The sequence below is a fragment of the Myxocyprinus asiaticus genome, chromosome 6 (genome assembly GCF_019703515.2).
Source record: "Myxocyprinus asiaticus isolate MX2 ecotype Aquarium Trade chromosome 6, UBuf_Myxa_2, whole genome shotgun sequence".
NCBI classification, from domain to species: domain Eukaryota; kingdom Metazoa; phylum Chordata; class Actinopteri; order Cypriniformes; family Catostomidae; genus Myxocyprinus; species Myxocyprinus asiaticus.
Genome location: NC_059349.1, coordinates 29444100 through 29588278, shown reverse-complemented (window position 1 = coordinate 29588278; position 144179 = coordinate 29444100). Strand labels below are relative to the sequence as shown.

The 144179-nt window shown below is 41.5% G+C and overlaps 1 protein-coding gene across 1 annotated transcript; it reads left to right on the top strand.

Annotated features, from left to right (window-relative positions):
- The first annotated feature begins 28807 nt into the window (after positions 1-28807).
- Positions 28808-141264, top strand: LOC127442363 (XK-related protein 4-like). The gene is made up of 3 exons (XM_051700328.1): positions 28808-29770; positions 110236-110435; positions 140115-141264. Exons 1-3 carry the CDS (start codon positions 29091-29093, stop codon positions 141065-141067), a joined length of 1833 nt encoding a protein of 610 aa, XP_051556288.1. The 5' UTR covers positions 28808-29090; the 3' UTR covers positions 141068-141264.
- Positions 141265-144179: the final 2915 nt, after the last annotated feature.

The window sequence follows — 144179 nt, the reverse complement described above, 5'->3', positions numbered from 1 at the left end:
CCAGGCGTGTCTGTCCCCAGGGTTGGGAGGGTTAATTTTGAACCTGGTTACTGGTAACATGTGCATATAAAATGGCTAGAAATAGCATTTTAGCTATTTACACAAGGTTTATTTCTATTTCTTCTGCTCCAAACTTATTTTAAACTTACTTCTCTGTCTGCTCATATGAATGTAACACATCATAAGAAAGTGTTTCACCGCTGTTCAAATGCACTTTGGACTGCATCATTTATATGTATAAATGTTTTCCCTCTGAAAGGACTAAATATTAAATGAAACAAATGACAATAAAATGCAAAGTAATCTCTTCAGTAATCAAAATACTTTTTGAATGTAACTGTATTCTAATTACCAATTATTTAAATTGTAACTGTAGTGGAATACAGTTACTAATGTTTTGTATATTAAATACGTAATCCCGTTACATGTATTCCCAGGGTTGGGAGGGTTACTTTTGAAATGTATTCCACTACAGATTACAGAATACATGCTGTAAAATGTAATTTGTAACGTATTCCGTTTGATTACTCAAGGTCAGTAACATATTCTAAATACTTTGGATTACTTCTTCAGCACTGGTAGATTTTTTTCACTTGTTTTGACTATAAAAACTCTGCCAGTACAGTAAGACAAAATACACATGTTAAAAATACATTCTCTGAAAAACCTAAATATCTTATGCAGTGTTGTTTCTAAAACAAGATAAATCAAACTGATCTTGTTTTAAGGATTTTTAGATATTTTTACAGGAAAACAATACAAAAATTATTATCAAGAATACGATTTTTGCCCTAATATCAAAGGTCTTACTAGAAAAAAGAAATTATGATCCAACGTGAATTTTCTTGATAAAAAAATATGATGGTGCCTGGTAACGTGCACGTAAAATGGCTAGAAATAGCATTACTTAGTGTAAAGCTGACAATTTACACAAGGTTTATTTCTATTTCTTCTGCTCCAAACTTACTTCAAACTTACTTCTCTGTCTGCTCGTATGAATGTAACACATCATAAGAAAGTGTTTCACCGCTGTTCAAATGCACTTTGGACTGCATCATTTATATGTATAAATGTTTTCCCTCTGAAAGGACTAAATATTAAATGAAACAAATGACAATAAAATGCAAAGTAATCTCTTCAGTAATCAAAATACTATTTGAATGTAACTGTATTCTAATTACCAATGATTTAAATTGTAACTGTAGTGGAATACAGTTACTTATATTTTGTATTTTAAATATGTAATCCCATTACATGTATTTCGTTACTACCCAACCCTGTCTGTCCTTCTCCCTCACTCTCTCTAACAGTCGCTGCAGGGGAGCTTGGCAAGCAAAGCCATTCCTCAAAATATACATGTGCTCAAACCAAACCATTAATAACTGGAGAAGTGGGTTCCCATTTTCACTACTGGAGGTCGCAGTATTAAGGCCTTTTCACATCAAACACGACGCGATTATGAGAGATGAATCACAGATGAATGGGCCTTTCCCATAGAAAGCTAAATGAATGTTCGCCGTTAGCGCATTCACGCTTTTATAATAGGTGGCACTAATCGACAAGCAATTTTACCCTGGTACAGTAGGTGGCTCAATGCTTCCATCACCGGGTAAGGAGAAGAAGAACTAACCACTTGACAAGTTTGCAAAACAAACTACAAAGAAAAGCAAACGATCCTCTAGCGAGCAGATCGAAACACATCTCTCCTCCAGCTGAAGCAGCGATTATGAGTGTGTGGTTGATTTGCTCAATAAGGAAGAAAACTTGCTAAGCACTTCACAACTATTTCAGTTCACCTGATGGACAAGTTGACAAAGTATTTTCATGTAAACAGTCTTAGGCGTGATTTATTAAGAATCGAGTGTAAAAAATGGTTTAACGGTTAAAACATTATCATTTGGAACAATATTAATTATATGCCACAGACACATATGCTGTATACTTGTGTTAAGTGCATTTGTTTAAAATCACTGTGTAATACACACTCATAATGACTGTTCAAACAAATGTTTAAAACAAATGTTTGACTGTATTGTACTGCCATGCCATGTAGGCCTACATCTAGGTGTTATGCTCAAGACCCTGCATGTTACTAATTAAACGTGATGAAATTTAAACACTCCAAGTGTGCAAGCGTCGTCATTTTTATTTGTTTAGCGCTTTTCACAACACACATCATTTTAAAGCAGCTTTACAGTAAATCATCCTTTAACAGAAAAAGCTGCAATCTATGTAATGTCTGAGTCATAATTGTGTGGTTTGACAAAAAAAATAAATAAATAAATAAATTATTATTGTATAGTTATTGTAAATTGTGCCATAGAAAAAATAAGTTATATTTGTATTTTGACCCCCAGTAAGCAAGCTGGTGATCTCACCCAACAAAACCCATCTTCAGTCTGACCCATTATTAGATACTTTTAATACTGCTACAAGATAAGTATGTTAGCGACTATTAAAAATAGCACAGCAATAATGATTTTGTTTTTGGTATTCAAAGGCACACATATCACAGCAATAGTTTTAATATTATTAATATGTGGCGAAGAAAAACACTTAAGATCCCCAAAGTTGTTTATTAAAAAAGTCATACAAAGGCAAATATGCTGCAATATATATTATATTATATTAAAGATATAAGAGAACTCACATAAGATCAAATACAAAGGTCAAACAATGCAGCTTTATGTAAAAAATTATGAAGATATTCCACATGATGGATTGAAATAATTTTTAAAAGGGATGCAAGGCAGTGATGCAGCAATATCATTTACATGTTTTTTTTTTTTTAGTTTAGTTTTTAAGGCATTTGATGCAAATGAAATAAACATCCTCACTGCTGGTTCAAGGTTTCTTTCTCAAGTTACTTCACAGTTTAATGTTGGTGGTCAAAACAGCTTTCTGCGCTTTAGTGCCACCTATTGCTCTGGTTGTAGTAACTGCAACGGATTCTGACACGTGATCTAAAGCTTATATATTATTATAGCAGGGCATTTGTTCACTGGAAGAAAAAAAAAAATCGACACACTGTAAAAAAACAAAAAAACAAACAAAGGATTCGGCGCGAATGTTCGCTCCAGGTGAGAGTGGCTTGTTAGGAAGCTTTTTCTGTTCCTTATAAACACAGATGAGTCGAGTATGGGGTTTAAACATGTTGATGAGAATTTCTATGATCATTACAGACGCCTGATGTTATGCAGCATAATGACAAATCATTTTCCACTAAATTAAGCTGCTGAGTTTGAGTCAAATTATCATTCCCATTACAGTGGCTGTTCACCCATGACAAGGTTTAAATATAGTATCATAAATGGCTCCCTAACAAATGCCATTTGCACACATGCTGTACAAGACAATTCTGTTTCAATCATGTGATTGATACATTTCTGTATTTAGCTGCAGATGACGATGTTTCGATTTGAAATGCCATGGCAATTAAGGCTGAGCTAATGAATTGTGCAGTCCCTTGTGCCCAGTTCTGGGCTGACATTTTCCCTGGTGCACAGACCATGGGGTCACAGCAACATGGGTGAAACTGCCAGTAGTGACTAGTGAGTACTTCAGCATGACAGGCTCTCTACATAGATGCAAATATATATATGTTTACTATTCATGGGAATCTGTGTATAGTGGGGTTCAAATGTCCACATTGAAAATCTGGAATTTAAAATCTAATTACATCAAAACCTGTAAGTTTTAGGTTTTTAAAAATCAAGCTCCATATGACATAAAATGAATTAGAACAAGATTCTTTGTCACTAATTAAATAAGCAAATTTGTGACATTGACCATATTAACAGCATTGTACGAAAGGTCAGATTTCCTTGCTTCCATTGAAGCACACATGATGACCCTTGGAACATCTCAAATCATGTTGGGAATAAATGTATTCCTTGTGTTTTCCACAAACATGTGGAATGCAAGCTCAAGTGTATGATGTCAGTAAAACAAAGAGGGACTTTGGAAATCAAAAATGACATTGTTATTCTTATAATATAATTTGTAATAAAAAATCTTTATTAAATTATACACATTAAAAAAAAATAAATAAAAAAAAATACAAAATTGAAGCATTTTCACATGTGGAATCAGACTTTTGAACCCCACTGTGTTAATGCATACAGTACAGTGTAAATAAACTCTTTTACATCCAGAGGCGCCAGCTTCCAGAGAGTGTTTCCTTGCCAACTTGAGCAAGACATACAGAACAGGAAAGGTTAACAGAAAGATAAATCTTCATTTAAAAAGTAATGTTGGCATGTTAAATGATACCCTTATAGAGTTATTTATAGTCTGTCTCTCCCTTGCATTCTCTCCCATACTACCATAGATTAGTGTCATATGGATGTACCATATGCAGGCATTACATGTTACAATATGGCATGATTATTTTTAGGAATGTAAGTGAATGTTTTTATGTTTACATTTATGCTCTTGGCAGATGCCTTCTTTCCAAAGCCATTTACGATTTAGATAATATATTTATGTGCACTTGTGGATACATTTAGCCTATATACTTAGCCTATATTTGTGACAATTATCTACTGTAAGTAGCTTAGACACAAGTCAAGCACTTAAAAATTCTGTACCATTAAGAACAAAGAATGAATACAATTGCAAACAGTACAATTAAAGTGACAAATCATATAATGAGATGAATCAAATGGTTGGACCACAAAGTAGCATTTTGAATGGAATATAAATTCAGCTGCAGTTTTTTGGATGCCTATTATGGCTGGCTCGTAAACCGCAACAAAAAAGGCAAACAACGGCTTTAATAAAAAATTAAAATAAATAAATAAATAAAAAGTTTATTCCAATTAATTGGAAAAGTTAAATACAGCAGCTTTGGTTTAGGGGGAAAAAAAAGAAACAACCAAAAATAGAACTGAAAAATTTAGAAACATGCTTGTCTGTGTGTGTGCTGGTCTGGCACAAAGAAAAATAATATAAAATGAATGAATCGAAAGAGAGACTGAGCAAAGGAGGCAGGTGACTCTTTTTACCTTGCCACCTATAGTAGGGTTAATTAATAATATAATCCACCTGTCACCAAACCAGCCACTGCACTACACAGCAGGACCGGTAGGTATTCAGGGGGTCATAACACCTTTCCCAAAAATGCTCCTCCATGGAGCACAAAAAAAAAAAAAAAAAAAAAAAAAACGACCTCCTGTGGCCTCAACCATCTGATTCCCTCTCCGCCTGGTCTCCTGCATCCTGGGCTCTAGGTAAACAGGATAGAGAGAAGAAGAGAAAAGTGGGAGACACACCATAGGCAGACTCCATCTCATTATCCTCTGGTTATGATTTTTTCATTCGGTCTAAAAACACCAAGGGATTATGATCAGTATAGACAATGATTGGATTGGCAGATGATCCCAAGTAGACTTCAAAATGCTGTATGGTCAGGACAAGGGATAGTGCTTCCTTCTCTGTGTAGAATAGGCTCTTTGATGGATATTGATCTTTTTAGAGAAGTAGCATATGGGATGTTCAGTCCTATCCTGGCCTCTGTAAAAGAACTGCTCTGCTGTCACTGGCATTCAATAGCTAAACAAAAGGGCTGATGAAAATTTGGTGCGGCAAGTACAGGTGCATGAGCCAGCAAGGCCTTAGCAGCATCAAATGCCTATTGGCAAGCCTCAGACCAGGTACAAATTGTACCTTGGGACTTATAAGGTCTGTCAAAGGTGCAACAATTATGGCAAAGTTTGGGCAAAACCCACGGTAATACCCTGCCATTCCTAAAAAACTGTGCAGCTCCCTGCGATTTGAAGGTATTGGAAAAGCACAAATCAACTCAACGTTGGCTTCAACTGGACAGACCTATCCATTTCCCACTACCTCGCCTAGGTATGTGACAGTAGCTTTACCAAATTCAGATTTGACCAAATTTATGGTTAAGGATGCATTGGCTAAACGAACAAACAACTCCCTCATCTGGTCCAGGTGGTCTGATCAGGATGAGCTATACAGGACCACATCATCCAGGTAAGCCTCACAACCAGATAATCCAGACTGTACCTTATTTATTATGTGCTGGAATGTGGCTGGAGTATTTCAAACTCCAAAAGTCATAATCTTATATTGAAGGAAGTCATCCGGCATCACAAATGCAGACAAGTCCCTCGCTCTGGCAGTCAATGGCACCTGCCAATACCCTTTTAAAAGGTCAAATTTGCTTACAAACTTTGCAGACCCCACCCTATCCACACAGTCATCTATGCGGAGTAAAGGGTAGCAGTCTGGTTTAGTGACAGAGTTAAGCTTACGATAATCTGTGCAAAACCTATATGATCCATCCGGCTTGGTTACAAGGAGACAGGGTGAACTCCAAGCACTAAAGCTAGGTTCAGCTAGATTGTTATCCAGGAGGTAGGCAACCTCTTTTGGCAACAATTTCCATTTTGTGGGATTCACTTTGTATGCATGTTGTTTAAGTGGTTGAGCGGTCCCCACATCAATGTCGTGTTCATGTACGGATGTGCAACTAGGCACATCTGAAAACAAGGTGGGAAAAGACTCTGCCAACTGAAGAATGTCACCTTTCTCCATCTCAGCTAAATGTGGTAAACAGTGACCCAGTTGACTATGCATCTCTGCATTTTTCAGCCGCCCTTCAATAACTCCTTGCGAGGGAGTATGAATAGTCATAAATATCAATGCATTCTTCAGGGAGATCCCCTCCTCAGTTAGATGTAAAGAGTCAACAGGTTGTGCTGGTAAAACAGAGGTTACCAGTTAAGGCTTCAAAAGATTAATATGGCAGACCTGTACTCCCTTTGGCACTCAGGTGTGTTTATAAGGTAAATCTGACCGGGAAGGCATTTGGCAACCCTGTATGGGCCTGCAAATCAAGCCTGAAAAGGACTATTAATAAGGGGCAACAGAGCCAACACCTGGTCACTGACTTGGAACTTACGAGACACAGCTCGTTTGTTAGCACATTTTGGGGAGGCTCACGAGTGGTCCACTGGTCAGTCAAAACAGTGGTTGGCCCACGGACTTCATGGCAAAACACAAGGTCATTCGGACTAAACCCTGTACTCTCCTGGGTAACCTCTCTAATACCCAGAAGGAGCCAAGGCATCCTTTCCTCCCAATTAGACCCAAGCTCCACACAATAGGACCGTATTGTGACTTCAGGGTCTGTTGAAATCTCCCAAGGGCACCTTGACTTTGAGGGTGGAATGCACTAGAAATGTTATGCCTAACTTGCAATTGCCGTAGAGCCTTTGAAAACTGTCGGCTCATAAAATTTGAGCCCTGATCAGTCTGAATAACTCTTGGTATAACAAAAGTAGACATAAAACTAGTTAAAGCTTTCAGGATGTATTTAATAGTGATAGATCTCAAAGGATATGCTTCTGGATAACGAGTAGATAAACGCATGTCTTAGTAAATACAAATACCCAGCTTCTGATCATGGCAGGGGTAGACCTACACAGTCTACCAACAGATGCTCAAATGGGTTGGATATAGCTGGAATAGGCTGGAGAGGGGCCACTGGTACCTTCTGGTTTGGCTTACTAGTAAATTGGCATACGAGACATGATTTGATATAGTTTGCCAATGTTTTTTTAAACCAGGCCAAAAGAATTTGCGCTGCAACTGATCATAAGTTTTCCTCACGCCAGTGTGCCGAGCTACACCATCTAAACTTAAGAGGAACTATGATTTTAACACGTCTTAGTAAGGGGATCCTGTTCACAGACCCACTCCTAAATAGTCACCCTTCCTTAAAGAAGTATTGTGATGTTGACTCTGTCCTAGATTCCCCCTTTGCACCTATCAATACAAAACAAAGATTTAAAAGTCATTTCAGACATTTGTTCTCTAATCAGATTCTCTTGTGAGACATTAAAAATGGAGAATAAGAACTTATCTTTTAACTCTGTCTCTTGAGGGACCATGTATTCAGAGAAGACATCGAATGAGACTGATGTTGCATTATTTTCCTCAGGGGCTGAAACAACAACTGGGTCAGCTTTGACAACTATTTAAATACTATCATCCTGGTCCAACTGACCAGCAGCAGTAACCTCTCCCACTTCGTTTTCAGGAGAAACTGGCAGAATTCTATCTGCCTGCTCTTCTTGTTCAAAGCGAGAAAGAGACTCACCCTCAAACACTTCGTCAGTTTTAAGTTGTTTTTTCATGGCTTGAGTGACAGCACAACAAGGAAACACATGAGAAACTTCTGACCACACTTATCAGGAACCTCTGATGGTATAGGCTGAGAAACTACTATAGGAGGTGGCACAACCGGTAACGTTCCCCAAACATTTCCCCCAGCCAGATTATTTCCTAAAATAAAAGCTACACCTGGCAAAGGGAGAGAAGGGCGTATGTCAACCACATCACCAGTCACAATGTCAGAGGTGAGATGTATCCTATGTAAGGGGACTTTCAAAAAACTAATTTCAGTACCCCTAAGTCAAGTCATTTCTATTCACAACACACATAGTTTCAAAGCAGCTTTACAGAAAATCATGCATTAACAGAAAATGAAAACTGTAATATCTATAAAGTCTTAGAGTCATCATTGTGTAGTTTGGTTAAATATAATTGTAAATTGTGTATAAAAATAAATAATTAAATAATAATTGTATTTAGAACCCCAATGAGCAAGCCGAAGGCAACTGTGGCTAGGAACACAAAACTCCATAATGTTGGTTAGTGGAGAAAAATAACCTTGGGAGAAACCAGTCTCACTATGGGGGCCAGTTCCCCTCTGGCTAACCAGCATGAATATAATGCCAATATTTGTTATTTATGTGCAGTGCAGGTCATGGTTTAAGATGAATAAACTAAGTGTTAAGGGCCAGTGTTTATACAAAGTTTTTTCATGAACTGTAAGATTAATGACTAATGTCTCTGAAGTTCAGCCTGGATTAACTGCAGAAGTTCACATTGATGTATTGTCCTTTGTTAGTTGGCCGATGAAGGCTTTTGTTGGCAAATAATTGAAAGTGTATGTATTCTATTTTAAGAGTGTATTCCATTATTAGACCAAGGTGATGAAGGCAGAGATCAGTGAGGTGCATCGCAGTTCAACCGGCAGGTCATTTCGGTGAGGTCTATCCTAAATCCAAGGTTCAGGGAGTGGCATATGAAGTATCCCATGTCTTATGGTTGGAGTTGGCATCAGTTCATCCCCTGAAGTCCATCGTAATAGACTGAAGTGATGTCTGGCTGGCACCAGCTGCATTTAGTCATCATCACTTAGAGACACATAGCAGTGGAGATCGACACCAAGAAGGAGTGGAGGTGGATCTGGCCGGCTCTGGTAACCTTGAGATATGAATCCCGAGGTTGAGACAGGGAAACAAATAGAATAATATTAGCGCCAGATGCCATTAAATTTTTTTGCAGGGTTATAGAGCATGATAAATGTTTCTGGTTCGGGCAGACCTATCTAAAGCAGCCTAATTGTGAGTTGATGGATAAATTAGGTGCGTGCCTGGCTACATAGATGAGTCTTTAGTCTAGACTTAAACTGAGTGAGCGTGTCTGCATCCCAAACAGTGTTAGGGAGAATATTCCATAGTTTAGGAGCCAAATAGGAAAATGATCTACCTCCTTTTGTGGATTTTGATATTCTAGGAACTATTAAAAGGCCAGAATTTTGCGATCGTAATGAACGTAATGAACTTGATGGAATATAGCATGGTAGAAGGTCACTTAAGTACTGCAGAGCTAGATCATTCAAAGCTTTGTACGTAGTTAACAAGATTTTCAAATTAATACGAAATTTAACTGGTAGCCAATGTAACGATGATAAAATGGGGCTATTATGATCATATTCCTTGGTTCTAGTCAGCATTCTGGCTGCTGCATATTGAACCAATTGAAGTTTATTTATTGAACTTGCAGGACATCCTCCCAGTAATGCATAACAATAATCTAATCTTGAGGTCATGAACGCATAAATTAGTTTTTTGGCATCAGCAACAGAGAGCATGTGTCATAACTTAGCAATATTTCTGAGGTGGAAGAATGCTGTTCTGATTGGTTTTTGGTCCAATAATTAGTACCTCCTAGTAGAAGGAAATTTCTGGCCATCCTATCTTTGATTTCATTGATACACTCTGCTAATTTGGAAAATTGTGAAATTTCATCAGGTTTTGAAGAAATATAAAGTTAGGTATCATCGGCATAACAGTGGAAATTATTCCAAGATTACTGAAAATATCTCCCAGGGGAAGCATATATAAGGAGAAAAGCAGTGACCCTAAGACTCTGTGGCACTCCATACTTATGTTTGATTTGACAATTCCTCGTTTACACAGACAAAGTGGTAGCGGTGTGCTAAATAGGACCTAAACCATGCTAATGCAAGTCCACAAATGCCAACATAATTCTCAAGCCTATTCAAGAGAATGTCGTGATCTATGGTATTGAAGGCAGCACTAAGATCTAAAAGCACTAGAAAAGAAATGCAACCGCGATCAGATGATAAGAGCAAGTCATTTGTAACTCTGATAAGTGCAGTCTCTGTACTGTGATGGGGCCTAAATCCTGACTGAAATTGTTCATATATACTATTTCTCTTTAGAAATGAACATAGTTGGGAGGACACTACATTTTCAAGTATTTTCGACATAAACAGGAGATTTGAAATCGGTCTATAATTAGCCAATACTCCAGGATCAAGCTGTGGCTTCTTAATAAGTGGTTTGATAACTACCAATTTAAAGTTTCTTAGGACATGTCCTAAGGATAGTCAGGACATCAATTTCAGATTGTACAGTTTTGAAAAAGAAAACATAAAGCCAGTGGGATTGGTTGGGTTTGGACAGCTTGTGAATGACTGTGTTTATGCTCGAGATGGAATTTAAGAGGCTAAGCATGGGATGTAAAAACAAGTAGACGACAGTGAGAATCACATAGAGTATGCTCCATTCATTGCAAATGGTACCGTGTCTTTGTACAGTACAGTCTTCTCTAGCACGCTTGATATTGTCGCCCCCCCTTTGATTAAAGAAAATTTATTTCTTTATAAATTTTTTAAGAAAAAAAAAAAACCAAAACCATGGTACAATGATCACACTCATGCTCTAAAGAGAGCAGCTTGTAAAATGGAGTGCAAGTGGAAGAATACAAAATTAGAGGTATTTTGCGGTGCATGGATGGATAGTGTCTATAGCTACAGACAGGCACTAAAAGCTGCCAGGTCAGCATATTTTAGAAAACTCATAAAAAATAACCACAATATTCTTAGGTGTTTATTCAGTACTGTGGCTAAATTGGTTAGGAATATAGCCTCAAATGAACCAGATATTCTGTCGCAGCACAATAGTAATGACTTCATGAATTTCTTTACTGATAAAATTGAAATAATAAGAAATAAACTTTGAATTATGCAATCGTCTGTCACAGTACCACAGAAAACAGTTTCTCATAGCTTTCCTCATGAGCAACTTCAATCCTTTGCAGTCATAGCTCATGAAGAGCTAACAAAACATATCGAAACATCAAAAGCCACAACATGTATATTAGATCCAATACCAACTAAGCTCTTAAAAGAGATATTCCCTGTAATCTCAGAACCTCTTCTTAATATTATTATCTCCTCGCTTGTGACAATAAAAACAGACTACCTCAGCTTTCTTATCCAGTGGGGAACTTTGGTTCAAAGGAGGCATACCTGGTGCAGTACCTTGCCTTGCCACAGGAGCCCTCCACCGGTTTTGAGGTGACTTTTTACTTTGAGTATTATACAGTCTAATATTTACGCTAGTTTCCCCCTTTTAACTTGGCGCAACAACACACACACATACACGAACGGAAAAAAATGCTCTCTCCGCAACAATAAACTAAACAAAGATGTGAGTACTCACTGGGATTTCCGTTGGTTGTACAGCTCCAGTATGCCTACTAGTGCTCAGTCTAAACCTGGCTAGTCTTCGAAGGCTTGCCGGGCTCGAAGCGACTTCAAATGCTGAACCTTGTAACAGCTTCTCTCCAAATGAGCTCAACTGCACGAGAAGCATACCCCCACCCTGAATTACCTCCCAAAATGACTCAAGATGGCGCCGAGTATGGCTGCTACGTTGCGAGCTCTGACACAACATAGCACTGTTTTGTTTGTTTTGTTCACAATTCTTATGTTTTTTGTCTTGGATGTTGTCTGCCTTATTGTCTACGACAGACAAACACTTTTGGACATTGGTTCAGCGATCTCACACCGAAAACCGGACTTCACATTCCTCAATGCCGACCCGCTGTTTACAAACACGCAAGCGGAGCCCTTTGCCTGGGCAGCACGGCCGCGGAAATGCAGGAGGAAAAGGGGAAACAGAGCTGGCGTTCTCATCAGAGTAAGACGCCATGCAAATCAACCCCCGCTACCCACTATTCTACTGGCAAATGTTCAGTCTCTGGATAACAAGCTCTGCGAACTGAAAGCGCGGATCTCTTTCCAACGAGAGACGAGGGACTGCTGCATTATCTGCCTAACAGAAACTTGGATGTCTGCGGAGATTCCAGACTCAGCCATTGAACCCGCGGGGTTCTCCGTGCACCGAGCGGACAGAGCGAAAGACCTCTCAGGTAAAACTAGAGGAGGTGGTGTATGTTTTATGAACAACAAATCCTGGTATGATCAGAGGAACGTTCATTCTATCAAGTCTTTCTGCTCTCCTGATCTGGAATTTCTCATGCTTCTGTGTCGACCATTCTGGCTACCGAGGGAATTCACAGCGGTCATTATCACTGCTGTGTACATTCCCCCACAAGCCGACACAGACCGGGCACTCAAGGAACTGTATGGGAGAATAAGTGAGCAGGAAACTGCGCACCCTGAGGCCGCGTTCATTGTGACTGGGGACTTTAATAAAGCCAGTTTAAAATCAGTCGCACCAAAATACCACCAGCACATTAGTTTCAACACACGAGGGGACCGGGTTTTGGACCATTGCTACTCTCCGTTCCGGGATGGCTACAAATCCCTCCCCCGCCCACCATTTGGCAAATCGGACCACTCTTCCATTCTGCTTCTGCCCGCTTACAGGCAGAAATTGAAACAGGAAGCACCCACCCTCAGAACGATCCAGTGCTGGTCGGACCAATCAGACTCTACGCTACAGGACTGTTTTGATCACACGGACTGGGAGATGTTCCAGTCCGCCTCTGATGACGACATCGAGCTTTACACTGATAGCATAATGTGTTTCATCAGAACGTGCGTAGAGGAAGTGATTCCGACCAGGACAATACGGATCTATCCGAATCAGAAACCATGGATCAATAGCGATGTTCGCGCAGCACTTAATGTGCAGACCTCCGTTTTTAATTCCGGGAACACGGAGGAGCATAAACAAGCCAGTTACTATCAGAACCGCAAAACGCCAGTACAGGAGCAAGATTGAAGGACAGTTTAACACCACAAACTCTAGAAGCATGTGGCAGGGAATTAACATCATCACGGACTTTAAAGGGAATAAAAACTCCGCCATGAACACCGCTGCCTCTCTACCGGATGAGCTAAATACTTTTTATGCTCGTTTAAAGGGAAATAACAACGCCCTCGCGGAGAGAGCTCTCGCGGCTGAAGCTACAGAGGTTAGTTCACTCTCTGTAGCGGATGTAACCCGATCCTTCCGACGGGTGAATATCCGCAAAGCCGCGGGCCCAGACAGCATTCCGGGCCGCGTCATCAGAGCGTGCGCGAACCAGCTGGCTGGTGTTTTTACGGACATTTTCAACCTTTCCCTCTCTTTGTCTGTAGTCCCCACATGCTTTAAAACATCCACCATTGTGCTTGTACCAAAACAATCAAAAATAACTTGCTTAAATGACTGGCGTCCTGTTGCTCTGACCCCCATCATCAGCAAATGTTTTGAGAGACTAATCAGAGATTACATCTGCTCTGTATTGCCACTCAATCTTGACCCGCTGCAGTTTGCTTACCGCAACAACCGCTCCACTGATGATGCCATTGCATCTACAATACACACTGCTCTCTCCCACCTGGAAAAAAAGAACACTTATGTGAGAATGCTGTTTGTAGACTACAGCTCAGCATTCAACACCATAGTGCCCTCCAAGCTAGATGAGAAACTCCGGGCTCTGGGCTTAAACAGCTCGCTGTGCAGCTGGATCCTGGACTTCCTGTCAAGCAGACGCCAGGTGGTTAGAATAGGCAGCAACATCTCCTCATCACTAACCCTCAACACTGGAACCCCGCAGGGCTGTGTTCTCAGCCCACTCTTGTATTCCCTGTACGCACATGACTGTGTGGCAACACATAGCTCCAATGCCATCATTAAGTTTGCTGATGACACGACGGTGGTAGGTCTGATCACTGACAATGATGAAACAGCCTACAGAGAGGAGGTGCACACCCTGACACACTGGTGTCAGGAGCACAACCTCTCTCTCAACGTCAGTAAGACAAAGGAGCTTGTGGTGGACTTCAGAAGAAAAGACAGAGAACACAGTCCCATCACCATCAATGGAGCACCGGTGGAGAGAGTCAGCAGCTTCAAGTTCCTGGGTGTCCACATCACTGAGGAACTCACATGGTCCGTCCACACTGAATTCGTTGTGAAGAAGGCTCATCAGCGCCTCTTCTTCCTGAGACGGCTGAGGAAGTTTGGAATGAACCGCCACATCCTCACACGGTTCTACACCTCCACTGTGGAGAGCATCCTGACTGGCTGTATCTCCGCCTGGTACGGCAATAGCACCGCCCACAACCGCGTAGCACTGCAAAGGGTGGTGTGAACTGCCAGACACATCATCGGAGGTGAGCTTCCCTCCCTCCAGGAAATATATACAAGGCGGTATGTGAAAAAAGCTCGGAGGATCATCAGAGACTCCAGCCACCCGAGCCATGGGCTGTTCTCAATGCTACCATCAGGTAGGCGGTATCGCAGCATCAGGACCCGCACCAGCTGACTCCATGATAGCTTCTTCCCCCAAGCAATCAGACTTCTGAACTCTTGATCTCCCACGATCAAAATACATCAGCACTGCACTTTATTACCCTTACTCTTATATCTCACACCGGACTGTCATAAATTATATTATTATTATATATATTCTCTCTTAACAACTGACTATCAACCGACAGCCTGAATGTCAATACAGTACAATACTGTACATTCTATGTATATATATATACTTTTTTTATAAATTTTAATTTTTAATTTTTATTGAATAATGTGTATCTATATAGTAAAAAAAACAAACAAAAAAAAAACAGCGTATTGTATACTGTACAGTGTATGTTATTATTTGTATATTGTTGAGTGTAATTATGTGTAAAACAGATGTTTAAATTGTGTTGTGTTAATTTGATGTTATTGTAAATTGGTATATGTCTCATCACTGTCACGACTGCTATGTTGATCGGAACTGCACCCAAGAATTTCACACACCATTGCACTTGTGTATATGGCTGTGTGACAATAAAGTGATTTGATTTGATTTGATTTTGATTTGAAAATGTCAAAACAAATACCAAACAAAACAACAAATAGTGTTCCGATGGAAGGAAAGCATGCACGCAGCCCAGCTGAAACACTTTTACTAATGTCTCGGTTACGTATGTAACCTCGGTTCCCTGAGATGAAGGGAACAAGATATTGTGTCACTAGGCTGACGCTATGGGGGGAGTGTCCTTCTACATGACCTAGTTGAAACCTTTCTACAATAATGCCAGGATTGGCTATGGTGTTTAAGCCCTACCCTTTTAGACGCAAAGCTGTCCGGTATAAAAGCGGGCTCACAAACACCATTCCTCAGAATTTTCTGACTGAGGGACAAAGAGCGCATTGCTTGCACCTCAAAAAAATGTTGTGTGCCCAGCTTACACAATGTCTCGTTCCCTTCATCTCAGGGAACCGAGGTTACATTCGTAACTGAGATGTTCACTTATGATTCAGTACACTTGACATTGCTTCACTAAGCTGACGCTATGGGGAACAGGAGGGAAACACTCAGAATATATATATATGAACTATGGTCATATAGTATGAATTAACCCATTCATGAACTCAGTCGGGAAGGAAGTTTTATTTATAATGAAAGTGCTTGTGACTTTGGGAGATACAACGGCCTGAATGCAGGCGGTTGTGTAAAATTACAGGGAGCCAGTACTTGAAAAGAGGGGCATAAATCAATGTTTGGCCAACAAAATAACAAGCGCTTTAGACAGAGAGGACTTGCGATGAGAGAGATGTCACATCTAGGTTGTAAAACCTAGTGGATGTTTTTTGAGAAGACCATCCTGCTGTAAAACATATGTCTTGTAAGGACACACCATTCGTCCATGCCCATGAAGAGGCCATGCCTCTATGTGAGTGTGCTTTAACACCAATTGGGCAATTTACACCCTGAGACTCATAAGCCAGGGCGATCGCATCAACAATCCAGTGAGAAATTCTTTGCTTGGAGACAGGCATTCCTTTCGTGCATCCTCGATAGCACACAAAGAGCTGGTCAGACAGTTTGAACTGGCGAGTTCAGTGCTCAATGTATGTGTGTAGCGCTCACACAGGGCATAACAAATGCAAGGACTGTTCCTCATCCAAATTAAATGGAGGAGGGAAAAAGGCTTTAAGGTGAACCACCTGCACTCTGAAGGGCATGGTTAGAAGCTTAGGCACATACCCTTTTCTTGGTTTGACAGTGGCTTTTGAAAGATCCGGACCAAAATCCAGACATGAATTGTCGACTGACAGTGCTTGCAAATCACTGACCCGTTTTACTGAGGCCAGAGCCAGCAATAGAAAATAGAAAGAACACACAATTCACACAGAGGCTCGAAATGGGGCCCCGTGAGTGCTTTTAGGACCAAAGCTAGGTCCCAAGTTGGAACTGTAGCCAGGCGAGGGGGATTCAGCCACCACGCTCCCCTAAGGAACTTTATGATTAAATCATGTTTGCCAGTAGAGGTGCCGGCTTCGGGTGCGTGATACGCAGATATAGTTGCCACATAAACTTTGAGCGTTGATGGAGTGAGCCCTGCGTCCAATCAGTCTCGAAGAAATTTGAGAATTTCAGGTATGAGGCAGTTCACTGGGTCTTTGCCATGTGAAAAGCACCAATTAGTGAACACATTCCATTTCAGTGCATAGAGGAATCTTGTAGATGGCGCTCTAGCCTGTAAAATGATGTTCACAACTGACTGAGTCAGTTCTGTTACATTTAGCGTGCCTTGTTCAGGGGCCACACATGCAGGTTCTACAGCTGGGGTTGGGGATGCCAGATTGTGCCCTGCACCTGAGAGAGGAGATCCCTTCTCAACGGTATTTCCCATGGAGGGCAGTCCAAGAGCTCTATCATTTCTGGATACCAGGACTGGTTGGGACAATTCAGCACAACCAATAGAATCGTTTCCTTGTCCTCTCGGACTTTGCATATGACAGAGGGGCATGTCGAGTGGGAGACGCAACTAACTGTGACACATTGAGAGGGAGACGCAAAGAACGGTGATGTATCGAGAGGGAGACGCAACAAACTGTTACGCATTGAGATGGAGACGTAAAGAACAGTGACACATCAAGAGGGAGATGCAACTAACTGTGACAGTTCGAGAGGGAGACGCAAAGAATGGTGAAGCATCGAGAGGGAGATGCAACTAACTGTGACACATCGAGAGGGAAATGCAACTAACTGTGATGCATCGAGATGGAGACGCAAAGAACGGTGACGCATCAAGAGGGAGACACAACAAACTGTTACACATCGAGATGGAGACGCAAAGAACGGTGACGCATCGAGAGGGAGACGCAACTAACTGTGACACATCGAGAGGGAGATGCAAAGAACGGTGAAGCATTGAGAGGGAGACGCAACTAACTGTGACGCATTGAGAAGGAGACGCAAAGAAAGGTGACGCATCGAGAGGGAGACGCAGCTTACTGTGACACATCGTGAGGGAGACGCAAAGAACAGTGTTGATTCAAGAGGGAGATGCAAAGAAAGGTGATGTACTGAGAGGGAGACGCAGCTTACTGTGACACATCAAGAGAGAGATGCAAAGAACGTTGTCGAATTGAGTGAGAGCTGCCTGTGGTGGTGACAGTTCAAGTGAGAGCTGCCTGTGGCGGTGACAGGTCGAGTGAGAGCTGCCTGTGATGGTGGCAGGTGTCCGGAATGGACACCTGGAGTGAATTATCTCGCCCAGCTGTTGGTGATTGCGGTGTTGGCGGGCAAGGGATAAATCCGCAACCAGAGCTGCAGTTGGGAGAGACACAGAGAGAGAGAGATGCAAGGAAGCTGTGTGTGTCTGTGTGGATCTTAAAAACACCCCGTTTATGTATGTTCGTACGTAGCTGGCTGAAAAGCAGTGCGTGTTTAATGTTTTTTACACTTAAAAGTGCTGACAATAAAGTGTCTCACGTTGGATGTTTGTCCGGCTCCCGCTTCCTTCAGAGAGTTAAAGAACTTTGTCACAGAAGTCATTACCCTTACTTAATTTAATTAGAGAAAGGTTTTACAAGCAATTTCATTTCATTTATTCAGATTAAGCTATTTTCATTGAGCCAACATAATTTAGTTAAATTACTATATGTACAATTTACTATATTAGTTTGAACTCAACTTCATTAGATTAGTCAAACTCAATTTAATAATGTTTAACTTAAATATTTTTCTTATGTTAGTCCAACTCAATTTATTTTATTAATCATTAGTGTATGCCAGGTGAGCAAACATAAGGACAGTGAAACTGCTGCACTGTCAATTTGATAGCAACTGCTCATGAAGCTAAGCAGCACTCAAATCAAACATCACTTGTTCATGAAAGTCCACCCTCAACCTAAGCACAAGTGCCAATCTTCACCACAATGGTAACCCCCAAAACTCCTGCCTAACAGACACACTTTTTAAATACCTATATAACAGAACATTAAACATGAACAAATCTCATCCTATTATCACCTTGCTCAAAAATTCATAAAATAACACTTAATTTCAACATTTATTCACCCTATCCAGTCCATGCAAAGCATGCTTGGAAATGGAAATTCCCTTCCCAGTTTCATTAATGCTACAAAAAGTATTTATGTAGTCCCAAATAACCTTACATAAAAAAAAATAAAAAAAAAAAAAAAAAAATTTGAGTGAGAAAATCTTCAACAGCTTATAGAGTTATCTGAAACTGATGAGCATGTTGCCTTCAAGAGAAATGGAGAGTATGGGAGTTTATCACTCAGTGTAGTCAAGGTTAAGCATGTTCAGGTGAAGATGCCCAAGAGAAAAGCTAAGATATTCTATGAGACACAAAAGAGCATATAAGGGATGAATAGGAAGTATAAACGTTGGGTGTGATTGATATTGCAGCGAAAAGAAAGGCACAGAAACCAAGTAACATGGTATTTTGATATAAAATAGCAATGGTCTGAATGCAGATCCCAGCGGGACAGTGGTGGACATTAAGTGTAACGTTAACATTTTGTGAAGACAGGGAGAACAGTTTGCTGAAGTGGCCAGTATTGACTCCTGGCATTTGGGGGTCAGTACATTTGTTCTTGAAGGGAAGTCTGACAGTGGGCTACTGATGTTAATAGAGAGTAGTTAATAGAGACTTTGGGGTGAGTGATAATGGCAGATGGAAATGTTGATTTTGGAATTCACTTTAGATTTCAGAGCTGATCTTATGTTGGAAGAAAAGCCAAAAGTAAAATGTCCAAGGGTCATCGGTGGATTTAGTTTTCCATATTTTGTGTGTTGCATTTAGTTGTGTTCTAATTCTCTGTAGGGACTGTCACAGCCATGGGCTGGTTTTAGAGCAGTGAGATGGTTTGAGATCATAGGGCAGAAGGCTTCAAATATTTTAGGGGGTGGAGTACACATGGTAATGTCTGCAGACATGCAACCGAAGGAGTTCATGGAAAGACGTGACAACACAGATTACATCATTGTGGATTTATCATGGATATTAAATGTAAACAACAGATCTATTCAGATTATTCAGAACAGAATAAGGACAGAACAGATAGTTCTGTACAGGAAATGGGACATATGTGGGAACATAACACCATCATAAAACTCAAACAAAGTGCCCATTTGATTTGTTTTTATGTTTCTTCAATATGCAGTAGGGCTATTTAACTATCCCGTTGTGTAAAGATTCTTCTCATGGCAGAGCAAATACGGATGTCTGAACAAGCCCTAATGTGTCATCCTGTGCTTTACAGTGACTAGGGGTATTTTAACTCGCCTGTCTATGAAGCATGCAGAGGCCACTGTCCCAGTCTCTGCTTTACAACTCACTGTATAAGAATCACTTCCAGGGTCTGTCACAATGGGATTGCTGTCTCTCTAGATGCTTGTGCACAAAACCTGAGAAATTATGGTTTGTTGCTGAGCAACTACAGGCTGCCATTCATATCACAGTTGAAGCCTCTACAGAATATTGACATATTTTATAGAAACATGTAATGTTGAATGCAACATTTAAAAACTCAAGATGGCGCCGAGTATGGCTGCTGCGTTGCGAGCTTCGACTCAACATAGTAGTGTTTTGTTTATTTTGTTCACAATTCTTATGTTTTTTGTCTTGGATGTTGTCTGCCTTATTGTCTGTGACAGACAAACACTTTTGGACATTGGTTCAGCAATTTCACACCGTAAACCGGACTTCAAATTTCTCAATGCCGACCCACTGTTTACAAACACGCAAGCGGAGCCCTTTGTCTGGGCAGCACGGCCGCGGAAACGCAGGAGGAAAAGGGGAAACAGAGCCGGCGTTCTCATCAGAGTAAGATGCCATGCAAATCGACCCCCGCTACCCACTATTCTACTGGCAAATGTTCAGTCTCTGGATAACAAGCTCTGCGAGCTGAAAGCGCTGATCTCTTTCCAACGAGATACAAGGGACTGCTGCATTATCTGCCTTACGGAAACTTGGATGTCTGCGGAGATTCCAGACTTAGCCATTGAACCCGCGGGGTTCTCCATGCACCGAGCGGACAGAGCGAAAGACCTCTCAGGCAAAAGCAGAGGAGGTGGTATATGTTTTATGATCAACAAATGCTGGTGTGATCAGAGGAACGTACATTCTATCAAGTCTTTCTGCCCTCCTGATCTGGAATTTCTAATGCTTCTGTGTCGACCATTCTGGCCACCGAGGGAATTCACAGCGGTCATTATCACAGCTGTGTACATTCCCCCACAAGCCGACACAGACCGGGCACTCAAGGAACTGTATGGGAGTATAAGTGAGCAGGAAACCACGCACCCTGAAGCCACGTTCATTGTGACTGGGGACTTTAATAAAGCCAGTTTAAAATCAGTCGCACCAAAATACCACCAGCACATTAGTTTCAACACACGAGGGGACCGGGTTTTGGACCATTGCTACTCTCCCTTCCGGGATGGCTACAAATCCCTCCCCTGCCCACCATTTGGCAAATCGGACCACTCTTCCATTCTGCTTCTGCCCGCTTACAGGCAGAAATTGAAACAGGAAGCACCTGCCCTCAGAACGATTCAGTGCTGGTCGGACCATTCAGATTCCATGCTACAAGACTGTTTTGATCACACGGACTGGGAGATGTTCCGGTCCGCCTCTGATGACGACATCGAGCTTTACGCTGATAGCGTAATGTGTTTCATCAGAAAGTGCGTGGAGGACATGGTTCCGACCAGAACAATACGGATCTATCCGAATCAGAAACCATGGATAAATAACGATGTTCGCGCTGCACTTAATGTGCGGACTTCCGCTTTTAATTCTGGGAATGCGGAGGAGCATAAACAAGCCAGTAATGCCCTCCGAAAAAGAACAGCAAAACGCCAGTACAGGAGCAAGATTGAAGGACAGTTTAACACCACCAACTCTAGAAGCATGTGGCAGGGAATTAACATCATCACGGACTTTAAAGGGAATAAAAACTCCGCCATGAACACCGCTGCCTCTCTCCCGGATGAGCTAAATACTTTTTATGCTCGTTTCGAGGGAAATAACATCGCCCTCACGGAAAGAGCTCTCGTGGCTAAAGCTACAGAGGTTAGTTCACTCTCCATCTCTGTAGCGGATGTAACCCGATCCTTCCGACGGGTGAATATCCGCAAAGCCGCGGGCCCAGACAGCATTCCGGGCCGCGTCATCAGAGCGTGCACGAACCAGCTGGCTGGTGTTTTTATGGACATTTTCAACCTTTCCCTCTCTCTGTCTGTAGTCCCCACATGCTTTAAAACATCCACCATTGTGCCTGTTCCAAAACAATCAAAAATAACTTGCTTAAATGACTGGCATCCTGTTGCTCTGACCCCCATCATCAGCAAATGCTTTGAGAGGCTAATCAGAGATTACATCTGCTCTGTGCTGCCTCTCTCTCTTGACCCGCTGCAGTTTGCTTACCCCAACAACCGCTCCACTGATGATGCCATTGCTTCTACAATACACACTGCTCTCTCCCACCTGGAAAAAAAGAACACTTATGTGAGAATGCTGTTTGTAGACTACAGCTCAGCATTCAACACCATAGTGCCCTCCAAGCTAAATGAGAAACTCCGGGCTCTGGGCTTAAACAGCTCGCTGTGCAGCTGGATCCTGGACTTCCTGTCAAGCAGACGCCAGGAGGTTAGAACAGGCAGCAACATCTCCTCATCACTGACCCTCAACACTGGAGCCCCGCAGGGCTGTGTTCTCAGCCCACTACTGTATTCCTTGTACACACATGACTGTGTGGCAACACACAGCTCCAATGCCATCATTAAGTTTGCTGATGACACGACGGTAGTAGGTCTGATCACTGACAATGATGAAACAGCCTACAGAGAGGAGATGCACACTCTGACACACTGGTGTCAGGAGCACAACCTCTCTCTCAACGTCAGTAAGACAAAGGAACTTGTGGTGGACTTCAGAAGAAAAGACAGAGAACACAGTCCCATCACCATCAATGGAGCACCGGTGGAGAGAGTCAGCAGCTTCAAGTTCCTGGGTGTCCACATCACTGAGGAACTCACATGGTCCATCCACACTGAAGTCGTTGTGAAGAAGGCTCATCAGCGCCTCTTCTTCCTGAGACGGCTGAGGAAGTTTGGAATGAACCGCCACATCCTCACACGGTTCTACACCAGCACTGTAGAGAGCATCCTGACTGGCTGCATCTCCGCCTGGTACGGCAATAGCACAGCCCACAACCGCGTAGCACTGCAAAGGGTGGTGTGAACTGCCAGACACATCATCGGAGGTGAGCTTCCCTCCCTCCAGGAAATATATACAAGGCGGTGTGTGAAAAAAGCTCGGAGGATCATCAGAGACTCCAGCCACCCGAGTCATGGGCTGTTCTCACTGCTACCATCAGGTAGGCGGTATTGCAGCATCAGGACCCGCACCAGCCGACTCCATGACAGCTTCTTCCCCCAAGCAATCAGACTTCTGAACTCTTGATCTCCCACGATCAAAATTCATCAGCACTGCACTTTATTACTCTTACTCTTATATCTCACACCGGACTGTCATAAATTATATTATTATTATATTATATTCTCTCTTAACAACTGACTATCAACCGACAGCCTGAATGTCAATACAGTACAATACTGTACATTCTATATATACTATATATACTTTTGTATATATTTTTATTTTTTATTTTTATTGAATAATGTGTATCTATATAGTGCGTATTGTATACTGTACAGTGTATGTTATTATTTGTATATTGTTGAGTGTAATTATGTGTATATCAGATGTTTAAATTGTGTTGTGTTAATTTGATGTTATTGTAAATTGGTATATGTCTCATCACTGTCACGACTGCTATGTTGATCGGAACTGCACCCAAGAATTTCACACACCATTGCACTTGTGTATATGGCTGTGTGACAATAAAGTGATTTGATTTGATTGATTTAAGTCTTTCTAAAATAATAGGCATTTATTTTGTGTTGCATGGAAATAAGAAAGTCAAAGAATTTTCATTTTTGGATAAACTATCCCTTTAAATCCCAAGATTTAAAAAAAAAAAAATTCAGACCCAGAACAGGATAGTTTTTGAAATTTCAATTGTGCTTTCATGTTTTGCCTTCAGCAAATAATTCAATACCTTTAACCCATATAACCTTTATATTTTACTGAACGGTGAATAACAATAAGATCTTAGTGATGGTTTTTCAGTAGAGTGTCAAATGCCTCAATGGATCACATGCAACAACCCAGACTAAAGCAGATTTATTATGCCTTTTATATTTCCACAGTTACAATGATCTCTCTTCTTTTTGTTATACATGTCATGACGGAAAAGATGCCATAGTTCATGAACCAGAGGTTTATGTGTGCCAAACTGGTTTTGTGTGTCTGTCAGAGCTCTGGAGGAGCGGGAGTGTGGATGGATGAAATCTGTCTGATAATGCTGATGTATGGAACCAGGAGTGGCACTATATATTCAGATGACTGAGCTTCTCTGGCATGATTTCCAAGTGCTGTGTTATAACAGCCCATGGCATGATTATCCAGTGCTGTATAATTTTTGCTAAGAAGTGTAAAGATACTACCACCCGGCTAACTTTCAAAGAGGTATAAAAGCTAACTGCATTCAAACCTCACTAATAAAATTGTCCCCCTCTTTTTGTTTTATTCAGTGGATGCTGACTAGAATCTTAATGCTCACATTTAATTTATGGCCTGAAACAATCAGCTCGTACTGAGAATGCTTGGGATTGCATGATGGCTGGACTGTCTGATTGCTGTTGTCATTAAGATTGAATCTCTAAATGGCTTGTGTGAGTGTATGTGTATGGGCTGGAGAGCCAGGTACAGTCGTCTGACAAAGAGCCTGTTCAGATCAATAAGAAAAGACAGCTGTAATTATATTGAGGTAGCACAGGAAGGCCAGTCTCCACCAAGCAGCAGATGTTTCTTTCTTAATGACTAACACAGACAGGCTCTGATTTTTATTCATTTCTTCATATTTTTATTCATGAAAGAGAAAAAAAAAGAAAGAAAAAAAATCTGAACACCCCATCACCACAGAATGACTTAAGATGACATTTTGCTGAGGAGTAAGTTTATAATATGTTTAACTACAGATGAATTTAAAGAGAGCTATCTGTGTCTTTGTAATTATCTCCATATTGTATGGGGCTTATTCTGATATGAGTCAAGAACATTATAAATATGTGATTTTTCAAATAATTTTACATGGCTGCTGCTCATAACCAATTTGTGGAAATTCCCAGAGGAAATTTGTATTGCTTAGACTAGAGGTTGCTTATTCTTAGCTCAGGAGACTCACTAACATTTTATTTAAGTTTCAACTTGGTCTTAGATATTTCTCCTAAAATTCCTTAGTAGAAATAAAAATAGAAACAAATAAGACAATTGTTGACATACACTCACTTAGCACTCTAATAGGAACTTTATGGTCCTAATAAATAGCCCAACGTGGTCTTCTACTATTGTAGCTCATCTGCCTCATGGTTCGAACTGTTGTGTAGTTTGAGATGCTATTCTGCTCACTACAATTGTATAGAGTGCTTATCTGAGTTACTGTAGCCTTTCTGTCACCAGTCTGGCCATTCTCTGTTGACCTCTCTCATCAACAAGATGTTTCCATCCGCAGAACTGCTGCTCACTGGATGTTTTTTTGGCACCATTCTGAGTAAACTCTAGAGACTTTTGTGCGTGAAAATCCCAGGAGATCAGCAGTTACAGAAATACTCAAACCAGCCCGTCAGGCACCAACAGTCATGCAATGGTCGAAATCACTGAGATCACATTTTTTCCCCATTCAGATGGTTGATGTGAACATTAACTGAAGCTTCTGACCTGTATATGCATGATTTTATGCATTGCACTGCTGCCACACAATTGACTGATTAGATAATCGCATAAATAATTAGGTGTACAGGTGTTCCTAATAAAGTGCTCAGTGAGTGTACAGTAAGAGTATAGAGTTGTAGAATTAATGTGGATAATGGCTCAGATCATTTGGCCTTGGAAGAATTTGATGAGAAATGTTTAAGTTCATATTGAAATCTCTGACTTTTTTATTGCAGGGTTCTTGGCAAATCTAAGCGCATTGAGACAGTGTTGAGAGGAGACATGTGAGTTTACTGGGTATTTTTCTCTGGAGAAAAACATCTGAGAAGCAGGAGACTCAAGCAAAATCTCCATTTGCTCTCCATCAAAACTACATACTGCTGACCTCTGACCAGTCCATAACTGTGAAGACTGTGGGTCCAGCAGGACAAGCCTGAGAGTAAGCCAGCTCAACCCATACCTTAGGTGTAGGTGATAGATGTCTGTCAATGGGGCCTGAAATGAACCTGCTTAAGCATTTCCCACAAGTCACAACAAGCTGCTTACCCCTGCTGTGTCTGATCATGACAGATGGCATCATTTCTGCAAGCTTGACCAGGTGGCATACAGGCAGAGCTCTAGGTGAGGCTCTGAGCCATTGAAGAACCATTATGGCAGGCTCACCCAGTCCTGAGCTAGGCCCACCATGGCAACCACCCCTACTGCGGCAGTATCATGTTGATGGAGTTGAATTGCAATACAATGGTACACTGATATATTCCATACTACTGAGTGATTCATGTACAGTACCTTGGTATTAACATGGTACTTCAAGATGCTTAAAAGAATACAATGGTACTATCGTGGTACTATGTCCAATATTGTTTTGGAGCATTAATATTAGTGTCTGGACATTTCCTATTGTTCACATATCTTAAAAACCCAAGGAAATACACTGAAAACCCTAATAAATTGACTATTTCATTGATTGAGTAAACTTGTTCCCTCAACTGAATTGAGTAATGGCGTCTCCAAAACTTGTGTAATTAAGTTCACTTAACATGGTGACCATATAAAATGAACTTAACTATTTAAGTTAAGGTAACTACTGTAGATGCAAGCAGACTCAAAAACTCAGATTTACTATTTAAATGTTGTTGTTTCTACTTAATGATTTTATCGAATGGACTCAAATATAGGTCATACAATAACACAGCTTAAATAAAAAAGATTATAACTGACTCCAGGTTAGTAATTATATAAACGTATTTCTCCACAGAAATGCATAGACACATACTTCACTTGTACATGCACAAGGAGAGCTGAGATAGTGTTAAAAGGGTCCAACTTCACCAAAGGGGACACAGATCACCCTAATGGTGACACCACATTGACAAACTTGCAACAAAACAACATAAATAATACTACAAACGAGCTAAAACCTCTATGAATTCTTAATAACAACTATGTAAATACCCCCATATGTTAGCTCTGACTAAGGAAACAATTAAATGATTCAAGCACAAAGCATTATTCACCATAGCTTCAGTTCTGTACTCAATAGTTCGAATTATTAACACTTTCAACACTTACAAATCTATGGATTTTTAAGAGAAATAAGTTAAAGGAACATAGATATTTGAGTTATGAGCCCAAAACTTGACATTTCAAGTAATGTTTAATTAAGACAACTTGATTTTTCCAGTAATTACAACATTAGTGCTTTTTGTTGGTGCCAACTGTAGAGCACACCCTGAGAGACTGCCTGTCTTTTTCTCTCATGTTTTACACTAAAATATGTGCACAGCGTGATATCTTTAATAACACAACGTCCAGACCGACTAATCTGTACTGTAATTAATTAACACGATTTCGTCTCTCTTGCATTTCTCGTGCAAGTCTATTATTGAAGTCAATCGACGCCAGACCACTTATGTTGGCGGTTTGATGCCATCTGTTTCAATGCCCAATCCCAAACACACGGCGAGTATGTTAAGTTTAAAACCTGACGTGCGATATGCTGGAAGATATCAAAGTGTTAGAGCAGTGTACGTCAGAGACTTGGCCTACTAATTTATCTTTTCCAACGTATTTTTGTGGGCGATGTGCCTCATTAATGAAAGTGATCCTTGCCTGGCAGCATCTGGTGAAAGGGACCGTTCACACTAAACGCGTATTTACGTCTGTCAGCGCTGTTTTTTTTATTTATTTATTTTTTATATATAAACATACGCTAGACGAACGTCTTTGACCGTTGTGCCGCGTCTCGTGGGTTTTTACAGCCTTTTTAATCACCGTGCCAAATAAAAAAAAAAAAAAAGTGAACTTCTAAGAGCGTCTCCAGACATCTGCGTTCTGTTAAATTTGTTCTGCTGCGGCTTTTTAGTCTCGATCTGCGTTCGGTCTTAACGGCTCCTACTAATTTGCTAATCTTACTTACCCGCGTTTGACTCGAGTCAATACAGTATCTTAACACCATTCAATGTGTGTGTGTGTGTGTGTGTGTGTGCCATAGTGGCTATTTTTCAGAGGAGTCATTCGCTTTATGTGTAGCCGGTGAACAGAGGGCGTGTCGACAATACAGCGCTGTACTCAAGGATGCCAATAAATTCAATAATGACGCAAGTTAGCCCACCCAGCACAATACGCCCGATGGCACTGGAGCGTCCTTAGTGATATATGGACCTCCGACGCGACTTGTTATTTATGGCGGACCTTCTTCATAGTGCACGAGCCACGTGAATCTCAACTGAGAGCAGGAGCTTTCCGTGGTGCTGAAGCTTTGCTGTCATGGTCATTGCAAGAGACGAAAACGCGTGGGGAACACATTGTTTTTTATTAGGCTAAGGTTAGCCTGTATTCGGGTACTTTTATTGCAAATATCAAGGAAGAATACAAAATGATAGTTTAGATTTAAGTGTGAAAATACAATATTTGCATTGTGCACATTTATAATGGAATTCAAAACTACACGGTAGAAATGTTATGGCAACCAAGCGGTTACCTATCAAATATTAGCTATTGCTTCCACAGACATTGTCATTATGCAGCCAGCTGTTTAACGTCCATGAATGAATACGGAGATACCAAAAGGCTGTGCTGCTGCAATAGCTTGATATTGAACACCATGATGTGCGACTGAAGAAGAGTTGCAAAGCAATGATGTCATAGTTTAAGTAGGAGCCATGGGAGAGCATATGGTTCGTACCCGCTACCAAAAGGAAGTGTTGCTTTGTTATGAGCAGGCGGCGCTGTAGCTGGCGGAAGAGGAGGTCGCCCAGCCCAGTGTCTCTTCGCCTGGAATATTGAAGCTGAGGAGAAGACGCGAAAAGGAAGGCGAAAACGGTATCGGCGCCGAGAAGACAAAGCTGGTACAATGGCCGCTAAATCCGACGGTGTGCTAAAGATGAAGAAGAGCGATGTAGCATTTACGCCTTTGCAGAATTCGGATCACTCGGGTTCGGTTCAAGGGCTCGCTCCGGGATCGCAGCCGGATTCTGGAACCGGAGAGGCGGACTTAGTCAACGGGGAGTCGCGCTGCTGTGGCTCGAATTCGACATGTCTCCGCCTAGGCAGGGAGCAGCAGAAATACACGGTCTGGGACTTTCTGTGGATCCTCGCCGCAGTGGCGGTGTATTTCGCTGATGTGGGCACAGATATTTGGCTTTCGGTCGACTATTACCTCCGCCGCGACTACTGGTGGTTCGGGCTTACGCTGTTTTTTGTGGTGCTTGGCTCGTTCTCCGTTCAGGTCTTCAGCTTTAGATGGTTCGTCCATGATTTCAGCACCGAGGAGAGCTCCTTTGGCGGGGCGGCGAGCTGCTCTCACATGGACGGGAAGCTTCTCAGCTGCTCCACTTCTCATGGAGACGTTGGAGCCCACCCGTCTGCACCTCAAAGGCAGGCATCCACAGCGAGCAAAAGCAACACCACAACCAACAGCAGCAACAGTGCTACCGCAGCCCGGACTAGTAAGACACGCTCAGCGTCCTGTTCCCTCTGTATCTGGATATTGCAGTCAGTCATACACATCTTACAACTCGGACAAATCTGGAGGTAAGCTTTAGCAGCGCGCCATTATGTATTGTAATGATACACCCGTTATTGAAGGGTATAGGTCACATACTTGGTGCAGCACATATATAACTTAATTTTGTTTGTAGCAGCGTGGTTGAGTTTGGACTGGAAGACACATGAAGGCCTACACACACCTTGTGTGAGTTAATGAGTTAACTTGTACTCATTTCTTTGTAACATTCATAATGATGAAGTGAGGGCATGTACATTTATTAAAGGGTTAGTTCACCCAAAAAATGAAAATTCTCTCATCATTTAATCACCCTCATGCCATCTAAATTGTGTATAACTTTCATTCTCCTGCAGAACACAAATTAAGATTTTTAGATGAATAGTTCAGCTCTGTAGGCCCATTCAATTCAAGTGAATGGTGAGCTGGCTCCAAAAAGCAGATAAAATCAGCATAAACTAAATCCTTTAGACTCCAGTGGTTTAATCTATGCCTTCTGAAGCGATCCAGTTAGTTTTGGGTGAGAACAGACCAAAATGTAACTCCTTTTTCACTGTACATCTTGATAGCTGTCTCATTGGCAATCATGATTTCAAGCTCGATTACATTTCCTATAGTGCCATCTGCTCTGCACATGCGTCAAGCACTAGGAAGTGTAATCAAGCCTGAAATCATGATCGTGCTTTCAGACTGCAATAGACCTTATTCACGGTAGGGCTGAAATGATTCAATTGGGAATAATAAATTGTCGACAGAAATTTTCATTGTCAAATAGTCGTTTGATGTCATTTAATGTAACATGAGGTCATATGAAACTCTTAATGATGGCAGACAAGAGCAACACTGCAGCTTGCACCTGACTGAGGAGAGGAACAATTGCACAGCTCACAGTCCAGATGCACTCTAAACTTTCCAAACAGCTTCAGGTGATGTAGATTGCAAAGTATGAGGGAATTATACAAAAATACCAAAAATGTAAATACAGAAGCACTCTCGTTTTGGAATTAGTGGAGCCTGAGCTGCCGCTCTGCTGAAGCAAAACTTGCGTGTCTTTAAAGGAAACACCCTGGCTTTACATCTTTAATAGAGTTATATTTAATGCGTTATAGCTTTATTAAAGTTCAAATAATATGGAAGCAGGTTATGTAAATAACTACACACTCCGAAACTGGCATTTTTCTGTGCGGTCAGCGCCTCTTCTATGAGGTGCGAGAAGTATCCCAATCTAAGGGGGAGAGATTGAAACTGCACCCCGCTGATGCACACTCTGGTGCAGGGATGCTCATCCCTCTCATGCATATGCTTGCTGCAGCTAGAATATAACGTGATGGCTTGCAACTTATTGTATCATAATACATTATATGTGTCACTGTGCATTTCTTAACGTGAAAAAATTGGCAATATAAGAGAGCCTTTTTTTTTTTTTTGTGAGTTAAAGATGGATTTAAGTCAACAAAATGGTGAGAGAGGGTAGTCTTCGCCCCATTATACACTGCAATAAAATTTGTTTTTGAATTGTTTTTGTTTTGGCTTGTTTTGTAGAAGTATAACCAAGTGAAAAAAATACACATATAAAAAATACACTTATATTTGTCTCTTAAATATCTTATATGTTGCTTCTCATGTAGATGTATCTTTTTTTAAGGATTTTTAGACAATTTTAAATGGAAAACAAGACAAAAACACTTGATAACAATAGGATTTTTTGCAGTTAATTTTTTACTGAATTAAACTTAATAAAAAGTATGTTTTCCCCTTTAATTCAGTGAATGTCATTTAGAGGTATTTTTTAAAGAAGATTTTGTCCATTTTGTTGTTAGCCAGCATGCTTAATACAACCTTTTAAGTCGGGGCACAAGCTGAATAGTCGGTTAAGAGCTATTAATTAATCATTGCAATAATCGCTTGAATAGTCGAATAATCTTTCTTATAATTGTTAGATTAGTTGATTATCAAAATTATTGTTAGTTGCAGCTCTAATTCACGGTAGCGCCATCTTTGAATTTTAATGGGAATGACAACGAGGCTGTGAAGGATAGATTTGCCTCTTCAATGGCATGTGCAGTGTAAAGCTGTAAAAAGCTCCTAGATCACATCTAATTTTCCACAACTTATGTTGTCTGGAGTTTTTTGTGTACTGAATGTTTTTGAAAAGATGTTTTTTCAATGGTTTGTCTGTGGAACGATCCAAAAACATTTAATTGCATTAACCCATTGAAGAGACTATATTGTACGTCTATGCTTCACAGCCTCGTTGTCTTTCCCGTCCAAAATCAAAGATTGCTCTGCTGTGAATAAGGTCTATTGCAAGATGTACAGTGAAAAAGGAGTACAATTTTAGTCTGTTGTCACCCAAACCAACTGAAGACATTGATTAAACCACTGGAGTCTGATGGATAACTTTTATGCTGACTTCATCTCCTTTTTGGACCTTCAAAAACCTGGTCACTATTCAGTTGCATTGTATGGACCTACAGAGTTGAGATATTTTAGTAAAAATCTCTGTTTGTGTTCAGCAGAAGAAAGAAATTCATTCACATCTGGGATGGCATGAGGGGGAGTAAATGATGAGAGAATTTTCTTTTTGGGGTGAACTATCCCTTTAATGTATTCATACATCCAGAATCTTAATTTCTTTCTTGCATAGAGGAAAACAAATAAGTAGTTGTTGTTTCAGAATTGTATTTATAGACAGTTTGGAGCAGCACAAACCACAGCCTAATTGTTTCTCTCAGTGAAGACTTTTTACCTTGAAAAATCTTCACTGTTCCAATTCATGATTGAATCAAGCTTGAATTATATTCCATGAAGAAATGAAAAAATGTTCATTGACTTTTCCATTTGAATTCATTATTAAGGTCATTAAGTATAAACCTATATATATATATATATATATATATATATATATATATATATATATATATATATATATATATATATATATGAACTGAATGCTAAAGGCTATTTGAGGGTGATTGATTGTCTTGTATGAAAAGTAGTTCCCAGGTGGTATTTTATGGTGCATGGGGTTATTTGCTCACCCATGGAGATGTATTCTGTTTTGCAGGTCAGTACATTCATTTGCCTATAGCTGTACTCAACACTTACATTGGTGACAGAGGAAATGAACAAGATCATTGAAACCTATTCAGTTTCACGGCGTCAGCCTATCAGGCTCTACAGAAACCTGAATGAGCGATATTCCATTTACTCTGAGTCTTTGACCCTGAGGATTGTGTTTGGATGCTATCCAAGCAGTAAAGGATGTTGAATTGATATGCTGGAAGTAGGCTATCAAAGATGTAGTCTAACATACAGTATAATAAAAAGTTAAAACTGTGATTACATAGATGAAGTATATTGTGATCAGCCTTAAAGACCCCATTATAAAATCACAGGGTACTGTCATTACTTACAGAAGTGGCATTGCCAAAGTAAAATAGAAGCAATCTGCAGTTGTACAGCTGGTTTGAATTCAATACCTATACTTACTGTGTAATGTGTCCAGTCAGCTCTGAATAGTATACACTGCATTTGAAGAATGTTGTTCAGGGAGAGCTGCTAACTGAATAACAACCAGCAGTGGGAAAGCTGAATGGAATGACTTAAATAGCCCACTTAACAAATCTAGGCCACAACCACACCAATGCAGCCCAAATCCTCACCCACCACTTTGCAGAGATTCAAACTCTATGAGTGCTGAAAGCTTGAGCACTTCACATTAGTGATGGGAAGTCCGATTCTTTTCCACGAACTGGTTCTTTCGTATGATTCGTTTCAATGAACTGGTTCAAAAAAAATGATTCACCAGTTCATTTACGCCATCACATAATGACGTCACTATATATAATGCTAATACGCCGGCGTCGTAGAATACACGCACAAACACATTCAATAAAGCCAGATGTAAGGACATATTGCAGATTATAACATTTTATTTAATTACGTTATAATAATAAGGGTGTTTATTGTCATCAGTGTTTCATTCAGTGATCTTACAATACATCCTACATTAACGTTTTGCACCTAAAGCACCCAATACTTACACTGTGTAACAAACTTCACAGCAGAAGGGAAGGAGAACACAGGGAAGTGGGTTTTTCCAGGCTCAGGTAAGACTTGTAATCGGCCACTTCATTGTTTTACAACTTCACAAACTCATCAGCTTCACAGGCACATAGTCACTTAAATGCAACAGCTTCAGGAACACCGTGGCCTTCCTTGTGCCAGACTGTCTCTCACCCCTCTGCTGGTGGCATGGCTGCTTATATGCCACTCTCCTCATGCTCACTGGAATTACAAACAGGTGTTAAACATAATCTAGCTCAGGTGCAAGCGCCCTTACCGCTTTCTCTCTCTCCGGACGGACACTTGACCACTGACACATATCCCCACCGCCCGACTCAGTCCGGGGAGACATCCTGCCTGTCTTTCCATTTCTGGAAAGGATGTCGGTGACAGCCATCTGTGCTCCCGGTCTGTGGACCACCTTGAACTTAAACGTCTGAAGAGCCAGATACCAACGGGTGATCTACGCATTGGTATCTTTCATGCGATGGAGCCATTGGAGTTGGGCTTATCTGAGCAGAGGGTGAAGGCCCGCCCCAACAGGTAGTACCGGAGAGTGAGGACCACCCAATTGATAGTGAGACACTCCTTTTCTACGGTGCTGTACTTAGTCTCCCTCAGCGAGAGCTTGCGGCTAATGTACAGCACCGGGCGCTCCTCCATCTCCACCACCTGTGAGAGCACGGCCCTCAGCCCTCTGTCTGAAGTGTCTGTCTGCAAGAAAAAAGGGAGAGAGAAATTGGGTGAATGTAAAAGCGGCCCCCCACAAAGTGGGGCTTTAACCTGCGTGGACGCCTGTTGACACTGCTCCGTCCACTGGACTGGGTCTGGAGCTCTCTTTTTAGTGAGATCAGTCAGCGGGCTGGTGAAATCCGAATAATTAGGCACGAATCTCCTATAGTAGCCAGCCAGCCCCAGGAACTGTCTCACCCCCTTTTTGGTCTTGGGCCTCGGGCAGGTCGCAATCGCCGCAGTCTTGTCAATTTGGGGACGCACCTGCCCGTGGCCCAAGTGGAACCCCAGATACCGTACCTCCACCCACCCAATCGCACACTTCTTGGGGTTTGCTGTGAGTCCCGCTCATCGCAGCGATCTCAGATCTCAGATGCTGCATGTGCCGCTGCCAATCATTACTGTAAATGATGATGTCATCTAAATAGGCAGCGGCATACGCTGAATGCGGTCTGAGGATTCGGTCCATGAGACGCTGAAATGTAGCCGGGGCCCCAAACAAATTGGTGTAATCCAAATGTTGTGGAGAAGGCTGTTTTTTCACGGGAAATTGGTGTCAAGGGCCAATAACCCTTTGACAAATCCAGTATCGAATAAAATCGAGCAGTGCCCAACCGATCAAGCAACTCATCAATGCGAGGCATTGGGTATGCGTCAAATTTAGACACCACGTTGATTTTTCTATAATCTACACAGAACCATACAGACCCATCGCTCTTAGGAACAAGAACAACCGGGCTGGACCAATAGCTGTGGGATTCCTCTATTACCCCCATATCGAGCATTGCTTGATATTCTTGATATTCTGCAATTCTTCCCGGACAATTTTCTTTTTGTGCTCGGGCAATCGGTAGGGACAGCTACGTACCACCACCCCCGGCTCGGTCTCGATGTGGTGCTGGATGAGGTTCGTACGACCCGGTAGAGGGGAAAACACGTCTGCAAACTCCTGTTGCAACTTGGCAACCTCTGTGAGTTGATACGGTGAGAGGTGGTCTCTGCAAGTGACCGGGGTGAAATGATTGTGTTTTGTATTCACCTCCGGCCCGAGCTCCGCCCTCTCTGGAACTACCATATCCAACGTCACAGGGACCGCATCCCTCCACAATTTCAGGAGGTTGAGGTGATATATTTGATGTGCGCCCCCTCTATCGGTTCGCTTTACCTCATAATCAAGATCCCCTACTCGTCGTGTGACCTCAATGGGTCCTTGCCACTGGGCGAGTAATTTTGAGCTCGATGTGGGGAATAATACGAGTATTCTCGTGTGTTAGTTGCCCCAAAGTGTGGAGTTTTGCTCTAAGATCAAGAACGTATTGAATTTCATTTTTACTGGTTGAAGGTCCCTCCTCCCAAGCTTCGCGTATGACATCAAGCACGCCATGCAGGCGCCACCCATACAGCAGCTCGAATGGGGACCGCTCATTTATAATTGCAAAATAAGAATATGAAAGTGCAACATTCGTCTGGAGTTGTTGACTATCGATCACTCTCACTTGGTCAAAGGCATGCATGAGGGTTTCGTCTCGTGACTGCTCCTAAGGGAAATCCCCTGAGGATGGGAGGGGCTGCAGCCTCTCCCCCCTCATGTCATCCTGACATGGAGCTGACGAAGACGGCCCCAGCTCCACCTCCCCTGCCAGAGCATCGCACATTTCACATCACATTGCTTTTGTGCAGGACCCATCCGTGCATATTCCCTTTAATACATTTCTAAATTCAGGCCAATTAGTCCCTAAAATCAGTGGATGGGTGAGGTGGGAACTATCTGCGGCCTCCACTCTATGTTTTGTTCCCCGGAATTTAATCACAAGGGTCACCACAGGGTAATTGTGAATATTCCCATGCACACACTTCACCCTCACCGTTTTAGCTGTGCCCAAAGCCTCATGTTGAACCAAGCATTGGTGGATAGTGGTTTGATTACAACCCATGTCCACCAGTGTTTGGTGAGTACCCCCCTTGACTCTTACCGGTATCCGGTACGCTCCGGCCAGATCGGGGGCAGCCTGCGGAGTGTCAGGGATCCAGACCACCATTCCCAGCTCCATCACAGGGCATTGATCCCAGAAGTGTCCCGGATCCCCACAACTCCATCAGACTGGCCCAGCTGCCACGCCCGCACCTGCGTCGGCGGACACTTCCAAAGGGGGAGAGTGGCGGGGCACTCTCGATGCTGTGGGCGATGCAAAACCCTGCGCACGGGGAACTTGCTTCGGTGGTGGGACTCCTCATCTCCGTGGGGCAGGAATGGGCTCTGGGGAGAGAGCAGAGTGAGAGAGAAGAGGGGAGGTGAAAGAGAATGGAGAAAACATAGGGGAAGGGGAGAGAGAGTGGGAGGGCTGCTGCCATATGGTCCTCCGCCAATCGAACAGCCTCCTTAAGCGATGCCGGGTGGTGGCACTGGACCCATTCTGCCATTCCTCGCAGTAGCCGATGGACGAGCTTCTCCAGTACCACCTGATCGATCACTCCCTCGACATCATGATCCCCTGCCAGCAGCCATCTCTGGCAGGCGTCTCGGAGCCGTTGGGTGAAGGCAAACGGGCGGCCAGCGTCTCCAACTTCATCGACCGGAAGAGCTGGCGATGCTGCTCTGGACTGCGGCCAACCCGCTGCAGGATGGTCTTCTTCAGGTCTTCATAAACCAGGAAGTTTACCGCCGGCAGTTGTTGTGCTGTGAGCTGGGCTTCCCTGTACAACAACGGGAAGATTCTGGCTGCCCATTGATCTTTGAGAAGCTGTGGTTGTCTGGGGACGCGGCTGGGGCTCTCTCCTGGCTGAGAAGGCTCCGGATCGCATGCCGATCCTCTGCTTGAGCCCGAAGGATCTCGAAGAACCGGCGATCTTGATCTTGCTGGAGCTCAAGCAGGGATTGTTGGTGGGACTGGTGTAGGCCAGTGAGGGATTTTAGGATCTCTGCCAACTGGGAGGACTCCATGGGGCATACTTCCTCCAACTTCAATTCCCGGGTTTCGGCACCAGTGTAATGAACTTCACAGCAGAAGGGAAGGAGAGCACAGGAAAGTGGGTTTTTCTAGGCTCAGGTAAGACATTTAATCGGCCAATTCATTGTTTTACAACTTCACAAACTCATCAGCTTCACAGGCACGTAGTCACTTAAACACATCAGCTTCACAGGCACATAATCACTTAAACACATCAGCTTCACACACAACAGATTAAATGCAACAGCTTCAGGAACACTGTGGCCTTCCTTGTGCCAGACTCACCCCTCTGCTGGTGGCGTGGCTGCTTATATGCCACTCTCCCCATGCTCACTGGAATTAGAAACAGGTGTTAAACATAATCTAGCTCAGGTGCAAACGCTCTTAACGATTTCTCTCTCTCCGGACGGACGCTTGACCACGCCCCCGCTGCCTCACACTGATATACAAACATGGATGTTCTACACATGTTTAAAGCATAAAAAATTATTAAACTAGTCTTAATAAACTCACCCTTTTTTACAGAAACCATGATCCAGCTCATATAATCTGCATGCACAATACTCAATAGTAAAATTTGTTTACATCTCTCGATTGAAAAGTTTCACCCCCTCATTCAAGTCCTCGGTTCATGCATGCTCATCAGCTGCTCACTGATCAGCAGTTCTCAGTATTATGTCAGAAAGAGGCGATTCTCAGTTCAGTGTACTGGTGACTCGCAAACTGCTGTGATCGACTCAATGTACTATTGACTCAAGAGCTGCTGTCTTCGGAGCAGTGTACTGTTGACTCGAGAACTGCTGTGATCGACTCAACGGACTGCTGGCTCGAGAGCTACTGTCCTCGGATCAGTGTACTGCTGACTTGAGAACTGCTGTCCTCGGATCAGTGTACTGTTGACTCGAGAACTGCTGTGATCGACTCAACGTACTGTTGACTCAAGAGCTGCTGTCCTCAGATCAGTGTACTGTTGACATGAGAGCTGTAGACTGGATCATCTTCATACGTTGATAAAACGGTAATACAATCAAGTCATAAACATATTTACAGTATGTTTTATTTGTTACACTCTCTGTTGTTCAGCAAAATACACCTGAAACATACATTTCGCCCCTTAATCACACACATGCTCAATGTCAGGAGCTCATCGATTCTCAGGATGTCGGACACCTCTGAAAGAGGCGATTCTCAGATCAGTGTACTGTTGACTCGAGAACTGTTACGAGCAACTCTACTAACGTACTGTTGGCTTGAGAGCTGTTGTGACCTGAACGTTCAGTCCGATTTGTGAACTAGTTGGAGCGGTTAATTGCAAAGAAGAGTTGACAAAAGCAGATATCACCAGTTCTAGGATTATATTACTCCCGGTTTTTGGATCATTTGATTCGGAGTGTCAGGCACATACAAGAGACAGGTTAAGATAGAGTAACTTGTGGATCAGTGTTGACTCGAGACGTGAACTGTTTCAAATGATTCAGTCCAATTTTGTGAACTAGTTCAACTCGTTCACTAAAAAGAACTGGTTCAAAAGAACGATTTGTTCACGAACTGGACATCACTACTTCACATTCACCTGCGTATTTTCATAATGTCAGTATTGTTTTGCTTCCCGTGAAGAGCTTGATTTGGTGGATTACTTGCTTTTTTCTTTAATTTTTGGTGTCATCCTGGCGGCGTCACATGGTGTAGGGTGATGGGAGTGAAGCTGACACAGTTGTGCAGTTGTGCGCTTTCAGAGGGGGAGGACTGTTGAGACATGCGCTGCATTGCACTGTGCAAAAGCAATTTAAAAATAGCTCCCTTCATTAATAAAGTTCTTAATATTCAACCATGGAAATGTGTCAGCCTGAGTGCTAGAGTTGGAGTTTACATCCTTTTTCATACAATGAGAAGATTTATTATTATTTAGTTGTCACATATTCATGTTTTCCCAAATGTACAGGGTAGAAATGGGAAACCCTAAATTTTGTAGGTTTCTTACAAGCGCTTACACATGATATTTAATTCTCTCAAATAGGATCCCCATTCGGGCCCTCTGTGATTTGTTAATCTGGTAGAAAAGAACAGAACAACAGGCACAGAATTCCATTTAGCTAAAAGAATAACACTATTTGTAATTCAGGCTGATTTACACAATGTTGGATTATTTGTTATAAAGCTACTTGTTGAAAATTCTGTCATTTCCTCACCCTCATGTTGTTCCACACCCAAATAACTTTCTTCCATGGAACTAAAGAGGAGATGTTAGGCAGAATATTAGCCTCGTTCATCATTCACTTTCATTGCTTTTTCCATTTAAATTGATAGTTCACGCAAACATGAAAATTATTTTATCATTTACTCACCCTAATCCCATCCCAGATGTGTATGACTTACTTTCTTCTGCAGAACACAAACATAGATTTTTTAGAAGAATATAGCTCTGTTGGTCCTTTCAATGCAAGTGAATGGTGGCCGGATTTCTGAAGGTCCAAAAAACAGATAAAAGCAGCATAAAAGTAATCCATAAGACTCTAGTGGTTAAACCCATATCTTCAGAAATGATATGATTAGTGTGGGTGAGACCTTTTTTTTTACTCTAAATCTCCACTTTCACTTTCACTTTCAGATGTGACCGTGAAACTATACAGGCGCCACATGTGACTTTCAGATGTGACAGAGAAAGTGAAAGTGGAGATTTATAAAAGATTAAAAAAGAACTTAAATATTGATCTGTTTCTTACATTTTCATTTTTTTGAGGTGAACTGTCTTTCAAGTACAAGTAAATGAATCTCATGTTCTAAAATAAAGCTACCATATTTATTTTTAGAAATGATATTATACCAACGTTTACTGGTATTGGAATATTCTATATACAAAAAAGACATTATAACATTGTAAAACATAAGTTTTGTTATAGAACAGCAGTAAGCAACTCTGTTACTTGGCCAATACTACAGATTCTGTTGCAGGCAATGTGCTGTCCTTTGCTTTTCAAACTGTTTTAGACCTTATTCTTAAGAAAAATGCAACTTTATAATTTAAGTAGATCATTGGTGGTTATGCAAATCTACACATAAATCACTATATCCTGACTTCCTTCATATGTCTAACAAGCTGACTTTTTTAAGTGTAGGTAATTAATTAATCTCCTTATAATTTTCAAAGCCAGTCTGTGGCTGTATTTGTACATGTGGAGTCTTAGCTGATTGAGGCCTGCATGATTGCACTGCAAATGAGCATGCATCAAACCACTGTGTGACTTCCACTTGTTGTTGGTTGCGTGCTGTGTATATGTATGCAAATGGAACTGAATAAAGCCTTAAGTATTTAGAGTTACACAGTAGAGGTGTGCATGAGCATAATCTATGTCCTCACTTAATGCTCTCTGCTTCTCTGGTACATGATTACCATATACTGAACTTGTCTGGTCAAGAATGTGCTTCAGCCCTCAGACACATGACACTTCAGTGCAATTGCTCAGCTAGTCTCATTCACAGACGGCACACCTGCAGACCACTCACAATCTAATGCATACTGCACACAGAACTGTAAACTAACTTCTTGATGTGTCAGGCTCTGATCTGACTGGCTGACATTACGCAACTTCCGGGAGTAAGGGCACAAACAATGTCTGCCTGGAAACAAAGTAGCATTGACAAGGTACCAGACTGATACAACAGGCACTTTTGAGGATGAAATAATCACTGAATTTTTACATTTACATTTTACATTTATTCATTTAGCAGATACTTTTATCCAAAGTGACTTACAAATGAGGAGAACAATAGAAGCGATTAATCCAACAAAAGGGGCAATAATATAATAAGTGCTGTAATACAAGTCTTACATAGCTTAGAGCAATACACATATCAAGGAAAGTTTTTAAGAACATGAAGGTAGTGCATTAGTATGAATGGGTTAGGTGTGCATGAAAATGATGTGCCTTTAGCTGTTTTTGAAAGAGGATAAAGACACAGCCGCACGGGTGGAAATAGGCAGGTCATTCCACCAGCGGGGAACAGTCAAGGTAAAGGTCTGGGACAGTGATTTTGTGCCTCTATGAGATGGCACCACGAGGTGCCATTCACCCGCAGAACACAAGCTTCTGGAGGGCACATAAGTCTGAAGTAGTGAATTTAGATAGTGGGGTGTGGAGCTAGTGGTTGTTCTGTAAGCAAGCATCAATGCCTTGAACTTAATGTGAGCAACCATTGGCAGCCAGTGCAATCTGATGAAGAGAGGCATTACATGCGCTCTCTTGGGATCGTTGAAGACCACTCTCACTGCCGCATTCTGGATCAATTGCAGAGGTTTGACAGTACATGGTGGAAGGCCTGCCAGAAGAACAATGCAAATAGTCCAGCCTGGATAGAACAAGACCTTGGACGAGGAGTTGTGTAGCATGCTCTGATAGGAAGGGCCTGATCTTCCTAATGTTGTACAAGGTAAATCTGCATGATCGGGCAATCCTTGCGATGTGGTCTGTGAAGTTCAATTGATTGTCAAACACAACACAACAATTTCTGGCTGTCCAGGATGGTGTAATGGTTGACGAGTCTAGCTGAATAGTGACGTTGTGATGAATTGCCGGGCTCGCTGGAAGCACGAGCAGCTCTGTCATAGCAAGGTTAAGTTGGAGGTGGTGATCTTGCAACCAACACAAAATGTCTGCTAGGCAGGCTGAGATCCAGGCCTCTACCGTCGGATCGTCAGGCTGGAATGAGAGGTAGAGTTGTGTGTCATCAGCACAGTAGTGATAGGAAAAGCCATGTGCCTGAATGAAGGATCCTAGTGATGACATGTATATGGAGAAGAGGAGCGGTCCAAGCACTGAACCCTGAGGCACCTCGGTAGCTAGTTGGTGAGACTTAGACACCTCTCCCCTCCAAGTCACACTGAAAGACCTACCTGTGAGGTAAGACTTGAACCAGTGGAGCACGGTTCCTGTGATGACCTTTGTCATGAGGGTTGACAGGAGAATCTGGTGGATTACTGTGTTAAAAGCAGCAGACAGATCCAGCAGAAAGAGTATGGATGATTTGGATGCTGCTCTCGCCAGTCTCAGAGCTTCAGTATCTAACAGCAGGGCAGTCTCTGTACAGTGCCTGCTTTTGAAGCTAGGCTGGTTGCTGTCTAGCAGGATGTTCTGTGTAAGAAAAGATGAGACTTGATTGAACACGACTCGTTCAAGTATTTTAAAATATTTGTCAGTGTTAATGGTTGGTTAGTGGCATAATTTTTTTTAAAGATACTGTTAGTAGCATGTAACTAGATATCCATGAGGAAAAATTTATATTCAGCTTTGTTTTTGAGTTATTTCTAGAAAAAACTTACGAGCATAAACTCTGATAACAAAGACTTTGCACATTGTTCACTATTTTCCGGACTGCCGCATCATTATTTAAGCAATATTTCGCCAATTATCCTTATTAAGGCGGGCTCAGTGTCAAAGGCGGAGTTTAGCTGAGTCAAGTCAGAGGGTCAGCACCAAGATACTCATTTCCCAATTTTTCATATCTAGCTACCAGCTTACATGAACAGATCAACGGAGAATAAAGAATTGTAAGTATTGGTCAGTAGACAAAATCAGGGCTCTTCTGAATATTTGGGCTGATGAAAATGTGTAACTTCAGATCGACAGCATCTCCCGAAATGAAGACGTGATTAAATATACAGTATTGTCACAGAACTTGCCAAGTTGTCTATTTTGCGCACAATGGTACAGTTTCGGAAAAAATAAAAAAATTGCAGGCACAGTCAGGGGTGGTTCTAGACCCTTTTGACTGGGGGGGACCGAGTGTGCTTGTAGGGGTGCAACTGTATTAAACCTTAAATGTCCCCTGTACACAAATAAAACATAATTTGCTGTTTTATTATTTGCAGACATGCAATTTTTAAAGACAGCCAAAGATTCACCAAATTTGAGTTAAAATGTAAAAAAAAAAAAAAACATTTTTCAATTAGTCAGCACACCCTAACATTCTAGTTTTACCCACAAACTTTCAGCCATGTTGCCATACTGTTCTTTAGAATGACTAATGCAGTAAAATTCTTGGGTAAAATGAATGATAGGCTACATCAAGATTTTAGATTAGAATTTAAGCGGTATGATATAATCAGCATGTACAGGTCTTGTAAATTATCAAGATTATTTTAAGAATTTTTAAGCACATTTTTAAAATTCACTAGTTCATTTTAAATGGTTCAGTGAAACAAGTGAATTTTTAAATGCATGTATCTATCTCAATTACTATGAGTTTAAAAAAGTTGCATGTATTGTAATTATAAGTGACCAATAAGATGGCTTTAATGTGTGTGTTTTTTTAAAAAATTATGCCTGTCGGTGTCTATGTGCATTCCTTATTGAGCATGCTTGGTGTGCTTCTCTTATTAGAGAATGCAGTTGCTAATATTAAGCTCAATTATCCATTACTGAGGACATGTGTGCCTCTTCCTTGTGTTTGGTGTGCTGTGCGTTAAGTATTTGATTGATAAATGGTGTTTATAAAGAGGACATTGTGTTTGTTATCTTCCCTGTAAACCATTTAGTGCTTCTCTTGCATTTCGTTTGCAAGAGAAGCAGCAGGATCAGTTTTGCAGCTTTGTTCTTTCTCTCCTGGTTAGTTGTTCGTTTTCTTTTTATTCTTGCACCTGTACCCAACAGTACCAATATTAATCTATATTATTATTAGGTTGAAGTGCGCTGATGTGATGAGCTTAGTGTATAACAGCCTTTCTCACTGTAAGTAAGGCATTTATTTGGGCTTTTGTAGGGTGGTTTTTAAGGTTCCAATTTTAAGTTTTTAAGTGCATTCATAATAAATTTGCCATTGCTGGTGTGATGTGCCCCTGTACAACGCTAACAGCTGTTTCTTCATACCTGTTTCTTTACATCTGTTCCAGCATGCTGTTTCATCAGAGACACTTCATTGTTTGTTTTGCCAAACTTGTTGCACTACATTTGTCTCATTTCTGCATTGTACAATGCAAAACATTAAATTAAAGACAGTGCAAAAAAATACCTCATTATAAATAACATAAGTGTGTACTAGGGCTGGGCAATATGTCTTAAATTATATCTCGATATTTTTCAGCCTATTGACAATATTTGATATATATCTCGATAATTATGTATTTGCTCTAAAATGGCTCAAAAGTGTTTTTTATTTTTTTATTTATTTATTTATTTTTATTTTTTATCAGAGGAACCATCATTTCATCCAAACAGCCATTGTAGCCAAGTAGATTAAATATTGTAAAGACATTAAATAAAAATCGAATAATTAATTTTTCATTAAATAAACACAAGGGAGAATGAAATTCAATCATTTTCATTGATATACACTTTATATTTATATTTCATACACAGTGATACATAGTAGCTTAATAAAAAGCATAATTTACCTTCAGATGTTTTTACTGTGCAAAGCTACTTCATTGACTTATTTTTAAAACCCCATTTGAACATTGCATAATACCAAATTATTATTGTGAGACACGTCAGGTTGATTATTATAATATAATGCTGAGTTATCTTTATCATTCTGATTATTAGATTTGCGTTATACAAAAGTAATATATCTTTGTCCTGTGTACTTAATCTTCGCCTGGGGGCTTTTATTTCAGAAAAGTCACACTCCGAGTTTTGGAACGCGCAGGGTAAACTTCGACAGTGGTGAATGGGAGATCACAGCAAATACTATTTTCACTTACCCATTTGCTCCAAGACCAAAAGAAAAAATCCACTACTACATTTGAATGACTTTCCAGAAGAAGAAATATAAAATAGAGAGTGGAGGATTAAGACAGTCAGATGGGAAAAGATGACAAATTTACTGTCACTCTCAGCAGCTGTAATAGAACCCCCCTCGCAGCTATAGTAATTCATTTTTTAAAACTGAATCCAGGGTAATATAATACAAAGAATAATGTTATAGTTTATTAAAAAATGATCATATAAAAAGGTTTGGTAGATTTACACTGCTAAATAAGGCGGAAATACATCATCACCGTCTGTGAAAAAGGTCAGTGTGTATTTGACAGTTTACAATGTTCTGCATTTCATGAAATGCTGTAATCTCCTTTTCTGTTATTCTGTGCCTCGTTTGTAGATTTGTATAATAACTTGTAACTGTTACTAATGTTTGGAATTGCACAAATGCTTGAACCTGCATTACTTTGAATTCACAATGCATGTGAACTGATCTGAGAGCGCCGTCATGCGTGTGCACACAGATCAGCGCGTCACCGGTTTGTTCTGAATCACACACAGACCGTTTATCTGTCTTTAAATCACAGCCTTTTTCGGATTAATAATCACATATGACCAACTTGCCATTTTGATGTTATTTATATATGATATTATATTGCCAAATGAAAGCACATAAATCATCACGATATTGACGATACTGGTCAATTTTACATTGTCAGCAAAATTATCTCGATTATATCGTTAATATTCGATATATCGCCCAGCCATTGTGTGTACTGTATGTTGTTCCAGGAATGAAAACCTGACAAATACACATACAAAAATATTTTATAATGAATGCTTGCCAAATAAGAGCGATCTCTAACGAGTTGGGCTCAGATCCAGATCGGGTTTCTTGATAATAATGTGGGAAATTGCGCTATAAAACTAACTTAACTTACACTTACATTTAAACCACCACGTATAATCTACATTAAGTAGAACTGAAACTGGAGCTGGCATGTCCAAAGATGCTAAACTTAAGCTGAACTTCTACTTTATCTCTAGATAAATAATTCAGTTAAAGTGTAAGTTATGCATACAATTTACAATCTTTAGAATGTGTCAATTTTTTTTTAATAAGTGTTTAAGATAGAACATACAAGGCAGTTGCACTGAACACTTGGAAACCCGTGACGTTTTAGCCCAGTGTGTGGACTTTTCATATGATCTCTTGTGAGCCATAAGTGAATATTTAATAAATATTGAACTTAAATTATACTTTACCCTGTTAAATATTAGTATGCAGTCATAATGCATTGATGTTTTGTTTAAAAATAATTTGCTTGGACTTTTTATTATGATATGGGTTCACTGAACTCTCAGTGGGATGGAAAATTAGAATACCACTCTTACTATTCTACCACTCCAATTGACCAATTTAGGGGGGCCGCTGAGGGGGCCAGGCCTATTGACACGGGGGCACTAAGCCTCCCCAAACCACAGGGCAACGCTGTGGGGCTATTGGCCCGATGGTGGTGGGAATGCAGTTTTGGTCTCGCGGCTCGGGGTCCGAGGCTATTGGCCCTGGCTGACCAGTTGTTAGCCCTGGCTCGCACTGGCCCGATGGTGGAAAAGTGGCTGTTGTGGACCACTTCTTAAGCTGTTTAGTCACTGATATTGATTCCATACAGAAACAGTGTTGAAATTGATTGTCCTTTAAATTATTGTGATCTTTCACAAGAGGTGAAAGGATAGATAATAGCTGCTTGCATTATTAAGCTGTAAAGCAAGGTCCTTTTCTTTGCTATAAAGAGGCCATGAGCTTTTTTTCCGAGCAACAGCTCTCCAATCAACTTTGAATTACCATATTAATTTAAACATGGAGATTTATGCCAATGAGTGTGATTTTATGTATAGTGATGCAAACAAATGGCACATCTGAGCCATGCCATTGCCGTTTAACTCCATGTCATCCAAGCTACCACCCACACTGTCTGCCATAGCTCACTTAGAGTGGAATGCAATTTGTATAATTGAGCAGCAAGGTGGCAGGTAATGGCAATGAGGCCTGTACATTCAGCCAATCCAGGATTTACACCGTAGGGTCATATTAGAAAGCCGTCACACTTATGCATGCAGAACAATGTGCTTGATTTCATAAGCAACCGTTTAATTCTCCACTTATTTTTAACCGAGCTCCTCTGTGAAGTGTGTTTTCAGAAAGATGTCAACACACAGATCAGGCAAATATTTATAATCAGATGTTTTTAATTACTTCACACTTGTCATGAATTGCCATCAATGCAAGAGTTAAACAAAACAGAGGTGATAGAACTGTCTAGATGACTGAAAAATTACACAATAAAATATAATACTGCAAAAACAAGTTTTTATTGTTTTATCTTTTTTTATTATTATTATTTAGATGTTTGCATCTCTATTGATTTAAGGTCTGGGCTCTGACTGGGTCACTCCAAACGGTGGATTTTAATTTTTTGAAGCCATTCTGTAGTGGATTTACTTCGATGTAAAGGTCATTGTCCTGCTGCATCACCCAACTTCTACTGAGCTTCAGCTGACACACAGCCACCCTGACATTAACGTGTAGGATATCTTGATAAACTTGGGAATTAATTTTTCCCTCAATGATGGCAAGCGCTCCAGGCCCCGAAGCAGCAAAGCAGCCCCAAATCATAATGCTCCCTCCACCGTACTTCACCATTGGGATGATGTTTTTTTTTTTAATGTTGGTATGAGGTGCCATTTTTACACCATACGTAGTGCTGCGTGTTCTTCCCAAACAGTTCTATCTTAGTTTCATCAGTCCACAAAACATTTTCCCAGTAGCGTTGTGGAGTGTCAAGGTGGTCTTTGGCAAACTTCAGGGGAGCAGCAACGTTTTTGTTGGAAAGCAGCGGCTTCCTTTGTGGTGTCCTGCCTGTTTAATGTTTTCCATATAGTAGACTCATGAACAGAGATGTTAACCAGTTCCAATAATTCCTTCAAGTCTTTAACTGTCAATCAAGGGTTCTTTTTTACCTCATTGAGCATTCTGCTCTATGCCTTTTGAGTCATCTTGGTTGGACGGCCACTTCTAGAGAGAGTAGCCACAGTACTAAATTGTCTCCATTTTCAGACAGTTTGTCTAACTGTGGACAGATGAATATCTTAGCTCTTCTAGATAACTTTGTAACCTTTTCCAGCTTTATGCAAAGCAACAATCCTTGATTATAGGTATTCTGAAATCTCTTTTTTTGTGAGGCATGGTCCATGTCAGCAGAGGCTTCTTGTGAATATCGAATTCAAAATGTTTGAGTGCTTTTTATAAGTCAAAATAACTTTTTTCATTAATTGGATGCCAGGTTTCCAATTCCTGACTCTAATTAGCTTTTGTTGACGTCATTAGCCTAGGGGTTCACATACTTTTCCAACCTACACTGTGAATATTTGAATTATGTATTCAGTATGTACAAGAACAATATAATAATTTGTGTGTTATTAGTTAAAACAGATTGTATTTGTTCATTATTGTAACTTAGATGAAGATCAAACTAGATTTTAAAGGGGTCATGAAATGGAGAATCACATTTTCTTTGATATTTAGACATTTATCAGTGTGTTTGTAATAAAAAGAAAGCCATCGTTTATCACTAAGTAGAGGTCTGCAACCCAAACCGGGCCCAACGGGACCAGAGAACCTGGGTTCGGGTCAGTTTTTCAAGTAGGACTTCGAGTTGGGTTTTTAATTAATGAAAAAATAAACAGGCCTACCGAAGATGCTCTCACTCGCAGCATGTGCAAACGGATGAGTTAGGGGCCGTTCATATCGAACGTGTTTTTGTGTGCATCTGCTCTGGGCATCATCTCATCATTGTTTTCCTATGTAAACACATTCTGGACGAATCTCTTTGACTGTTGCATTGCGTCTCGCTGTTTCTTCAGCATCTCGCACAGGACCGGCACATTTTTAGACACCATGCCAAGTTAAAAAGAATTTCAAGTCTCAAAAATGCATGTCGAGGCACCTGCGCTCTGTTTCATTTGTTGCGCTGTCTAGATTGTTTTTAGTGCATGTGTCACAAAGATTCAATGTTCTGAAGAAGTTCAGGCTGCAAAGAGGTGACTGCACCAAGTAAAGTTTCAGAGCTTGATAAACGGTAAGGCACTTTCCCTCCTTTCTGCTCTAGTGTACTGAGAGGTTGGCGTGCCTTGTTAAAACTGTGTGTTTACAGTTACAACACTGTTACGAATGTTGCCTACGATGCTAGCATAAAATACAGCCTATTACAACAGTACTTGCTAGAAGAATTAATGATACAAACAGTGATCGATTTCGGGTTTGGGATTAAAATCACTGCTGCTTATCAAATCAATACATAAACAGACAATGAATATTTGTTTGAGTTTAATAATTGTATTAAGTGTGAAGCAAGCAGAGTGAAATTAAATATATTATGGTGTAGTAGCTAATATACTAATATACACATCAGGGGGCATGGATACTATTTTTCCGATGCAGTGACTTTAGTTAATCAGAACAGTGGCAGTTTACTTTCAAGTTTTAAAGGAGAAGCACCCTAAAACCGAGCGTTTCTGACAGAGAGTCATAACGAGGATGGAAATGATCATGTTTTACAAATATTTTACAGTTATTTGTGCAAAAAAACTTTATAACATTATAAGATAACCTCAAAGAACATAATAATAAAAAATAAAAAAATTTAAAAAGCATTTCATGACCCCTTTAAGACAAATTTACACATAAATTACACCTGGGTAATTTCAAAGGGTTCACATAGTATTTCTTGCCACAGTAATAAAGGAATATAACACAAGCAAGAGGTATTCTGTATTCAGCTGTACATATACAGCTGTATTCTGTACAACATGATTGCGAGTGATACTGCTTTTATACAACACATCTATAAACGAGAGGCTAATATCAAATAACTTGCATTTTAAACACAATATGGCCAGTTGTTGCGCATTTTTGCAGCACTAATTAAAGTAGTTCCAAACAAAGCCAAAGCAGGATCAAACATTGCGTATTGCACTGACTAGTCATGTGTCTGCACTGCAATGAGAAGTGATGACTATTTTTGAGCGTGCAAATGCTCAGGCTGATGCAAGTAAGCCAAAGCATCTCTCAGGGTAGATAAAACAACCGGTTTCTAATATCTAGGTCATAAATCTGGTCTGTATATCCCCAAATGCATCTGCTTGGAGCGTTGGGCATGACAGGTCCTACCTGCAGCCATTGTTTGAATGTATTAGTACTGATGACCTGTTTTCTCTTTGAGTTGGGTGCTCAAGAGACAGGAAGCATCTCACCAGATGCAGCCCTGCAGTCCACCCTCGACTGGTGTGTCCTCCCTCCCCCCCAATCTCTAACACACACACACACACACACACACACACACACACACACACACACACACACACACACACTTGTACACACACTCATATGAGCACACATTTAATTAATGCTGGAAAATACAATTATGAATGTGAGCATAGCTCTTTTAACAAATAAACAAGTTCAAAGTGATGCCATCTGTAATGTATATTTATTAATACAGAACCTCAGTGGAATCTTTAGTGGACTGATGCTCTAAAAAAAAGGTTTCTTGAAATGTTCATGCTTTTATCACACTGGCTGTGTCCAAAATCTGAAAAAAAGATGGCTTTGCAGACAGTGTACAGCAGTAGGAAGGCATCAAGGCATGTGCAAATTCAATGTTTGCGTAACTTAATGACGACTAAGATGCCTTCATCTGGTTTATTTGTGTCCATTATTTTGTCCATTCTTTTTCTTTGTTTTCAAATTATGATGTAATTCTACAAAGAAATAAGCATTGTAGTTATTAAATATTTGCTTTTGTAACAGCTCACAAACAGAAGGGAAGGAGAACACAGGGAAGCAGGTTTTTCCAGGCTCAGGTAGGACTTTTAATTGGCCACTTCAATGCTTTACAACTTCACAAAGTCATCAGATTCACAGGCACATAGACTTAAACTCATTAGCTTCACAGGCACTAGTAACTTAAACACATCACCTTCACAAACATAACAGATTAAATGTAGCAGCTTCAGGAGCACCGTGGCCTTCCTTGTGCCAGACTCTCCCCCTCTCTGCTGGTGGTGTGGCTGCTTATATGCCACTCTCCCCATGCTCACTGGAATTAGAGATAGGTGTTACACATAATCTAGCTCTGGTGCAAGCACCCTTACTCTCTCTCTCCGGATGGACGCTTGACCACGCCCCCGCTGCCACAGCTTTGTTATCTGATTTCATTTTGGGGTGAACTATTCCTTTAAGCAAACAGACATCCAGTTGCTTTTGAATAAATTCGGTGGGATGTCTAGAATGCTTGTCTCACATTCTTGATGCTTAAGATGCTCAAGAGCAAGAAATCATTACAATTTTGGCCAGAATATATTCAGCAATCAGCAATTGTATATAAAAACTAGAAATATAATTATAGATGAAAACACATTTTTATCTCTTAAGCTCATTTGAAGTTGTTCTGGGTTGTTAGACATGGCATTATGGTGCATTAAAAGCCTGTCTAAGACCAGTTTCCTTAGGAGATTCCTTCATAATAAAATGTTGTCTGTTAAGTCATTGATTGACTCAGCCACGAGGCATGAAGGCAAATAGATGCCTTTGGTTTCAGACACAGCCACAATCTCCGGCTTAGATTTGGTCTTCATCTTTTGTAAAAATTATCTGTAAAGATGCTTTGAGGACGGTATATTTTAATTGTGTGTAATTATTTACCAACCACTTATCGTCAAGTCAAGACAAACTGTCTGTGTTGGCTCAGAGTTAATCCACTTTTCCTGAGTTTTTCTAATGTGGTTTTGTATTATCTTTGAATGGATATAGTCTGTTCCCTATCTGTCACTCGCTCGACATTGTGTTGATGCAGTAACACTAGGGGTCACTCTTGGGAGCCCGAGACACCTCTGGTCTTTGATAAAAGGCCAATGAAAATTGGCGAGTGGTATTTGCATGCCACTCCCCCTGACATACGGGTATAAAAGGAGCTGGCGTGCAACCACTCATTCAGATTTTCTCTTCGGAGCAGAATGGTCGATGTTTACTGAGCTGACTGTTCATTCACCTCTGCTGGATCTGACGGTGCATTTCAGTGGCTTCTCCCTCCTCTGTACTGGTGCACTGCAGAGAACGCCCCTGGGCGCTTTGGCAGAAAAAAGAGAGTATATTTTCCTGAAAAAGTATATTTCTCTAAAAGAGCGGCACACACGGAACGTCTTTTTAAAGATGCATCTTTTTAAAGATGCCTTTCCGTTTGTGTGTTATTCCTGGTTGTGGTCGTTACCTCTCAACTTCAGATGGTCACAATCGCTGTCTTTTGTGTCTGGGCGCGACCCACACGGAGACAGCGTTCGTGGATGGTTCATGTTCTCACTGCAAGAACATGACCATGGCAATGTTGCGGTCGCGGCTTGCCTTCGTAAGAAAGCGAGCCACCCCAGCGGCTCCCCGCCTCGGTCCTTCTACCTACGGGTATGAGGCAAGCGCGGCTAGCACTGGGGGTGATTTGGGGACCCCAATGGGACCGCCTCCACCGGATATCCCCCACGGACCTCCCATTCCCCAGCACGCTCGTCTGCCCCAATCGAGCTTCCGGATGAGTCCGTCGGCTCGTCTCATGGCGAGTTCGACCTCTTGTTCGGAGCCCGCAAAGCTGATAAGCTCTCGAGTGCAGCATCGGAGAGCGGGCTTGTCCAGTCGGATGCAGAAGCCTCAGCTAGGCTCCCCCTTTTGGGGATGATTGCCCAGTCACAGGCTGATGCGGAAATGATGGACATGCTTTCCCGGGCGGCCGCGAGCGTCGGGCTAGAGTGGAACCCTCCGCTCTCCCCTGAACCCTCGCGGCTTGATGATTGGTTCCTGGGCTCGTGGCGCCGCTCAAAGCAGCCCCGCTCAAGTGCCTTTCTTCCCGGAAGTGCATGAGGAGCTGACAAAATCATGGGAGGCACCTTTTACTGCCCGGTCCCGAGTTCTCAGTTCCCCCACCCTCACTACCCTCGATGGCGGGGTGGCTAGGGGCTATACGGCGATTCCCCCGGTGGATAAGGCACTTGCGGTGCACCTGTGCCCGCAGAGCACCGCCACCTGGCACGGACGCCCAAAGCTCCCGTCCAAGCCCTGTAGGTTCACGTCGTCCTTGATGGCCAAAGCCTACAGTGCTGCTGAACAAGCCCCCTCTGCCCTGCACGCCATGGCTCTCCTGCAGGTCCACCAAGCCAAGGCGCTAAAAGAACTGCACGAGGGTAGTTCCACCCCAGATCTGATGCAGGAACTGCGCTCGGCAACCGACCTCGCTCTCCCGGCGACGAAGTTCACGGTGCAGTCTCTCGGGCGGACGATGTCCACATTAGTGGTCCAGGAGCGCCACCTTTGGCTCAACCTGGTCGAGATGGGTGAGGCCGACAAGACACGGTTCCTTGCTGCCCCTATCTCCCAGGCTGGCTTATTCAGTGACACTGTCGAGGACTTTGCCCAGCAGTTCTCGACGGTGAAGTAGCAGACGGAGGCTATCCAGCATATCCTGCCCCGGCATGGCTCAAGATCCCGCACCCTGTCTGCTCGTCACCAAGGGCGTCCCCCTGCGGTGACTGCACCAGCTCCGCCGCAGCCTGCCCCTTCACCACCCGTCTCACGGCCGGCAGCCAAGAACCCACGAAGGGCTTCAAAGTGCCCCTGAGACAGCGACCCAGGGTCAAGGAAACCCACTGCATTGGAGCTGGTAGTAAGACCACTCCATCCCCTGGTGGAGGGCCTGGTGGAGAATCTTTTGTTGCCTTTTCATTTGATTTCGCCACATGCCTAAGTGGCTGCGGTACCCAACAGTTCAGCAAAAGAGCGGTTTCCTCCTTCCCTGGGTCACATACCTGGTGTGCACGGTCATCATCACGACCACTGTCCAGCTTTTTACCCTTGCAGGATTGGCGCTCCAGCGGCAGTCTCCCTGCCCCTGCATGCCCAGCTGTGGCACACGTCCGCCCCCGATGTGACAGTCTCCACGGGTTGCGAGGACAGGCCTCTTCCTCCCCCATCCCAGGCTGTTCTGGGGGTGGTCACAAGGAGCCAGTTAAGTGCTTCGATGTCCCTAGACCCAGCACGGCCACGACATAGTGTGGCACTTTGAGCTCTGCCCCGCTGCAAGGCCCCACCTGCCAGTACGTCCGACGAGGTTGTCCCTTTGGTCCCCCTCACGCGGAACTTGGATGAGTGGCTTGCGCTTTCCAATCCGTCACGATGGCTGGTCCAGACCGTCCGACTTGGCTACATGATTCAGTTCTCCAGGCGTCCGCACAGGTTCAGCGGTATCCACTTCACCTTGGTGAAGGACAAAAATGCTGCTACCTTATGCGCGGAGATCGCCACCCTCCTATGGAAAGGTGCGATAGAACCTGTCCCTCCGGCCGAGATGAAGAAGGGGTTTTACAGCCCCTACTTCATCGTACCGAAAAAAGGCGGTGGGTTGTGGCCAATCTTGGACCTGCGAGTACTGAACCGGGCTTTACACAGACTCCAGTTCAAGATGCTGACACAAAAACGCATTCTGGCGAGCGTCCAGCATCAAGATTGGTTCGCGGCGGTAGACCTGTAGGACACGTACTTTCATGTCTCGATTCTACCTCAACACAGACCGTTCCTCCGGTTTGCATTCGAGGGTCAGGTGTAACAGTAGAAGGTCCTCCCTTTCGGTCTGTCCTTGTCTCCTCGCGTCTTCACGAAGGTCGCAGAGGCAGCTCTTGCCCCGTTAAGGGAGGTGGGCATTCGCATTCTCAACTATCTCGACGATTGGCTAATCCTAGCTCACTCTCGGGACATGTTGTGTGCACACAGGGACTTGGTGCTCTCGCACCTCAGCTGATTAGGGCTTCGGGTCAACTGGGAAAAGAGCAAGCTCCTCCCGGTTCAGAGCATCTCTTTTCTCGGTTTGGAGTTGGACTCAGTCTCATTGAGAGCACGCCTCACGAACGAACACACACAGTCAGTGCTGACCCATTTGAAGGCATTCAAACAGAAGCCAGCAGTTCCACTGAAACTCTTTCAGAGGCTCCTGGTGCATATGGCATCCTCAGTGGTGGCCACTCCGCTCAGGTTGATGCATGTGAGACTGCTTCAGCATTGGCTTCAGACTCGAGTCCCGAGATGGACATGGCGCCATGGGACACATCGTGTGGTCATCATGCCGGTCTTTCACCGTCTCTTCAGCCCTTGGACCGACCTCACGTTTCTACGGGCAGGCGTTCCCCTAGAGCAGGTCTCCAGGCCTCACTAGGGCTGGGGCTTATGGACGGGCCCGCGGCTGCATTGGCACATCAACTGCCTCGAGTTGCTGGCAATTCTGCTCGCCCTGCGGAGGTTCCAGCCGTAAGCACGTGTTAGTTCGGACAGACAACATGGCAACGGTAGCATATGTCAACCGCCAAGGCGGTCTGCGCTCTCATTGTATGTCACAACTCACCCGCCGTCTCCTCCTCTGTAGTCAGCAGCACCTCAAGTCGCTGCGAGCCACTCACATCCCGGGCGATCTCAACACTGCAGCGGATGCGCTGTCATGGCAGGTTATCCTCAGGGAAGAGTGGAGACTCTCAGCTGATCTGGAGTCGATTCGGACAGGCACAGATAGACCTGTTCGCTTCCCAAGAATCCTCCCACTGCCCGCTCTGGTACGCCCTAACCGAGGCACCTCTCGGCATAGACGCGCTGGCACACAGCTGGCCTCCTGGCCTGCGCAAATATGCGTTTCCCCCAGTGAGCCTACTTGCACAGACTCTGTGCAAGGTCAGGGAGGACGAGGAGCAGGTCGTCTTGGTAGCACCCTACTGGCCCACCCAGACGTGGTTCTCAGACCTCACGCTCCTTGCGACAGCCCCCCCCCCCGGCAAATTCCCCTGAGGAAGGACCTTCTTTCTCAGGGACAGGGCACCATCTGGCACCCGTGACCAGACCTCTGGAATCTCCATGTCTGGCCCCTGGATGGGATGCGGAAGACCTAAGCGGTCTACCACCCGCGGTGGTAGACACGATCACTCAGGCTAGGGCCCCCTCTACGAGGCGCCTGTATGCCTTTAAGTGGTGTCTGTTCGCTAAGTGGTGTTCTTCCCGAAGGGAAGACCCTCGGAGATGCGCAGTCGGATCGGTGCTTTCCTTCCTGCAGGAGAGGTTGGAAGGGCTGCTGTACCCTTCCACCTTGAAGGTGTACGTTGCTGCTATAGCAGCACACCATGACACAGTGGACGGTAAGTCTTTAGGGAAGGATGACCTGATCATCAGGTTCCTGAGAGGCACCAGGAGGCTGAACCCCTCCAGACCGCGCCTTGTTCCTGCATGGGACCTCTCTGTAGTTCTTCAGGGTATACAGAGAGCCCCCTTTGAGCCTTTGCAGTCAACGGAGCTTAAGGCACTCTCCTTGAAGACTGCCCTCCTGACTGCGCTCACTTCCATCAAGAGGGTAGGAGACCTGCAAGCGTTCTCTGTCAGCGAAACATGCCTGGAGTTTGGTCCGGGCTACTCTACCATGATCTTGAGACCCCGACCGGGCTATGTGCCCAAGGTTCCCATGACCCCTTTTAGGGACCAGGTGGTGAACCTGCGAGCACTGCCCTAGGAGGAGGCAGACCCAACCCTGTCGTTGCGAGCGTTACACATCTATTTGGATCGCACGCAGTGCTTTAGGATCTCTGAGCAGCTCTTTGTCTGCTTTGGTGCACAGTGGAAAGGAAGCGCTGTCTCCATGCAGAGGATCGCCCACTGGCTCATTGACGCCATAGCTATGGCATATCATGCCAAGAACGTGCCACCCCCGGTCGGGCTACGAGCCCATTCTACCAGGGGTGTAGCGGCCTCCTGGGCCCTGGCCAGAGGTGCCTCTCTAACAGACATTTGCAGAGCAGTGGGCTGGGCAACACCCAACACCTTTGCGAGGTTCTACAACCTCCGGGTGGAACCGGTTTCATCCCGGATAGTGGCACACAATACAAGCGGATAAGCCCGGGATAGCCGGCCGGGTGTATCACTTGCATGAAGCGCCTTTCACCTCCTCTGAGCTGAAGACTTGCGCCATTAATTCCCAGTAGTGTTCACAAACTATGTTCCCTGGTTGACTTTCTCCGAGCCCTGTGGCAGTCGAGTTTTCAGAGAGACTCGCTGCCGGCCCAGTACACGTGCTAACTAAGAGCCCTGTTCTGGGGTAGGTGCTCCGCATGTGGTGGTTCCCTGTAAGGTAACCCCATGCGATGTATATCTTCCGCTAATTCATTTCCCTGTTGGCAAAATGCATCTTCTTTGGGCAGAGCCCCCTCTGCCACAGTCTCCATGTTTGTAGTAACTCCTCCCCCGTTGGGTAGGATCTACCATGAGGCTTCTCCACATGACATACTTCCTAAATAGTTCGGCAAGACCATGTGACGTATTCTCTATTAAATATCCCCCCTCTCTCTGGGCAAGGTGTGGTCTCTGCGGTGTCCTCCCCTTGGGAGGGACACCCCCTGACTAGACCTGGTCGGCCCAGTCAGATATTCCCCCTTTTTTTAGGGAGTGGAAAATAAGAAGGGGAAAAGAAGCTACTACTGGGCTAGCCTGTCTCTATCTTTTGGGTAGTCGACTTGTCCCCAAAGGGCCATTCGACACTCATAACTATGTTGGGGGAGGTTACGTGTCGGCCTGGTGCACTGGCTACGAGGCACACAGTTGTCTGCACGTCACACACCGCCAGTTCACGTAACACAGTTCAGCCTTTTGCGGCGTATTGTATAGGGACCCCTAGTGTCACTACATCGACACAACGTCGAGTGAGTGACAGATAGGGAACGTCATGGTTACTTGCGTAATCTCCGTTCCCTGATGGAGGGAACGAAACGTTGTGTCCCTCCTGCCACAACGCTGAAGTACCCGCTGAAATGGCCGGACCTTGTCTCGGCTCCTCAGCATAAAACCTGAATGAGTGGATGCACGCCAGCTCCTTTTATACCTGTATATCCGGGGGAGTGGCATGCAAATACCACTCGCCAATTTTTATTGGCCTTTTATCGAAGACCAGAGGTGTCTCGGGCTCCCAAGAGTAACCCCTAGTGTCACTACATCGACACAACGTCTCGTTCCCTCCATCAGGGAACGGAGGTTATGCAAGTAACCATGATGATATACATTTCAAATCTCTGCCAATTTCCATTTTTTTTGGTTTTTCTTAGTGTGTTGTGTAATCCAGATTAGATGATAATTGGCCTTCATTATATGTCTGCAATTTAAGATGTCTCTAACATGCTTTAATGCCCTCTGTTGGGCTTTAATGCTTATTGACATAGGTATATTTAATATTGTTTTGAATTAACTAATCTGCCCAGGTTATGTATGTGGGTGGTAAATAATTATTGCTGATTGTTAGACCGTTTAAAACAAACAATTTTTTATGAGCTGTAAATTCCAACAAATATAAACCATGACATGGTATGGATTGCTGTTGAGAGCAGTTGTCCATTTTTGCTTTTTCTATGTGCTTTCGGTTGCCTTTTTAGAATGGCACTCTGGAATTGAACTGTACTTTTATTAAGGAGGTTGATGGCCTCTGTTGAACCTTATAATAATGAAAAAGGCTGTTTTGGGCTTAACACCAGGATATTAACAGCCTTTGCTTTCATTTAAGCTGAAAATGAGTGAGAAGGTCAAAGTCTACAAAGAAACCGTACTGTGCCCTGCCTTATCCAGCTCCTCTGGGAAACTGCTGAAGGATGGGTTTCTCTGAGAAAATAACTAATCCTAAATCCTATGGATGGTGATCAGCTCAAGAAGTACCTGCCCCTTTGGTAACAATGGTGTCTCTGCATTAGGGGCAGTTGGGGCTGGGCCCCATCAGATGTTGTGCTGTTGTGCAAAATCCGTGGCATAATCATACATTTATTTTAAGAAATAATAATTTATTTCTTTTTAATATATTCTTTTTTATACATCTCGTATATTTTCAGCATCTTAAACTTGCTTTATGTCCATTATACAAGACAAAAGTATATATATTTTTGAAAAAAATTATTATTATAATTATTAAGGCCTGTTGTGTTAAGGTCATTAAATCGTTCTCATTTGCTATGCGTGGGGCTAGCCCTTCATCCTCAGTGTTAATCAAGGGAGATCTGGAAAACAATGCGCATGTGCAACAAGCGTTCAATGATAGCATGAGGGCCACATTTGTCTTTGCACCTTAGCCAATCAAAAGCTTTGATCATATGTATGTCAAGCTGACCACTCTTACCACTCCTGAGTGCAGACCTGCTTAGTGAACATAACTGGAAAGTTTTAAAAGCTTAATTTATTTTAATATGTTGTTGGCTGGATTAGTTAAAGCATACCGCTCATCATTTAATGAAATGTGTGACATTGCTTTGAGGTGTTGTTGATGCATTGGTTTGTATTAGATTACAATAACTGCAACTCTTCATAACTGTTCATACGAGTTAGTGAGATATGCACAGCCTTTGAAGATTTGCCTATATCTGGTTTGCTTTCATGGTCACTGGATGTGGATATGTATGTTTTAATGATGTTTAGTGCTGAAATGTAATTATTAGGGATGTACAGTGTGGTCATGGCATCATGTTCAGAGTTTGAGCTAGAAAAAATCTTTATTCGTCAATCCGACAGACTGAGTTGTAAAATTTCCATCATGATCTATTTTTATACATTATGCTTGTTTTCATTTATAAGTTTAAGGCTATATTTAGGGGCACAGAATCCATTATAATTGCATATGCATTACAATGGATAGGTTGCGTCATTCCCTGTGCATCATGGGAGTGGGCAGTCGCTGCTCTCCTCCAAGGGAACACACAAACTGATATAATGTAAAGCAATAATACAAAGTCGATTTGAATGAAAGTGTGTGCCAAAATGTGTAAATGCAGCTTTTGCTGCGACTCTCTGATTAATGGATTTACCCCTCAGGATGATGGGTAGTATAGTTTTTCACTGGGAATCCCGCTACTAAACGTGATTTTTTTTAAATGAAGTAAAAAATTATGCAGACTGTTGGCTTTAAGCATGTACCATCCATCAATTAACAACCTCTGAGCTCATATTCGGTCTCTCTTCAAAGTTTTATAATTTATCGTTAAAAATCAGTTCGTCAGGGCCTGGGTAACTCAGCGAGTAAAGATGCTGACTACTCGTGACTCCAGCCATGTCTCCTAAGCAACCAAATTGGCCCGGTTGCTAGGGAGGGTAAAGTCACATGGGGTAACCTCCTTGTGGTCGCCATAATGTGGTTCGCTCTCAGTGGGGCGCGTGGTTAGTTGAGCGTGAATTCTGTGGAGAATAACGTGAAGCCTCCACGCACACTATGTCTCCGCGGTAACACACTCAACAAGCCATGTGATAAGATGCGTGGATTGACGGTCTCAGACGCGGAGGCAACTGAGATTCGTCCTCCGCCTCCCAGATTGAGGCGAGTCACTATGCCACTATGAGGACTTAGAGCACATTGGGAATTGGACATTCCAAATTGGGGAGGAAAAGGGGAGAAAAAATTTATAAAATAAAAAATTAATTAGTCTATGTAGAAACCGAATGCTCTATTAGTCACCTGCCATCTTTTACAGTAACTGGCTCAAAAAAATCTGGTTGCAAAACTGTGTGCCACTAAGTAAACATGGCAGAATTCAAATAGCATATCCATATAATCTCCAGTTTTATGCTCGTTGTTAAATCTTATTCAGTTAACAAGGCTACTTCTTCTCACCTGCATTTCGTCTGGTCATCTTTTCACTCCTGTGCCCCAAATGAAAGTTGTTTAGATGTTCTCTAAAACCGGGTGTATGTTTGTATTGAAGTGCAGTGTTTTGTATGGCTGAAAGCTGGTAGCAGGGGAATAATCCTTGCAATGCTACCACTACGAGCAATGCTGATGCGGGTTGCCCACCTTGGTTAAATATTTAACATTGCGTGCTGTGAGAGACCTGACTGCCACCTCATGCATAATGTACCACATTCCAGCCTGCCTGCACTACCCTCAACTAGTGCGTGGAGCTCTCTCACACAGAATCACTGCTTAAAGTGTCTGACAAACACCAAAACCAAGCCGCATGAATAAATCTGAACATGTACAGAACTTTACAAGGTGTCTATCTTTTTCAGCAGATTACTGTTTAACCCCATTTCATAACTCCATCTCCAGTACCTAGAGAACTTTGAGCAGTTTGAAAGTAGGCCCTGGGGTTCATCTCACCCATTGGAAAGAAAAATCACAAAATTGTTACTCCTTGACAGCAATGAGATTAAAATGGAGAGCAATTTTGAGACTTTTTCTGACGTCTTCTGCTTTTTACATGTTTCTACTGAGAATAATATGCCAGTAATCTCAGATGCATTTCCTCTAGAGCAGTGTTTCCCAACCACTGTGCCGCGGCACACTACTGTGCCGTGAAAGATTGTAAGGTGTGCCGTGGAAAATTATCAAATTCCACAAAATAAATAAATGCATAAAAAAATAAAATAAAATCAGGGATCCAAACTCCTCACCTTTCTGAGAAATTCACCGTTTTTAAACCATAATCGGTCACTTTTGTGATTGTGAAGAGCAATGATTAATGTGCAAAAATGACTGATATTTATACACGTTAAGGGTCTTTCACATGACTCGCATCAGCGATGCAGAATACATTGAAGTCTATGAAGTGACACCACTTTACGCCAAAGTGTTTTTCACACACAAGTTTTTGCTTCACCAATAATGTCTTTGAGAGTACTAAGCATCAATAAATATTTAAAAACTGTCCAAATTTGTGAAGAGACATTGAATGTCTCATAATTTCTTTTAATTGAATATTACCTTATCGTTTACGAATATCAGAGACCCCAGTTATTGAACTAATTTAAATTTACCAAGAAAACGCTTAGACCTAAAGAGTCCTTTTATTACTTTCTGCTATCAAAGCAACTGCAAGCTTTTTTCTCTCTTCCAAATACGTTTTCAATGTTTATTGTGCACACCTCCCGCTTTTTTACATGGCAAACTCGTAAAATCACCCCTCTGTGACGCTTTCTGCAACTCTTGTCATGTGGAGGGCAACGCGGCGCTTGACGCTTCCATTGAACGGAGCGTTGACGCCTCGACTCAACTCATGTGAAATGCGCTTTACAATGACGAAAGAACATTATTGAAACTCAAAATTATTAATATTTGTCTATTATTGTGGTCTTTTCTGATAAAAGCCATGCTCAGCAGTTTAAATAGGCTACTGTAGGAAAATGATACCATAGATCTGCTTTGTGTTTGTAGTCCTTATACTGAAGTCAGTAGATTTGTAGCCATGCAAGTTTTAATAAAGGAGAAGGTAAGGACGTTTTTGAAACTCACTATTATTAGACTATTATTGTTGCCTTTTTGGATGAAAAATAATGCTCAGACTGAAGGAAGACTATAGATCTGCTTTGTTCTTTTAATGCTTAAACACTCTCTTGGTAGATTTTGGTCATGAAGGACTCAAAATGATTCACTGACTCACTCATAGCACATAAGATGCTCATTTGTCGCCACCTAGTGACATTTCCAGAAAGGGTCAATAAAATTTAACAAATTTGTGAAACAGAAGCAAGCCTCACCAAAATACTCTTTATTTTGCTGCTAATTCTGCACAGTTGTAAACTTTAATAAATAGAATCTCTAAAATAGCTGGAATTGGTGCTTTTAGCTTATTCTTTTCAAAAAAAATCCCCCAAAATTTGTTTGTGTTCCAGTGATTGTCTTACCTTTTTCGCCCCTCATGAGTTTGCATCCCTGTAATTTGTTGTGGCATTGCAAGAACAAATCAACAAATTAGAAAAGAAGCAAATTTGTTGTTTTTTCATTACCCATTTAGCGCTCTTGCCACCTGTGATCTCACACAGCGTAGCCTACCTATGTGACTTTCTTTTTTTTTTTTTTTTTTGCAAAGCCGAATTTCAAACAATACAAGTAAACACGCTACTAAGATGGACAGAAAACATGGACAAGTTCTTGAAAGGGAAATAAATTGATGATAGTTAGCCTATGTGGGATAGTGGTGTGCCATAGAATTTTTAGTCGTAAAAAGTGTGCTGTGGCAGAAAAAAGGTTGGGAAACACTGCTCTAGAGTTACTGTGCTCAGATTTGCCAAAGTCTGCCATCAAAATAGGAGATATCAACAATTGTCTTATTTGCAACATTTTTCTTTTAATTTTTTAATTTTTTTAGGAGAAACATGAGACTAAGTTTACCCTAATTATATCTTATACTATGAAAGAGCAACCTTTGAGCAATAAAAGGTTCTTCTGGGCATTTAATCTACTGTATTTGTGTACTGATTAAATAAGCATTAAATATTAGGTGACCTCCTTGCATTGTGTTTTAAATGAGCTGCTGATCTCAGGTGTGGCTGTGGAGACAGAAATGGCTGAATTTTGGGTTACGGTGGCAAGAAAAAGTAACTGAACCCTTTGGAATTACCTGCATTTATGGTTTAATCTGGTTTAATCTCTTATCTAAATTACTATAATGAAAAAAACATCTGTTTGAACTAATAACACACAAATTATAGTATTGTTCTTGTACATATTGAATACATCATTAAAGCATTCACAGTGTAGTTTGGAAAAAGTATGTGAACCCTAGGCTACTGATGTCAACAAAAGCTAATTAGAGCCAGGAATTGGAAAACCTGCCATCCAATTAATGAATCAAGATTGGAGGTGTGGGTTAGAGCTACTTTAACTTATAAAAAGCATACAAACATTTTGAGTTTGTTATTCACAAGAAGCATCTGCTGATGTGGACCATGCCTCGCAAAAAAAAAAAAAAAAAAAAGAGATCTCAGAAGACCTACAATCAAGTATTGTTGCTTTGCATAAAGCTAGAAAGGGTTACAAAGTTATCTCAAAGAGCTTAGATATTAATCTGTCCACAGTTAGACAAATTGTCTATAAATGGAGACAATTTAGTTCTGTGGCTACTCTCCCTAGAAGTGGCCATCCAGCCAAGATGACTCAAAGGGCACACCGCAGAATGCTCAATGAGGTAAAAAAAAAAGTACCCTAGAATGACAGCTAAATACTTGAAGGAATCATTGGAACTGGTTAACATTTCTGTTCATGAGTCTACTATGTGGAAAACATTAAACAAGCCGCTGCTTTCCAATAAAAACTTTGTTGCGCGCCTGAAGTTTGCCAAAGACCACATTGACACTCCACAACGCTACTGGGAAAATGTTTTGTGGATGAAACTAAGATTGAATTGTTTGGGAAGAACGTGCAGCACTGCGAATGTCATAAAAAGGGTACCGCATGCCAACATGAAAATATCATCCCAACGGTGAAGTACGATGGAGGGAGTATCATGATTTGGGGCCTGGACCGCTTGGTGTCTTCACACTTGGTTTGATTGCTTGGTCTGAAAATATTTTATATTTAATATGTTAAAAAAATAATTTGAAGATTCAGAATAACAGACTTTGAGTTCTTCCACCTTCGTTTAGGGGGACTTCACACTTGGTTCGATTGCTTGGTCCAAACCTGAGTTCAATTCCACCCATAGTTCACCTACAGGGGGGTGGAATAATACATTAATTGTATTAAATGTGTCTGAACCACACTGTATTTTTAGGACCCAGGGTTAGATTTTTCTGTAACTAGGTAACAATTTACGTATAAAGTGCAGTTGTCACAGCAGATACAGAGCAGTGTAAAATAAAGAATAAATGAAGGAATAATCTGAAGATGCAGAACAAGAGACCTTGTGGACAACATACAATGAATCTGTTTCCATAGCAATAGACATTGGCTTCATGACATGTTAGCATGTTTTTCATCTCCTGCATTAATTTGTTTTGCCAAAACAAGTTGTTAGAAGAATATATATTTTTATACTAATGTTGTCAAATATGATAAGCGGGCTATATTCAATTCCTATTTGTAGTTGCTGTAAATATTCAGATTTTTCTCAGGGACAAGCTTTTGTATGTGATGGTCTCTGATCTACACCTAGTTTTTGTGTTTGTGTGCAATAGCAGTGATGATATGTTGGTGCGTTCTGGGAGAATGGATTGTGGAGGTACAACTGCTAGAAGCGACATCAGTGTGACATGCCACTGACACGGGCTCCTCGCTTAAGAAACACTGACATGTCTGTCCCTAAACAAGACTCTGTCACAGTAAAACAGGATGTTGAAATCGGGAATAAAGTTCCCTATACCATAGTCCTCCATAGCACTGCATTCAATACCAGTTCCACTCTCGCCATTGAGAAATTGCTGAAGGAATGCTCTTGTTAGATGTCATATTAGACAAGGGAACTGTTAATGTTCTTAAGAATTTTTATTTTTAACTTACAGAAAAAAAGAGTTTATGCACATCCAACAACACTTAAAAAAGTGCCGGATCAAGGCATGAAGTGTCTACAGCCAGGCCAATAACTGTAGTGGGCAGGAGAGAGGAGGGGCACAGTGACTATCCCAGTTCGGCATTATCCCAGTTGTCTGTCTCTTGCTCACCCCACCACAACTGTCACAATATTTATTTTTATTTTGCAACATTTCAGTTCAGTGGATTTTCGTCAGGCATTTTACTATAAAATGTACTTCATGTTTATATATTGTGACGGCTCAGGCATTAATTTGGCACCTTTTTAAGCATTGTTGGATGTGCATACACTCTTTTCTTTTAGTTATAAATAACATATGGATATATTAATTCAGTTTACATTAACTTATTAATTTATTTTAACTTATTAACTTATTTTAACTTATTAACTTAGTCATCACCCCATGAAATACAAATTTGAGTTTTGTTGCTTTTAATTCATATCTTTTAGCTTGTAGGCCATCTTAATGCTAGTACTCCTAAAACATGGCAAAATAAACTTGTATCAGATATAAATCTATTTAAAATGTACAGTCTTTTTCTTCTGGAAAAACAGACCCAAAAATAGTGATGAATTATCCTGCACTCACAGCTTTTTGTAAAATGTTCTCTTAAATGAAAATGTTCCCGTCTCCTAATACCACCTGCCTCTGACTAGCAATAGCAAGTATCAAATAATGTTTCACAATGTGACGTATAAATGAAAGGCTATTGGGTTTTTTTTAAAAACATGGACAAGCCCTTTGATATTTGTCCCAACAACTTCCAACTTCCTAGCTGTTTCAATATAACAACACAGGAACGAAAACTGCACTCGCAGAGCAAGTCTTGGCTCCAACCCTAATCAAACACACCTGCCTGTATTTTTAAGTAATCCTGGAGACCTTGATTAGCTTGTTCTGGTGTGTTTGACTAGAGATAGAGCTTAACTCTGTAGGATAGTGGCCCTCCTGGAGCTGGATTGGGCACCCTGATTTAATCTAACCAGAAAATAAATAAAAAAGCAGTTTTGTATTTGTACTAAAATCACCAAAAGACCATTCCATTAATAGAATAGAAGAACATTTCCATTTAATTTGAGTCTGTTGCTCTACAATGGAGGGCTCTTAAATATATTTCTCATGCCTCTCCTATCTGCTCTGCTTAAAGATGCCTGCTGTTCTAGACTTGCTGCCACAGTTGGACAGAGCTAAATTTCTCCCTCAAGCAGTGAAAGCATGTAGGAGTTCATCGCCGCAGCTCACGCACTGATTAGGCAGGTCAAAGCTCTGATTATTATGAATTTCATTTCACAGAAAATCGCTTTGACCCCTCTACATATCCCTAATTGCTCTCTAGATCTGCATAATAGCATTACTGTCTGATATGGGTCATCTGAGATGTTGTGTCATAGGAGTTTGAGATTCAAATTGAAACAGAAAAGCAAGTATGCATTGCGAAAAGTGACTCATTTTCTATGTGATCTGCTCTGTGTGGGTGAATTCAAAATGAGTTCAAGAAAACGTCAACAGATGCTTTTATGTATTAAGTGTTCTGCCCCACGTATCTTTTCATGGCTACTCACTCTTGTAAGTGAGGAAAGGCTTTTCATGTTGATTCACTACATAGACAAAATTATGTGGACACTTCCTTCTGATTAACAGGTTTGGCAAGGATCTTTAATTCCAGTGAAGACTCATTTTAGAATTAAGTGCATCCAACTTTGTGGAACAAATTTCAGGTGCTATCAATCTGGGCGTCGTTTGAATTTTTGGGTCCCCTGACAACTTTGCACTCCGGGCCCCCTATCTTATTGCAACCCGTACATTATTAAAAAGCGTGAACATCAGCATGATTGCACATTCAATAAGAGACACTAAACAACTGCAGACCTGAGCAAGTATCAGTCACTTCTCTCCTCTTTTTCCGCCAGCGTTTCTAGTGCTAAAAGAATAATTAAAATAAAAGAATAATAATCTTATTACCAGAATAAGTTCAGTAACACTCCAGATTCACGTAAACCATTTTCAGCTTTCTCATCTCTTCTCTATCCTCCTCTACCACATCCTAATACTTCTCTGACTGCTGATGACTTTGCCATGTTTTTTACTGACAAAGTAGCGAGCATCAGCAGCCAGTTCTCTACACCTAATACCCACAGCCACTCTCTTCCAACATCCCATCCTCTGTTCTCCTTTTTCTACCCTCTCTCTGAGACTGAAGTCTCCAAAGTGCTTCTTTCTAACTGTCCTACCCTGTCCACTTGACCCTATCCCCTCACATGGTTCAATGTGTTGTGCACTCTGAGATGCTATTCTGCTCACTACAATTGTACAGAGTGGTTATCTGAGTTACCGTAGCTTTTCTGTCAGCTCAAACCAATCTGGCCATTCTCTGTTGACCTCTCTTTTATCAACAAGGCATTTCCATCTATGCGATTATTTAATCTGCCAATCGTGTGGCAGCAGTGCAGTGCATAATATCATGCAGATACAGGTCAGGAGCTTCAGTTAATGTTCACATCAAGCATCAGAATGGGGAATAATTTTGATCCCAATAATTTGGACCATGGCATGATTGTTGGTGCCAGACGGGCTGATTTGAGTATTTCTGTAACTGCTGATCTCCTGGGATTTTCACACACAACAGTCTTTAGAGTTTACTCCGATTGGTGCCAAAAACAAAAAAACATCCAGTCAGCGGCAGTTCTGTGTACAGAAATTCCTTGTTGATGAGAGAAGTCAACAGAGAATGGCCAGACTGGTTCGAAATGACAATGTCTATGGTAACTCAGATAACCGCTCTGTACAATTGTGGTGAGAAGAACAGGGTTGGTGCTATTTTGGCAGCATGAGGGGGACCTACGCAATATTAGGCAGGTGGTTTTAATGTTGTGGCTGATCGGTGTATATGTATATATATATATAGATATAAATACACTCACTGGCCACTTTATTAGGTACACCTGTACATCTACTTATTCATGCAATTATCTAATCAGTCAATCATGTGGCAGCAGTGTAATGTATTAAATCATGCAGATATGGGTTAGGAGCTTCAGTTAATGTTCACATCAACCATCAGAACGGGGGGAAAAATGTGATCTCAGTGATTTTGACCATGACATGATTGTTAGTGCCAGACAGGCTGGTTTTAGTTTTTCTGTAACTGCTGATCTCCTGGGATTTTCATGCGCAACAGTCTCTAGAGTGTATAGAGAATGATGTGAAAAACAGAAAAACAACCAGTGAGCAACAGTTCTGTGGACAAAAACACTGTGTTGATGACAGAGGTCAACAGAGAATGGCCAGACTGGTTTGAGCTGACAGAAAGGCTACAGTAACTCAGATAACCCTCTGTACAATTGTAGTGAGCAGAATAGCATCTCTGAATGCACAACATGTTGAACCTTTAGGCGGATGGGCTACAACAGCACAACACCAGGTTGGGTTCCACTTCTGTCAGCCAAGAACAGAAAACTGAGGTTGCAGTGGGTCTACCATTTGTGTACCTCAGCAGAAATTCAGATTTGTCAGATCAGGCAATGTTTTTCCAGTCATTTACTGTCCAGATTTTTTGAGCCTGTGCCCACTGCCTCAGTTTCCTGTTCTTAGCTGACAGTAGTGGTCCCCGGAGGGGTCTTCTGCTGCTGTAGCCCATTCACCTCAATGTTCGACGTGTTGTATGTTCCGAAATGCTTTTCTGCATAGCACTGTTGTAGCGTGTGTTTATTTGGGTTACTGTCACCTTCCTGTCAGCTTGGACCAGTCTGGCCATTCTCCTCTGACCTCTGTCATTAACAAGCCGTTTTTTGCCCAGAGAACTGCCACTCGCTGGATGTTTTTTGTTTTTCGCACCCCAGAGATCTGCCACTCGCTGGATGTTTTTTGTTTTCCGTGCCATTCTCTTTACACTCTAGAGACTGTTGTGCATGAAAATCCCAGGAGATCAGCTTTTACAGAAACACTCAAACCAGCCCGTATGGCACCAACAATCATGCCACAGTTGAAATCATTGAGATCAAATTATTTCCCCATTCTGTTCCAAAAAAGCACACAGATGCTTTTCTCCTTTTATTGTGTATTCATTTTTAATTTAAAACATCTTTGTGCATAGAAATAGAAATACCTGCAACCAGCTACGTAAAAATATGAGGTGATTTTACATTGCTGAAAAGACCAGCTCAGACCAATATGAATGTCCATAATGATACAGGCTGTTTTATGCTGGTTCTTGCAATTTTGGTGCTGGTCTTACTGTTGGACCAGTATAGACATGCTGTTCACCAGCAAAATTTCACTACTGGTCGGCTAGCATTGTCTTTCAGATGAAGCTGGTTGACCAAAATAGTATTGCTGGTTAAACTAGTTAAAAAGCCTGGTAGGGACACCAGAACACCAGCATCCAGTGCTGGAGACCGGCATCCAAAACACAACATACAGTATGCTGGCCTTTATTTTAGCAGGAAGGCTTAATATTAACAAAGTGTCTATAGCTTCTTTTTACCATGTTTAGTTTAGACAAACTTAGAAATGTAAACCCAGAGTAAGAGAAAGAGGAAGCAAGAAAGATTCAAGTTTTAGAGAGTCAGCAAATTATACATCAAGAAAACAGGAAGTGGAAGGGCTGCTGCTCACTGTTATCTATGGCTAAAAACAGGTCATATCTAATGGAGAATGAAGGGCATCATTTAATTTCACCTTGTCTGTCCTGTATATACTATATATGTAATTCAGTGCATTTTTGGTTTTGTTTGGTACAAACAGATGAATGCAGGGATAAATAACTCAAACTCAGCCTCCTTTATGAGTTGCATTGCAGTGTAATTATCTACGAGACTGCGTGTACTGTAGGTTTGTGTGCATCAAACTAATTATGTTACTCTTATCCGCCACAGATCACAGCCTTGGAAGATGCACGTGTGCAGCTGGAGCACAGTTGGGAAGTCCTGGCAGCATGCTGTGTGTGTTTGTAGAGCTGAGAGTGTGCCAAGCAGCCCATGCGAATGTGCAAGTCAAGGGTTCTAAGTGCTACACTGTAGAATAAATTCAGGAAAGTAAAGAAAAGTGTTTAACTATAAGGTTGTACGCACGCAAAAGATCGGCTCGTCCATCTAAAGGCCATCATAGTGATGTTCTCTTGCAGATTTAGTTTTCAAATACCCCATTGATAATGGAACTTAATTTCATGCCCCATTAGGTTTATTTGTAACGAAAAGGAAAGGGAAGTACTGATGATAACTGGGACGGGAACCGCAGCTGCCCTTTGAAGTGGGATCTCTAAGACACATTTATTTCTCTTTGGAGAATGACCAGCTGCAGAAAAACATACCTCTCTCACTGCCACTGACCAATGGACAAACCTCTCCTGATCTGAGCCTCCTCTTATTACTAAGCATTTCAGTAAAGGCATCCAACATTTTGCTTATTTTGCAATTATTAATAATTGATTTTCTCAAAGGTTTTTTTTTTGTTAGTTTTTTCTTGCCACAGTCGCCTTTGGCTTTCTCACTGGGGGAATTAAAGCATGATTATCTGTCAAGCTATAGATTCAATTTTTTTTTTTTTTATTCCTTGTATTTATATAACGCTTTTCTAAGCACTCAAAGCACTTTACATTGCATAGCGGGAATCTCCTCACTAACCATGAGTGTGAAGCACCCACCTGGATGATGAAACTGCAGCCATAGTGCGCCAGTATTCTCACCACACAGCAGCTATTGATGGCGAGTACAGTAGAGTGATGTAGCCAATTCAGGGATGGGGATTATTAGGAGCCCATGATAGATAAGGGCCAATGGGGGAAATTTGGCCAGGACACCGGGGTACACCCCTACTCTTTACGAGAAGTGCCCTGGGATTTTTAATGACCACAGAGAGTCAGGACCTCGGTTTTAACGTCTCATCTGAAGGACAGTGCCTTTTTACAGTATAGTGTTCCCATCACTATACTGGGGCATTAGGACCCACACAGACCGCAGGGTGAGCACCCTCTGCTAGCCTCCCTAACACCTCTTCCAGCAGCAACCTATTGGCCGTTTTCATGACAACATTTTCAACTAAAAACTGAAAACTTTTTATGCGTTTTGGCTGTTCATTTACACGATAACGCCGTTTTGGGGCCTGAAAATGCAAGTTTTTGAAAACGATGCTGTTATCGTCTCTGTGTAAACATACAAAAACGCGAATTTGTGAAAACGATGACATCATGCGCACGCATATTACGTGTTATATAAAGAATGATGGATTGATAGGGATCAATTTGAGATGTATAATTATCAATATGAATACTGGTGTCTGTGCAAATAACAATAGTCAAAAATGTATTCATTTGGAGTGTTTTGTATAGAGTGTGAACATTGTACAGTAGGCAGAACCTACAGTTTGAAAATCTTGAAATTAATGTATGATTCAGATGGGAAAAATATATTTTTATTTTAAATGTTATTTATTTATTTACTTAATTTTATTTGATGTACCTTTACCCTATAATTAATTCACCCACCGCTTTTGTATATAGCCTATAGACAGAGATGTGATGCCATGTACAGTATTCAATGATATGCTTAGAATATGAAAACATGAGGCAGTGAAAATGCATGTTAGATCCAGTGTACACAAGACCTTTCTCTCCATCAGAAGATATCCATATATCAGAGTTCTGTCTGATATCCAAAACCAGTCATCATCAACAGCTTGTTATCTTAACTTACTCTCATACCAGCCCAAGAGTCAGCAGGGGGAATACAGAAGGCAGGAGACAAAGTGATGGTAAAAATGAGCAGAGTTTATTGAATAATCTTGAGAGTTCAGTCTATAGGCATGTGTGCGAGTACTTCAAAACAATGCGCAGGACATTCAAAACTACAGTAGCAGCCTACAGGACTGTGTTTGTGCTGCTCAAGATTTTGAGTTTATTGACGCTTCTCCAGCAAAGTAATTGTAGTAATAAAGCAACCTCATCGTCCGTCCAGACAAAATTGCTTGATGCTTTTGCCATCTTTATTGTTTGTATTCACCGCTCTGTGGAAGAACGCTTATGTGCGCAGGCGCGTAGTGTTTCTTTACAAAGTGACATCGCCAACTACTGGCCTGGCATGCATAATACAGCATTTTTAGTTGTTTTCGCGGATCCATGTGAAAGGGGGATCGTTTTGACAACGATGTGGTCTGTACGCGAAACTTTTCAAAAACGCAAAGGAAAAACTTTTCTGTTTTTAGTGCATCGTTGTCGTGTAAACGTACCCTTAGTTTTCCCCAGGGTGATATGTTTGCTCGATATTTAATAGTAAATTTTAATTGTGGATATGGCATTGCTGCAGTTTTGCATAATCGTTTAAGCGTTATATAATGTAATAATGTTTGCTAATGTAACTAAAAGTTATTATAAAGGAATATACAGTACTGTGCAAAAGTTTAAGGCACTTAAGATGTTTCACAAAAACATTCTTATTAAGATGGTTATTTATATCTTCAGCTTTAGTGTGTCAATAGGAAATCTAAATTTTAGACTCCCAAACATTCCTTTTGCAAATAGAATAGAATAGGAGAACAGGGAGCCCTGCAACAGATGGCATGGCCCTCACAGAGCCCCCCACTGAACATTAAGTCAGCCTGGGATTACATGAAGAGAAAGAAGCAATTGAGACAGCCTAAATAGGTAGAAGAATTCTCCAAGGAGCTTGAAACATCCTATCTGCCAACCAAAAAAAATAAATAAATAAAATTGTCCAGGTGTACCTGGAGCTGTTTTGAAGGCAAAGGTGGTTGATTTAGGTTTTTTTTTGTTTGTTTGTTTAAAGGACTTTGTATTGATGTTGATTGATAAATGAAATCTATTTATGTTTTTTTTTTAAAGACATCCTCACTATGCAAAATTTCTCACAAGTGCTTAAGATTTTTGCACAGAACTGTATATGGTTAACAGTGAATAATATGAGTAGTTTCTTTCTGAACTATCAGCAAGACAAGTTTTAAGTTGGTTCAATAGGCCTAGATGATTATGTCAGATATTTAACAGTTTGATGAATACACATTCTCACACGTTTAACACACTTCTAAAGCCTGAAAAATGTAGCATTTAAAAAGAAAAACTACTATCAGACATGAAATATAACAAATACCAGCAGCTAACTGAATAAAGCTAACCAACCAAACACTGACCCCCTTTGTTAGGTGGATCAAGGAAGCAATGAGAAACTACAGCAAGCTCTGGTAATGGTGAGTCAGTACTGGACAGGACAACATCATCTGTTCTGATCAGTGCTCCCTGACAGCTCGTCTAATGTGTCTCAGAGGACTGGACTGTGGACTGACAGAATCGGGGTGGGGAAGCTTTGATTAAACGGGGAGGAAATGATTTGTCAGAAAGGAAGTCTGCAGTTTTTAGTGGGAAGGTTGGATGTTTGTGTATTTACAGTATGTGAGAGATTTTGAATATATAAAATGAAATGCCCATCAATGGGGGGTAGTAGATGTAAGGGCAATTTGGAATTCAAAATGTGGGGAAATTGATATGTAATGTTTAGGATTAAGCGAGTATGTGTTTTTGGGAGATCAAAATACAGCATAAGATTTGCTTCTTTGAAGTTCTGAATTACTTCATAAACCCTGCTTGTTGAAAGTGTCTAGATTAAAATAGAATTTAACGCTTGGTAATAGAGAAACTGATAAATGAGCAAAATATCTCCAAACGTAATATTTCAAATATCCATTCGATCCTCCCCAAAACACATTTTATTAAATGGATATTTTGAACAGTGTTCCAGTCATTCTAAAATATATATGACAAAATACAAAACAGACATGATGAGAAACACCTTTTCACCATTTTTGTTCTCTTCAGTCAGGGACTATATCGACTATATCATCTAGTGGATGGATGATACTTAAAGGAATAGTTCACCCAAAAATGAAAAATCCATCATTTTTAAACCTCATTGGTTCTTGTGTCACAACTTTTGGTCACAAGATGCCCAAAAACCAATAAGGTTTATTGTAAAATATATTCTAAAGGGGACATGTAATGAGGAATGTAATTTTCCTTGATATTTTGACATATAAGAAGTCATTCTACTATAAAAACATACTGTAAATTTCAGAACTCAAAACTTAATCCCCAATGCAATAAACGCATTTATTGAAACCACGCTGCAATAACGCCTTATATACTTACGTGACTAGCCTTCGTCACTAGGGGGTCCATTAATTCATGACCACATCTACAGCAAAAAAAACAAAAAAACATTAATGCCTACTTCACATCATTGCACCACTGGCCACACCCACTGGTGCTTCACTGAGAGAGAGCAGGACAGACAGGCCTAGTGTTGCCTCACTATTCATGAACACAAAAGCGGAACCATCTGGAAGTTTGAGTCCACTTGTGAAAATTATTCTATTTTGCATTTTTCTATATTAATTGTTTATTTTTCATTATAAATGATATTATCAGCATAACAGTTTGAGTGAAAAATTTGTGCAAAACCCGCATGTGAAAAATCTTGCATAGGAATTTTCACAGAGCATCTTGTGAAAGTGCTTTAATGAAAGAAAACCTGTCCTTTTGTACAAAATGAGTTAACACAGTTCCCTATCTGTCACTCACTCGACGTTGTGTTGATGTAGTGACACTAGGGGTCACTCTTGGGAGCCCGAGACACCTCTGGTCTTTGATAAAAGGCCAATGAAAATTGGCAAGTGGTATTTGCATGCCACTCCCCTGGACATATGGGTATAAAATGAGCTGGTATGCAACCACTCATTCAGATTTTCTCTTCGAAGCCGAATGGTCATGCTCATTGAGCTGAATTACTACTGTTCATTCACCTCTGCTGGATCTGACGGCGCATTTCAGTGGCTTCTCCCTCCTCTGCACTGGTGCACTGCAGAGAATGCCCCTGGGCACTTTGGCAGAAAAAAGAGAGTATATTTTCTGAAAGAGTTTATTTCTCTAAAAGAGTATATTTCTCTAAAAGAGCGGCACACACGGAACATCTTTTTAAAGACGCGTCTTTTTAAAGATGCCTTTCCGATTGCGTGTTATTCCTGGTTGCGGTCTCTCAACTTCGGATGGTCATGATCACTGGCATTCGTGTCTGGGCGCGACCCACACGGAGGCAGCATTCGTGGATGGTTCATGTTCTCACTGCGAGAACATGACCATGGCATCGTTGCAGTTGCGGCTTGCTTTCGTAAGAAAGAAAGCCACCCCAGCGGCTCCCCGCCTTGGTCCTTCTACCTACGGGTTTGAGTTCAGCACGCCTAGCACTGGGGGCAATTTGGGGACCCCAATGGGATCACCTCGGCTGGGTATCCCCCCCATGGACCTCCCATTCCCCAGCACACTCGTCTGCCCCAGTCGGGCTTCCGGATGAGTCTGGCCTCTTGTTCGGAGCCCGCGAAGATGATGAACTCTTGAGTGCAGCATCGGAGAGCGGGCTTGTCCAGTCGGTTATACGGCGATTCCCCCGGTGGATAAGGCGCTCGTGGTGCACCTATGCCTGCAGAGCGCTGCCACCTGGTGTGGATGCCCAAAGCTCCTGTCAAAGCCCTGTAGGTTCACTTCGTACTTGACGCTAAGGCCTACAGCGCTGCTGGACAAGCCGCCCCTGCCCTGCACGCCATGGCTCTCCTGCAGGTCCACCAAGCCAAGGCACTAAAAGAACTGCATGAGGGTAGTTCTGCCCCAGATCTAATAATCTTATTTATTTATCACACATTTGCACATATACAGTGAAATTCTTTTTTTTCACATATCCCAGCTAAGCTGGGGTCAGAGTGCAGGGTCAGCCATGATACAGTGCCCTTGGAGCAGATAGGGTCAAGGGCCTTGCTCAAGGGCCCAACAGTGGCATCTTGGCGGTGCTGGGGCTTGAACCCCCAACCTTCTGATCAGTAACCCAGAGCCTTAACTGCTGAGCCACCACTGCTCCTTTCTGATGTAGGAACTGCGCTCGGCAACCGACCTCGCTCTCCGAGCGACGAAGATCATGGCACGGTCTCTCAGGCAGACGATGGCCACATTAGTGGTCCAGGAGTGCCACCTTTGGCTCAACCTGGTCAAGATGGGTGAGGCTGACAAGACACGGTTCCTTGCTGCCCCCATTTCCCAGGCTGGCCTATTTGGCGACACCATCGAGGACTTTGCCAAGCAGATGGAGGCTATCCGGCATATCCTGCCCCGGCACGGCTCAAGATCCTGCACCCCGTCTGCTTGTCGCCAAGGGCGTCCCTCTGTGGTGACTGCACCGGCTCCACCGCAGCCCGCCCCTTCGGCACGGCCCTGGCATGGAGCCCACCACAGGAAGCAGACACCACCCATCACACAGTCGGCCGCTAAGAACCCACGAAGGTCATCAAAGTGCCCCTGAGATGGGCGACCCAGGGTCGAAGAAACCCACTCACCTGGAGCTGGTAAGAAGACCTCTCCATCCCCCGGTGGAGGGCCGGGTGGAGAATCTTTTGTTGCCTTTTTGTTTGATTTCGCCGCATGCCCAAGTGGCTGCGGTACCCAAAAGTTCAGCAAAAGAGTGGTTTCCTTCTTCCCTGGGTAACATACCCAGTGTGCGCTGTCGTCATCACGACTACCGTCCACGGGTTTTTCCTTGCAGGATTGGCACTCCAGCGGTGGTCTCCCCGCCCCTGAGCGCCCAGCTATGGCACACAGCTGCCCCCGATGTGACAGTCTCCACGGGTTACGAGGACAGGCATCTTCTTCCCCCATCCCAGGCTGTTCCGGGGGTGGTCACAAGGAGCCAGGTAAGTGCTTTGATGTCCCTAGACTCAGCACGGCCACGATGTGGTGTGGCACCTCGAGCTCTGCCCCTCCATGAGGCCGTCTGATGACGTTGTCCCCTTGGTCCCCCTTGCACGGAACTTGGATGCGTGACTTGCGCTTTCCAATCCGTCACGATGGCTGGTACGGACCGTCCGACTCGGCTACGCAATTCAGTTCACCAAGCGCCCTCCCAGATTCAGCGGTATCCACTTCACCCTGGTGAAGGATGAAAATGCTGCTACCTTGTGCGTGGAGATCACTACCCTCCTACGGAAGGGCGTGATAGAACCTGTCCCTCCGGCCGAGATGAGGAAGGGGTTTTACAGCACCTACTTCATTGTACCGAGAAAAGGCGGTGGGTTGCGGCCAATCTTGGACCTGTGAGTGCTGAACCGGGCTTTACACAGACTCTCGTTCAAGATGCTGATGCAAAAACGCATTCTGGCGAGCACCCGGCATCAAGATTGGTTCGCAGTGGTAGAGCTGAAGGACACATACTTATATGTCTTGACCCTTCCTGCAGTTTGCATTCGAGGGTCAGGCATATCTGTACAAGGTCCTCCCTTTCAGCCTGTCCCTGTCTCCTTGCGTCTTCACGAACGTCGCAGAGGCAGCCCTTGCCCCGTTAAGGGAAGTGGGCATTCGCATTATCTCGATGACTGGCTAATCCTAGCTCACTCTCGGGACATGTTGTGTGCACACAGGGACTTGGTGCTCTCACACCTCAGCCGACTAGGGCTTTGGGTCAACTGGGAAAAGAGCAAGCTCCTCCCGGTTCAGAGCATCTCTTTCCTCGGTTTGGAGTTGAACTCAGTCTCTTTGACAGCGCGCCTCACGAACAAGCACGCCCAGTCAGTGCTGGCCTGTTTGAAGGCGTTCAAACAGAAAACAGCAGTTTTTCAGAGGCTCCTGGGGCATATGGCATCCTCAGCGGTAGCCACCCCATTCGGGTTGATGCCTATGAGGCATATCGAGTAACGAGATGGGCATGGCACCGCGGGACACATCGCGTGGTCATCAAGCCGGTCTGTCACCATCTTTTCAGCCTTGGACCGACCTCTCATTTCTACGGGCAGATGGGCTTTCCCTAGAAATGGTCTTCAGGCATGTCGTGGTAATGACAGACACCTCCAAAGCCGCCGGCCTGTGGACGGGCCCGCGAATGCATTGGCACATCAACTGCCTCAAGTTGTTGGCAATTCTGCTCGCCCTGCAGAGGTTTCAGCCATTGATCCAGGGCAAGCACATGTTAGTTCGGACAGACAACATGGCAACGGTAGCATATGTCAACCGACAAGGCGGTCTGTGCTCTCATTGTATGTCACAACTCGCCCACCATCTCCTCCTCTGGAGTCAGCAGCGCTTCAAGTCGCTGCGAGCCACTCACATCCCGGGCAATCTCAATACTACAGCGGACATGCTGTCATGGCAGGTTACCCTCAGGGGAGAGTGGAGACTCCACCCTCAGGTGGTCCAGTTGATTTGGAGTCGATTCGGACAGACACAGGTGGACCTGTTCACCTCCCAAGAATCCTCCCACTGCCCGCTCTGGTACGCCCTGACCGAGGCCCCCCTCGGCATAGACGTGCTGGCACACAGCTGGCCCCCTGGCCTACGCAAATATGTGTTTGCTCCAGTAAGCCTACAGGGAGGACGAGGAGCAGGTCGTCCTGGTTGCACCCTACTGGCCCACCCAGACGTGGTTCTCGGACCTCACGCTCCTCACAACACCCCCCCCCCCCGGCGAATTCCCCTGAGGAAGGACCTTCTCAGGGATGGGGCACCATCTGGCACCCATGACCAGACCTCTAGAATCTCCATGTCTGGCCCCTGGATGGGACGCGGAAGACCTAAGTGGTCTAACATGCTGGTAGACATGATCACTCAGGCTAGGGCCCCCTCTATGAGGTGCCTGTATGCCTTTAAGTGGCGTCTGTTCGCTAAGTGGTGTTCTTCCCAATGGGAAGACCCCCAGAGATGCGCAGTCGGATCAGTGCTTTCCTTCCAGCTGGAGAGGTTGGAAGGGCAGCTGTCCCCTTCCACCTTGAAGGTGTACATTGCTGCCATAGCAGCACACCACAACGCAGTCAATGGTAAGTCCTTAGGGAAGCATGACCTGATCATCAGGTACCTGAGAGGCTCCAGGAGGCTGAATCCCTCCATACAGCACCTCGTTCCCCATGGGACTTTTCTGTAGTTCTTCAGGGTCTACAGAGAGCCCCCTTTGAGCCTTTGCAGTCAGCTGAGCTTAAGGCACTCTCATTGAAGACTGCCCTCCTTACTGCGCTCACTTCCATCAAGAGGGTAGGAGACCTGCAAGCATTCTCTGTCAGTGAAACATGACTGGAGCTCGGTCTGGGCTACTCTCACGTGATCCTGAGACCCCGACTGGGCTATGTGCCCAAGGTTCCCACGACCCCTTTTAGGGATCAGTTGGTGAACCTGCGAGCACTGCCCCAGGAGGAGGCAGACCCAGCCCTATCATTGCTGTGTCCAGTGCATGCTTTACGCATCTATTTGGATCACACGCAGAGCTTTAGGATCTCTGAGCAGCTCTTTGTCTGCTTTGGTGCACAGCGGAAAGGAAGCGCTGTCTCCAAACAGAGGATTGCCCACTGGCTCATTGATGCCATAGCTATGGCATATCACGCCCAGGACATGCTGCCCCCGGTAGGGCTACGAGCCCATTCTACCAGGGGTGTAGCAGCCTCCTGGGCCCTGGCCAGGGGTGCCTCTCTAACAGGCATTTGCAGAGCAGCAGGCTGGGCAACACCCAACACCTTTGCAAGGTTCTACAACCTCCGGGTGGAACCGGTTTCATTCCAGGTAGTGGCACGCAATACAAGCGGATAAGTCCAGGATACAAGGCCAGGTGTAACACTTGCACATAGCACCTTACACCTCTTTTGAGTTGAAGACGTGCACCATTAATTCCCAGTAGTGTTCACAAACTATGTTCCCTGGTTGACTTCCTCCGAGCCCTGTGGCAGTTGAGTTTTCGGAGAGACTCGCTGCCGGCCCAGTACACGTGCTAACTAAGAGCCCTGTTCTGGGGTAGGTGCTCCGCATGTGGTGGTTCCTTGTAAGGCAAACCCCATGTGATGTATATCTTCTGCTAATTTGTTTCCCTGTTGGCAAACTGCATCTTCCTTGGGCAGAGCCCCTCTGCCCCAGTCTCCATGTTTGTAGTAACTCCTCCCCCGTTGGGTAGGATCTACCTTGAGACTCTCCACATGGTCGGCAAGACCATGTGATGTATTTTTTCCACTTAAACACCCCCCCCCCCCCTTTGGGCGAGGTGTGGTCTCCGCAGTGTCCTCCCCTTGGGAGGGACACCCCCCGACTAGACCTGGCGGCCCAGCTGAATAATCGCCCTTCTTTTTTAGGGAGTGGAAAAAAAGGGGAAAAGAGGCCACGACTGGGTTAGCCTGTCTCTATCTTTTGGGTAGTCGACTTGTCCCCAAAGGGCCGTTCGACACTCATAACTATGTTGGGGGAGGTTACATGTCGACTTGGTGTGCTGGCTACGAGGCACAGAGTGGTCTGCCCATCATGCACCGCCAGTTCACGTAACATAGTTCAGCCAGTTGTGGCGTTTCGTATAGGGACCCCTAGTGTCACTACATCGACACAACGTCGAGTGAGTGACAGATAGGGAAAATCCTGGTTACTAGCATAACCTCCGTTCCCTTATGGAGGGAACGAGACACTGAACTACCTGCTGAAATGGCCGGACCTTGTCTCGGCTCCTCAGCATAAAACCTAAATGAGTGGTTGCATACCAGCTCCTTTAATACCCGTATGTCCTGGGGAGTGGCATGCAAATACCACTTGCCAATTTTCATTGGCCTTTTATCAAAGACCAGAGGTGTCTCGGGCTCCCAAGGGTGACCCCTAGTGTCACTACATCAACACAACGTCAAGTGAGTGACAGATAGGGAACTGTGTTAACTCATTTTGTACAAAAGGACAGGTTTTCTTTCATTAAAGCACTTTCACAAGATGCTCTGTGAAAATTCCTATGCAAGATTTTTCACATGCGGGTTTTGCACAGGGAGATGAACAGTTTAATATATTCGGATGCAATATGTTGGATGTGCGTTATGTGTAAACCCTGAAATTTATTTTTATTTTGTTGTGGAGCTGGTTCATTCTCTACCGACTGGGTTTCAAATATGGCTGTATTTGAGGGGCTGCATGATGTTAGCCAATCAAAACAATGGGCATTTACGTTGAAGTTTTAAGGAGGCGCTTAGGACAAAATCGTTTCAGACAGAGGGCCAGAGACAGGGTGGAAAATGATCATATATAACAAAATGATGACTGTTTGCACCCCTTTAATATGTAGTAACCGTCACCCTGAGATAACCAATTGTGTTTGTTTTGTTTAGCACACCACTAAAGGGATAGGAGGAATAAGAGTTGAAAGAGAGGTTGATGGATGAACAGTAGTATGATAAATGAATTGTGATTTGTGTTTTAGCATGCCCTTCTGTCATGTACAGCTTTCTTATCAGTAGAAATACAGACACAGGGATTAAATGGAGGCAAAAAGCTAATTTGTTATTCCGAGGCCATACTCAGTGACGAACAAAACAGTGTGATTCATTCACTCTCATAAGTGAAGTATTCCTGCGAGTCCTCTTTGGTTTACTTAGAAGTACTATTGTGCAGCTCTCCAACGAAGGTTAATGAATGTACATGGCTGTTATACTGTACATTAGAGAAAATCTGAAAATCTTAATATCTGCGTAGCAGGGTTGTGCACCATTCAGAATTGAATTAGGAATGCCTTTTAAAGTCCAGTTTGAATTAAATTTGAGTTGAGGTAGCAAACAGGATGCAGACTTAAAACATAATGAATTTCAAATAATGCATATTGCTCTGTATAATTCTTAATAATAGGCCTATTTTTAGAAACATTAGATGATATTAAAGGTGCTGTAAGTGATTTTTCATGGAAAGTATGCAAAAAATGTTCCTGCTCCCTGAAAGTTATCACTGAAATAAGTGTCATGAGATATCTCAACAGTCTCTGTGACAACTCTAGACTTTGTAAACAGCAAACAAAAATGTGTCCGCGGGTTGCGGTCTCTGATGATTTCTGCCTGTCAATCATTTTGCACATTCTCACAGTGTTGTCGTTGCAGTGAATTATTGAGGCTTATTGCCATATTCTGATTTACATTTGACAGTTGAGGGCACTATTTCGATACTGTTATGTTTGACAACCGTGGGAACATGCTTTGTGTCAATGGTATTGGTGCTGTGTTTTGGAAAGAGGGTGTGGCTAAATCAACAGCGTTGTTAGAACGGTTAAAATCGTTTACAGCTCCTTTAATAATTAATTATTTCAATGGAAACTATAGAATTTTTTTTTTTAAATACTTTATAATATATTGTTAATTCCAGTTTAATTGAATTGAGGTAGCAAACAGGATGCAGAATTGTAATTCGATTGTGAAAGAAATGCATATTCTGCTCTATGTGTAATTATTAATAATAATAAATGGCAACTACAGATATTTGTATTTAAATTACTTTCATATAGTTTAAGATACAGTACACATACTGTGAATATATACAGTATATATATATGTGTGTGTGTGTATGTGTGTGTGTGTGTGTGTGTGTGTGTGCACGTGTGTTTGTGTGTGTGTATTTAAGCAATACCACATGAACAAGAGTGCGATATGGCCCTACATCAGCACTGCTGTGATTTGGCCACAGGCACGAGGCTGCAGGAGATCAATAGTAACAGAAATACTCAAACCAGCCCATCTGGCACCAACAATCATGCCACGGTCCAAATCACTGAGATCACATTTTTCCCCATTCTGATGGTTGATGCGAACATTAACTGAATCTCCTGACCCATATCTACATAATTTTATGCACTGATTAGATAATCGCATGGATGATTGTTGGTGCCAGACGGACTGGTTTGATTATTTCTGTAACTGCTGATCTCCTGGGATTTTCACACACAACAGTCTCTAGAATTTACTCAGAATGGTGCCAAAAACAAAAAACATCCCGTGAGCGGCAGTTCTGCGTATGGAAACGCCTTGTTGATGAGACAGGTCAACAGAGAATGGCCAGACTGGTTTGAACGTACAAAGTCTACAGTAACTCAGATAACCGCTCTGTACAATTGTGGTGAGAAGAATAGCATCTCAGAATGCTATTCTGAGATGCGGGTTGGCGCTGTTTTGGCAGCATGAGGGGGATCTACACAATATTAGGCAGGTGGTTTTAATGTTGTGGCAGATCGGTATATATAATTTTTATGTGTTAATTCTTTTGGTCTAATCAGTTGAGGGAAAAAATAATATCAAGGAATAAATAAGCCTAATTAGTCCAAATTAATTATGTAATTTGATATATATATATATATATATATATATATATATATATATATATATATATATATATATATATATATTTGTGTGACTGATTAATTTCTTTGAATTGAAATTCACTAACTTCCTCTTCCTGCGATTCCAATTCCAATTCCTGTTTAACATATTGTGAGTGTGGCCAGTTCAGTTAAAATTCAAACTCGTTCATTGAATTCTGAATATTGCCCAACTCTGCAGTATTGTAGGCTACTGCATATCTAAAATACATCTAAACCCAGGCCCAGTGGGGTGTGTCATGGCATTCAACTGGAAAATATAATGCTCTAGTGTATTTATTCTATACATATAATCTGTCGTCAAGATATTTATATAAATCGTATCATTAATCACCCTTTTGTTGTATTTAAGGAATGTTGAATTGATTATTCATTGCGCTGTGGCCCACTATCATGTACTGTAGGGCCGTCAACTGAGTGTGTGGTGAAGGTGAATCAGGCAGGATAAGTGAGTTGAGGAGTTCTGTGAGGCCACTGGAACATGCAGGATGTTACCACAGACTGAATGTAATTTTCTTTGTGATTAAATGTTTTTTTTATTAATTCATATAAAAGTTGAATCCAGAGGAGGAGACGGCGGGCGAGTTGTGGCATGCAATGGGAGCGTAGACTGCCTTGGCGGTTGATGTACACTACCGATGCTGTGTTGTCCATCCAGACCAACACGTGCTTGCCCTGGATCAACGGCCAAAACCTCCACAGGGTGAGCAGTACTGCCAACAACTCTAGGCAGTTGATGTGCCAACACAGCCGCGGCCAGTCCAGGAGCCGGCGGCTGTGTGCCCATTGCATATGGTGCCCCAGACCATCTTGGAAGCGTCTGTTGTAACCACGATGCACCTGGAGACCTGCTCTAGGGGAACCCCTGCCCATAGAAATGCAAGGTCGGTCCAAGGGCTGAAGAGGCAGCAACAGTTCGGCGTGATGGCCACGCAATGTGTCCCACAGCACCATGCCCATCTCGGGACTTGAGTCTGAAGCCAGTGCTGAAGCGGTCTCATATGCATCAACCCGAGCGGTGTGGCTGCCGCTGAGGATGCCATATGCCCCAGGAGCCTCTGAAAAAGTTTCAGTGGAAACTCTGTTCTCCATCTGAACGCCTTCAGACAGTTCACCACCGACTGTGCATGCTCATTCGTGAGGCACGCTGTCATCGAGACTGAGTCTAACTCCAGACTGAGAAAAGAGATGCTCTGAACCAGGGAGAGCTTGCTCTTTTCCCAGTTGACCCGAAGCCCCAGTCGGCTGAGGTGTCGGAACACGAGGTCCCTGTGTGCGCACAGCAACTGTCGAGAGTGATTAGCCAGAGGATTAGCCAGTCATCGAGATAGTTGAGGATGCGGATGCCTTCCCTTAGCGAGGCAAGGGCAGCCTCTGTGAAAGGCCCCTTCGTGAAGACGTGAGGGGACAGGGGTTGGCCGAAGGGGAGGACCTTGTACTGGTACACCTGGCCTTCGAAGGCAAACCGCAGGAAGGGTCTGTGTCGAGGTAAGACCAAGACATGAAAGTATGCGTACTTCAGGTCTACTGCCGCAAACCAATGTTGATGCCGTACGCTCGCTAGAATGCGCTTTTGTGTCAGCATTTTGAACGGGAGTCTGTGCAAAGCCCGGTTGAGTACTCGCAGGTCCAGGATTGCTTGCAACCCACCACCTTTCTTCAGTACGATGAAGTAAGGGCTGTAGAACCCTTTCTTCATCTTGGCTGGAGGGACAGGCTCTATCGCGTCCTTGCACAGAAGGGTAGCAATCTCCGCACACAAGTTAGCGGCGTTCTCGCCCTTCACCAAGGTGAAGCGGATGCCGCTGAACCTGGGTAGACACCTGGTGAACTGAATCGCGTAGCCGAGTCGGACGATCCGGGTCAGCCACCGCAATGGGTTGGAAAGTGCAAGCCACGCGCCCAAACTCCGGGCGAGGGGGACCAAGGGAATGATCATTGGAAGTACCAGCGGGTGGGGCCTTGCGGCGGGGCGGAGCTCGAGGTGCCATGTCGAGGGGATTCAAGCCCCATGGCTGTGCTGAGTCCAGGGACATCAAAGCACTTACCTGGCTCCTGCCGCCCACCATAAGATTGGCCGAGGTGGGGGGAGGAGGAGTCTTGTCCCCATAGTCCACCGGACCCAATCACGTGTGGGCTTGTTTGTGCCACAGCTGGGCGCACAGGGGCGGGGGGACCGCCGGTGGGGTGCCGTACCTGCAAAGATGGGACGGTGGATGGTGGTCGTGACGACGGGTGTGCGCACCAAACATGTGACCCAGGGAACATTAAAACTGCTCTTTTGTTGAAATTATGGGTACCACAGCCTCTTGGACATGCGGCGAAATTAAATGAAAACGAAACAAAAGATTCTCATCCCGGCCCTCCACCGGGGGATGGAGTGGTCTGCTCACCAGCTCTGGAGAAGTGGGTCTCCTTGCCCCTGGATCGCTCATCTCAGGGGCGCTTCGAAGCCCTCCTCGGGTTCTTGGCGGCCGGCCATGAGACTGGTGGCATCTGCTACCGCCTTGGCTTGGTGTACTTGCAGGAGAGCCATGGTGTGCAGGGCAGAGGCAGCTTTTCCAGCAGCACCATAGGCTCTAGCCGTCAGGGATGACGTAAACCTACAGGCCCTGGATGGAAGTTTCGGGTGCCCACACCAGGTGGCGGCGCTCTGCAGACACAAGTGCACTGCAAGCTCCTTATCCACCTTGGGGATCACCGAATACCCCCTGGCCGCTCTGCCATTGAGGGTAGCGAAAGCGGGGGAGCTGAAAGACCTGGACCAGGCAGTAAAAGGTGCCTCCCACGATCTTGGCAGCTCCTCATGCACTTCCGGGAAGAAAGGAACGGGGGTGGGATGTGGCCGTGGGCGGCGCCCCAAGCCCAGGAACCAATCATCAAGCCACGAGGTTTCAGGGGAGAGCGGAGGGTTCCACTCTAGCCCGACGCTCGCGGCCGCCCAGGAAAGCATGTCCGTCATTTCTGCATCAGCCTGGGACTGGGCGACCACTCCCGAAGGACTAAGAACGAGATGTCGAACTCGCCCTGAGCCGAGCCGGCGATCTTGTCCGAGCGCCCGACCGGAGCAAGCGAGCGTGCTGGGGAATGGGAGGTCCGTGGGGGGATACCCGGCGAAGGTGGTCCCATTGAGGTCCCCAAATCACCCCCAGTGCTAACCGGCACGGCCTCATACCCGTAGGTAGAAGGACCGAGGCGGGGAGCTGCTGGGGTGGCTTGCTTTCTTACGAATGCAAGCCACGACCGCAACGTTGCCATGGTCATGTTCTTGCAGTGAGGACAAGACCCAACCATGAACACAACGTTGAGTGAGTGACAGATAGGGAACTCATCTTTCCCCGTAGGAAGCTGAAAAATTTGGGAAGATATGGGGTGGACATGTTTTCTTCAGTGCTGGCTCAAGTAAAAGCAGGGGAGTCATTATACTGATAAACAAACATCTACAATTCAAATTTCTCAAACAGATTAATGATAAATTAGGAAGAGTCATTATTGTTTTAGCTTAAATTCAGGGGCAAAGGTTGATTTTGGTTAATATTTACACACCTAATGCTGATGATCAGGGCTTTTTTATAGATCTTGAAGGGATGTTGCAAACCGCTGGCACCCCTCACGATATAATATTGGGAGGAGACTTTAATCTGTTGATGGACTCAGTCCTTGATCATAGTGAAAAAAAAGTTTGTAAGTAACCTAGAGCAACACTGATGCTTCACATTAAAAACTGGGTCCTTACCAGTGTGATGATCGGCAGGAAAGTGATCCTTGGGGGATGGAAGTCGGCTGGTGTGCCCTCATTTCATAAGTGGTGCACCGAATTGGGCAGAGTGGCGGCCTTTGAAAAGATATCGCATAGATGGCTGGGCAGCTTGGGTGCATTTGACAAGAAGTGGGGCACTTATTTGGCCTTCTTAGAGGGTTGCTAGGGAGGAACAGTGGAGAGGGACAGTTTAAATGGTGTGTATACAATTGACTGATGTGTGGAACCCTTTTTATTTTTATTTTTTGTTGGGCAAATTTTTAGTTTTTGTTTTTTTATGTCAGTGAGTATTTCCATTGGACTGTCTGCTTGTATGTGTGTCTGTTATTATTTGGTGTCTGACCACTGGGATGTGTGTTGGGGGGGTGCATATTTTTATGAAAGTTGATTACGTGTTTTCATGTGCTGTTTGTGTTGATTTGAGTTTGGAATCAATAAAAATTGTTAATGTCAAAAAAAGAAAATCCCAGGATATTAACAGTTACAGAAATACTCAAACCAGCCCGGTACCAACAATCATGCCACGGTTGAAATGACTGAGGTCAAATTTTTTCCCCCATTCTGATGGTTGATGTGAACATTAACTGAAGCTCCTGACCCATATTTGACCCATATCAGTGCATTGCACTGATGCCACACAATTGGCTGACAAGAGTATCTCATGAATAAGAAGGTGTTCAGGTGTTCCTAATAAAGTTCTCAGTGAGTGTTTGTTTGTTTTTGTTATATTCGTGTAATATAGTCCTCAAAGCTCCTTGTGTTTATGAACATAGTTGGCCAATAAAGCACTTTCTGATTCTGATAGCTCAGATTATTTGAATACATTTTATAATAAATGTTTGCGTTCATATTGAAATTTCTGACTTTTGATTGCATACTTTAATATCTTGGCAAAACTGAGCATAGTTTAAGACATTGTTGAGATCTCCTCTGGATCTCTAGATGATTTGCATTTGAGATAACTTGGCCTTGTTCTCAGGAGAAAAATCTGTGCAGGAAACATCAACAGAACATTTGCTCTCCACTTAATGTCATTGCAGTCTAGGAGAAGCAATTGCAATATAAAAGAGATCTCATTTTAGGAACAGCACCATGGTAACAATGCACTGACATAGTGTCAGACTTTTGTGACACTCTAATGAAATTTTCCCTTTGGCATGAGGGAATAACATGGCTCTGTGACTCCATGACTGCTGATAGAGACATTGCTGACCAATCTATTTTAGAAAACTGCGTATCTGACATCCGGAGACTCACTCAATCCATTCCCCACCCTCCTGTTTAGCCTTTTGTGGGATTTAAGATTCAATTAAGCAGCATGACTAACTGCTATCATTTGTAATCTTTTAATTATGGAATATTATAGAGTCATTTTTAAATACAAGCTCTTGAAAGCCAAATTACATCTGATCGAATTAAGTCTGGGGTGTGGGTGTGCGAATAAATTCAAAAGAATTGAGTGTTTATTATGAATCTATTATGTTTAATAATTAAATTCCCCTGTTATCTCATTGGACCTGTGGTGTATCCAACCGAACAATCGTTGCTGATCAATGATTCTGGGCTGGCCCCATGTTGCTGTCACTTGTAAATTATTACACCATAAACGTCTTTGTAGCTGCAGTTCTCCTTACGAGCATCTAACTTATGTCCCTGCAGTGAATGGTAAATGTAGTAAAGTTGGTCATTGTTAAAAATTTATTACACAGCAATATTCAGTGCTGGTTGGTATTTATGATGCTGTGTGCCACGTACCTTCTTTCCATCATCATGCAGCAAAACGTTGTGGCCTAATTGTTGAATAACAAGGTTCAATTGATTTAGAATGAGTTGGTCCCTCTTGGCGGCTAGACTGCAGACATTCATCACTGCATAGACTTTGGGCAGTTGTGTAAGTACATTGAATTCTAGCCTCCTGTCTGCAGCCGACACAATGGGATGTGTGTAAATGTATATTTTCAATCCAAACTTATGTCTGCTGCCATGCCAGAGCCAAGCTACAGCTTAAAGGAATAGTCGCCCAAAATTAAAATTCTGTCAACATTTACTCACCCTCATGTTGTTCCAAACCCATATGACTCCCCTTTTCCTTTGGAACGCAGAAGGAGAATTCTGAAGCAGGTATTTTCATACAACAGTTAATAGTGACCACGTCTGTCAAGCTCCAAAATGGACAAAATAACACCCAAAAATCACCATAAAAATCCATGACTTGTGTGCCATATTCCAAGTGTTATAAAGCCATATGATGGTTTTGTGTGAGGAACAGACCAAAATTTAAGTTATTATTAACTGATAATCTTCCACTCCACTGCAGCTCAAGAGCAGCTCTCAAAACAAATATAGCTTTATAGTTTGACGTTATGATGTTCTGTCACAAGACACCTGAGAACCTATGACATTTGATGTTATTTACCAAATATGGCCATAGGTGCCATATACTGTATGATTTGAAAGCTGCTCTTGAGCTGCAGTGGAGTGGTGCAATGAAAAGATCATGCTGGTCTACCAAGTTCACAAAATGCTGTAAGTTTGGCTGTGCTTGTCCACCAGCTAGACCAGCACTTAATCAGCATAAACCAGCCTTGATTAGCTTTTAGCTTCTTCAGAAGAACAGCAAGGTCAATACAGCTTTGTTTCTTGTTTATATCTTACTCCAATGACCATTAAAGGTCATAGTTGCACTGACTGATGAATCGATTGACTGACGAATGAAGCCACTCAAATTAAGTGGCACAAAATACGTTAAACCCATGTTGTCTTCCAATTCTGCTGATATACAACCATCTCTTATATGTGATTAGAGCATGGCATCAGTTCATCCTTTATTGTGTGACAGTGTGCTGCCTACACAGTGATACTGATATTACTTTAAAGTGAGTTTGAGTTCGAGTAGATCAGGCAGCATTCCATGCATAGCCAGCATTTTCCTGTGAGTGTAATCTTTCATTTGTATGAGTGATGATGGCTGTTAAATCACAGCCACAGCCATTACTCTGTTTTATTTTGTTTTTTTTTAAGCTTTTCCCCCATGAGTGCCAGCAGATTGCTTTTAAAACACTGGTATACAGTATTGACCGGCAATAAGTCAATCAGCCAAGGTACTTTTTTCTTAAAGTTTCCCTTTCTGGATGTACACTAAAACTTTTCATGGGTGAATTAATAAAGAATGAATTGCTCCATCTGAAAGCCCTGTATATTTGCATGAACTGACTGCGCTTTTGTAATGCCTGATTCTCTGAAATTATTATGCAAGTCATTCAACGCTGCAAATGCTCTTACAAAATCTGTGCTGAACGCAATTTGCATGGCGCAGTTACCTAAAGAACTTGCTGTGCTAGTGCTAGGTGGTTGAGGATGCAGCAGACTACTGCGATTTGGCATACTCTGCCGGGACGGTACAGCATTGCTTCACCACTGAAGTCACTCTACCACTGACTAGGCACCTGAATAATAGCACAATGTTAATTGTGCCGGGCAAATAGAGCAGAGTTTTGTTAATAAAGAAATGTACCTATAAACCTAATTTACATAGAAAGCTGCTGTGAGCTGAAAAGAATGACAACGGGCCTTATTTATTAACATATCTTTGCATAAAACCTGTGTGCAAATGCTTTAATGCAGAAATTATGATTCATTGATAAGTTCGTATTTAATTTTATTCACATTTTACGGTAACATTTATAACCAACTTAAACCACACATATACAAAAATCAAAGTGACCCTTCAATAAGTTTTATTTTTTTAGTGTAACAAAAAAAGATGTGCATTATAGCTCAATCTGATATGCATAAAAATGGAGGCAATCACATGTAATTTATATAATGTGTTTAATGTGTTTAAAATGACACTTGAGAGTGCATCTTTAAAGTTTGCAGAAAGTGATGAAATGCTGAACAGGAGAGGTTGTAAGGAAAGCCCTAATATGGAGATCGTATGAATATGTTTTATGCAAATTACTAAAAGTGTGGACACACACCTTAATTTAGAATACTCAAGATTAATTAACATTAGAACAAAGGTGATTACAAATTGATGTGTGCAAACACCTGTTGTGAATCTGCCGGAAGTTTTGTGTAAGAACGTTTTGTGCGCACATAAATGCACAATTCCTTCGTATTTATGCATGAATGAGACCCATTGACTAAATTTAAATACGTTGCAGCACTATTTCAGCACTGAATGCACCTGGTTAAACCGGTTTGTGGGTGGTTAGTGAATAAGATGCAGGTTTTAGTGTGTTAGTGAGTTTGAGCATTGGGACCAGCACAACATAATCCACTCAAGAAACACGGTCCTCTAGAGGCATGTGGATATCTGGTGCTTAGCAACCAGATGAAGAGCAGGCATGTTCCCTTGAATGGCCTTTAGACCGTCTGCGGCTGTCACTCACGCAGTCCCACTAGCCCTCCGCTGTAAAAGCAAAGTCCTGTTCGTAACTGACTGCTCCTCCTGTTGCCTTTAACAGGTCAAGTTCTTTCAGGCGTGAAAAATCTGCCTGGAAATGCATGTCACTCAGTAACCTCAGTGTATAAACCAAATAAGTAGTATAACTTCAGTGGATAAAAAAGCATGTGATTTCAAACCATGACAGGCCTGTGCAGTCTATTGATTGAAGTTCTCTCCCTTGAATCTAAATGAGAGACCAGCTGTGAGTGATGTATATAGCTGTGTTTGAAGAGGAAGAGTGATTTAACCATAACAGATACACCGTAAACTAGACCAACTAGAAACATAAAACTTCAAAGGGGTTCAAAGAGACTACTAGTGAAAATGCTTCCATTATACATTTTTGTAATGTAATACTGTTTTTTGTATTTACAAATTGTATTATCAGTGTAACAGTTTGAGTTAAGTTAAATTGAAAATTGTAAAAAAAATAAAAATAAAAAAAGGACTGAAAAACACTATTAAACCACTGTAAAAGTAGTCAATACAATTTGTGCGTTATTCCAAGTCTTCTGAAGCCATCCGATCACTTTGTGTGTTGAAAAGATCAAAATTTAAGTTGTCATTCCCTCTCAAGTCAAATCATTAATCTTCTCCTGTTTGCAGCACCTAAATCAAATATGGCGACTACGGTGCAGGTTTGACGTCAGACCATTTGCTCAGAATACATACAAGAACCAATAGGGTATGATGTTATTGACATCCAGCCTGCGCCGTATTCACCATATTTCATAGGTGAACTACCCCTTTAACATGGTGAATAACACACATTTGTTTAATTGCTAAGTGACCTAGACATTTTCAAATTCTAAAGCATTCTGTGTATTCCCAGGTTTAAATTAAATTTTTAATCACAGATTTTCCACATGGACCCGCTGTATATCCTGTGGAAATGTAGGATTATTCCTTGTCAAACCAGGCCAGTATCATAAGCGCAGACCTCACAATCTTTACTCACACACATCCATAAGCAGAGAAAAAAATACATAAAAAAATTAATAATATATATATATATATATATATAAATCAAATATATATATATATAGTGCCACTTCATAGAAACTTCCACCCTGTGCATAAAGAGAGAGATGCCCTGGCACCTCAATCGAACTGTTATGAATAAACAATGACCCAATCCCCATTTATAATGTAAGAGTACTATGGAGGGTTCACTCCCCGGTCAGGAGACTAATCGTTCTGCCTGAAATAACCATCCCCTGATGGAATGGTTATTTCACAGATATGGGATGGTTATTTCACAGATCCTGTCATAGAATTTTCTGTGGCGGCCTGTCCTGAGTTCTGGAAAGATGAGAGATAGATTGAGTGGTAGTCCCATGATTCAGGGTCCTAAAGTCCTGTAAGCACATGGTGGTTATACTGCTGGGCACTTTGGACAACACGTAAGTAAATACCTAAAGTGCTGGGACAGAAAGATTCATGGGCTATATGGAATATTCATTATTATACAAATTGCATGCATATTCCTGCTCTTAGTCTCTGGTCCTCTGATTGTACTTTAGATTGCTGTCTGTTCCCAGATTCTGACTCTCCTCTAGAAGATCTTTCTGTGTTGCAGCTAAACTCTGGAATTCACTTCCTATGAACCTCTGCAATATTGCTTTCGTCTCCACCATTAAATCTCAACTAATCTCACTTTTTTCCCCATAGTATAATCTCTCCATTTCTGATTGTTGACTGCCAAATTATTTTCTTAGTTTTGTTTTGTTTTGTGTTTTTGTTTTGTTTTGTTTTGTTTTGTGTTTTGTCCTGTTTTTTTGTGTTGTGTTATGTTTTCTTTTTGTTTCTTTTTGTTGTAATCTGTAGATTAATTGTAATTTTTGATAGATTATTGTATGTTAATTGTAAAACGACCTAGAGCTTTTGTAATGGTGCTACAGTATATAAATAAAACATTTATTGGGGCAGGGGTTGGGCTCTTTTGACTTGGGCCAGTGAGTAAGCAACCATTTAGTAACACCCTAGCAACCACTTAGCAACAGCCTAGCGACCACCCAGAACACCCTAGAAACCGCCTAGCAACACTGTTGTAACTACTCAGAAAACCTTAGCAACTGCTTAGAAATTCCCTAGCAAACAGCTATTGTAGCAAACACTTAGAACACCCTAGCAGCCTTCATCCTGCACTGTTTGCACTAAAGACATGATACCTCAAATTGTTTCTTATTGAGAAGTAAGCTATGAGATTTCTGAGTGATATGACTTGAAACAACATAAAACATCCCATGGCAGTTAGATTTGCCCTGGTAAGCACCACTCACATTTTCTTCAGAAAATGTGTCTGTCTACAGTAGTTTCAAATTACAATTACAATGATGACTTTGATTGTTTTTTGTATGGATTTTCTGGGTTGTATTTAACCCAGAATATTTCTTTAATTGTTGATTGTAAAAGATTGAATGTGAAGATGTGGAATGGCACTAAATCTAGTATTTTAGGTTGTTTTACATGACTGACGTGTTTAAAAGAGCTCTGAAAACATGATGCAACATATGACAACAACAGAACAAATGAATTTAAGCGCTCTCACAGGGCTGTTTTCCTCCACCTGATTGGCAGGTTAGGGAAACACAAAGCTCTAGACTGTGTCAAGGGATTATGTACTATGTGTGTGTGTGTGTGCGTGTGCATGCATGCGTGTGTGTGTGTGTGTGTGTGTGTGTGTGTGTGTGTGTGTGTGTGATGGCCAGTAGCGGTTATGGTTGGGGAGTTTAAATGAGACAGTGATGAAGAAGAAGCCGATAGCTTGAAGGAGGAAGAGGAAGCATCTTGTCTGAGGAAGTCAGTGTACAGCCACAGGCCTCAGATCAGCCTGACCAAACCAACAGCTTTAAACATAATCACTTTAAAGGACAAGTTCAGACAGAGATCGGATCTTAAAGGAGAAGTATGGTTTTTTTCAGTGTTAACCTTCTTCTGTCCCAGCTTAATGTGCAGAGATAACTATAAGTAAGCCATTTGTGAGCACACTCTAGTCTAGGGTTGCCAACTATCCCGTATAATACGGAACCGAGCCATATTTGAGGGAACAAAACTGTGTTCCATATGAAATCCATACTACACGTCCCATATTTTAGCATCTCACATCCAAACTGCTGAGAATGTTTCACAAACCGAGAGAAATGGACCTGAAACACAAACACCTTTTGCTTGTGTTTTGTCTCCCATAAAAATCCATTATAATGCATGGCTGCTTAAAACAGTACTAAGACTTGTACTGAGACAGTGGCCCTGGAAGGCAAAATTATATTTTTTATGTTATATACTATTTTAACACATTATTCATATACTGTCTACAAATGTATGGGCCCAATTTTAAAAGGAAAGCTGGCTCGTTGATCTTTAAATTTATGAGGAAGAAAACACTTGACAGACAAATACTGTCTTTTTCTGCAGCAAAAAGTATTGTTTATTAAAAGTTAAGATTGATAGAAAGTTCTTCCTGGTCGCTGTGTTTAAGCATTTTTTATTTTATGCGTGTTAGGGGCTGTTCATACTGAACAAGTTTTTGAAAATACATTTTTCAGGCTGGTCCAGCTAAGGTGTACGTGCATTTTAGAGTAAAAGAAGAAGAAAAAACAGACTGTGTCTCTGGCTCTTTTCACTGTAGGTGGGGTTTCCATTCCTACTTCATTTGTTTCTCCCTTTTACACTCTTTTTTCTGTTCTGTCTCTGGTTTGGCTCTCTCATTATAGATCTGTGGTTCTCTGACCTGGTTTGCATGTGATACCCTGTATGTATTACTCTGCTCCATTTAGAATGCCATTAAGCACAGGAACACACTAAGGAATCAGAAAATGAATGCATATATGTGCATGATTTCCTGCAATTTGTGTGCTGTTTATATACTGTATTAACCCACCCATAACTGCTTTGATTGGCATACGCTAAGATGCAGCAATAATACAATCAAGGCAAAAGGATGCACATCAACATCTGTCTAATCCCATTCTGAATGGGGATTAGGTAGATAGTATGCTTTTGGCAACATGCAGTAATATGATGCACTGGCCAGCCAGACCTCTTGGTCCTATAGTTTCAGGTGGACAGTCAAAGAAGGAGATACATATTGCAAAATGGAAACAGAGACGGCTTGTGGCTTATCTGAAATCCAAACAACAGCCATATGAGAGGCCTTTCTCAGCTTGGCCTTTAGGGTGAGTTGTATAATTGCCACGAGACTGCGAGTCTTGGAGTGCAGGCCTCTTCTGAAACCCATTTATCTGATAAAGAAGCTGGACAGTCGCCCACTCTTAAGGTCAGCTGGAAGATCTTTCCGCGACCCAGCTGCTCTGCACAAGCAGACTGCGGTACTTTTGTCATAGTGATATGCCTTTGAATTGTTTAATACTGGTACATTTGAATGACAGAGCCAGAGAATATTTGCAATGCAATCATTCAGCATTCATCTGTGATTTCTAGAGCCCAACCAATATGGATTTTTGAGACCGATACTGATACTGATTTTAGAGGGGGAAAATTCACTGATTACCGATATGGTGGCCGAGATAGTTAATTTTTGAGCTGGAATGAAAACAGACCTTTTCTATGTGGATTGTTCACCGATTTTGCACCGATATGACTATGCAAAGGTACTCAGAAGAGTGCTTTCTTAAACAAATATTTTTATCAAAGAATATTTGACATTATTATTACACATTGTCAACCAATTCTAGAAATGAACACTGAGAAAATAAAGAATAAATAAAAATACAATAAATAGCTTAAAAAACATCAGTACTGTATGTTTAGTATCAGTCAAATGCTGACCATTAAAATAAAGAATAAATAAAAATAAAATAAATAGCTAAATAAACATCAGTACTGTTTAGTATCAGTCAAATGCTGACCATTAAAATAAAGAATACATTAAAATAAAATAAATAGCTAAATAAACATCAGTACTGTATGTTTAGTATCAGTCAAATGCTGACCATTAAAATAAAGAATAAATAAAAATAAAATAAATAGCTAAATAAACATCAGTATTACTGTTTAGTATCAGTCAAATGCTGACTTTTAAATACTGCCAGTTAATTATTGGCAGGTTGTAAAACAAGAAGCATTTACACCTGCCGAGACAAGAGAAAAACAGCGGCAGCGGTGTTGCACCGTATTCTGCTATACAAGTTCAGGGGAAACTTTCAATGGTGGAAAACCAGACTTCTAAATATTACATTTTATAAATGCAATGACTGGAATTGTTCGGTTGAAGGGAGTACCACACTGTGAATACAGTTTGGTGAATACAGATTTACAAATTAGCTTCCACTCAGCTGACAAGCAATGAAAGTAGCTACGTGATTAGCTAGTTGGCTGTAAGCTCGTTGTCACGGAGAGTAAAAGATGGACCAGCATTGTGTCTCACCAACAAGGTAACAGCGTAGCGTGAAATCAACACTCAACAGACACAATCCACCACTGCACCGTTGTCTGATGAGCTGCAAAAAGATGCTCTGATGTTTACCTTTCAATATGCTACATTACTTACTGCACTGACAAACTATTGCTGGCTAACAGCAAACAGACATGAGTGACATGGTTGTCAGGGACAGGGTTAACGTTATATTAGTTATATTGAAAAGGGAAAATGTTGGGGTCATTGTTTATTAACTTTCCAGTATGTATTTCACAAACTAGTTAGCAACTTACTGCGAAGACACACAGCTTAACTCTGCCCTGTCTGCAGAGCCACAGTCAGCTCAGAGTCAGCTCTGTAAACAATGGAGTTGTAGCGCGCTCTGCTGGACAAACTACGTTATGACACCAATTCTAAAGCGTTGTTTTCTGCATTATATTTTCTGAAAAAAAAAAAATTAATATCTGCGCATAACAGTAAAATATACGGCGATACCGATATATCGGTAAAAGGCTAATATCGGCCGATATATTGGTCGGGCACTAGTGATTACTGATTAATATATTTTTTATTTTTTTTTAGGAATTGTGAGATTAATGAATAGTGTGCTTATGTGTTCCTTTGGGTGAATTGTACTTTCAGGCTTTAGATGAGAGCTCCGTCAGCCCTTCATGTATAAACATGCAATAAAGCTTGGGGTGTCACATACTAACATTTCAGTAGTTGATACCGATGCCAGTGAAATTTCACAATTCTCCATACCAATTTCGATACCACAGGGAAAACTACTATGCTGTCAAACATACTCATTTATTTATTAAGTTATGGTAATATAAAAAAATTCAGTTAAAACAATGGCATGTAGCATTCAATTATTTCTCAGTTAAGTAAACAGTATAATTAAAGGGATATTCTGGTTCAATACAAGTTAAGCTCAATCAACAGCATTTATGGCATAATGTTGATTACCACAAAACATAATTTAGACAAAAAAAAAAAAAAAGTTAGAGTGAGGCACTTACAATGTGAATTGGGCCAATGTTTGGAGGGTTTAAATGCATAAATGCGAAGCTTATAATTTTATAAAAGCACTCACATTCATTCTTCTGTTAAAACTCATGTATTATCTGAACTGTAAAGTTGTTTAAATCATAATTTTTACAGTCATTTTAGAGTTTTAAGGTTTGTTGACATTACATCATCATGGCAACAAAGTTATAAAAATTGGTCATGACTTTACACAGAAAAGGTTAGTAAGCGAGTTTATGAAACTAAAATCATATTAACAGGCTTTTTGTTTATGTCTTGTGGCTATGCTTTTTAAACAGTGAGTATTTTAACGTTTATGGATTGGCCCCATTCACTTCCATTGTAAGTGCCATATTGTAACCCAGATTTTTGCTTTTTTTAAAGAAAAGGAGGGACAAGTCAAAATAGCTTTTTGTGGTAATCAATATTATGCCACAAATGCTATTTATTGATAACTTGTATTTACTTAACTTGTATTGAACCTGAAATATTCACACAAGCAATTATGTAAGTACATTTTGAATTAAACAGTTTTAAAGAAAAGAATCATAGTATTGTTGCTCAATTAATACTATACATTTAAGAGACAGAGGCAGGTCTATTAGACTGCATTTGCTGCTAGACCTGAGGCACAAATGTGAATATTAACAATATAAAACACAAAATTTAACTTTTGCTGAATAAAAGGTACACTCTTAAGAAAAATGGTTCTAAATAGTACAAAATAAGGATTTTTTGTCTTGTAACATTAGCGGAACCCTTTTTGGTGCTAAATAGAACCTTTTTTAAAGGTTCCATAAAGAACCTTCCTTTGAAAGTGCTACTTAAATCCTCGATAGTGCTATAAAGAACATTTTTGATGCAAGGAGGGTTTTTTCTACCCCTCTGTATATCTGCTCCTATAAAATATTATAGCCTAAATTATGGTTTTACATTAAATATAACCAAACAAACAAACAAATAAAAGCAAGGCATGTGTGTCATTTAAAAATATTTATTTTCTATTTAAATGAAAAATTTTAGAAAACATAACAATGCTTTTAGAGCAATCATTAGTTGAATGCATTCATTAATTATTGTGATTAAATAATTCAAAATGAATAAATCAATCATATTAATAAATACATCAACAAATACATAACGAGTCAATAAATGCATATGCATATTAAATAGCAGACCCCTACATTGCTCCACACATTAAAGCTGGGAGAGAAACTTATACATTCTTTTATCTTTTATATAGAAATTATTTTTCTTTCATACTGACAACCAGTCCTTCAAGGAAGAGCAACATCCCATGGAAACACAAAATAGATTTAATGAAGGCTAAACTAAACTGAAGGCTTCACTAAAATATCTGTACAATCATTTATGATGTCTTCACCATCCATCAATGTGTATTTTGGTGTATTTGAGTGGCAGCCCCTCTCTGCAGGTAATGAGGTCGTGGGGTCCAACAGCATCAGTCTGAATAGAAATACACAGTTAGGTTCAGAGTCAGTGTTTCAGTATATGTGGACAATGTAAGTGAGCCATTCTCAATGTGAAAAAGAAAAAGTGAAATGAGGTGTGATAGTTTATTTTTATTTTATTTGTTTATTGATTTTGTGACCTGGCAAAATGTTTATGCATAAACCCAAGTAAATAATTGAAACATTCCAAAATTCTATATGGATCACAAATTCAGTCTTTATCACTCACGTCCTTAGTGGAGAAGCGGGGAGAAGTATCTTCACAGAACACAGCTGGAAGACTTTTTAACTGTAACCTATGACACAAAGAAATCACATTGTATTAATGAATTACAGTGTATAAATTAATGGCAAAAATAGATATGAGAAAAGAAAGAGAGATAAAAGTACTTAAAACTCACATAATCTGATAGCTTTTAGGCAGACATATGCTGTTATCAGAGCAGACAATGAATCATACCCCGGGTGGGATGGACATCTGAAATCACAATAAAAATCCAAAATTACCCTCTTTTTCAGAACATTATGTCAGTATTTTAAAGAAAATGACAAAATGACAGCTCCCCTTTTGAGTTGGTCACTTGCATTTTCTGGTAGAGATCTATAAAATAAAAAAGACTTATGGCTAGGAAACCACCAGTTACAGAAAGATTTACTTTGTAAAGGTTAAAATTTAAATCACTTAAAATGGACTTGCTCAACATTTTGCAAAAACGTACCCATGCGCAGACAAAATTGTCTGTTGTCTGATAACAGGCATAGTTTAATTCATTCTGTGATTATTATTTAGAGGATATGAGCACTATAGTTGGTCCATCAGTCTCACACCCTGCAGGAAGAGAAAAACAGATGTCATGAGCACTAGGTTGTATCATATGATCATGAATTCCCTTCAAGGTTGTTAAATATATTTGCAAAAAATAACTGGATACAGGTTTTTACTTGGATTTGTAGGGCTACATTCCTAAATCTAAAGGTGTGACGAGGAGGAGGGCGTGGCCGGGCCGTGAGGATGCACGGCCGGCGCTGAGTCACCTAATCTGCCAGTAGAGAGAGATAAAGGGGAGCTGGAGACGCCAGGGAGAGGGACACAGACACGGAGTTATGTTTTTTTGTGTCTTTTATGTTATGTAGAAGTTCATTTGTATCATTAAAACTTTATGTTGACTACTCAGCCGGGTCCCAGCTTCCTCCTTTCCCGACCGAACAGAGGTCTTTTACATTTGGTCCGCCAGGGGACGGAGGAGTCACTGCCATCCGCCAGGAAGCGGAGAAGCCATTGCCATCTGCCAGGGGACGGAGGAGTCGCTGCTGTCCGCCAGGAGCCGGAAGAACCGTTGCTGTCCACCAGGAGGCAGAGGAGCCGTTGCCATCCACCAGGGGACGGAGGACTCACTGCCATCTGCCAGGGGAGGAGTAGCTGTCGTCCACCAGGGGCGGAGGAATGGCTGAGAACCAGGCGACAGCGTGTCCAGGGACCGGCAAGCCACTTTCTCTCTCTCTCACTGGCATCGCCGGCTCCCCTTTAACTCTCTCTCCCGCTGATTAGGTGACTCAGCACAGGCTGTGCATCATCACGGCCCGGCCACGCCCTCCTCCTCATCACAAAAGGTTAATAAGCTCTGAGTAAAATAACTTATAATTATTGAATGCGTAGAGGACAATGTTACAATGAGAAATATTATTTTGCGCAGTTAGTCATGCAAATGCTTAATTAGTAGCAGCTTGTGGAATGTTCCACCATACAGTTTACTGTATATTCTTCTAGGAGTTTTATGACGTGAATGAGCTGAGAAAATGAAATCACCCCAATACGAACAGTTACAGCCATAGCGGAAAAAAAATAAGCAAATGCTCACTCCCATTTAACTGAGCTAATGGGATTTTTTGTCTCTGAAAACGTTCCTGCTAAAACTACTAATCATTAAAATGTTTCAGCGACATATTTAAAATATATATATATATATATATATATATATATATATATATATATATATATATATATTTATTAAGTTTACCTGTGGTGACACAGTCTGTGTAGCTGTCGGTTGAGCTGCTAGGACTCCAGTGCTGTGAGTCAACCAATGACGTGGTGGCTTTGAAAAAATTTATTGACAGTTATATTCAAAAATCAAATGGCCGGGCATAAAGAACACCTAATGCACTATGCAAAGAACCATTTCAGCACAAAAGGGTTCTTCAGGAAGATATGGTTCTAAATAGAACAATTAAGGTCAGTAAAGAACCTCTGAAGTTCCATCTTTTTTTAGTGTGTACGTGATACTCTAGAAAGACATTCATTTCATTTTTTAGTTTCGTTTCAACTAGTTCCAAAGTACTAGTACTTTTAATATATCAATTCATTGCTAAACACTGCTTGTCATAAAGGAGATGAGCTGCCCATTATCTTTTGAGAATCTGTGTGAATTACTAAACAGCATTTAGATACAGTACATGTCAAAGCAAGACTGTATCTGGAAATAGGCCAGGGTTTGAAAACTGTGAACATCCAGCCTGACACATCTAGAACACTTTGCTAATGCACAGTAGGCATGCTGGAATAACAGGTGTGCACAAAGATTCTTTTGCTACAGTCCCTTCTACACATTTATATTCAATAAGCATGTGTGCAAAAAAAACATGGATACCTCCAGGCGTGCTGCTTTATTCTGATATAAATACAGTGCTCCACATTTACCTCTGAGAAGTGTATTTATTCTGTCCATAAATCAATACATCCACTAACTTTTACATGTAAATTCATTGCCTTTGCGTTAATTAAAGCTCGCAAGTAGTGTACTATAAAATCATGTTTTGCATACAAATGATCAAAGTGCAAACTGTAGCAGAGAGTGAATTTGGCAGACAAGAGTGTGCGGCAGTCACTGTCAAAGAAATAAATGGAAAAACATAATGCAAATTAGACTATATCCCCATAAGCATAGTTTTTACACATAGTACTTTGTTTTTTAGATTTGTTGTAAAGATCCTCATACTCAGTAAAAATATATTATTCTGTTGGTGTTGTGGATTTTGGGAATCCCTCTTTTTAAGATAAGACAAGCCAAGATCCTGTTAATGAATCTCAGGGGACAGAGATTGGCTATTGTCTTAATAGAATACTAGCTTACTAAATACACTGTAAACTTTATAAAATAGTAAGACAAACAGCAGGTAGGCTATTATTTCGGCCTTCAAGTGGAGTCGGAAATATCATAATTATGAGTTCTGAGCATGTGAATGACCAAGCAAAGTTGTATTTGCAATTGCGAAACTTATGATTCTAGACGATACCCAAGTTTCTGAGTTGTGACACTGAGAGAGAATCAACAGAGAATGGTCAGACTGGTTCAGAATGAGCTTTATTGCCAAGTATGCTTACACATACAAGGAATTTGTTTTGGTGACAGGAGCTTCCAGTACACAACAATACAAAACAGCAACAAATATTTAAAAATTAAATAAAAAATAAATAAAGTACAAAAGAATACACAATAGACTATATATATATATATATATATATATATATATATATATATATATATATATATACACACACACACACACACACATACATACATACACACATACACATACATAGTGCAAATCTAAATACAAATTGGTTATATACAGTGCAAGGGAATATAATGGCAGAAGAGGTTGGATGTGTTGGATAATATAAAAAGACTAAGCTGTATATTGCACATTAATTATTGCTCAATGGGGCAGTTTTAACGGTTCATGAGAAGGATAGCCTGTTCCTGTGCCTGACGGATCTGGTGCTCAGAGCTCTGAAGCGTCGGCCAGAAGGCAACAGTTCAAAAAGTTAGTGGGCAGGGTGAGTGGGGTCCAGAGTGATTTTTCCAGCCTTTTTTCTCACTCTGGAAGTGTATAGTTCTTGAAGGGAGGGCAGGGGGCAACCAATAATCCTCTCAGCAGTCCGAACTCTCCTTTGTAGTCTCCTGATATCCAATTTCATAGCTGAACCAAACCAGACAGAAATTGAAGTGCAGAGGACTGACTCAATGACTGCTGAGTAAAACTGTATCAGCAGCACCTGTGGCAGGTTGAATTTCCTCAGCTGGCGAAGGAAGTACAACCTCTGCTGGGCCTTTTTCACAATGGAGTCAATGTGGGTCTCCCACTTCAGGTCCTGTGAGATGGTAGTGCCCAGGAACCTGAATGACTCCACTGCTGCCACAGTGCTGTTTAGAATGGTGAGGAGGGACTGTGTTGGGGTGTTCCTCCTAAAGTCCACTATCATCTCCACCGTTTTGAGCATGTTCAGCTCAAGGCTGTTTTGACTGCACCAGGCAGCCAGCTGTTTAACCTCCCTTCTGTATGCAGACTCATCGTCATCTCGGATGAGGCCGATGACAGTGGTGTCGTCTGCCAACTTCAGGAGCTTGACAGAGGGGTCCTTGGCGATGCAGTCTTTGGTGTAGAGGGAGAAGAGTAGTGGGGAGAGCACACATCCCTAGGGGGCACCAGTGCTGATTGTAAAGGTGTTGGAAGTGAATTTCTCACAAGCTGCTGACTGTCCGTCAGAAAGCTGGTAATCCACTGACAGATAGACGTGGGAACAGAGAGTTGGTGTAATTTAGTCCGGAGAATAGCTGGGATGATGGTGTTGAAAGCCGAACTGAAGTCCACAAAAAGGATCCTTGCATATGTCCCTGGTCTGTCCAGATGTTGCAGGATATGATGCAATCCCATGTTGACTGCATCATCCACAGACCTGTTTGCTCGGTAAGCAAATTGAAGGGGATCTAGAAAGGGTCCAGTGATGTCCTTCAGGTGGGCCAACACCAGTCTCTCAAATGACTTCATGACCACAGATATCAGGGCGACAGGTCTGTAGTCATTAAGTCCTGTGATTTTTGGTTTCTTTGGAACAAGAATGATGATTGAGCATTTGAAGCAGCAGGGAATTTCACACTGCTCCAGTGATCTATTGAAAATCAGTGTGAAGATGGGGGCCAGCTGGTTAGCACAGGATCTAAGACATGCAGGTGAAACGCCATCTGGGCCTTGTGCTTTTCTTATCTTTTGTTTTCGAAAGACACGGCACACATCATCTTCAGAGATCTTAAGTGCAGGTTGAGTAGCAGGAGGGGGGAGGAGGGGGGCTGCAGGAGGTGTTGGTGTTTGTGTGAAGTGAAAGTCAGAGCGGGTGTGGGGTGTGAGATTGGGCCTTTCAAATCTACAGTAGAACACATTCAGTTCATCAGCCAGTTGTTGGTCCACCACAGGGTTGGGGGTAGGAGTCCTGTAATTCGTAAGTTGTTTCATGCCACTCCACACTGATGCAGGGTCATTAGCTGAAAACTTCTTCCCTATCTGTCACTCACTCGACGTTGTTAAGATGTAGTGACACTAGGGGTCACTCTTGGGAGCCCGAGACACCTCTGGTCTTTGATAAAAGGCCAATGAAAATTGCCGAGTGGTATTTGCATGCCACTCCCCTGGACATATCAACTCCTCTGAGCTGAAGACATGTGCCATTAACTCCCAGTAGTGTTCACAAACTATGTTCCCTGGTTGACTTCCTCCAAGCCCTGTGGCAGTCGAGTGTTCGGAGAGACTCGCTGCCGGCCCAGTACACATGCTAACTAAAAGCCCTGTTCTGAGGTAGGTGCTCCGCATGTGGCGTAACCCCATGCGATGTATATCTTCCGCTAATTAGTTTCCCTGTTGGCAAACTGTGTCTTCCTTGGGCAGAGGCCCCTCTGCCACAGTCTCCATGTTTGTAGTAACTCCTCCCCCATTGGGTAGGACCTACCATGAGACTTCTCCACATGACATACTTCCGACATAGTTCGGCAAGGCCATGTGACATATTTTCCACTTAAATATCCCCCTTCTCTCTGGGCGAGGTGTGGTCTCCGCGGTGTCCTCCCCTTAGGAGGGACACCCCCTGACTAGACCTGGTCAACCCAGTCAGATATTCCCCCTTTTTTTTAGGGAGTGGAAAAAAGAAGGGGAAAAAAGGCTACGACTGGGCTAGCCTGTCTCTATCTTTTGGGTAGTCGGCTTGTCCCCAAAGGGCCGTTCGACACTCATAACTATGTTGGGGGAGGTTACGTGTCAGCCTGGTGCGCTGGCTATGAGGCACACAGTTATCTGCCCGTCACACACCGCCAGTTCACGTAACACAGTTCAGCCAGTTGCGGCATTTTGTATAGGGACCCCTAGTGTCACTACATCGACACAACGTCGAGTGAGTGACAGATAGGGAATGTCATGGTTACTTGCGTAGCCTCCGTTCCCTGATGGAGGGAAGAAGAAGTTGTGTCCCTCCTGCCACAACACTGAACTACCCGCTGAAATGGCCGGACCTTGTCTCGGCTCCTCAGCATAAAACCTGAATGAGTTCCACTCGCCAGTTTTCATTGGCCTTTTATCAAAGACCAGAGGTGTCTCGGGCTCCCAAGAGTGACCCCTAGTGTCACTACATCGACACAACGTCTCGTTCCCTCCATCAGGGAACGGAGGTTACGCAAGTAACCATGACATTTTTCAGCTTCTCAGAGTATCTTCTTTTAGCCACTCTGATTTCCTTATTCAGTGTGTTCCTGGCCTGATTGTACAAGACTTTATCCCCACCCCTGTAAGCATCCTCTTTGGCCTGACGAAGCTGCCTGTAAACCAAGGTTTGTCGATGTTAAACATTAAACAAGTCCTAGTAGGGATGCACATATCCTCACAGAAACTTATATATGATGTAACAGTATCTGTGAGCTCGTCCAGATTGGTGTCTGCAGCCTCAAAAATACTACAATCAGTGCAGTTAAAGCAGGCTTGTAGCTCCAGCTCTGCTTCATTGGTCCATCTCTTTACAGACCTTACTACAGGCTTAGCAGATTTTAGTTCTGTCTGTAGATTGGAAGAAGATGAACCAGACAGTGATCAGAGAGTCCCAAAGCTGCTCTAGGGACAGAGCGATATGCATCCTTTATTGTTGTGTAGCAGTTATCCAATATATTTCTGTCTCTGGTTGGACATGTAATGTGCTGTCTGTATTTGGGCAGTTCACGTGAGAGGTTTGCTTTGTTAAAATCCACAAGAATAATAATAACTGAGTCTGGGTATTGTTGTTCTGTGTCTGTGATTTGATCAGCCAGCTGTTGCAGCGCGGTATTCAAACACGTGTTTGGCGCGATGTAAACATTCACCAGAATAAACGAGGAAAACTCCCGCAGCGAGTAGAAAGGCTTACAGTTAATAAAGAGCGCTTCCAAATTAGGACAGCACATCTCTTTTACATTGTTACATTTGTACACCAACTTTCATTGATGTAAAAGCATGTTCCACTGCCTCTCATTTTCCCCATTAACTCCACGATGCGATCTGCTCTGAACAGCTGGAAGCCCAGCAGATGTAACGCGCTGTCTGGAATGCTTCACTCAGCCAGGTTTCTGTGAAGCACAAGGCAGCAAAGGTTGAAAAGTCCTTGTTTGTGCGAGTGATGAGATGTAGTTCGTCCGTTTTGTTAGGAAGAGAGCGGAGATTCGCTAGATGAATGCTCAGCAGTGCTGTTTTATAAAACCCGCCGATGGAGTTTGACCAGCGCGCCTGCTCGTCTCCCTCGTCTGCGTCTATTGAACAACACAGCTGTGCCTCCAACTAAAATGTCCAGCAAAACGTCTGAATATTCAAAAACCGGGAAAAGATTGTCTGGTATATGCTGTTGAATGTTCAGCAGTTCGTCTCTGGTAAAACTGACTGGAAAAATATTACTAAACACAGGACAAACAAACAAAAACAACAAAACAATAGGAGCGCTCCACACCGAGGCGGCCATCCGTGGTGCCATTATGCTGACAGAAAGGCTATAGTAGCTCAGATAACTGCTCTGAACAATTGTGGTGAGAAGAATAGCATCTCAGTATTAACAACACGTCGAACCTTGAGGTGGATGAGCTACGACTGCAGCAGACCATGTCTGGCACTTTAATAGGACTATAGTGTTCCTGATAAAGTGCTCAGAGAGTGTACAGTATTTCAAGCAGTGAGCTCTGTTGTATACTGCTCATTTTAGCAAATGTAATAGGTCATGTTCTATGCATACAGAACATTTGCATTCTGTGCACAGTTTAAATATTAATACTGTAGCAATAGTAAGAGTAGTAAAGTAGTGTGCTATTCCAAACATAACCAATGACAGTGTGTAGATGGAAGTGTGTGGCTGTTCTTGGCTAGATGCCTGTTAGGGTCAGGGGGTTACATTTTCGCAATGGGGGTTGCACTGAAATAACGCAAATAACGAACAGGTCGGTTAGTTGGCAAAGACAGCACTTGGAGAAAAATTCTATAGCATCATGGCACACGGTGCTGCTTTCCTGGAACGTTTGAGGTTCCTTAATAAAGGGCTGATTAGCAGATGACATGCTGCTTTTTAAAAAGATCTTTGTGTAGCAATCACTCATACTTTTAAAAATGTATATGTTTTCGACAGGCTGTCATGCTCAGATTTTTCTTTGCCTGTGAAAGCAGCGGATTGGTTAAACTTTCTGGTGTTTTATTATAAAGAGGCTGGTGTTGCCATAGCAATTCCTCCTATCATTGTGGTTGCTTATTTAGAAAAATAGATTGGATTTCAAAATACAATGAGTTCAGATAATAATTGGTCTTTAAAGCAAAAGTTTTTTTAATTAGTTAATTTAGTCAGTTGGTGGTGTGAATAGTGTTGTACTAAACTCAAACAGGTTATGCTTGGACTGTTGCCCAGGTAACCACCATCGTCAGCTAATTACTGTATGTTGCTAGACATATATATATATATATATATATTCTCTCCCTCTCTTATAGATATATACTGTATAATAGTAGCATATACTGTAGTATTCTACATCAGTGGTTCTCAAATGGGTTTGCTTCAGGACCCAGATTTCACACTGGGCATTAAGTGGCAACCCAAAACAGCACCAACATGGTTTATATTGTACCGAAGTAAGTAAAAATGTCCATTAAATTTGTATTGATTTTTGGTACATTAATTTGTATTAATATTGAAAATTGATGAGCTTATTTATTTTGCTGTTCTAACTTTGCACTATTATATGGTTTGTTGCACTTTATTATTTGCATTTTGCATTTTTTTTTTTAACCCTGCTGTCCACGGTTTGGGTTGTGACCCACCAGTTAAGAAACTCTGTTCTACATAGTATGTAATGTAATAGCATATAGTTTATGTTTGTTCAATGTGTAATGTCATACGTCTCTATTTATAGCATTTATTGTGTAGCAAAAAAAGAAAGCAGAAAGAACTGTAGAACTGCATTTTGATTCCTCCTCTTGTTACAAAGGCGCTTATTAACAACTGAAATTTGCATTTAGATTTTATGAGGAAGTTTAGAATGGTAAGTATAGATGTGAATAGTTAGTTTAAAATACCCCAGCTTTTGCAGAGGAGCTGTTCCACTTCAACACATGTAAATTAAGAGCTTTGTCTGCCTTAAGAGGCAGAAAGGACAATGAAATGTTCAGTTACTTTTTGCCAACCACAGAGGACCTCACCAAGAATTCACTTACAAAAGCTCTTAAAGAAATAGTTCACCCCAAAATATAATTTACTCACCCTCATGTCCAAATCTGCAGAACTTTCTTTCTAATGCAGAACACAAAGGAGAAGTTTCAATGAATATCGTGGGCTGTCTTTTCCATCCAATGGCAATGGATAGTGCCTTGCTTGAAAGCTTAAAAAAGGACCTAAATGTATCATAAAAGTAGTCTATGCGACTCATGCATCATATTCTAGTGGCTCGTGTGTTTGCATGAAAGTTAGTCTCATAGCATTAGTAAATACGCAATGGACGTGAAGATTTTAACTGAACAATGACTTAAATCATTGTATGACACTTGTACTGAAAAGAGGGCCTGCAATATTCTTTAAAACATCTCCATTTGTGTTTGGCATAAGAAAGTAATTCATACATGTTTGGAACGACATGAGGGTGAGTAAATGATGACAGAATTTACATTTTTGGATGAACTGTTCCTTTAATAACAATGTTTATTTATTTTCTTTATATGTTATAACAAATACACACATTATAACAGGATACAGTGTTTAACTATTCATGCTACAATGATATTATGTTGCATTTTTGGGTAAATCAGTTTTAAAAGTTTTGTTGATTCATATGCAATAATATTGAATAATGCAGTTCATCGGCAGTTCAAAGCAGATCCATCCATTCCACATCTTGTTTACAAAACAGCATAGAGACACACATTGCAGAGAATCCTCTGGCCGGTTGTGCGGTCATGTTGAAAAGAAAAGCAAACAACACACTAAGATATTTTTACCACAGAAGCCGATTCTGCCCTGTCACTGGGAGTTCAGCGAGAGTTTAGAGAGGTTTAAAAATTGTTTTGTTTGCATCTTCTGCAGGTACTTCCACACCATCTACCTGGGCATCAGGAGCAGGCAGAGTGGAGAGCATGACCGTTGGAGGTTTTACTGGAGGATGGTGTATGAGTATGCAGACGTCAGCATGCTCCATCTATTGGCTACGTTCCTGGAGAGCGCCCCTCAACTGGTGCTCCAGCTCTGTATCATCATACAGACTCACAAGCTCCAGGCTGTACAGGGTAACACAAGAACACAAACATAGCCTTTGTTCAACACATACATGCACAAACACAATAACTGTAATTGTGAGTAATGAAAGGGAAGCAATTAAACCTCTGGGTAGAGTTACCGCCCCAAGTGTTATAATTGGTGCTGCTGATTTCAGGGGAAATCCTAAGGTGTTTTGCTGGTCTGTTAATTGGTCTTCCACCCTGGTCAAGCTGGTCTTTAGCTGGTTTAATTGGTCAACCAGCTGGTCTTCCAGCCTGACAAGCTGACAAGTGCCTCAAACCCCTTTAAAACCTGCAAAAAAGAACAGCTAACCACTTTAGACAAGCAACCTGGTCTCATAGAATCATATTACTATGCTTAGATTTTTGCTAAATGATATGTACATGTTTTGTCGTACGTAACTGTTGCAGTTTCCTGGTGAAATAAACACTAGAGGCACTACAACAACAATCTTTTATTCACTTTCACACAAATCACAAGTAAAACTGCAGATTATCAGTTTATAAACACTTTTCGCTCTGTTCAAATCAAAATACTTTTACTATATCGCATGACTTGTAAGGCAATAAAGTTTAATGTTTGCATTACATAATCATCTACATTTACACTGCTTGGCCAAAAAAAAAAAAAAAAAAAAGTAGCTGTTTGGATTTAAATAAGCAGTTACTTAAGAGCCTATGATTGGATCATTATCGCAGTGATTAAAATGTTTCAGCTTGCAACAATTCTTTTAACCCTAACTGGTGCAGTGTGTAGCTTCTCATTTCTTAAACAACCATGTCAGAAGACGTGTCCCATGGTCGTGGAAAAGATGTTACTGTGTTTCAGAAGAGGCAAATTATAGGCCTTCATCAAGCAAGGAAAACAACTAAGGAGACTGCTGAAATCACTGGAACTGGGTTAAGAACTGTCCAACGCATTATTAAAACCTGGAAGGATAGTGGTGAACCTTCAGCGGAAGAAATGTGGTCGGGAAAAAACCTTGAATGATCGTGGTCAGAGATCACTCAAATGCTTGGTGAAGTCACACGGTAACAAATCAGTAGAACTCACGGCTATGTTTAATAATGAATGTAAGAGCATTTCCACAAGCACAATGTGACGAGAACTTACAGGACTGGGACTAAACAGCTGTGTGGCCACAAGAAAGCCACTTGTTAGTGAGGCTAATCTAAAAAAACAACTTAAATTAGCTAGGGAGCATAAAGATTAGACTGTGGAGCAATGGAAAAAGGATATGTGGTCTGATGAGTCCAGATTTACCCAATTCCAAAGCAATGGGCACGTCAGGAAAAGAAGGGAAGTGCATGATGCGATGCACCCGTCATGCATAGTGCCCACTCTACAAGCCTCTGGAGGCAGTGATATGATCTGGGGTTGCTTCAATTGGTCAGGTCTAGGCTCAGCAACATTATGTAGCAGTAAAATGAAGTCATCTGACTACCTGAATACTGAATGACCAGGTTATCCCATCAATGGATTTTTTTCTTCCCTGGCGGCATGGGCATATTCCAGGACAACAATGCCAAGATTCATCGGGCTCAAATTGTGAAAGAGTGGTTCAGGGAACATAAGGAATCACTTTCTCACATGAATCGGCCACCACAGAATCCTGACCTTAACCCCACTGAAAGTCTTTGGGATGTGTTGGAGAAGACTTTATGGAATGGTTCGAATCTCCCGTCATCAATGCAAGATCTCGGCCAAAAATTAATGCAGCTCTGAACAGAAATAAATGTTGTGAAGTTGCATAAGTTTGATGAAACAATGCCACAACAAATGCGCACAATAATCAAAGCTAGATGCAGTCCAACTAAACATTAGAGTATGCAACTTTTTTTTTGGCCAAGCAGTGTATAAACGTATTCATGTGTGATCAGGTTGACCGGTAGCTCAACTGATAGAGTACCCCAGTACTCATGAGTCCTGAAGAGCATGCAAGTTAACACATGAGCCAAAAATGTCACAGAAGCACCACAAAACAAAAATGGCTACCATTCACTTGCATTGTATGGACCTACAGAGCAGAAATATTCTTCTAAAAATCTTTGTTTGTGTTCTGCAGAAGACAGAACATTATACACATCTGGGATGGCACGATGGTGAGGAAATGATGAGAGAATTTTCATTTTTGGGTGAACTATTCATTTAAGGTTTAGGGTAGGGAGGTAGGTTTTATTGATTTAAAATTTGACAGAGCATTAACCTTGAAAACCTCATCTGATTGGAAGAGTATTTAACTCGTTTTTAGCGCCACACAGTGGACATTTCACCTTGGAACTGGCAAAATACATGTAGTGAACCACATAATGTCATTAATCAAAAATGTCGGCACAGTCATGTAATTTTTATGACATCAGGCTGCATCCAAAAGGTGGATAGACATGGTACAATAGAAATTCTATGGTCATATTTTTTTACCCATATTTGGAAGTACTTTTGGAGTATCATGTTAATGCCATGTTGTGTGAATATGGTAATTATTCATTACCATGGTATATATCAAAGTACTGCCACAATAAATTTGAAAGGGTAGGACAGATACCACTGTGCTAGTGAGAGAACTCCCAGGCTTACTGTCATTTTTCACTTACACATCTCATCCTGTCTACGTAACAGAGATGGAGAGGGACAGAAAGAGAGAGTGAGAAAGACCCCACTGCCAGTGAACATTAAAGACAGCTGCAAAGGAGAGAACTATAGCCAAAAGTGAGCATTAATTAGGGAAAAAGCAAACCTTCAAACAAATGAATTTTTTTCATGGGACACTTTTTTTGGAGACTCACCATTTTTGTGGACCATAAAAATGAGCAATACAATTTATACAGCTAAGTACCTGAACTAAAATCAGTTCCTTGTGGAACTATACCCATTCCAATAAAATTCTAACTATGTTTTCCACTGAGGACACAGAAAGCAAGAACTTTATTTAAATAAGATTTGACGTAAGTATGTGACACTGACACTGTTGCGATGGTGATGCCTGAATTTAGCAACCCAAAATAGCAACCCAAATAGTGCCACTTTGCAAGAAATGTACTACTATATGCAGCCATATCACCCTGGAGCTCTAGACTGGTTACCCACTGAAGCTAAGAAGGGTTGAGCTTGGTCAATACTTGGATGGGAGGCCTCCTGGGGAAAACTAAGGTTGCTGCTAGAAGAGGTATTAGGGAAGCCAGCAGGGGGTGCTCACCCTGTTGTCTGTGTGTGTCTTAATGCCCCAGTATAGTGATGGGGACACTATACTGTAAAAAAAACAACAAAAAAAAAGGCACCGTCCTTTAGATGAGATGTAAAAACTGAGATCCTACAAATCCCAGGGCACTTCTCGCAAAGAATAGGGGTGTAACCCTGGTGTCCTGGCCAAATTCCCCCCATTAGCCCTTATCAATCATGGCCTCATAATAATCCCCATCCCTGAGTTGGCTCTATCACTCTGCTCTCTCCTCTCCACCAACAGCTGGTGTGTTGTGAGCGTACTGGTGCAATATGGCTGCCATCGCATCATCCAGGTGGATGCTGCACACTGGTGGTGGGTGAGAGTCCCCTGTTCAGTATGTAAAGTGCTTTGAGTATAGTATCAGAAAAGTGCTATATAAATATAACATCCATTCATTCATACCTCTGGAGCAGGTACAGTCTGGCTCTGCGAGAGCCAGTTCATCACTGCAACATGGAACAGTCTGGAAAACGAAGAAAAGAAAAAAAAAACATCAGAATGCCATCTATTCTCGGTTTTCCCATTGCTGATAATAACATTAGGGAAGATTTATAGAGCACTTTAAAACTTTCAGCTTGACATTGTCATGACGTTTTAGACAGCTGCCATTAACCGCTACTCATAAAAAATGAAACTATGGTTGCTTAATATCCACTCTTCTCTCCCTCTCTATTTACTGTTCGGCAAGTCATGTTGGAAGAGCTGTTCATAAATGGATATTCTGTTGATTTGTGATTTTGTGGTTTGTGGATTCCAGAGCCCTGCCTAGCAGTTAAAGCCTCAGTGCCTTTATGTGCTGCTTTCTGTTCTTCATAATCCTCCATAAACAAAAGTGCCCAGGGACTGTCAAAATTTTTCTCCGATCAAGGCTGAGAAATGATTCATGAAAGCAGGGGTCCTGAGCTCCTAATGCAACAGAGCTGCAAAATATCGGCGTTTTGAGAGGGAGGATTTAAGTGTCTGTTCCATGCGACAGTGCCGGTAAGGTCTGGAGGCAGTTTTTCTCGTGGTGTTTGGTAGAGCAGAGCAGAGAAGCCTCTGATGCTCAGACTTCTTTTATCTGAGAATATCCTTTGAGATTTGTCGCCCTTATGCTTACAAGTCAAAAACAACATTGAGCAAAGTGTACAATTCTAATACAGCAGTATAGTCATTATTCAATAGCTCAATATCTTATAAATTGACTGAACAACTTGCTGTTTGAAGACAGCCAGCAGTAGCACAGTGGTAGAAAATGTAGGACACATTTGTTTTGGATTTCTCATACTTAGCCTGTTGGAAAATCCATCTTAAGTTGGTAGCTGTGTTTTGGAACATGGAAGCTGATTTCTAGCTGGTCTAAGATGGTTATAAGCTGGTCTGTAAATAGTAGTTATCTTAAATTGTAAAAAAGAGTTTACTCAACTTAAGTTTATTTTATTATTCTTACTAGTTTTAATTAAGGTACCATTACTCTCTTAACCCTAAAGTTGTCATTAATAAAAACATTTAAGTATTCCTAATTAAACAGTACTTGAAATGTCACATTTTGGAATCATAACTCATTTATATATATATATATATATATATATATATATATACAGTTGTGCTCAAAAGTTTGAATACCTTTGGAGAATTGGTAATATATGTACCATTTTTAAAGAAAACATGAGTGAGCAGGCAAAACACATTTCTTTTATTTCTTATGGGATTCATATTCAACTGTAGGTTATAACAGAATGGCACAATCATAAAACAAAACATGGCAACAAAGAAAAAAATGAAATGACCCCTGTTCAAAAGTCTGCATACCCTTAGTTCTTAATACTGTGTATTGCCCCCTTTAGCATCAATGACAGCATGCAGTCTTTTGTAATAGTTGTCTATGAGGCCCCAAATTTCTTGCAGGTGGTATAGCTTCACATTCGTCTTGGCAAAATGCCTCCAGGTCATGCAAAGTCTTTGGTTGTCTTGCATGAACCGCACGTTTGAGATCTCCCCAGAGTGGCTCGATGATATTAAGGTCAGGAGACTGCGATGGCCACTCCAGAACCTTCACATTTTTCTGCTGTAACCACTGGATTGTCAACTTGGCCTTGTGCTTAGGGTCATTGTCATGCTGGAAAGTCCAAGAGCGTCCCATGCACAGCTTTCGTGCAGAAGAATGCAAATTGTCTGCCAGTATTTTCTGATAACGTGCTGCATTCATCTTGCCATCAATTTTCACCAGATTCCCCATGCCTTTAGAGCTCACACACCCCCAAAACATCAGTGAGCCACCACCATGCTTCACAGTGGGGATGGTATTCTTTCACTATAGGCCTTGTTGACCCCTCTCCAAACATAGCGCTTATGGTTGTGACCATAAAGCTCTATTTTGGTCTCATCACTCCAAATTACAGTGTGCCAGAAGCTGTGAGGCATGTCAAGGTGTTGTCGGGCATATTGTAACCAGGCTTTTTTGTGGCATTGGAGCAGTAAAGGCTTCTTTCTGGCAACTCGACCATGCAGCTCATTTTTGTTCAAGTATAGTCGTATTGTGCTCCTTGAAACTACCACACCATCTTTTTCCAGAGCAGCCTGTATTTCTCCTGAGGTTACCTGTGGTTTTTCTTTGTATCCCGAACAATTCTTCTGGCAGTTGTGGCTGAAATCTTTCTTGGTCTACCTGACGTTGGCATGGTATCAAGAGATCCCCGAATTTTCCATTTCTCAATAAGTGATTGAACAGTACTGACTGGCATTTTCAAGGCTTTGGATATCTTTTTATATCCTTTTCCATCTTTATAAAGTTCCATTACCTTGTTACGCAGGTCTTTTGACATTTCTTTTCTGCTCCCCATGGCTCAGTATCTAGCCTGCTCAGTGTATCCACGTGAGAGCTAACAAACTCATTGACTATTTATACACAGACATTAGTTGCAATTTAAAAAGCCACAGGTGTGGGAAATTAATCTTTAATTGCCATTTAAAACTGTGTGTGTCACCTTGTGTATTTGTAACAAGGCCAAACATTCAAGGGTATGTAAACTTTTGATCAGGGCCATTTGGGTGATTTCTGTTATCATTATGATTTAAAAAGGAGCCAAACAACTATGTGATAATAAATGACTTCATATGATCACTATCCTTAAATAAAAGACAGTTCCCCTTCTGTCACCCACTCGATATTGTGTTGATGTAGTGACACTAGGGGTCGCTCTTGAGAGCCTCGATCACCTCAGATCTTTGAGAAAAGGCCAATGAGAATTGGCGAGTGGAATTTGCATGCCACTCCCCCAGACATACGGGTATAAAAGGGAGCTGGAATGCAGGATTCATTCAGATTTTTTCTTCGGAGCCACTACGTGATTCAGTTTGCCAGGCGCCTGCCCCGGTTCAGCGGCGTCCGCTTCACTTCAGTGCAGGTCGAGAACACCGCCACCCTGCGTGCGGAGATCGCAACCCTTCTACGCAAGGGCGCGATATAGCCTGTCCCTCCAGCCGAGATGAGGAAAGGGTTCTTCAGCCCTTACTTCATCGTACCAAAGAAAGGCGGTGGGTTCAAGATGCTAACGCAGAAACACATTCTGGCGTGCGTCCGGCATTAATATTGGTTCGCAGCGGTAGACCTGAAGGACGCGTACTTTCACGTCTCAGTTCTACCTCGACACAGACCCTTCCTACGGTTTGCTTTCGACGGCCAGGCGTATCAGTACAAGGTCCTCCCCTTCGGCCTGTCTCTGTCCCCTCGCGTCTTCACAAAAGCCGCAGAGGCAGCTCTTGCCCCATTAAGGGAAGTGGGTGTCCACATACTCAACTACCTCGATGACTGGCTGATTCTAGCACACTCTCGAGATTTGCCATGCGCGCACAGGGATTTGGTGCTCAGGCACCTCAACCGTCTAGGGCTTCAGGTCAACTGGGAAAAAAGAAAGCTCTCCCCGGTTCAGAGCATCTCTTTTCTCGGCATGAAGTTAGACTCGGTCTCAATGAAAGCGTGCCTCACAAGCGAGCGTGCTCATGCAGTTGGTGCTGAACTGCCTGAAGTCATTCAGGCGGAGGACAGCGGTTCCACTGAAACACTTTCGGAGGCTCCTGGGGCATATGGCTCGGGTTGATGCATATGAGACCACTTCAGCACTGGCTTCAGACTCGAGTCCCAAGATGGGCATGGCGCCGCGGCACACATCGCGTAGCTGTCACGCCACTCTGCCGCCACTTATTCAGCCCTTGGACAGACCTTGCATTTCTATGGGCAGGAGTTCTCCTACAGCAAGTGTCCAGACATGTCGTGGTCACCACAGATGCCTCCAAACTGGGCTGGGGCGCCGTGTGCAACGGGCACGCAGTCACCAGTTCCTGATCAGGACTGCGACTGGGTTGGCACATCAACTGCCTAGAGTTGCTGGCTGTACTACTCGCCCTGTGGAGGCTATTGCCATTGATCCAGGGCAAGCATGTGTTTGTCCGGTCCGACAACACAGCGACAGTAGCATATATAAATCGCCAAGGCGGCGTATGCTCTCGTCGCATGTCGCAACTCACCCGCCATCTCCTCCTCTGGAGTCAGCAGTGGCTGAGGTCACTGCGGCACACTTATATCCCGGGCAGCCTCAACGCCACAGCGGACGTGCTGTCGTGGCAGGCAACGCTCAGTGGATTCAGCTGACATCTGCAGAGCAACAGGCTGGGCAACACCCAATACTTTCGTGAGATTTTACAATCTCCGGGTTGAGCCGGTTTCGTCCCGTGTTCTTTCAGGTACGAACAGGTAGAGTTCAGTAATACGGAACAGCTGGCCGGGTGTATTGCTTGCGTATAGCACCTTTCCCCACCCCGAGGTGAAAACGTGCGCTTTTACCCCCAGTCAAGTTCACAAAGTCGTGGACCCTGGATGTCCTTCCTCCCTAGCCCTATGGTTCGTGAACTCGGCGGAGGAGTTCGCAGCCAGCCCCACTGTGGGGTCTAATATGCCCTGTACTGGGATAGGTGCTCCACAGGTGCCAATTACTCTGGTAACCCCTGTGATGTATATTCCGCGGTACGGTCTCCCTGTCGGCGGACCCGTGTCTCCCTTGGGCAGAGCTCTCTCTGCCCCCAGTCGCTGTGTTTGCGGCTGGCGCTGCCTTCTCCCATGCTAGTTACGTCGCTTCCCCCCCTCAGGGATGTGGGGAACTAAATGACGTCTTTTGGGGCGCTGGGGGAGGTTATGTGCAGTCTGATGCACCTGCTATTATGCACGCAGCAGCTTGCTTGCACCTGCATCGGCAGTTCACGTAACACGGTTCAGCTGTTGTGGCGTTTTTCCATAGGGACCCCTAGTGTCACTACATCAACACAACGTCTCGTTCCCTCCATCAGGGAACTGAGGTTACGACAGTAACCGAGACGTTTTTTTGCATGATCAGTCATATTTTCAAAATCAATGCCAAAATGTCACAATTTCTGCCAGGGTATGCAAACTTTTGAGCACAACTGTATATATATACAGGGTTGGGAGGGTTAGTTTTGAAATGTATTCCACTACAGAATACAGAATACGTGCTGTAAAATGTAATTTGTAACGTATTCCGTTAGATCACTCAAGGTCAGTAACGAATTCTAAATATTTTGGATTACTTCTTCAGCAGTGGTAGATTTTTTCACTTGTTTTGACTATAAAAACTCTGCCAGTACAGTAAGACAAAATATATATATATATATATATATAATATATTAAAAATACATTCTCTGAAAAACCTTGTTTCTAAAACAAGATGAATCTAATTGATCTTGTTTTAAGGATTTTTAGACATTTTTTACAGGAAAATAATACAAAAAAATTATCAAGAATAAAATTTTTGCCCTAATATCAAAGATATTACTAGAAAAAAAGAAAATATTATCCAACGTGAATTTTCTTGATAAAATAATATGATCATGTCTGGTAACGTGCATGTAAAATGGCTAGAAATAGCATTTTAGCTTAGCGTAAAGCTGACAATTTACACAAAGTTTATTTCTATTTCTTCTGCTCCAAACTTACTTCAAACTTACTTCTCTGTCTGCTCGTATGAATGTAACACATCATAAGAAAATGTTTCACTGCTGTTCAAATGCACTTTGGATTACATCATTTCTATGCATAAATGTTTTCCATCTGAAAGGACTAAATATTAAATGAAACAAATGACAATAAAATGCAAAGTAATCTCTTCAGTAATCAAAATACTTTTTGAATGTAACTGTATTCTAATTACCAATTATTTAAATTGTAACTGTAGTGGAATACAGTTACTTATATTTTGTATTTTAAATACATATTCCTGTTACACGTATTCCGTTAGTCCCCAACACTATGTGTGTGTATATATATATATATATATACACACACACACACACACACACACACACACACACACACACACACACACTGGCAGCCGAAAGTTTGGAATAATGTACAGATTTTGCTCTTATGGAAAGAAATTGGCACTTTTATTCACCAAAGTGGCATTCAACTGATCACAATGTATAGTCAGGACATTAATAATGTGAAAAATGACATAAAAAAATAAAAATAAAAATTTAACTACTTCAAAGAGTTCTCATCAAAAAATCCACCACTTGCAGCAATGACAGCTTTGCAGATCCTTGGCATTCTAGCTGTCAGTTTGTCCAGATACTCAGGTGACATTTCACCCCTTGTTTCCTTTAGCACTTGCCATAGATGTGGCTGTCTTGTCGGGCACTTCTCACGCACCTTACAGTTTAGCCCATCCCACAAAAGCTCAATGGGGTTAAGATCCATTACACCCTTTTCCAATTATCTGTTGTCCAATGTCTCTTTCTTTGCTGACTCTAACCTTTTCTTTTTGTTTTTCTGTTTCAAAAGTGGCTTTTTCTTTGCAATTCTTCCCATAAGGCCTGCACCCCTGAGTCTTCTCTTTACATGAAACTGGTGTTGAGGGTGTAGAATTCAATGAAGCTGTCAGCTTAGGACATGTGAGGACGTCTGCTTCTCAAACTAAAGACTGTGATGTACTTATCCTCTTGTTTAGTTGTACCTCTGGCCTTCCACATCTCTTTCTGTCCTTGTTAGAGCCAGTTGTCCTTTGTCTTTGAAGACTGTAGTGTACATCTTTGTATGAAATCTTCAGTTTTTTTGGCAATTTCAAGCACTGTATAGTCTTCATTCCTCAAAACAATGATTGACTGATGAGTTTCTAGAGAAAGCTGTTTCTTTTTTTGCCATTTTTGACCTAATATTGACCTTAAGACATGCCAGTCTATTGCATATTGTGGCAACACAAAAACAAACACAAAGACAATGAATAGCCCTTGCGCTTGAATAAATTATGTATGTTTGGTCAAAACAAGGTAACTTCTGTAACTTCTGTTATTTAAAAATCTAGATAGTTTGAATTCTTATGACTTGTGGTTTTGTTGTAGCTGTTTGTTAGTTGTAATTTGTGTGAAGTCACCATTAGGGTGATTAGAGTTACCTCTGGTGAACTTGAAGCCTGTTAATAATAACAGTAATAATAATAATACATTACATTTATACAGTGCTTTATATTGCAAGGCAATTTCAAAGTACTTTACAATAAGCTAAGTACAAACACATACACACACACAAAAAAAAAAAAAACACACAAAAGTTAAGGGGTAGGGAAAGCCTGTTTGAAGGTTTTCAAAAATCTCTCTTAAAAACTTCCACAGAGTCTAAATTGCGAAGATGGGGAGGCAGATAATTCCAAATACATGGACCATACACTGAGAAGGCTTGATCGAACTTGGAGCCTGTTAAATTTAAGCCATTCTTCTTTACTCAATTGTACTTTACAAAATTGCAGATTTTTGTGCATTAAGAAGTACTGAGGAGGATCCAGTGTGCCATATGGCTAACTGAGATTCCAGTCATAATTTCCCTTATATTGTAAAAAACATGCTATAACTAAATTTAAATAATTAAATAAAAACAATCATAATTAAATAAAAAAATAACTGTAATTCAATTAAAACAGTCATACAGTCATAATCACTGATGAGTTAAGTTTGCTTGTACAGTAACTAGTTCACGTTACTTAAAAAAATATGTTAAGTTTACTTGATCCAAATAAGTACGTTTATTTTAACCCTTAAATGCATGGTAATTTTCCCAAACACTCTTACATATTCAGGTCTTTAGAGACCCGGCACATATATCTATCAAAAATGGATGTAGAAAATGCCCAGATAGTGTCAAATTTTCAAAATCTAATTGAGAAAATAATAAAATAAAATATATTTTGATGTTTTATTTTTCATAAATCAAAAGATAATGCAACAAATCAGGACAAATCTAGAACAGGAATCTTTTTTTATTTTTTATTATTATCTGAAATTTCATGAGATGCAGCTGGCTATATATAGAGCTACACATAACACATGAGAGACATGTCAGTTACACCTAAGTTACACATACGTTACACATATGTATTTTCTCAGGCACTTATTGAGTCTAAATAGATGAACAACTTACATTATTTCAGTTGTACACTCAAATGACAATAGTCAAATTATACTGTTCATGTGTTGCACTTGCTATAGTTTACTTCAATGTTGTTTCCACGTCAGCTAATGTCAAATGTAAATTAAATCAATCACTGAAACATCAGCGCCACCTTGCGTAAGAAATAACATGTATAATATGTACAGTACGTGTACACGCATATGGGATACTGATAATTCACAATTTTTTATAATTCATTGTTGCACAGAAAATCATTGTGATATAGTGTTTATTTGTATGAATATAGTAATCATTTCTCTTGTAATAAACAAAGAAAATGTTATCCTGTGATAGAAAACTACTATTTTACATACCTTGGGTCTTTAAAGACCCTATACACTTTTGGTACTTAAAACATTATTTTTAAAAAAATACAAAATTGTTGCAATTTTGACATTTTTTGTTACACTGTTTATAAGAGATAGACTGAAGAATACTAAAGAGGTTTAGGCACAACTCCAAAAATGGATGAGGTACAGGGGGTGGAAAGACCCGAGGTATGCGTTTAAGGGTTAAAAAGCATGCAATCTGATTGCCTTAAAAATCTAAGTAAGGTCAACTAATTAGATTTTACTGTGGACAGACCATCTTTATTACTTTATTTTGTGGAACACCAAAGGAGATGTTGGGCAGAATGTTAGCCTCATCACCATTCACTTTCATTGCATCTTGGTTTTTGCAGTTGGCTGGTCAACCATCTAATGGCCAGTCTAGACCAGCTACAATTTTACTACAGCAGGGACTCTCCTTGACTGTCAGTCATTAAGCCCTCATCTTTCCTCAGTATTTCCCCTTACATGCCCTCACTTTGGACCCCTGCCAAAAATAGTCTTTACCATCAAACTCTCTAACTGTTCACATAAATGGGCCACTCAGTCTGACCACTTCCTGCAACACTTCAACACAGGAAAAAGCTTTGCTCATAAAATGTACCCTCCTGTGAACTGTTTTGGTCAAAACTACAGGAAGCATCTGTTTTTTGTTTTTTTGTTTTTACTGTATTTTGAACACTTTTTCCCTTTCATGCAATTAGATAGACAGAAAACTATAAGTATTATATACTCTACCATTCATACTATATATAGTGTATTCATACATTTTTGAGCATTCTGACACACCCGGCATAGGAACAATGGCTCATTTAATCGACTGAGTTTGGTGCAAGGCTATCTGTTTATCGACTAATGGCAGATGGGCGGAGTGTTTGGGAATTCCGTTTGGTTACTCTAATGATGCAGAAGTTACTATGGTGGCTGTGAAGTGCGAAGCAAAACAACAAATCTTAAAACATAATGGCAAATCCATAAACAAAATAATAATTCAGAGACACAACAGTAAATTGTAAAACACAACACCAAATCCAGAAACAAAACTAAAGTTCAGAAAACACAACGACAAGTCAGTTTAAACTGAAAGGTTAGGTACCATAGCTTCTCACCTGATTGGCTGTCTGGATGAGACCTAGTCCATTCTTCGTGATTGGTTCAGTGCCCACTTGCGAGGTTATTTCAAAATCCATGCCAATAGCTCACTGTTTGAAAAACTGAATCGATTGGATTGGTTTCTATCTCAGTAAAACAGTAACGGGAGACTTTAGAACACAGAAAGCAAAAAAAGCTAATGGGATAAAGTTACTTTTGGGTACAATATCCACCTAGACAATTTGTGTGTAAGGGACTGTCTAAAAAGTCCATAAACTACGCTAAAACGTTGGTGGTTTCCAAGCATTCATTCAGTTGATTCATCTCTAACTTAAACACTGTTATTAAAAAGACATGTTCACAATAACTGAAATTCACCAAGATATTATTTTCATATTCTAAAGGTTGTAGTAGACTGCTTATGGATAGTCTGACATAATGATTTGCCCAGTATTTGCAATTATAAAAATACAGTATTCAATTATTTTTTTAAATAAATCACTAGAATTCATCAAGTATTTTATTCATTCACACCACTGGCATCTTACTGCAACCTTTGGAATGTAAAAAGAACATCTTGATTAATTTTAGAATTTTTTTTTTTTTTTTTTTTTTATATATATATATATATATATATATATATATATATATATATATATATATAAAATTTCATAGTATCTATCCATATAATTGAACATACTGTTAAAATCTCACCTAATGTAAGTCAGTATATTCATTGGCAGCAACCGGAACCTTTATAATTTCGATATATTTATTTATTTATTTTGTAATTACAGTGTTTAAGTTAGAACATGCAAGTCAATTGAATGAAAGCTTTGACACCACCAACGTTTTAGCACAGTTTGTGGACTTTTAGATGGTCCCTTATGCACTACGTCTTCAACGTAGGTGGATATTGTACCTAAAACTAATTTTATTCTGCTAGCTCTTTTTGCTTTCTGTGTTCTAAAGTCTCCCATTACCCTTTTACTGAGTGAGAAACCACTCCAAATGATTCAGTTTTACAGTCAGTGAGCTTTTGGCATGGATTTTGGAATAATGTAATTTGTTTGCCCGTAAATGTGTTCAAAATACTGACATATGATTTTAAAAGCAGACCTTGTATAAGTTTTGATCCTATTTCTAAGTCGTAAATTAGCTGAAAGCTCCATTACACAGTGTGTGATAAAGTTGGACTCATTGAGTCATTGGACTCAAGATGGCATACATTGGACTCAAGATGGCACACATTGGACTCAAGATGGCACCGAGTATGGCTGCCGCGTTGCGAGCTCTGACACAACATTGCAGTTTTCTGTTTGTTTTGTTTACAATTCTTATGTTTTTTGTCTTGGATGTTGTCTGCCTTATTGTCTAGGACAGACAAACACTTTTGGACATTGGTTCTGCAATTGCACACCGTAAACCGGACTTCAAATTCCTCAATGCCGACCCGCTGTTTACAAACACGGCAGCGGAGCCCTTTGTCTGGGCAGCCCAGCCGTGGAAACGCAGAAGGAAAAGGGGAAGGAGAGCCGGCATAAGACGTTGTGCAAATCGACCCCCGCTACCCAGTATTTTACTGGCAAATGTTCAGTCTCTGGACAACAAGCTCTGCGAGCTGAGAGCGCAGATCTCTTTCCAACGAGAGACTGCTACATTATCTGCCTTACAGAAACTTGGATGTCTGCTGAGATTCCAGATTCAGCCATCGAACCCGCTGGGTTCTCCGTGCACTGAGCGGACAGAGCGCAAGACCTCTCAGGTAAAAGCAGAGGTGGTGGTGTATGTTTTATGATCAACAAATCCTGGTGTGATCAGAGGAATGTACATTCTATCAAGTCTTTCTGCTCTCCTGATCTGGAATTTCTCATGCTTCTGTGTCGACCATTCTGGATACCGAGGGAATTTGCAGTGGTTATTCTCACTGCTGTATACATCCCCCACAAGCCGACACAGACGGGCACTCAACTGTATGGGAGTATAAGTGAGCAGGAAACTGTGCACTCTGAGGCCACGTTCATTGTGACCAGGGACTTTAGCAAAGCCAATTTTAAATCAGTCGCACCAAAATACCACTAAAACATCAGTTTCAACACACGAGGGGACCGGGTTTTGGACCATTGCTACTCTCCCTTCCGGGATGGCTACAAATCCCTCCCCTGCCCACCATTTGGCAAATCGGACCACTCTTCCATTCTGCTTCTGCCCGCTTACAGGCAGAAACTGAAACAGGAAGCACTCACCCTCAGAACGATCCAGTGCTAGTCAGACCAATCAGATTCTACGCTACAAGACTGTTTTGATCACGTGGACTGGGAGATGTTCCGGTCCGCCTCTGATGACAACATTGAGGTTTACGCTGATAGCATAACATGTTTCATCAGAGAGTGCGTAGAGGACGTTGTTCCGACCAAAACAATATGGATCTACCCCAACCAGAATCCATGGATAAATAGCAATGGACCTCCGCTTTTAATTCCGGGAATGCAGAGGAGCATAAACAAGCCAGTTATGCACTCCGCAAAACTATCAGAGCAGCAAAACGCCAGTACAGGGACAAGATTGAAGGACAGTTTACACCACCAATTCTAGAAGCATGTGGCAGGAATTAATATCATCACAGACTTTAAAGGGAATAAAAACTCCGCTGTGAACACCGCTGTCTCTCCCCCGGATGAGCTAAATACTTTTTATGCTCGTTTTGAGGGAAATAACTCCGCCCTTGCGGAGAGAGCTCTCGCAGCTGAAGCTACAGAGGTTAGTTCACTCTCCGTCTCTGTAGCGAATGTAACGCGTTCCTTCTGTCAGGTGAATATCCGTAAAGCCACGGGTCCAGACGGCATTCCGGGCCGCATCATCAGAGTGTGCGTGAAGCAACTGGCTGGTGTTTTTACGGACATTTTTAACCTTTCCTTCTTTAAAACGTCCACCATTGTGCCTGTACCAAAGCAATCCAAAATCACTTGCTTAAATGACTGGCGTCCTGTTGCTCTGACCTTCATCATCAGCAAATGCTTTGAGAGACTAATCAGAGATTACATCTGCTCTGTGCTGCCTCCCTCACTGGACCCATTGCAGTTTGCTTACCGCAACAACCGCTCCACTGATGATACCATTGCATCTACACTACACATTGCTCTCTCCCACCTGGATAAAAGGAACACATATGAGAGAATTCTGTTTGTATACTACAGCTCAGAATTCAACCCCATAGTGCCCTCCAAGCTCGATGTGAACTCCGGGCTCTGGGCTTAAACAGCTCGCTGTGCAGCTGGATCCTGGACTTCCTGTCAAGCAGACGCCAGGTGGTTAGAATGGGCAGCAACATCTCCTCATCACTGACCCCCAACACTGGAGCCCTACAGGGCTGTGTTCTCAGCCCACTCCTGTATTCCCTGTACACACATGACTGTGTGGCAACACACAGCTCCAATGCCATCATTAAGTTTGCTGATGATACAACAATGGTAGGTCTGATCAGTGACAATGATGAAATGGCCTACAGAGAGGAGGTGCACACTCTGACATGCTGGTGTCAGGAACACAACCTCTCCCTCAACGTCAGCAAGACAAAATAACTTGTGATGGACTTCAGGAGAAAAGACCGCAGTCCCATCACCATCAATGGAGCACCGGTGGAGAGAGTCAGCAGCTTCAAGTTCCTCGGTGTCCACATCACTGAGGAACTCACATGGTCCGTCCACACTGAGGCCGTTGTGAAGAAGGCTTATCAGCGCCTCTTCTTCCTGAGACGGCTGAGGAAGTTTGAAATGAACCGCCACATCCTCACACGGTTCTACACCAGCACTGTAGAGAGCATCCTGACTGGCTGCATCACTGCCTGGTATGGCAATAGCACCGCCCACAACCACAAAGCCCTGCAAAGGGTAGTGTGAAATGCCAGATACATCATCGGAGGTGAGCTTCCCTCCCTCCAGGACATATATACCAGGCGGTGTGTGAAAAAAGCTCGGAGGATCATCAGAAACTCCAGCCACCCGAGCCATGGGCTGCTCTCACTGCTACCATCAGGCAGGCGGTATCACAGCATCAGGACCCGCACCAGCTGACTTCATGACAGCTTCTTCCGTTAAGCAATCAGACTTTTGAACTCTTGATCTCTCACGATCAATATACATCAGCACTGCACTTTATTAATCTTATTATCTCACACTGGACTGTCATAAATGATATTCTCTCTTAACAACACACTGGCAACTGACTATCAACCGACAGCCTGAATGTCAATACAACAATACAACCTACTGTATATTTTATATATACTATATATCCTATTTTTATTGTATAATGTGTATTCTATATTGTGTGTATGTGTATTCTATATTGTGTGTATTGTATACTGTACATTGTATATTATTATTTGTATATTGTGTGTAATTATGTGTATATTAGATATGTAAATTGTGATGTGTAAATCTGATGTTTATTGTAAATTGGTATATATCTCATCACTGTCATGACTGCTATGTTGCTCGGAACTGCACCCAAGACTTTCACCCACTATTGCACTTGTGTATATGGTTGTGTGACAATAAAAGTGATTTGATTTGATTTGAGTTGAGTTGTTCAAGCACGTGTGGCAGAGAGTCTGCTGCCTTCCCGAACTCCACAGCGCCCCTCATTTTTCCCAATGTAAATCTATGGTAAAATATGGTACTGCAATGAGCCCTCATTGAGACATATTTGAGCAGAAATTAATCTGCCCATATGTAGTGCCAAATCAAAGGTAACTTTAGTATTAGTGCGTGCCAGCAGTGTGACAGATTGCCAACATGGCGAGAGCTATCGATGAACGTGTGTGTAACAGTGTTTCGTTTCTATTGCAGATTCAAGACAAATTGGCAATCAAACAACATGGTCCTGTCAAGCCAGACATATAAAATAGTTTGGCAATCAAAATATAAGGGTAATTGATAAGCCATTTTATGTTGTGTATGATGACAAATTGTATGTCAAAAAGCATTGGCTCTTGAAATGTTCTGTTTTAAATTTACTGTGATTTAAAAAACATTACACACATCACCTTTAAAGGTGTCATGAATTGGAATTTATTTTATATTATAATGATCCTTGAGGTCCACTTATAATGTTAGAGTGATTTTTCATTAAAAGTAGTCATAATTTAGGAGTAACTGGTCATTTTCTATCCAGTTTATGTGCCTCTGATTCAAATGCTCCGTTTTTTGGGGCATGTGTCCTTGAAGACTTCAGTGTAAACCCCCACTGCTGTGATTGGTAACATCTTTGCATGTGGATAAGTGTAAATGCCCCCACCATTATGCGCGTGTGGGGTTGTTTTGAAAAATTGGGATGGTTAAAAAAATGACAACCTGAGGAATTCATCCATACATGTTTGAGCCAGAGTCTGATCCCGAATTTGAAGAAAATTAACCCCCTCCACAAACACCACGGATACTGCAGTCTGTGACAGTGTTTTAAGTAATCACTGTAATTTACTTGTCTATTTGTGTAATAGGTATTACTTTTATTGTTGTTTAAACCAAGACGCAACACAACGGTTTGTATCTTGTTACATAGTTGGGGCATTTTCCAACAGTGAAACATTTCTGTGTTTTAAAAATGCTGAGTAACACATGACAGTACCAAATAAAGTGTAAATACATGGTGCTATCACATTTATAACTGTGAAAGGATACACTTACCGTGCAACATATAAACATATACAGGATACATTCACCGGTGTTTGTCACACTGTCATTCGTCATATAATCATCTTTCATAATATAGTCAGTGTAGTGACAAATGCATATGTTGTTCATTACAATGAGTCATGTTTTCATTAAAAAGGAAAGAGATTGTCTAAATATATTGATATCAATACTCTTTAGGTGCATCTGTGGCAATTGTGCCATCATGCCAACAGAACAAGAAAATATATGCTGCTTAGAGATCCCTGTGCATTAAAACTAAAACACGAGTGTCTAAAATCACTAGGATCAAATCAAATCAGTACACATCTAACAGTCTGTAATATACGAAGCAAAACAATTAACTTGGATACTCACACTTGTTTTTTGCGACATCACTGTCGGGTCCAATATAGTTGGAACTGCATCAACTTTTAATTTAAGTCTCTCTGCAAAGCCTGCTTCGAACTGTGTCTTGTTTGTGAAAGAATCATCGGTAAAATGAAGCAAGCAAACAAACACAATCTTACCGACGAGATCTGGGACTTCATTAAAAATAAACATCAGCCACTCTTTCTTAATGTTGGGATCCTTGCGAAGCAAATGCAAGAAATCTAGTTTCCCACAACCTGGCACTGCACAAAGTCTTAACATCTTCGTGGCAATCGTGACACACCTCCTGTTGCTCCAAAAATAAACTCACCGCTCTACTCTAACGGCAAGACCGGTGGGCAGGCCTAAGCAGTGTTGACGATAAAGAAGGCATTGATCTGTTTATGCAGAGGCTGGCCTGTGCTGATGTAATACCTCACTATGACATATTAGTGAAGAGGAAGTAGAGAACAAGTCATTTTGGCACCTTGGTTTCAAAAAAGCCTTTTTTTGAACTAACAAAGAAGTTTTCGGTTCTGAAATTTACAGTATGTTTTTATAGTGCTATGAAATCTTATATGTCAAGACATCATGGTAAATTTGATTTTCCAATTCATAACCCCTTTAAAACAAAGACTTTTGTTCAAAAACATATGGGTGGCATCACCCCAGTGGTGCAGCACAGTGGGTAGCACTGACCTTGGGTGAGTCCCAGCTCACCCAAGGTCTTTCTACATGTGGAGTTTGCATGTTCTCCCCATGTTCATGTGGGATTCCTCCAGTTTCCCCTACAGTGCAAAAACATGCAGGTTAAGTGAATTGAAAATTCTAAATTGCCTGTCGGTGTGAGTGTGTGTGTGTGTGTCATCCCTGTGATGGACTTTCCAGAGTGTTTCTCTGCCTCCGGCACTGTTTTAGGATTTGTTATTGTGTCTTTGAATTGTTATTTTCATTTCATTTGATTTGCCATTGTGTTTTCAGACTTGTGTTGTTTTGCACTTCATGGCCACCTTACATTACACACATCACCTTTAAAACAAAGACATTTGTTTCCCTGCTTCCAGCACTACCCACAACCCTACATAGGACAAGCAGCTATAGAAGATGGATGGATAGTCTTAGGCCTAAAGCCTATTTTTATGTTTTAAAAATCTACATTAACTAGTTCTCTAAAAATGTTTAGCACCAATCATTTATTTAAAACATATTTGGCAAAACAAGTAAAGCCTTGTTGTACATTGATTATCTAAGCGAAATTCTTCTCTGTGGAGGTATTAAACAATTTCCCCCAGCATATCAAAACAGGTGGGTGCAAAAGTCAATTTTACAGGCAAATTGTGGCTCAACAATCTGCAAATTAAAATAGCAATTAATTAACCTGCAGTTAATATAAACACCATAATCAGATACTGTAACACATTTTTGTAACACACAGTGACAAAAAGCGAATCTTCCCCATTCTTAACTAAACGTTTTTTATGGCTGTGATAAGCATTTGATGAAGCCTCTTCATTCTGTTGACCTGCAAATACATTTTCACTCCTAAAATTAATGACTGGTTGATGGTGTTGGAGTGAAGAGTGCTAAATAAAGTCCAGTATTGGCTTTTATTGTTTCTAGCCTTGAAGGAAATGCAATTCAATGCTTGCAAAAATATTTTTTGAAGTTTTGAAAGTATTCTTGTCAGATCTTAGGCCAAAGGCTTAGGAATAGTTCACACAAAATTTTAATTCTGTCATTATTTACTCACCCTGTTGTCATTCCAAACTCACATGCTGTTATTGCAGAATCTTCATGTAGCTCTTTTCCAGACAATGACAGTTGATAGAAACCATGGCGTCAAGCTCCAAAAAGAACAAATAAAAGGCATTCATTTAGCACAAATGTAGTCCATTTGTTTCATGCACTATGCTCAAAGTTTTCTGAAGACATACTGTACGATAACGTTGCATGAGGAATAGATCTGAATTTAAATCATTATTCACTGATAATCTTCTCTTTTTCCAAAGCTCTGAAATCTCTTTCGTGTTTGCTTTCGTATTCTAAATGGTGCGTCACGATGACCAGTTCAGATATGTGGAATGGAGAAAGGGGTTTGAGAAATGCAGCAGCAGACTGATCTCACTGTAAAATCTGCAACAGAAAATGTTTTGTCTGCTAAAAACTTGCTTTTTGGATGTCTTTACTACCTCCTTGTGGCTATAACTACAGTCGTGCGCATACTCAACAGTGAAAAACTGCGATCTTTTACTTAGTTCTTTGAAAGAATGTGATATGAGAGGAACAGCGTGTCCAATTTTTGGCAACATTTGAGTAGTAATTGCATTTATATAATTCTCATCTTAACATAAAACCTAACCCTAGTTAATACTGTCCTAACCCAAACCCTAATATGTAAAAGGATTTGAAGAGCCAGTGGGTCTACACTGTGAATATTGTTCTTTATAGGCTTGTTAAGCTGGCTTGTTAAACTGGAGCTGGTGCAAATTTACCTACATCTGTACGATTGTTTGCGTAAAGACATTTTTCAAGAACATGTAATGCATTTTTTTGTTTTGTTTAACTAGTCTACAAAAGGAATCAAATGTACTCAGATACTCTTAAGTGTCCATTCACTCTTTTGTTTTATATGCTGCTTCACTCATGTGCCTTCTGAAGTGAAAGCCATTCACACATCTGCCCAAATTAAGGTATGCCTATCATCATTCTTTTGTCTGTATTTTCTCCATTAACACTCTTTTATACACCCATCTTTGCAGTTGTATCAGTGTCATTATGAATTACAATAACAGAGTGTATTCGGTGCATAGTATGGCCACGTATAGCATGTTAGCGCATTAGCGTCATGAATTCAGAATATAAACCAGACAAATTGCACATTTTCTACTGCATATACAGTATATTACTTTAAATCATCAAGTGCCATGTATTTTACTGTTCTAGTTTGAATTCTAATAACAGAATGAGGCATAAGCTCATTGATGACACATTTTAATGTCACATTAATTAAGGTTTTACATGTAATGTCCTCATATTTAAATATATCTCTAAATGCCTCCCACAGCGGTGTGGCCAGTGTCTGAATGTTTGCAAACAGTATACCATTGCTTGGCTGTTCTTTTTCTTTACCCTTGAATGAAGAATGAAGAAGAACTTATCCTGAAGTATATCGGGGCCTTTTTGACACCTTTTAAACAGAACTCTCTTGCTAGGGTTTCACGATGAACAAGAGCTACATGTAGAAGGAGATGAAGACAATACTGTAGTGATGCTGTGGTTTGCAAAATCCTGCTGCTACTACACTTCCTACAAACACACAACACACACACATTCTGCCTGTGCTCTCCTCCCCTCTCCAAATTACTGCAGCCTTCATGAGCAGGAGCAGCGAGGAGCATTACGTCACCTCTCTTGCAGCCTCGCACACTGAACCATGGCAGGTTCCCGTGGCGACCGTCTCCTCAGGATGCGCTGCACGTGCACAGGAAACAAGGGAGGGAGGAATACATGCAACCTCACTTTTGTAAAGAGCGGCGGAGCCAAACCGCAGGCCAAATATCCCACAAAATAAGAATTACAGCCTGGCCTGTCAGTTAATTACCCCATTTTGCAAAGTAGTCATTACAACCCCTCAGCTCACTCCGGTTAGTAATGGGACAGATTTAATCTAAGTGGATTAAACACGTAAATAAGCCTTTAAAAAAACACACAACCTCAGAGTATAAACATAAACACTAGATGTTGGATAGATAGATAGATGGACGGACAGACGGATGAACGGATGCATCAAACCTGAAACTTTGCCATTTACAAACAGTGTGGGTCTTGTTTTTGCTGGCTGTGAATCAATGAGAATGTGGCAAAAACAACACTATGTTTATAATTTACAACAAATGATTCAGTCTGGATAGATGCAGTCTTGGGTTTGGATCTGGATTGTGGTCCACTAATTGGTGACTTCTGCTGTAAAGTCTATTGCCTACCGCTCCTCCTGTGTAGTCCTCCTGCTATATTTAATCACATTTGGATGATGTTACACAAAGGAACTCCGCAGCGGATACGACCAATGCTCAGCACTCACTCTGGGAGAGTCAACATCACACAGTCCTTTCCAATGATAAGAAGGGTTCAGATTCAGTATCTGTGCTTTTATTTGGTCTGTAGACTAATGAAATAGATGCCCAGGGTGCATATTCACTACTATACATGTGCTGTCATATCAATGAAGATTTTAACATCTACCCTCTGCTTTGTTTGGTGTAGAATGTCCATTATGCACAGTTCATTTGAATACGAATGGCATATAAATGGCAAATCTATCTGTCACAGCCTGTGAGATACTGGTTACATTTGCTCTGTTTCAAAACCTAGTGAGCTGCCTCTGTAAGAAGCATTTGAAGGCATGATAGGCGATCACGACATGAAAGCTGTTCCAAAAGGTAGACAACTTAATTATGCTTTCTTCTATAATACCTTGTTGTGGCCAAATTGTAAGGTAGCATCACATGTATCCTTCACAGAGAAGGTAATTCCAGAACAATGGAATTTCAAAAATGGCAGAAAAAGAAACGTATAATTCATTCAATATTAAAAATTGATTGGAAAGCTTCTGCCAACCATGACTCAAGCCCGGATCAGTCTGATTCTTAAAAAGGACAAAGATCCAAGCGAGTGTAAGAGTTATCGTCCAATCTCCCTGATCCAGCTAGACGTAAAAATATTAGCAAAAATTTTGGCTAACCGATTAAGTAAAGTTGTGACATCTCTTATGCATATAGATCAGGTGGGGTTTATTCGGGGCACAGCTCTTCTGATAACATTAGGCGTTTCATCAATATCATGTGGTCAGTGGTGAATGATCAGACTCCGGTTGCTGCCATCTCACTTGATGCTGAAAAGGCATTTGATATGGTAGAATGGGATTATCTTTTTAAGATTTTGGAAATGTATGGGTTCGGGAATACTTTTATTGGTTGGATTAGGTTACTTTATAGACACCCAGGTAGCGGCGGTACAAACGAATGGATTAATTTCAGATTATTTTACTCTGGATGGGGGCACCCGGCAAGGTTACCCTCTTTCCCCTTTATTGTTCTGTCTTGCCATGGAACCATTAGTAGCCGCGATAAGAAAGGAGGATGATTTTCCAGGGGTGGTGGGAGGTGTGGCGCATAAGCTTTTGCTTTACGCAGATGATATTTTATTATTCGTCTCTGACCCTACTAGATCTATGCTTTGCCTCCACTGAATTATTCATTCATTTTCTAAGTTCTCGGGATACAGAGTTAATTGGTCTAAATCCGAAGCTTTGGCTCTGACAGCGTACTGCCCGGCAACGTCTTTTAAGCCAGACGCCTTCCAGTGGCCCAAACAGGGCATTAAGTATTTGGGGATTTTATTCCCAGCAAATTTGTGTGATTTAGTTAATCTTGACGCTTTAATAAAAAGGTTTTCGAGCGATGTGGGCAGGTGGGCTTCATTACATTTATCTATGATTGGGAAGGTTAATGTTATTAAAATGAATTTTATTCCAAAATTCAACTACCGGCTACAATCTCTCCCTATAGATGTCCCCCTCTCTTATTTCAAGCAATTTGATAGCATAGCGAAGTCCTTCATCTGGAATGGTAAACGTCCCAGATTACATTTCAGTAAGTTGCATAGGCCGATTGACAAGATGGGCTAGGCCTACCCAATATTTTGTTTTATTATTATGCATTCAGTCTCAGACATTTGCCGCATTGGTCGCTTCCACCTGAGAGAGCCTCTCCCAGGTTTGGTATTTAACAGGAAGTTCTTGCCCCATTTTGCCATTGCAAAGCCTTTCTATCAAACTAATCGGAGAAGTTAAGTTACACCCCGTTATCTCGCATTTGCACTCGATATGGACAAAGTCCAGAGTGTTTAATTCGGACATTTATTTAAATGTTGCCTCAAGAATGTGGCTGAACCCAAAATTATGTATTAATAAGTCCCCTTTCTGCTGGTCAGAGCAGGGGCATTTCTAGGACTTGAGGCGGTTCGGGGCTTAGCGGGAGCTGGGGGGGTGTCATGTAGCAATATTATTGCGTTGCCTACATTTAAAATTACATTCGGGGCTACAGTCAAACCATTCGGGGCTGAAGCCCCGTAAAAATGACCTGGCGATGCCGATGGGTCAGAGTGGATTGTGAGGAAAGTTAAAACACTCGGTGACCTATATGAAAGTGGAGTGTTGAGAACCTTTGAAAATTTCCCAGATCTCAGTTCTTTAGGTATTTACAGCTGTGCCATCTGCTCTGTACTATCTTTGGGAGTAGCATACACCCCCCTAAAGCAGCAGATACTCTGGGAGTGGTGATTATTGCTTTTGGGAAAGGTCATGAGGCATCAGTGTATTACTCCCTGCTAATTCAGAGTCTGGGGGATGGAGCTTTAACTTCTGTCAAGAGATTATGGGAGAAAGATTTAAACTTGGTATTGGAAGAAGGAGTGTGGGCTAGGAGTCTGCATCTAGAGATGCAAGGGTTCGCCTTATACGATTCAAGATTTTACATCGATTCTATTTTTCTGGTGGTGTGTTAAGATCCAAGAATTTTGGTTGAGGATTCAGAGTTTTATGTGTGACGGTTTTTGGGTACTCAGTAGTGGGAGTTAAATATTGATTCTGTGTATATATGTTTTGCTTTTCTGTTTTCGATCTTCGAAATCTAGCAACAATTACATTCAGGCGTCCGCAGTCGCTATGTTTACCACGTTTTCTATTGACTCAACACATTCCTAAGCAACACAAATGTCCTGTCCAGGTGCCGAAACTGCGGCATCTTTCGGTTCGTGCATCTAGACCTCACACTACACCACAAGCAGTGCAATGCGCTGTCCAAACGCCGCAACTGTGGTGTCTTTAGAGCCATACGACAGACTTCCATTACACCACAAACAGCGCACGCACTGTCCAAGCGCCACAACTGTGGCATCTTGTGTCCTGCACAACGAGCCTCGTGATAAGATGCACGGATTGACGTCTCAGAAGCGGAGGCAACTGAGACTTGTCCGCCGCCACCTGGATTGAGGTGAGAAACCATGCCACCATGAGGACCTACTAAGTAGTGGGAAGTGGGCACTCCAAATTGGGAGAAAAGGGAATAAAAATATATAAATAAATAAAAAAGACACATATTTCAGTAATATTTGACACACTGTAAAAAAAAATTGTGTGAGTTTACAGTAAATTTCTGGCTACTAACTGCATGACTTTCACAGTATATTGTACAGTAGTATTTCTACAATTTATTGCAGTTAAAAGACAACTGTATACTGTGACTTCGCAGTGAACCGGACCAATAAATCACTGTAATGTAGCAATGCTGTGTTGTAAAATCACAATGATCATCTGTATTTTTTATATACAGTGTTTGTTAATTGTCACCATTGTTGAAATTTGTATGCTGAGTGTTGATATTATGCGTGCCTGACTGACAACTCATGATAAAAAAAAAGTTAATGAGCGATAAAACCAACAATATTACAACCTAGCTTTGCAGACATCCCTTCCTCCTTTTTCATTTAAAATTAAATTATTTCTTTACTTTCAAATGCACCATATGGTATAGTTTGTATATCATGGGTCAACATAAAATCAACCACTAAATTGACTAATTATTCCACAGTACAATAAATTGTGTTCTTATACACAATTGCTCCAACTGGGAGAAATGTAATTAGAAACAAATAAGAGAAGGTGCCATTCAATGGTGACTTCAAACAAAACACAGTTTTCCCATAATGCAGTGCAATATTCAAATTTCTTTTTTCACAGTAATTTGTGTTGTGACAGAAAATGACCTAGCCTGCATTGATTTTACAGTAAAACACTGAATACAGTATTTTAATTTAAGAAATTACTGTTAAATCTTGTAAAGTCCTGGCCATTTTTTTTTTTTTTTTTTTTACAGTGCAGGTGATTTTCTGCATGCCATTTCAACAAAAAAAAAAAAAAAAATCACTTACAGCACCTTTTACATCTGACCTGTAACTCATCAAAGAGAAACATTTATTACTGATGGGCGCTACTAATTATTTTTTCTATCTGAAACTTGATCTGATAAGTAATATCTGATAAGTACTGTCAGGTTAATAATGCTGATAGTGTTTCTTATATCGATAATTCTATTAAATGGAAATGTTGGTGATTTCTAAGCATAAAATGGTTAATTATAGCCAATAATTATTTATATTTAAATGCTATCATCATTACAATAACCTATTATAATAATGGGCACATTTCATTTCATTGTTATTTAGTACTCCAATGATGCATGATGATGTTAAGATGAGGAGAAATTTCTAGAACCCGTTGCTAACAGTTTATCTTTTCCTAAAATCACAAAAAAAAAAAAAAAATAGTATCTATATTATTACAGGGATCAGTCCTCACTCATTGGTCACTTGTTGGCTTCTTTTCCTTCACCATCTGGTTCAGTTCATCCACTTCTAAATTTCTAAATAAAATTAATATATAGACACAATATATACATACAGTATAAAGTATATATACAATATAAAGTATGTATAGGCATAAGCCTTTAGATCAAACACATGAGATCATGAGAAAAATAAATTCAGTTCATTAGCCCCTTTCACACATACAGCGTTTTCCAGAAAATTTACTGCAATTTTCAGGGTTAGAGGTCATGTGTGAACATGACCCTTTTGAAAATACTGGTCTGCAATTTCCAATAATGAGAAGTTCATTAGTACCTATAAATGTCCATTTTGATGGTGTGAACAGCACATGTGGTACATTTACCAGTAAAAATGATTTTCCTGTAATTTACATGGTTGTATGTTTGAAAGGAGCTAATGTGTACAGACATTCGACTACAGTAGTGTACATGTCTACACGGTGTTACTATATTAGTATTTTATCTGTAGAATCTGTCTTAAACTTTTATGTAACACTTTTTTTTTCTTCCAGTGAGAATAGACTGGACAGGATGAGTAATCTTTTTACTCTCTCTCACTTAGTCCTACAAGAAACTGATCACTCCATCATCTCAAGCACATAGTAACCATGGCAGCAAACTCCAAGAGAACAGTGTGTCACAGCGGTACACAGGGGCAGACTGGCCATAGGGAGAACCAGGATTTTTCCCAGTGGGCCGACCAAGAAACCGGGCCGAATGGGCTGAGAGAAGCAGAAAAGGGGTGCACGTTATGCCGAAAGGGCCGTGACAGGCTGAAGAGGGCCGCAAAACGGTGCCGCAATATGCCGAAGGGGGCTGCGATATGCAGAAAAAGACAGCGGCACCCACCATTTTCACATAAGCGAGAGTACTGTTGTACTGAATATTCAGTACAACAGCACAATTGAGAATGTGATTTTGCTTTTATAAATAATGTGTCCATTTATTACATACATTTTGTCTCCATCGACAATAGTTCAACAAGAAGTCAAAAATTAAGCTTTGCATTTTGCCAAGCAATGCATAGAATAACATGCTGAAAACACAGACAAGTGGAGTAGTACAAACATAAATATTCCAGTGCTGTTATAAGAAATATCAGCACTCTTTGAACAACGCTTCTCCAGTCAGATTAGAGTGCCAGAACTAACTGTTGCATTAGAGAAAACAATATGTCTCGTCAAAATGAAGCACATCTCTTGAGTCACTGTTTATCAGCTTCGATTAAGTCCAGAGCTTGTAGACCTCAGTGTGGTGTGACACAGCAGAGGGTCTAGATGTGAAATCACTAATACATTTATTTCAGAATGGCTGCATGTGACACAATGACTGTGGCTGCAACACAAGCTATTGACGGACAGTTCCATTAACAAACTGCTCCATTAGCCCACTTCCGACTTTATCCTCCAGAGTCATCGATATGTAAAGATGTCGTAATGATATAAACAAATTTGTATGCCTTGGTGAGCACTTCCTATTCCGTATTGTAAACAAAGGTCCCATTTTATTTGGGCTATGCCAGGCTATGTTTACGACTGGTTAACATAAAATGTACTGCACTCCTCAGTAAGATTAAAAGCACACTATTATACTGAATAGTACTCTATTATTCTATATTACAATACTATGTTTTGCATACAATAAATGTGTATGTGTAAGTATAGCAGGGTTCTGCGGCATTTAGAATTGAATTGAGAATGCCTTTTAAATTCTAGTTGAATTACAGAATTTGAGAATATGCAGAATTGTAATTCAGATTTGAATTTAAGAAAGTAAACTGGAATATAATTCAAAGAAATTCATAAAACTACAAAAATTATTGATATGTCTGTGGGTGTGTCTCAACTTCTCTTGGACTTACGAAATTCCTCTGTTGTGTGACTGTATTAAATTGCCAATTCAGTTTAAAATCCAACTCATGAATTAAAAGGGCAGCAACTATAAAATTCTGCTTTTTGCCCAACTGCCTAGTTCGCTTTGTGCTCAAATTTTCAGATTTGATTGTTAGGGTTGGGTAGGATTGTAATGTTAAGCAATAACCAATAATTCTCTGCTTTATTTCAGGGATGACAGCAGCTGCTTCTCTGGTATCTCTATCCTGGGCTCTGGCTTCCTACCAGAAAGCCTTGCGTGATTCCCGCGATGACAAGAAGCCCATCAGCTACCTTGCAGTCATCATCCAGTTCTGCTGGCATTTCTTCACCATCGCCGCTCGGGTGGTGACATTTGCTCTCTTCGCCTCTGTGTTCCAGCTCTACTTCGGCATCTTCATCGTGCTCCACTGGTGTATCATGACCTTCTGGATCGTGCACTGCGAGACCGAATTCTGCATCACCAAGTGGGAGGAGATTGTTTTTGACATGGTGGTGGGCATCATCTACATCTTTAGCTGGTTCAATGTGAAGGAGGGACGCACCCGCTGTCGTCTCTTCATCTACTACTTTATGATCCTGCTGGAGAACACAGCCCTGAGCGCACTGTGGTACCTGTACCGCTCACCGCCCAGCACAGACGCCTTCGCCGTTCCTGCCCTTTGTGTCATCTTCTCCAGCTTCTTCACCGGTATTGTCTTCATGCTCATGTACTATGCTTTCTTCCATCCCAATGGGCCACGCTTTGGCCGCTCTGCTAGCTTAGTCCAGCTTGAAGACACAACCGCTACCTTCATGCTGCCCCCAGAGGGCACCACCAACTCCCTGCGTTCCAGCCGTGGAGGCACGCTGTCCAGGGACGCTGATCGTGAGGCCAAGTACAGCGAGCGAGACGGCTGTGTGCCCGTCTTTCAAGTGCGGCCCACCGCACCCTCTACGCCCTCCTCCCGCGCCCTGCGCCTGGAGGAGACAGTCATCAAAATAGACTTGTGCAGGAATCGGTACCCTGCCTGGGAGAGGCATGTGCTGGACAGGAGTATACGGAAAGCCATCCTGGCCATCGACTCCTCCCCTACCCCACCCCGTCTCCAGTATAAAGACGACACACTGATTCAAGAGCGTCTGGAGTATGAGACCACCTTGTAGCCTGCGCTGTGGAAACACACATACACTAAACCACAACATGAACATTAAACAAATAACCATCCACTTTAATAAACAGCAGGACTGTGGCAATAAAGTTCCTAGCACTCCCTGTGGAGTACATAGCATCTAGCCATGATGTTGATTGTCATGGACAAAAGAACATAGGCACAATGTATTTGTGGATGGAGAAACCAACCTTTTTTAACCCGTACTCTTTTTTTTTTTTTTTCATTTAATGCTATGTTTTCTTTTTGTTTATTACTTCTGTCTTGTCAGGGAATATCTGGATTTCTAAAACATCATTGCACTTGCTGATATGGACCACTAACCTCTCAGTCCTCCTCAGTGTTGTACAGAGTTCCGTATTCTAGAGTCAATCATCATCTCTAAACTGCAGCGTAAAGGAGAAAGACCCCTTGTTACCTGGCTTTACTGGTCATGAGTCAGTTACACATTTCATATAGTTAGTTTATTGCTTAGTGAAGGACATTCCCTTTGAAACGTTGCATCACCTGCTCATTATTATCACACAAAACAGGATTTAAATGTCAATGCTTTACAGCTACCTATGGCACTGGAGAAACAGTGGTCCAGATCTCATGTTGATGGTACTAATCGCTGATGATTACACTCGAAATGTCCTTGTCCATGGTGCTGAAACCAATTAGTCCCCGCATCATCAGCAGTTCTCTACCAATGCCAAAAGTTCTGCTCACATTGACTCTGTGGGTCTCTACCACAAACTGTATATATAAACAGTGCAGCATTTCAACCATCTACTTGAATCCTGTACAAAGAAGAAAAGAAAAAATGTGTGATCGTGACACACTAAATCCAAGCCACTTGGGACAACAAAAGAGGGAGAATGCAGGCTTGTTTTCTTCTGTTCAGGAGAAGGCAATAGGCCAAGAAAACACTTCCTGGCAGCTCCCTTTGGCAATCAAGCCTCATTCACCGCATAGAACTGGGCTGATAAGGATCTGTCTGGTTCACAGCAAACATACATGCACTGAGAGAGTGGGGGACACAGACCATGACAGACAGGGGCCACCAAACTGCACTCAACAGAACCTGAATGCACTTCACCTTCAGGTTAAAGATACAGTGTTCTTCTAGGCTGGCTCAGGTTTGTGGCCTGTATTTGGTGTGTGTCTGTGTTTGTGTGCTGTACATCTCCAGTAAAGTGTGTGTGAGAGCATGTATTGACAGTAAATGAGCTCACCATTCATACATCAGGAAAAGTCGATGAACTCTGTGGTGCATCCAAGACTTTTTCCACGATGTTCACCGTTATCACCAATTCCTTACAAACAGTCTACAAATCAGAGGTGTCAAGGATAAGAAGCCTGTTCCTGGATCTAGCGTTCTGCAAATCATATCTCCCTAAAAGAACACTGCATCTTTAAATCTGCGAAAAGCATTCTTTATATATGAAAGTGTTGAAGTTTTAAACTTTCTGTTCAGTTGCAAGTGCTTCTTTGTGTCTTTATATAGAATATCTGAAGGCATTTATGGAGATATGGTGGAGGTGTGGGTGAAAAAAAAAAAGAAAACAAGCACAAAACTTGTCACAGGAAGGAATATCAGCACAATGAAGGAATTCTTTAGTTATTGTTACACTTGCGTTAAGATAGGTGAAAACAGTGGACATTTTACTGCGACAGAAGCTGTACCTGTAGAAGCTGAAGATGTGCCTGTTGTGGATTGTTTGCGATTTTGAAAATGTGAAAAAAAAAAAAACTTATGTGTGTGACGATGTGAACATTTTTTATATTCCCTTTTTTATGTTTTATTTTGATGGATTTAAACATGTTTCTTATAAAATAGTTGATTTTAAGGTGCACATTTTTGCTATATGCCATTAACTGTATGGAGATGGGTGATACAGGATGTTTAGATTTGTTTTACTCTGTATAACATGGTTGGTTAAATTTGAACTGTAATTTGGGTTTTATTGTAGCTTTGAAATGCTCCTGAGATGTTTGTTATCAATGTCCTACCATCAATGGCAAATAAACTAAATGCTTAGTTGTTTTAGCCCACAGCTATCTGCAGACGTGCAGATAAAGAACTTAACTGTGTTGCAAATAGAAAATAGAAAAGAAAAAAATTAGTGCAATTTAGATGAGATCCATATGAGTCTATAACTAATACCACAGTGAAACGTAGACCTCTATATTTTAGCTTTTTTTGCTACTTACCTATCTTTTCTGAATTTTTCCGACTGTGTCTAATTTCTGCATGATGGATGATGATACTTTGTCTCTTTGCAAAATTTTCCAAAAAGCCCTCTAAAAGAATCCTCTGTAGTCAGAGCACAAAAACTTTTCGAAGCACACTAATTAGGAAATCTTTAGATTTAAATAGTTGAACCACCTACACAAGACCATTTTTGAAGGAAGACAATTGATTACTAGTACACCTGTGATATACTATATAATCATTCTGTGGTTTTTCAAAAGCCCCCTCTCTCTCTTTTTGGGCTTTCAAATAATACATTGGAATAGCATACTACCTAACTACTCTTACTGTTGCTGCAGTATACAGTATAGCATGTATAATGTGCACAGTATGCACATTTTCTATTGGCATAACATAAAAATAACCCCGATGACCTACTACATTTGCCAAAAATTGCAGTATAGAGCACACGACGTGGACTACTGTACTCCACAATGCAATGCAATTGACTTGACATTCCATTTCCATTGTGGTGAATTGACTGAAGGTAATATAACATCTTTCTTGATCTATTATTTAATCATACCACCAAATTGAAAGACATTTAACGCAAAAGTGGATACAAAATACACAGTAACCTTTTTTTATATACAATATATATATTTTTTTTTCATAACTGGACATCACTCATTGAATTAAACATGAAATGTGATGTGGAATAATGCCTGTTTCACTTACTTTTTAAAATAGTAGGCAGTATACATGGCATACTGTGCAGTAATCAGAAAGTAGTAAGCTAGAATTCCATTCCAAACGTAGCCATAGATAGGCATCCTGCATACTGTTGTGGTTTTTATTTAATTAATAGATGCATCCTAATCTGTTTTAAATCATGCAGTGTCTCTGTCAGTGGCCTTCAGTGATATTTTCT

Bases quoted from the DNA above. Each gene is read 5' to 3' on its own strand.
- LOC127442363 (XM_051700328.1), top strand. From the start codon at position 29,091: ATGGCCGCTAAATCCGACGGTGTGCTAAAGATGAAGAAGAGCGATGTA. The intron at 29,771-110,235 runs GTAAGCTTTAGC...CATCTTCTGCAG, and splicing joins CAACTCGGACAAATCTGGAG to GTACTTCCACACCATCTACC. The intron at 110,436-140,114 runs GTAACACAAGAA...GCTTTATTTCAG, and splicing joins CAAGCTCCAGGCTGTACAGG to GGATGACAGCAGCTGCTTCT.